The sequence below is a fragment of the Falco peregrinus genome, chromosome 8 (genome assembly GCF_023634155.1).
Source record: "Falco peregrinus isolate bFalPer1 chromosome 8, bFalPer1.pri, whole genome shotgun sequence".
Classification (NCBI taxonomy): Eukaryota; Metazoa; Chordata; class Aves; order Falconiformes; family Falconidae; genus Falco; species Falco peregrinus.
The window spans coordinates 44532273-44635222 of record NC_073728.1 but is presented as its reverse complement, the minus strand read 5'-3'; the positions used below and the strand labels follow the sequence as shown (position 1 = coordinate 44635222).

At 49.3% G+C, this 102950-nt stretch overlaps 3 protein-coding genes across 8 annotated transcripts; 1 reads left to right on the top strand and 2 right to left on the bottom strand.

Moving 5' to 3' along the window:
- Positions 1–24753: 24753 nt before the first annotated feature.
- On the top strand, positions 24754–55838 carry CYSTM1 (cysteine rich transmembrane module containing 1). 6 transcript variants are annotated; one of them, XM_055811701.1, is made up of 4 exons: positions 25187–25264; positions 34464–34610; positions 37359–37606; positions 55346–55838. In XM_055811701.1, exons 3-4 carry the CDS (start codon positions 37378–37380, stop codon positions 55450–55452), a joined length of 336 nt encoding a protein of 111 aa, XP_055667676.1. In that variant the 5' UTR covers positions 25187–25264; positions 34464–34610; positions 37359–37377; the 3' UTR covers positions 55453–55838. The 6 variants fall into 6 exon arrangements, with proteins under 6 accessions (XP_027644578.1, XP_055667675.1, XP_055667676.1 ...); XM_027788777.2 differs by lacking the exons at positions 25187–25264; positions 34464–34610 and adding an exon at positions 24754–24776; XM_055811700.1 differs by lacking the exon at positions 34464–34610 and having other exon boundaries at positions 25152–25264.
- A 1727-nt stretch (positions 55839–57565) lies between these two features.
- PFDN1 (prefoldin subunit 1) lies at positions 57566–90127 on the bottom strand. Its single transcript, XM_055811704.1, has 4 exons — positions 89935–90127; positions 89584–89750; positions 74550–74634; positions 57566–57769 (listed from the first exon to the last, which is right to left on the bottom strand). Exons 1-4 carry the CDS (start codon positions 89965–89967, stop codon positions 57686–57688), a joined length of 369 nt encoding a protein of 122 aa, XP_055667679.1. The 5' UTR covers positions 89968–90127; the 3' UTR covers positions 57566–57685.
- Positions 90128–93775: 3648 nt separating this feature from the next.
- On the bottom strand, positions 93776–101017 carry HBEGF (heparin binding EGF like growth factor). The gene is made up of 6 exons (XM_055813092.1): positions 100884–101017; positions 100420–100584; positions 97727–97904; positions 95588–95743; positions 95402–95494; positions 93776–94320 (listed from the first exon to the last, which is right to left on the bottom strand). The coding sequence occupies exons 1-5, from the start codon at positions 100924–100926 to the stop codon at positions 95422–95424; spliced, it is 615 nt and encodes a 204-aa protein (XP_055669067.1). The 5' UTR covers positions 100927–101017; the 3' UTR covers positions 93776–94320; positions 95402–95421.
- Between the last annotated feature and the right edge of the window lie 1933 nt (positions 101018–102950).

The window sequence follows — 102950 nt, the reverse complement described above, 5'->3', positions numbered from 1 at the left end:
GGGTGGCATTTTCTGACATAGGAAACCAGAGCAGGTACGTCACCACCACTGCTCGCATGGAAGAGTGACTTGAAAGCCAACGGATAGCTCCCCCAGTACGGCCATGTAGGTGCTGGAGTAGAGACTGCTCTTGATTTCAGGAAATGCATAATTGCAATGAGGAGGCATAGATGTGAACTCGATCCATCTCCAGACAAACAGCTTCCCTTTCAACCCAGCAGAGCATGGTAGCTGTAGAGACATAATCTGAATTACTTCACCCCAGATTTGTTTCTCCAAGTCTAAAATACAGAGATGCTAAAAGTGGGGAAAGAGAGGAGCTTGAAAAGGAGAAGCAATACTGATGATTACATCAAATAGTTGTTCAGATGGGAAACCAACCTAATCGTTTGTTGTAGCCACCCACAGGAGGAGGGGGAGAGTCTTGTCTCCTACTGTATTTCATTTTATAACTCACCCAGCATTTAAGTTGGCCTGGGAATCAAAAGCCATAGTGAAAATGGATGGTGATTTCTGCTGCTGGGCAAGGAAGAAGGTAGTGTGACTCCTGGCAAGCCATTGCTCTGCACTTCCCGCACAAACTGGTGCACAAACATCTCCAGCTGCTCTGGAGTTTGACCAGGGCATTCAGTGGCAGCTGCCTGCTCCTGGGCAGCTGTCAGGCAGACGCTGCTGCAGGAAGTTGATTTCGTGTTGCAGTGCAGCAAAAGCCTATCAGCACTTACACTAAGCGCTTGATGCTGGTAGATGCTCAGAAGACCTTGACACCTGACAAGGATACCCTGGGAGAGCAGAAAGCACTGAGGGGAAGAGGATGAGGATGGTTTTGAACAGCAGAACTTAGCCTAGCCCCACTGCCCATACAATACTTGGTTTCCCTGCGCCTCCTTTCACCCTTCCTCCCAGAAGTGTCTTCTTGAGTAACCTGCACCCATCACACCCGGGCTGCCCCAGAGGGAGGAGAAAATGCTTTGAAGATTGAACAGAAAAACTCGATTGTACTAAACCCAAAAGCAGGAGATCCTCCGAAGTGCTGTCTCTCTACCCTGCCAGGTGAGATGAACAGTAACTATTACTAGACTACAGTAAAGATTAACACTAACCTTCACTGCAGCCCACCACCCACAAAGCATTTCCAGTTGGGGCTGTTCACCTGGGTCATGAAAATGAACCCGCCTCAAGCAACTCTTCCAGGACCAGCCATGGAGAAGCACCTGCCAACACTTTCTGCTGCAGTAGCAGAGGGGCAGAATGGCCTCCCAAAGGTAACAAGGGCAGTCAGAGGCCCTGAGTGCCTGCTGTGCTCCCTGTGAGCACAGGAGGAGCTGCTTTACCCTGAGAGCAAGCAATTCCTGGTGTTACAGGATCTTTGAAGTTTTTCTTGGTGAGGGAGATCAGATTTATCTCCATCAGCCTAGTGATGCTCATGCTCCCTCTCACTTTGCCCAATTAGTAAGCCTATCCCAAGATAATACCATTCAGCCAGAAGATTGTGTCGCTCCTCAACAAAAATCACCTCTAGCAGCAGCAGCAACAACTTTCTATCTGGTTGGGGTGTCCCCCCCCGACCCTTTGTTTGCTCTGGCTCATGGCAGATGCTGATGTCCCCAAAGACTTTGTGATTAACACATTGTTTTGACTAGTGACTGCAGGGAATTTGAGAGTTTAATGGAGGGTGAAGCAGGGATTGCTGGGGAAAAACGAGCCACCTCCGTTTGTTGAGATATACTGTGTTCGGACTGAGTCACAGTGATGCCTCGTAGGAGTGGCTCAGCCCAGGGCTGCCCAGTACCAGACCCAGCACCCAGGAGCATCCCTGCCTGATCAACTGGGAGCTCAGCACCCAGGTACCTCCCAGGACAGGGCTCTCCCCATCATGACTCCTCCTCTGTATGGAAAACCTTGCAGATGAAGTGTTTGGTGGAGGTGCAATTCAAAGGAGCTGCAGACACACACACGTTTAGCCAGACACTTGTCTAAGCACACTTAAAGTAATGTCATGTGTGGGGTGAGCTGAGTCCCATTGTGGAGAACAGTAGGGGCATAGGGAATTCCTGTGCTCAGCTTCGGTGTGCTCTGGCTCTGCTCTTCTCCTGGCCCTTCCAATGCCCCATGGCACTAAGTGCCCCTAGTACTTGCATTTTCTGTCATAGACTTCCCTTAGTTCGTTTTTAGCCTGGAGCTCAATGATTTCTCAGCAAACCTCTGCTTCTCTGAGATGGAATTAGTAACAGTGGATATAGCAATAGCAAATAAATATTCAATAATTAGTAATTAGTAAACTAAATACCAGCTTAATCTGCTTTATGTAGAAAATTATTATTACATTTTGTTACCCCCCTTGCACACCTACTGGCAGCAAAAAATAAATGATTGAGGTTTCTATTATTTTAATAAAAGCTAGCATCCCTTCTGTAAATACCATTCAAGGTATGGCATGTGTGACACACTGGGGAACTTAAGAAGCTTGATGTCTTTAGTGAGAGAGAAAAGCTGACCTAAGCATCTCTCCACGTACCTTCATAGGAGAGGGTTCTGGCAGCAGATGAATCATGCATAAAGTGTAGAAAGAGAGAGTGGCCTGAAGACAACAGCACCAAGGACACTCCTAAGATGACTGAGCAAGTAATATTGGATTGACAGTCACCCAAGACCTTGAAATAGAGAGCAGAGCCCTGCAAGTCAGCCCTGTTGTGTGAAAGGTGTGGGTGGGTGTTTCAACACCCTTTCTGAAGCCAGAGATGGCATGAAACACCGCTAGAAATGATCTGATTTTAAAAATCTGTGGCTCTATCAAGGGCTAAACAATCATGAACCTAAAGAAGCTTCTGAAGCACCACCATTTGAGTAATAGCAAAGCACACCTGGGAGAGGTGAACTACAGATGGGAGCAGCACTGGGTAGTCTTCCCAGTGAGCAAAGGATCCTGGTTGGAGCCAGGACACATACCCTTGAGCCCTGTTCATGTCAGAGCCAGGGGACCACCTGGGTGCCACCTTGGGCCATGGTGTCCCTATCCAAGTGCAGACAGTGCTAGGACATAAGAAACCCTGGCACGGCCTTTGCAGCCCCTGTCTGGAAGAGCAGCTCAGCTGTGGCTTTTTGGGGAATGGGAGGGATTACCAAGTCCATCCTCCTGAAAGGTCTGTGGATAGACGGCCATTAGACATAGGTCTACTGGTGGGAACATCTGGCAACCACCACTGCCCATCACAGGACTTTTGTCAGTCTTAAGGCCATCAAACTTTATTGCAAATGTGTCAGCATGAACCTGGCACCTCTCTTGGCCACAGCAGGAGATGCCAAGAGGAAGAGAACTTCTGAGACCTTCTCAGCACCAACTTATGGTCTTCTCTCAGACCTCTCAGCTCCCAGTGCAATTGAATTGGAAGCATGTTGGGCAGGCAGGGTCTGCTGAGCTCCACTGTCTTTCATGCAGACTCATTCCCTACAAGCAACATGGTCTTCCACCCTAATTTTGCCTGTAATGGGTAGGGGGATGCCAGGACGGCATGAATAGCCAGCACCTCTGAGCTTCATGGGAGAGCCCACACGCTAATCAGGCCCCTCTGGAGAGGAGAAAATGAACCTCGGACTGAAGAGCTGGTGGCCTATGTGTCTCGCAGTTGTCCAGCCCCTACAGAAAGAGAGAACTCAGTGTTTCAGCAGTGGGTCAGGAAGCCAGATGAAGGATACATTTTTAGTTCTTTTTTTCACTTAAATCACTAATGTGCCCAGTGAGGCTCCTCATGGATGCCTTGGTGTGATGGCCCAGGTGTCCTTGGCCAGCATCCCAGCTCACCTCTAAGCCCAAGTTTGGCAGCAGCGCAGTCTTGCAAGAACATATGCAATTAAGGTCGCTTGTCAAATGGAAAAACCTGCATCAAACAGCACATTTCAGTCCATACCACAGCTCACCGTGAGCAGAACAGGTGACTGGCCCTGTGTGCTTACCTGTAACCCAAGCTCTCCCTTGCAGTTTGTTGGAAAAGATGCAGCCTGAGCCCTGGCAGTGACAGACAGATCAGTACAGCCCATGGAGGCAGGATCACTGGACCTGAATGAAGGCACCCGAATCACTGTTACTGGGTGAAGTTGGATGCTGTGGGGCAGCTCTCAGTCTCTTTAGGAGAGTGGTACCTGAGGAAGAGGAGGACGGGGAAGGCAGTGCAGTGACGGCCATGCTCCTGCTGGGCCCCTCTGTGGTGCAGAGCTGGGTCAGGGCCCCTAGCTCGGTCAGAGCAGAACTGGCTTGTTGGCTCTTTTGCCTTTCCGTTGTGCACCCTAAGGTAATTCTGCTCAGACAGATCCTTGACATGAAATGAGAATCGGTGATTCAGAAAAATGTAAACCATCTGTTGAGCAATGTAACAGCAGAGACCTCTTGGATCATTCACATATGTGAGCTCTTGAGAGACCTGCTCATTTGGGCAAAGCAGCATTAGCTACAATATTTCACTGCTGTTTTGAAGGGAGTAAACCCTTTGCTTCCTTTGCGTGTCCAGCACGCGTGCTTTGATCTCAAGCAGAATATTGACAGTAATTGTTTACAGCACAGAAATAAAGGCATGCTGCTGCCCCTCCTTCAGCAGCCCCCATCTGGGGTGCTCTGGGAGCTGCTGTGCTGGGAAGGGGCACCCACTGGGATCGGACAAATGCAGCAGGCTCTGCCATGGGGTACACTGCCCTGCCACCTCCACACACTGTATTTTGCCAGCCACAGCTCAGCCAAACCTTTGATCAGCACCTTTTCTTTGCCATAGCCTAAGAGGTCTGTGGGGCTGTCCCAGGCCTAAGGGGACTGTCCCTCCACCAGGATGGAGGAAGACAGTTTTCCTGGGGCACAGAGTGCAGCCCTCCTGCCATGTCCCAGCATCTAACCAAGAAGCTTGGCTACAAAACGCTTTTCTTTCTACTCTAGGAAAGCTGATTTCCTGTTCAATACAATGTGATTTTCACCTTATGTCCACATGGGAACATTTGGCTTAAATAGCTTTGAAATGAGGTAAAAGTTGTGTTTTCCACTCACTTTAGTAGCTAATCCTGAGCAAATCATGTGCGAAACCAGCATTTCTAACCTCAGCCAGTGGGTGCCCAAGGTGAACTTGGAGAGGAGAAGGAGACCTGCAAGGTGCTCAGCCTGGGTCAGGAGGTAAGAGGAAATTGAGACGACCTGGGGCTTTCAAGCTCAAAAATGTCAAAGATGGGAAAAAGATGCCCTGTGAAGCTTGGTGCGTCCTGCTCTTCAGGCCCTGACAACCTGGAGATTTCCCTGCCCTCACCTCTGCTCCCGGCTGCACTCCTGACCGTGAGCAGATGGATTTGGCTCTCCTGAGGTGCTTGTGTCTGGTCTGACTCTGCCTTCTTTCATCTTTTCTTTAATCCTTTTCTTTTTCCTGCATTTTAAATCTTTTCCTCCAGTTTCAGCATCTCTAAAGGATGAGTGAAGCTGACCACTGTTAAACAGCTATTTACTAGGCACCAAACAGCACTATCGTGAGTATTGAAAAAACACCTATCAAAGCTTTTCAGGTCTCTAATCCAGCTGAAGCACAAAGCATTGGAGATTTTGGCAGTTCCTGGGCAGTCCTGAGCTCTTCTTCCGTACAAAGCCAACACATATGTGCAGAGATCCACCAAAGTAGTGTCTAAACCCAGCAATATCCAAATGAAACTTCATTACCATGACATCCCTGCACCTGTCTCCCTAATACCTCCCAGCAGGAACAGGGCCTCCCTTTTGCTTCCCAACAGCTTTTGGCTGGCATGCAGGTTTTCCACCAGTGCTTGAAGACCACCATACAGTGCAATCACTTCAGCCCTCCCTCCCCCACCAAAATGGCCCCATCCCCACTTTATTTCTGCCTAGATCTTCCACCTAGCCCCAACATTAATGGTTGTGAGATTAAATAAAATGCTCATCTATTTAAATAATTCCCAGGGAAAAGTACAAATCCATTTACAAGATTTATGTTGGATGCAATCAGGTTCTAAGCCTGGGGAGAAGGAGAGAAAACTTTGCCTTTTAGATTAATCAGCTATAAAATACTGTGGGTTTAGTAGACATCCTTTAGTGGTTGCACTGGCATTCACAAAGTCTTGGGTTCAGCCCCTTTCTCCTGGCAGTCTGATGCAGGAACTTTCAAGAAAATGTGAGAAAGCTGTGATTTACTGGGAGCTATACTGGAGGACCTTGGAGCCGAGGCACTGTTAGACTTTGCTGTAATGTTTTAACCACTGATGTGGCCAACCCCTCCAGCCTGTGCCATTGTGTGGCACAGCAGCCACACTCACGGCTCACCCAGGTTTGCACAGTGTCTGCACGCCCGTGTGCAGGTATGGGCTGGGGTGGACAGCTGCTCGTGGTGCCAAGGCCATGAATGCCCATGGCAGGAAAGCCACCATTGTCCCTCTTGAAGGTAAATTCCTGAAGAAATGAAACATCCCAGGAGGGCTGGATCGACCTGTCCTGTCCTCTGCTCAAGCACCATCCAATGGCAGATCCAGATCTGGGGCAGGCTGTGAACTGAACACATCCAGGCAAGAGGGAGGGAGCAGCTGCAATGAGGGGTAAAGGTTTCCAACTGCACGTTACTTCATGAATCAGCTTTCCCTGTTGAGTTGTTCAGGTAATCTGGGAGGGTTTCTTACATTCCCGTTCTCCAAAACACTCTGCAGAGCAAATGCTCAAATATGTATGGTTTGCATGTTGGTTTTTCACATCCTTCCCTGTTCGGGGTTCCTCTCTGTTTCTCCTGGGCTTGTCCACAAGGAAGTAGGGGGGTCTTTCCTAAGATCATCCTATACCTCTTGTTGCCACCACAGTTCACTTTCTTCCAGAGAGTAAGACTGCTTTAGTGAACAAGACCCTCTGCTGAGACCACTTGCACCAAGCCCCAGCAGGGTTTAACTTCCTCAGGACCTGCACGGAGGTTTCCCATGGAGCCAGGAGCAGGGGCAGTGCCAGCCACCCTGCTCCCCGAGTCTGCCCTTACCAATTCACCCCATGACAGGGGTCAGGATGGCTCCAGGGGCCAGGAAATGGCAGGGCTGCCCAGCAGTGCTCCCCATGGTCCTGTCCTGCCAGCAGCAGTCAAGGAGACCCTGTAACATTGCTCTCAGTACCCTGGCCCTGGGGAAAAGCCAAGAGTACCTGGGCAGTGGGATGGCACACCCAGCATGACGGCTTTGCAGAGCAAAATAAATCAGGGCACCTCCAGGAAAGCTGAGATGCAACAGCCCCCCCTCCCCTCCCCGCTGAAACCCCAGTGGGTAGGCCCTCCAGGACAACAAGTTGCACCCCCAAAATAACCCTCTGGCTTTTCTGCCAAGACTGGTGGAGGTGCCTCGGGACAAAATGGTGCCCAGCACCCAGTGTGATGTGTCAAGGACAGGACACAGGGAGTAGAGACAAGGCACTGTCAAAAGAGACACTCATTAGTACTAATTGCAAGTAATCAGCCAAACCTAAGACCGTGAAGGAACCTGGCAAAGCCGATAGCTCCAGCTGGAATCAGGAGGGCACTTCCTTGGCAGTTCATGGTGGGAGAACCTCACAAATGGGAACCCCAGACAGTCTCCCCACACCGTCACCCACTCTTCCCATGTCCCATCCAGACAAGTGCCTACATATTGCAGCGCATGTGTGGCTCCCCACAGGCTGCTGTCCCACGTTCCCTGGAACCAACTCCCATAGCTGGAAGGGTTCATATTACCCATCTTGGGGAATCCTGCTGCAAAACCTCGGATGGGCCGCCAGTCCTCCCTAGCCTTCTGGCTACTTGAAATGCAGGAGAATCACTGGGGACATTATCCAAGAAGATGCTGGGAGATGCTACATCACAAAGCAGGCCTTGCTTCTGTCCTCCCAGCACTCTGGGCCTAACCAGGTGGGATTCTCAGTGCACATGGGTGCTCCTGTGAGGCCTTGGGGCCCCTCTTATCTCAACAGGGTCAAACCCATCTTGTCTAGATATTTGAAGATGTCAAATAATAGCATTTCCAACACAGCACCTGCTTTCTGTTATCTGCAGTCTTCTTTTTCCCTCTAGAGACCACACTTCCTTCAGTTCTCAATCACCTACACCTGCAGCACCTTCAGCTTTTGGTGCTTTGGCCGCAGGGTCCTCACGAAGCAATTTTGTGCTCAGAGCAGATCTCCAAGCAGGGCACCAAGACCTGTAGCAGCACTGTGACCCTGGCCATACCATGACATCCCCCTACTGAGCCCCAGGGGACCTCCCTGAGACAAACAGGGGTGATGAACCGGGTGCTCTGGCTTGCTTTCAAAATAAGAATGGAAGTTTTTATCTTTCATCCTTGTAACGTGATTCTCCACTTGCAGCACATGGCTGTCCTCACATCTGCAGACTTTGTTTGGCCACCAGATCCTCATGAGTACTGAGGAGCTCTCAGAATTGGGTTTGAAATCCTACCCAACTCCTTCATTACCCATTACCTGCAATTTCTCCTAGAAGACAGATAATATTTCTATCCCTGCCCAGCTCTGAAATAAAAAGCAGGGCACAGGTGCACCCAGGTAAGCATCACAGCAGGTCCTGAGCTGGGATCCTTGCCAGGGCTGTGACTCTTGTCTCCTCAGCACTTGTGATGAATAACAGACAGGACATATTTATAGTGAGCAGGATGGAGGTATAAAAAAAAAATAATATCTCCTTTCTGTGCCAAGCCCCATGTGTGCTACACAGGTCAAAGCTGAAAGATGCACTGCTCACCTCACCAGACTGGGCACAGTGGAGACCCACTGGCAGACCGATCTGAAAATGTCTGGAAGACAAGTGCAATCCTCTGCATCTTGCTAGTAAATTCCCATTCATGCATGAGTTCTCAAATGCCTTTTGAGTGCTTTCCTTTGCTCTCTGTGCCAGCAATGAGTCAGGCTTGGATGTGCATTGCCAGGCAATCCAGAGCTGGCCTCTTGCTAGGAAACACCATTTGTTCAGCAAGAGCAATATTTAAGTGCCCTCTGGTGGTAATTCCCTGTGTCATTGCTGGGATTTCCCCCCTCCTTTCTGCTCAGCACGCCCCTGGGATCTTTGCTGGGATAACTGCACCAGTGCCAGGACAGTTCCTGCTCCACTAGCCCCCATGCACTCACAGGCGCTTCACATCCCTCTCCATTGCCAGGTTCTGCAGCATTATCAGCTTGTCCCTGACTTCATTCCTGCTGTGGGCCAGGACAGCCCCAGGAGCTGAGCGCTTGGCCTAGTTTGCTGCCCACGTGTTAGCTCACCTTCCACAGCACAAGCCGATGGCAGAGAGCCACCTCAGCTGAAAATGCTCAGAGTGGGCACTCTCACAACCCCCTTCTTTCCCCACTAACATTTGTATTTCAGCCAATTTTAGTAAAAATTAGAAAGTATGAGCTATCAGGGTAATTAAGTTCCCCTACGCTGCAGGAAAAGTCGCCAGGCAGGAGAACAAAACCTGAACTTGCTCCTCCAGTATGGAAAGACTGCAGTGAAAGCTCAGCTGCGGTACGAGCCCTCAGAGACACAGCAGGAAACCAGGTTTTATCACACTGCTTTTCCTGGAACTCCTTTTGCAAATCACTGTTCTATTTAATTTCTATAAAATAACTTACAGAGCCGTTAACTTTTCTTTAGAAAAAAGCATTAGAGATGCCTGCACAATAGCTTGGACTGCTGTGGAGAAGGGGGATATAACAGAAAATGTGTGCTATGCCCACAGGGGGATCCATCCTGACCATTCACTTAAACATGAAACAGGAATTTTTAACCACAAAGTTGTCCACCCAGCTCCCCTGGCAAGGGACACGCTGACACTGGCTCTTTCTGCTCTGCTCCATGAAAGGGGCAGAAATGGGGAACTGCAAAGTAAGAATGAGTCTAAAGGGGACTGTCCCCCTGGACTGGGATCCCACAGATCCCGGGCAGATGTTGGAGGCATGCCGGTGGGATGCAGCATCCCAGAAGCTCCCTCCTGCTCCAAGGCAAATGTGCACAGTGGAGGTGCAGCCATCACACAGTGATCGACCATGTTTAAACCGCGTGGCCCAAACCCTTGTGTGCATCCCTCCTCTCTCACATCGGTCCCCTACAAGGAAATGGTCTCACCACCCTGTAGCACAGCACCGTCTGTGGCAGGGGGTCACCCAAGCTACTGCTTAGGAAGGTGCAGAGCTGTCACCTATGGTTTGCACATTACTAAGGGTTGGCTTGACAGAAAAAGGAGGAGTGACCCTTCATGTCTGGTTGAAACTATGCTTTGCCAAGAGCTTTCATTCTGCAGGAAGGCCTGGGCCGGCTGAAAGCCTTGAAAATTAGGGGCAAGGCTAACAATGTTTCATTTCTGTGTACACTGATCCTGGCACTCAGATGAGATGCTTACATGAAATGTATGTGTGTTAAATACCAGCCCCAGGACTGTGAAATAAAGTTGCCCAAAGCTGACCGCTTTAATTTGTATTTCAACCAGCTCAACAAACAGTCTGTATCTCACAGGAGAAGCTCAGCACACAGCAGTTTTGAAAATTCAAAGTATCTGTATAGCTGTTTAAATATAGACTAAAGAAGATATTTAAGTACTTCCCATTTCTCCTACAATAAATCAGCTTGTCCTGCAAACTTAACTTGCTCTTCCCTGGGTGAGCTCAGCCCAGGTGTTCACTGTCCAAGTGTCAGCCAGGCAATGGAGACAGGTCATTCATATTCACCATAACACCTCGGTGCCCATATGGTGAATGCTTATAGTCAGACATAAGAAATGCACATGAGTGTCCTGACTCAGCACCAAAAAAGGAAAAGTGAGCAGCTCTGCAACTGTCCTGCCTCCAGTGCAGTCAGCACAGGTCAGCAGGGAACCTCTGCAGGTCATCTGTCTGCAAGCTTTGGATGGACACCCAGCAATTCCTACACCACCAGCCTGCTTTGTCCTGCCCACCCAAACCGCACCCTGACATATCTGTGCCAAGTCACAGAATCACACAGCTACAGACTGGTTGGGGTTGGCAGGGGCCTCTGTAGGTCATCTGGTCCAACTCCCTGCTCAACCAGGGCCATGCAGCGCCCATTGCCCCTGACTTTGTCCAGATGGCTTTTGAATACCTCCACAGATGGAGACTCCACAACCTCCCTGAACAAGCCATGCCAGTGCTCAGTCACCCTCACGGGGAAAAAGCATTTCCTGGTGTTCAGAGGGACACCTCTGTTTCCATTTGTGCCTGTTGCCTCTTGTCCTGTCACTGGGTACCAGTGAAAAGAAGCTGGCTCCATCCTTTTTGTACCCTCCCTTTAGGTCTTTATAAACATTTATGAGATCCCCCTGAGCCTTCTTCTCCACAGACTGAACAGTCCCAGCTCCCTCAGTCTTTCCTCACAAGAGACACTCCAGTCTCTTCGCCATCTTTGTGGCTCTTCACTGGACTCTCTCCAGTATGTCCATGTCTCTCTTTGTGCTGGGAAGACCAGCACTGGACACAGTACTCCAGGTGTGGCCTTCCATGTGGTGAAGTCATGCTGGCTACTCCTGATGATTTCCTTGTTCTTCATGTGCCTGGAAATGGTTTCCTGCATTAGCTGGTCCCATTCCAGAGATGGAGGTGAGGCTGACCAGCCTGTAGTTCCCTGGATCCTCCTTCTTGCCCTTCTTAAAGAGTGACATTTGCTTTCCTGCAGCCTTTGGGTACTTCTCCCGGTTGCCATGATGGATCAGAGATTATCAAGAGAAGTACTGCAATGGCATTTGCCAGCTCCCTCAGCACTCATGGGTGTATTCCACCAGGGCCTATGGACTTATGTATGTCCAGTTTATTCCCTGACCTGATTGATCCTCTTCCACCAAGAGGTGGAATCTGCCTTGGTCCAGCTTGTCCCCTTGGTCTCTGGCCCCTGGAATTCCTGAAGGCTGGTTGTGCTAGTAAAAGCTGAGGTGAAGAAGCATTCAGTACCACGGCCTTTCCATGCTCTGTGTAACCAGGTCCCCTGTCTCCTTCAGCAGCAGGCCTGTATTTTCCCTAGCCTTCACTTCATCACCTACACACTTACAGATGCATTTTGTGCTACCTTTGACATCCCCTACCAGATTCCATGCCAGGTGGACTTTAGCTTGCCTAACCTCATCCCATGCTTGTAAAGTGCCATTGTGTTCCTCCCAGGTTACCCCTCTTGGTTACCCCTCTTTTTTTCCACTTTCTGTATGTTTCCTTTTTATGTTTGAGTTTGGCCAGGTGCTCCTCATTCTTCCATGCAGGGCTCCTGACATTTTTGCCTGATATCCTGTTTGTCAGGATGGACTGCTCTTGGAGGTGGTGATCCTTGGAGTATCAACCAGCTTTCCTGGGCCACTCTTCCCTCCAGAGCCTCATCCCATGGGACACTTCCAAGTAGATCTATGAAGATGCCAAAGTATGCTTTCCTGAAGTCCAGGACTGTGAGCTTGGTTTTCATCCTACTTCTTCTCCTCAGGATCCTGAAGTCTACAGTCCCTGTCTCACCCTGTCCTGACCTTCAGAATGAGGCATCTGGTACTCCAGTATCACCCTCCATCAGTCCTCAGCAGCCAGACAGGGTATTTTTAGTCCAAACTTGTCTAGCCAGCTGTGGACGCTCCACATCTTCTCCCCCTGGAGCCAAAAGGCAGCTGTTTGCAGATATCTCACCCCATGCTGACCAGGCCTGACTCTTCCCTTGTGTCAGTTACTTTGAAGAGACAGCATCTTCACTCTGCTTCTCACTCCATCACACCCTGCAGCCATGCCTGCCTCCCCCCCAGCTAGGCTCTGGCTGCCTTCAGGAGAAGGTGTTCAAAAGTGGACACTGCTGAGCTCCTTACAAACTGGGATGTGCTCCTAAAAACAGCAAGCTGCTGTTGCCCTGCAGTCAAAGAAAGCTACAAAGCATTCTTGTGAAACACATTCCTAGGCTCTCCAGACAGGGATAAGGTAAAATTAGGCGGACTGAGATTAGTCTGATTAACCAAAACCTGCATATTGAAGTGCTGCACAAACGTCCCATTTCCCAGCTTGTCCTGCGGTTTTGTCTCTCTGAGACAGGCATGTCACTGGAGATCAGGACGCATGTTGTGCTGCTGTTTTATAGGCTGTAAAATCTGTATATTGGGCATCAGGTACATAAATAATTTCTCTTCAACTCTGCAATTCCTGGCAAGCATGAAAGCTCAGCAACCTCCTTCAAAAGGACACTTACAAGGCTCAGACATCCATGCTTCTGGAGGCTCTCAAGTTCCCACACCAGGCTCACCCACCAGCAGACGCATCAGGGACAGCCATGAGCCAGGCTTAGTCTCCTCAGGCTAATCGACATTGTTGTTTCCATCATGACCCAGAGCTCCAGGTCCTCAGTGTTACTGGGACTGCAGGACACCTGCGGCTGCCCATGGGGGGCTTGACTGTAGTCAGACAGGGAGCAGGCTGGGGACAGTCTGACCAGGCAGCAGCGAGCATTAAGGGGCAGGAGACTGTCACCATCTGCCAGAAGCCAGGGAGTATTTGTCCCTGGTGTCTCTGGGGACATGACCTTCCCAAGGGATGGAACAAAGTATATGGCAATAGTTACACTACATATTAACTAGTACTGATGGACTTTCCCCGCTGGGGTTAGAGCTGCTGCTAGATACCACCACCAGACCAGTGTCTCTGGTGACAGAGGGGACTAATTAGCATCTGCTTCTTCCTATGGTCTTAATGATGGAGATACAAACCATGCTCCAACATCAGCTCAGGTGTAGAATATCTGGGAGTCCTGGGTCAGAAAGGACTAATTGGATCTTGGACTGAAAAGAGCCAGTAGCTAGCAGATATCCCATCACATGGTGTCACTGGCACTAAGCACAACCCAGGGACATGCTGCTTTGGTTGCTGTCAGTGGTATGGGCATGGTGGCTGCCAGACATGCTGCTCTGGGAAAGGCAAGTCCCCAGAAAAGGAAGGAAAACTAGAGGGAAGAAATGCCGGCAGAAGCCTCCTGCCAGGATTTCCCGGGACAGTGTGAGCTGGACAGTCTGTCCTCAGAGGCCGGACAAGTTGGCTTGCCTGATGGCTGTCCAGAAGCATCAGGGTGCAGGAAAGATGGCACTTGTGCTGATGGTTCCCTCCTAGTATTGTGTCCTGATGCTTTGGGGATGGAGGCAGTGCAGGAGAATGATCACAGCAAGCAGGCAGGGCTCTGCTTCCCAATGGCAGCAGCAGCTGTCTGGTCTCCACCTTGGAACATCTCTGTGTTTAATTAAAATAAAAGCATGTAAAGTCAGGAAGATGAACTTGAGGAATGTTTAGAGCCCACAGGCAAGAGCTGGCTGACATCTGCTGCCTGCCTGGGGGACAGGTGAAGACTATCTTTCCTCTGCCCTGGTCCTGGTGTGGGTGGCACAGCTGCGTCTCTTTGCTGGCGTGGAGGTGATGATTTGAATCCCCAGAGCCCCAGGTTTCACAGAGCCTCTTATGCAGTTGCTGATCTCCGAGTGAAGCCAAGCCCAATGAATGCAACAGGACTGTCCGTGCCTGAGCTCTGCCAAGCCCCCTGGGACCTGCTGTCCTTTCCTCCCAGGTCTGGGGCAGCTTGCTAAAGAGGTGACAGAAGCCGCAGGGGTCAGAAGTCTCTCTGGCATCATGTGAACTGGAGAGCTGCATTCAGCCTCCTCACCAGGACTTGCTGAAACCTCATGCTACTGCAAGGCCATAAAGATTATATATGTGCCCATTCACAACAGAAGTTCTTTGCTCAGTACTTTACACCCCTGCTCATTGCAAAGCAGTATGTGCCTTTCCAGAAAGATAAAATAAAGCTACTGGAAGACAGTCACAAGATTGACTTTCTCTTTCCAAGACTCTCTGCCACGCTGCAATCCACGGGTGATGCATATTCCTTGGTTGCTGTGCTCTGCACTGGTTCTCTCCAGCAAGATGCTGAGAGTTGGACAGCTGAGGAGAGAATACTCAGGGGACTCCCATTACACCTGGGGACTCTTTCCCTGTGTGCCATTTCTGCCCAGGTTACCTGCATCACCTTGGACTCCATGTCAGGGCACAACACCAGTGTCCCGCATCTCTGGGTTTTGCTATGGTTTCCTCTGCTCACCCCCATATGTCCCTTCCAAAGCACCTATGCTGTCACTGTACAAATCAATAGGGTTTTTTCTTCGTCCCTTAATTGTTACATTCTTTAATATCAGCTACTGCTTCTTCCATTTCTACCTATTTTTTGACATGAGGTAATGTCTCACAAACCAGTCTAGAACATCATTGAGATTCAGGAGAGATGCAATGCTCCTGGAAAGAATCTTGTAAACCCACTGTTATTTTCTTTCCTAGTTGCAATTTCAGTGACTCATCCCTGGTGCCACACTGCAGTGTGCATCCATTGTGTGCATTTTGACCCAATCTTGAGCAGTCACAATTCACTGCTCAAGTTTTCAGGCCACCCAAGCCATTAGGAAAATAAATGTGAAATAAAAACCTGCTGGTACATTTGGCTGGCTGAGCAGCACAGCCCCTTGGGATAACAACAGAAGTGAAAGGCATTCGTGCTTTCCAAGGCTGCTTGAGTCCAATGTGGCTGAACCAGTGTGAGCTGCCGTCTGAACATGTGCTTCTCTGAACAAGAGCTGACTCTTTCCCATCCCCTTCCTCTCCACATTTCTATCTTAGCCCCATTCTTTCCCCTCCTATCCTACTCCTTCCCCTCCTCACCTCTATCCCAGCCCCTTCCCTTTCCCCTTATCTTTATCCTACTCCCCATCTATATAGAATCACAGACTCATTTAGGTTGGAAAAGACCTTTGAGATCACCAAGTGCAACCGTTAGCCCAGCACTGCCAAGTCCATCACTACATCATGTCCCCAAGCACCACATCTACGCATTTTTAAATACCTCCAGGGATGATGATTCCTCCACCTCCCTGAGCAGGATTCCTCCACCTCCCTGAGCAGCCTGACCACCCTTTCTGTGAATAAATTTTTCCTAATATGCAATCTAAAAATGCAATCTAAACCCATACTCATACCCATTCCATTCCTATCTCATCCTATCTCTATAGTCCTGTTTTTTATAGAGTCCCCACAGTCTTCCCCAACTACAACCACCCATGCCTGCAGGGAGAGGTTTCTGGGGACGTTTCCTGGGAGGACAATAGAGCTGGTCAGCCTGCACAGGAGCTGTTGGAGGGATGCACTGAGACATGCACTGGAGCTTGCTCCCCTGCACTCTGCTGCCTGTCTCAGACACAGGAGGTAAAGGCATCCCTTGGAGCACTTGGCCCTGGCCCTGCTCGTGCTGTCAATTCACTGTTCGAGTCTTGCTGGCCTGTTTGTACAGGGATGCACAATCCTGGGTTTGCCAGAACCATTCCCCAGCTCCTCTCCCTCTCTCCCAGTGGAGGGAGGTAGAAGGATGCTGACTTTGGCCATGAGACTGGCAGGACAGCACTAAGACAAGACCAAACATCATGTCCAGATGTCCAAGTGTCCAAACACACATCCAGGACACCAAAGCCTTTTGTCAGCCTAACGCAACATCCAGGGGAGAGCTGGCTGTATTTGTCCACCCTGTCCCAAAAGAGCTGCTGCCTGCCATTGTGGCAGGTTCTGTCTTTGGTTTTGGCACCTTGCTGAGCATGAGATAACCAATCTTGCTGAGCAAGGCCAGACTCTGCTACTGTGAGGTTAACCCCACAGGGCTTTCATAGCTGTGCTTTAGGGGCTCAGCAGGGCTGGAGCAGCTGGCAGAGGAGCCCAGCCTTCCCCTAATCTGATGTGCAGGACACAGTGCCCTGCTGTGTGTTTCTGAAGCCTGTGCTGGCCACCCAGACCATTGGCCAAAGCACAATGTTACCAAGCAGAAAAATACTGTGGTTATTGTGCAATTCAGTTTCTCATTAGGTTCAGCATGGTTTGGGATGAAGTTGCGCCATCCCATTTCAGCCACACACTCTGGCTTTGTCCCAAAGTCGGCTGGGAAGGAGAGATTGGAGCCTGTGGGAACCAAGCTGGCAAGCTCTCCTGGTGTCTCTGGGGCAGGACAAGTCGGAGCAAAGGGGCTTCCTGAGCTAGCTTGGGCAGCATGGCCAAAACTTGGGGTTACACAACCTGGCGGGAGGCTCACCAGCTCTCCTGTTCCAGTGGTGCAGGGGCAACCACAGCTGGCTTTGCTCCTGGGGCTGAAAGAGAACAGACTCCTTGCTCACAGCACACCTGGCAGCAGCATTGCACAAACACAAACCCCCCTGTTGCCTCACATGGTCCCTGTTTATACCCTGAAAAACTGCAGCACAGGGAGCTGAGGCTTCAGAGCACAGCAGGGCAGAAGAAGGGGGAAGCCAGCTTATCACCCTGCCCCACTGAAGCCTCCAGAATACCTGTGAGCAGCTCACTAGTCAGTGCCAGCACAGTAGAAAGGACTGCAGCTAGGGACCCATGCATCCACTGAATATACATAACCGTGTCATTAGAGGGTGCCAGTGCATCGCAATGCAGAATAAGCTTTCCCCCTTCCCACCCTCACCACCACCACCCCACCACCCCCCACCACGCCCCACCACCTCCCCCGGGGCCCCCGGCCCTCTGCCAACACACACCTGTCCCGACAGTGGCAAAAGGTTTCTCAGGCAGCCAGGGGCAGGGAGGGGTTCTGGGGCTGCATGATGCTGTGAGGACTGCAGATCTAAACTCCTTCTTCAGAAGTTCAAACACCAGAGCCAGCCTGGCTGTGGAGCCACAGGGCTCAAGCAGCAGATGCGAAGGCCTGAGCATCTGGCAGGGGAGCCCAGTACAACACAGCAGTGCTACCAGTGGCAGCTGCAAGGCTGTGCATTGAGCTGAGTGATGCCAGTGGCCCCAGCACCTCTTGCAAAAGTTGTTCAGCCTCATCCATGCTAAGACACCTGCACCACTGCAGCTGTCAGCACACCTGACAGGGCAGGGAGCTCACAAGAGGCATGGAGCAGCTGAGACCTGACCTACCCAGCCCTGCAGCCCTCTCCAAGCTTCCCCATGGCAGTGCAGGCCTGGTCAACCTGATAAACCCCAACCAAAAGGCTTAACCAAAGCTGGGCTTGGGTTTGGGGCTCCAGGACATCACAAACAGGCCTCTGGACAGGCCCAAGGGCTTACACATGTCCCACAACAGAGAGGCCATAGTTTGCTTTCTTTGTGATGATGTTTTAGTGTCAGAACCCCATTAGGAGATGCCTCCAGAGCTCCCAGCAAACACAAATCTGCATTAATCCCCCTGGAAGGGCAGTCCACAGGTTCCAAAATCTACTCAAATGCACTGCAGGCCTTGGCTTGCTGAGCAAGGTAGTGAGCGGCGCTCTAGCCAGGTTTGGGGACCCTGGAGCCACATCAGCCTGGCTATGCCAGTCCATTGGTGCCTGTGACCATGACCCCAACACCTGGAAAGCCTCCTGCAACCTGAGGAGGAAAATTTTCACCCTGTCTCCACTAACCAAACTCCAGCAGGCACCTTGCAGGGACTTTCGTACAAGCCATCACCCCAGTCCCCTTTGCTGCTGGTGACAGTTCTTCAGCATAAAGCAGAAGTCTTTGCTGCTGCTCTTGGCTTTAGCTGATGGTCCCTCTCTCCTTGCACAGGTTCAAGGACTCAAGAGTCATCCCATTAATCCAGGTGAGAGAAGGAGCTCTACAACACAGGACAGGCCCTGTGAAGGACAAAGCATCACAGCAGAGAGAATGCAGGTGTAAGAACAGCGAACAGAGCTGCAAAACCGAGGCTTTCTGCAGGGAACCTCCCAGTCTTGAGTCAGAAGTGTGGACTGGGTGCCCTAAAAGGCCTGGAAACCACAGGGTTCCATCGCAGGGTAGCCACGAGCAGGGAGAGGGACTTCCACAGTTGATGGAGAAAAGAAGTCCATTCCCAACCTGCTCTTTTGGAAAGTCCAGGCACCCAAGCTATGCAGCGGGCCTCAATGAAGTGTTAGCCACTCGAGGAGCAGCTGATCCCTTTGTCACAGTCTCCCAGAGCCCAAGCCAGATCCTCCACACCTAAACAGGCTGGCAGCGAAGATCATTCAGATGGAGCCTTTTCTACACCTGGGATTTTCCCCAGTGATTTAATTCTTCATCTCCCTCCCTCCGTTCCCTTTCTGTGCCAGCATCTTAAGTAGCAGGAGGTTTTCCTGGGCTGAACTGCATGGCAACATAGCAGTGATACTTTTCACACCAGAAAAGTGGAGTTCCTGTGCAGAAGTTGCCATGCCATGCCTCTCCAGCACAGACAAGGCTAAAATGACCTGGGTCCTGCTTCTGGGAGGTGGAAAGCCAATGCTGGAAACAAACCAGAACACCCACAAAGAGAGACATGGGCTTTTGTTGTGCTCTCAAGCTGCTAAATTGCTGTTGAAGCATCTAGAAGTAAGGTCGGTCCACAGCAATGGGGGAGCTGAGCGAACAGGGGCTGGTATAGCCCTTTATTAATAGAGGGTGGCACCTACATGCTGTTCCAGTGTGCAAATGAGATCCACAAGTGCAAGGGAAGGGCCCTGCTAGTAGCCAGGGTACAATTCTGCAAAGGACTGATTTCAGCAGGTCCTGTGGGTCAGGGCTGGCCACGGGGCAGTGCTGGCAGAAGGACTGTAGGCGGATCACGTGGGTGGCCTGTGAAGTTTGGTATCGCTCGAGTCAAAACCCCTTTGTTAGAAGCACAGGGAGCTTCCAACGCTGGTCACAGGGCTCAAAGCAACTCACACATGCAACGTTAGAGCCCTTGGACAGAGGAGGCCTGTTCTCTAGGTATGTGTCATGCCAAGTTCTTCCAGGACCAAGGCCAAAAAACATGATCATTCCAACTACTAATAGAGAAAGACCGGAGAAAATCAAAGTCCGGAGAGGACTGTGGCTGAGATGCAGCCTCCTACCCTGGTGACGGTTGACTATCCCACCAAATGTCCCTGTAGAACTGGGGGTGTCCTAGGGAAATCCCAGCTCAACATTTACTCTGAGTCCCCCAGCGTGGAGCTTAGGACAATTTTTCCTTTTTTGCCCTGCCCATTGGGTCACACCACTGTGGGCCACCCCAGACAGATTAATTTTAGGACTGGTATTTCTGTCTTGCATGGTACTGTTCTGAGGCTTAATTAATTAGGATCTTGCAAAGCACTCAGCATTCTTGGGATAAAATGCTTTGTAGGAACCACAGGGCACTGTTATGAGAGCACCAATGTTGCTGCCTTCTCTCTAATGCTCTTCTGTCTGCCTTCCAGGAGCCAAGGGCTCCTGGATACCACAGCGTACCTGCAACTGGTCTGCTCTGAAGGGTGTTGGTTTGCCTACTAACAGCATGAGACTGCAACCATCAAGATTAATTCCTCCTCTGAAATCTCATCTCTTCCCCCTTTCCAGCTATCATGCAGGACCCTGGTAAAACCCACACTGAAGTCTCCTGTGATCAGTGTCATCTTGCACCACCTCCCCTCCCCAGACTTGCCTGGGTTTGGAGTATTGTGTCCACATGCCATCCTCCGCAGACATCACACTCTTTGCAGCGACAGCAGTTGACCTATCCAGGCCACCCCAAGAACTGCTGCAGCCTCCTGGCCATGCAAGTAGGTCTCTCTGAAGCAGAGAGCGGGTCATATCCAGCCCATGCTCCTCACTCTTACAGTGCCAGGAGGCAGCAAAGGTCTGCCCGGGGGTCCAGACCCAGCTGGGGTTACTCTGAGGCTGACTTATGGCTGCTTTGAAGTTTTTTGCACCAGTTCAGCCAAGCAGATCCTGTTTATAGTAAGAGCAGTGCTGGTCTGCCCTAACGTCCTCAAAACACCAGGCCTTTGCCTGCAGCCTCTTAGCTCTGCAGGGGCCAGCATCAGAGCAGTGAAATAGGATCCTGATCAGAGCTACAATCCTGGTCCTTTAGAGGGCTAGATCCACATAACCCTGCCACAAGAGCCTGGACTGTGGCAAGAATAGGCTATCTATCTGTGAAGTCCCTCTTAAAATAGCACCTCTCAGGGACAGGTGCCCTCTACAGGCATTCGCTGCCTGGCCTCCTAGCAGGCAGTATGTTCTGCAGAGCATCAACATCGTGGGCACTAGGTGCTCCAATTATGACAGGTCTACAAATCCTGCATCCACAGCTGAATTCCCCTATTTGTCTGGCTGAGAGCTGCTCTGGCTCTGTGAAGATCATTCAGACCATTCCCATGCCTCCCTCCCCACTCCTTTGCATGAAATGCTTGCAGTGCTGTTGCTCTCCATGCCTCCCTGCAGTCCTAGGCAGCTGGCAGGGCTCCCCAGCATTGCTCAGGGCTCCTGGAGAAAACCACACAGGGGCCCTGTGGCCTAAACAAAGGTAAGATTTCCGCAGCCCGCACTTGCTCTGCCAAGCCTCTATTACCTCCTCTGCTGAATTACAGTCAGGCTGGCCCAGGAATGATGTATTACCTTTGGTTTATTGCTGCTGCTGTCTTGGTTTCCTGTGGCTTAACACATCTGGAGCAGAGTCAACAGAACGGAAATGTACCCTGCCTCAGTTGCTGCAGAGCGCTCAATCTAACAGGTATTTCCTTATCAGCTCCCTCAGCTCTGATGGCTGTAGGAGCAATGGACTAAACCATTCCCTTGCCTGCCCAACCTCCCGCCGACCCCCACCTGACAGCCCTTGGGAGCGCACGAGCTGGGGAGCAAAGTGATTACATCTGCCTCTTGACCTTAATCCTGTGGCTCTGCTGCATGCTTTCTCCTGTACAAATGATGCTGTCCTTTGAACAGCACCCAGCCTTGAGTTTCTTCACCTCATTTACAAACGACGCTGAATTGAAATCCACACTTTTGGGGGTAGCCTGCGTTTCAGCCTGCCTTTTCTTGCAGCTAGAAAAACTGAAGTACAGTAAAACGTTCTACCAGCCACATAGGAGCGCAGGGAGCATTCATGTATTGTGAGACACATCCCAAGCCTCAAAAAGAGGGAGATGCTGCCAGTAAGACTCCATTTCACCACCAGACAGGGCAACTGAGGCAAGGAGCAGCTGGAAGGTTTTGTAAGTCAGTGGGAAGGCCCACCAGGACCCATCCTGAGGAAGGAGGGATGAACAAACACTACATCTGTCACAGAGCCAGTTTTTAGAGTACACATCTTAGATTCACCCAGATGAGGCTGGCAAGACATGAAGGGACATTGTATCTGTTCAACAGCATCACGCCAGGAGGGTGTGACTCAGGCTGGACCAGCCAGCAAGGAAGCAACCCACTTCACATGTGGGTTTTGCAGCCTGGCTCGCTGCTGCTTCTCTGCTCAAAGGACCATGGTTTGCCACAAGGAGGACCAGCCCCATCCAATTCCAGATCCAGCAGCGCCCATTTGATTTGGATCAAACACCCAGGCACAGCCCCTGGCAGGGCAGACAAATACCTTCTTCTAAAGCCATCTGTGTCCCTATAAGAAAGTATGGACCTTAACTTTTAAACTGCTAATTTTCATCAAGCAAGTCAGAAAAATTTCCTGATAGTACAGGTGATGGGTAAGAAAGACCTTGGATCCAGGCAGGCCTTGGGATCAAGGCAGATCCACTGACTTTATCCTCCCAGGCAGCATTTTCACTTTGAGGTATTCTATTCAATCCTGGATCTGCCCACAAGGTCCTAAAGGGTATTTTTGTGCAGAGGCACTGGCATGTGGTAGGAACAAACATGCAGGCTGGTGGGAGTGTGGGGATGGACCAGGATCTCTGCAGCTGGCACTGCCACGGAGAAAAGGACGAGGATGCCTCCTTCATGATCCCTTCTGACCCATAGACACCTCTGACAAAACCAATAGCTAGCAAAGCTGCCCTGCCTGCAACCTGTAGTCTCACATGACAGTGGGGTGTTTCACAAGGCTTTTGCAACAGGTTTAACCAAATGACTGTGTTGAAAGACATGTGAAAGGAGGCAAGAATGGGGGAAGCAACTGTGGCAAGCCTCCTAGGCAATGGTCTTGCACTCTACTCTTCCCCTTACAGTTCAGCTCTTCTCCACATCTTGACCATGCTGTGTAGGTCCAGCTTCTGCATTCGTCCTCTGCAAGGTCAAGTCCTTCCCTCCGGCTTGTATCTTTCAGGCAATCAGAGTGAAGAAAAGTAAACACCAAAGACAAAGGCTGTGATTACAGAGCCACTGAATTTGCCAGGCATGTGGAGGGTTAGGGGAGATAAATGTTGCTAAACCAGAGTTTCCAGGCAGCACAGGTTTCCCAGTAAACAGGATTTACACCTCCTTTCCCATGTTTGCTAATAATGTTAAGTCATATTAGGGAACAGGAGGAAGCAAGGGAGAAAATCACTGGTAAAAGAAAGGTGCAAAGGGGACTGGTTTCGTACGTGCAAAAGCCAGTCTGTTTTCCAGCATCTCAGATGACGTTTTCAAATGATCACATTAGTGTATCTCATGTTTCTTGCCCTTGGTAGCAACTCAGTACTGGCCCCATCACACTCACAGGCAAGCGCATTCTGAAACCTGTGTGGGACCCCATGTGAACCCATTAGTTCTACATTTGTAACACCTCCAGGATGCTCCCATGACCTTTCAGCTAACTTCTGGGATGTGCTAACACACCTGAGGGAAACTGGGTGAACGTGCCCTCCACGTGTCCTTGCTCAGTGGGAGATACACCTCTTCTCATCCTGGTGGAGAGCTGCCTTGGCTTCTCTTTGTAGGAGCTAAATCACAATTTATTGTACGGTGTTACATCACAGCCTCATTTCCAGGGTACAGAAAAGACAACTGCACCCAGAAATTAATATATAATTTCTGTTGGAGGGGTGATAAGAGTGATAAAGCCTGGATTGCATTAATATTTGAAGTACATGCAAACTGGGTAATAAGGAGATTTAAGCATCAAGCGTCATTTTAAGATTTTAATGAAGCTAAGCCATGTTTTTCAAGCTGCTTTCTCGGCTAATGGTTAACAAGAAAACAGCATGTGCCCACTGGCACTGGAGTAAAGGACCAAGACAAGTTTAGCGGAACAATGCATGTTGTGTCTGCTGCAAGGTACCTGACCAGGCAGTATCATTTACAAATGCATATGTAAATAATATCACAGGGCAAAGAAAGCTGCCTGTGAGGGAACTGGTGTGCAGCTTCCTCGGGCAGTGGAGCGGCAGCCCCTCCTCGTACCCACATGTGCAGCACTTCCCTCAGCCTCTCTGCACCAGCTCTCCTGTTCCTTACACCCTTTGCATGAGTCTGTTGGACTCACTGGTGTGGCACAAAATGATCCATAGTGGTTTTTTGTTTTGTTCCATTAGTTTTCTCCCATTTTGCAACCTAAGCTGCCTCCTGGGGGGCTCTGCCAAGCGTGAGGAGGGCAGTGTGACTGGGGAAGGGTGGGTTAGTGATTCATGCCCTGTGACTGCGGGTCCACAGGCTGTGCCAGAGCAGCCTGGGAAGGGCTCTCTGATGTCTCCTACACCTCCTGCCAGCCAGGTTTCATTCCCAATGCTCTTAGGGCACTGGGTCCTCCACGCAGAGCAGCGGTAGCTGTGTACCGTGTTTTTCTCTTTCCCAAGAGTACAGCATGTCACATAACTGAATAATTTCTTCCTGGCTGAGCCTCATCAACGACCCTGTGTCACACTAGCCTGATTAGATCTACTAACCAGGAAGGGGAAACAGAAGGCGATTTGGGCAGGCATGGCAGCACAGGAGCAGGATCAGCCCCTCGGCTCCCCGCAGCCCACCGCCATCCCCGGCCGCAGCCCCAGCTCTGGCGCGCCTGCCGGGCACTGACGTCACTCGGCCGGTGGCGACAACAGCGCCGCAGCCAGCGGCCACCACCGAGCCACAGGTCACGTGCGGGGCGCGGGTAAAGCGACACTCCGACCTGCACCCCGCACCCATCTCATCCGGGCAGCGCGAGCGAGCGGAGCCTTCCCGGCCCCGGGGCGGGGGCAAGGCTGCCCCTCCGGCCCTTCCCGGGGCCAACGGGAGGCGACGGGGCGCCCCGCGGACCCACGAGCCCGCCCCGAGTGCCCCCCGCGAACGGGCCCGCGGAGGGGCTGCGGTCCCCGGCCGGGCGGGCTCCCACCGCACGCAGCTCACGGCGTTCCCGCAGCCGGGCGGGCGAGGGCGGCGGTGCCGGGCCACACCCCCGACCCCGCCTGGCCACGCCCCCCGAGGGAGAGCGCGGGGCCCGCGGCTCGTGACGTGCCCGCCCCCTCCTCGTTCCCCTCCCTCCGTGCCGGGCCCCGCCCCCGCTGTCTGACGTCACCACGCGCCGCGCAGTGCGCAGCAGCAGGCGGCGGCGGCGGCGGCGTGCGGCGGGCAGTGCCTGCGGTACCGGGGGGTGTCCCTGGGGGTGGGCGTCCCTGAAGGGGGAGCGTTCCTGCGTGGGGGGCGGCCTTGAGGGGCCGGCAGAGCCGGGTGTGGGGCTGGAAGCCCTGCGGGGGTGCGTGAGGGGCTGGGTGCAGGGGTGGCAGCCCCCCCGGGGGCGTGCGGAGGGGCTGTGGGAGCTGGTGTGGGGCCGGCAGCAGCCCGTGCCCCAGCGTGTGTCGGGGCTGCCCCTGCTGTGCGGTGAGGGCTGGTCATCGCGGAGGGCCCCGTGCCGGTGGGAGGGAGCCCGGGAGCTGGGGGAAGAGGGACTGGGGCATGGGCGTGGGGCTCTTGTTACGGGGAGCGTGCTGGTCCGGGTTGCTGTTCTGAGGAGGACGAGGAGGAGGACATCTCGGAGTGAAGAAGGGGAGCTGTCCCACCGCTGTGTGGTGGCTGCCCTGGTGGCAGGGGTCCCCGAGGCAACGGCCCGGGTAGATGCGGTGGCGTGGGGGAGTGGGTTGCCACTGAAGTGCCCCAGTCAGGCCTGGGCCGTGGCGCTGCTGGCCTTGGGGTGGCTCTCCCGGTCTGCTAGCTCTAACGATGCGTTTGGTATCAGAAAGTCGCTTTGACCTCTTTCAGGCTTTCATCGTGTGGAGCAAGGTGCCTGTGAGGTGCTGTGGGGCTTTACAGTCTAGCCCCATGCATCAGAGAGAAAGATCAGTGCTGCCGGGCTGCAGTTGTTTATGCAGTATGGGGGAAGAGGAAGGCTTCTGTGCTGAGAGCAGAAGGGCTTGTTTAATACTAATGGGCTTATTTAGTGTAGAGCAAGAGGTATGCCAGCACCCTCTGAGTAAAAATTATAACACTGCATCGCGTGTTTAAAAGCCATTGTGGTTGTCCTGGATTTATATTTCCTGTTCCTGTAGCTGTTGGAGACCTCATTTGGATAATTAAATGTCATGGTGAATTAAATGTCATGGTGAAATAGGAGAAAAAGGAGAGCACTTGCCTCCTTTCCTCTCCCACAGGGAACTGGTAGACCCTTCTGATAACACCCTCTCAGTCCAGGGCAGCTGCAAGATTTGTCCCAGTCATCCCAGACTCGTGTTTATCTCTGTCTGAAGGTTGGGGAGGGGGGTGGGGGGGGCAGGGGGGATGTGAGTGTGTGCAGGGAATAAAACTGCTTTTTGCTTTTGGTGCTTTCACCTTTACTGTGAGATCTGTCTGAGTAGGTTCAACCTGACTGTCCAAAGAGAGTAAGTTTTGGTAAGGTAGTAAGTGTGGGTGAGTTAAAATGACTGTAAAGAGAGGTGCCTCCTCCTTTGTGCTGTGGTAAATGTAGTGACAAGAGATAAGGTGCAGGAAGTGCTTCTGTGCCAGAAAATGGGTGTTTTTCTTTCAACTGCATCAGTTGCTTTAATAAAAAGATGGACTCTTCCTAGAAAAATAGATTGATAAGAATACTATTACTGTATCAGATTGATTGAGATGGAGCCAGAAAATGCTGAGACTTTTGTCATTTTGACATTTTGGTGATCGTATTTCAGTGCTTTTTCAGGGTAGTCAGGAATTGACGTGTGTGTTGGATAATAATCCTCTGCACTGGACAGAATAGTGTTTTACCAAGTACTGAAGCTTCTTCAGCACTAAGTCTCTTACACTCTGCCTCTTACTCATGTGCTATAGAGGCCGTCTTTGTTAAAATACTGATTTTTCATTCCCCTAACTGTTTGAGAGCAGTAACTGGTAACCTGCAGAGGCTGGTGGGTGTCCTCACTGCAGAGGCTGAAGAGAATGTGCTGTAAACGAGTGGCTCTGACAGGGTGGGGGGCTCCGACATGGGCTGAGCAGACCCTGCAAGGTGGTACCCTGGTGTCAGTTAGAGGAGAGGGCGCTGGTGTTTTGCTGCCATGTGTCCCTCCAGGTCCATATCTAAAACTGGCAGTGGCTTGTTGCTCAAAAAAACAGGTGTTGCTGTAAGCATAAGCAGCGATGTTCATACTTGGCGTTTTGCTGGGATGCTGGAGAGTGACCTAGAGGGCTGTGGCTATGGTAACTGTTTTCAGGGTAGTTCTGTGCATGATCAGATTAATATGTTACTTAGTTTTTTCTAGGAGGGCAGAGCAAGCTTGTGTAACTCTGGATTTTCAACAGACAGGTCTCCGTTTCTCCTGTTACCTGTTTGTGATCTCCTTGTAAGCTGTAGGCTTAGATGGGGGTGGTGAAAACTTCTAGTGGGAGTTGAAGACTTGAATGAGCAGGGTTTGAATGCCTGCCTTCAATATTGATGTTTTCTACTCTCTGCGCTCTCAGTTGTGTATTGTGTCTTTCTCAGCTTCCTGTTTCTGAACTGAAACTATATGGCTCAATAAGTAGAAAATAGCACACTGTCATTTTTGGGAATAGGGGAAGATAGCAAGAAGCCCAAGTCATTCGAACGGATGGTCAGTATTGCCAGGTCTGGCATCCTGCCAGCTGCATCTTGACTTCCCACAAGGCAGCCTGGATGCTTCTGAGGCTGCTCACCCTGGGAGAGGTTGCCTTCTTCAGACTTTGGGATGGAGTGCTTGGTCTCACACCGTGCTGTGGGGCAGGCACGTGTTGTGCTGGCCTCCGCAGCCATATCTTAGGGAGCATTTCCCAGCCGGGACCCGGTTACATGTGTATTCCTGCTGCCTTTGCCACCGCACTGCTTTCTTGGAGATGGAGCTGTGCTGTACCGTCTGCCCACAGCCCACCAGGGTCCCGGGAGCCTTTGGGGAATGCACCTATTTGGAAACCTCTGATCTGTTGTATTCCTTACACCAGGCACCGCCACCACTAAACAAAAGCTGCTGTTTCTTTCACTTGCATATCAGAAAGATGTATTTCCACACTAGCGTTACAATGTATTGTTGAGGTCTTACGAGCTATTGAGGGCAATGCCCTGAACTGTAATAGTATTTCAGACTCTGACAGAGTAAGGCAGAGGCTTTCTTGGTTTCATTACAACTGGTATCAGAGATACTTGCTTGTGCTCTGTGACAGGCAGCCAAGAGGACTTTTGCCTATGTCCTACAGCAGAGCATCATGTTACAGCTGCATGTAGGATGTGGAAAAGCAGAAGTGAGAAAACATGAGGAAAAAAAGTTGTCTCATTCTGCTTTCCAGCCTGTCACAAAAATCTGAGTAATGAGATCTTAGCTGTAGAAAATGCATGTATTTCTGTCTGCATACACTGACTTTACTGTGTCTTAGAAGCTGTATGCTGCCCTTCAGTGGGTTTCCCTCTTGAGATTAGTAGAAAATCATCCTGCAGTCCGGGTAGTATCTTACACTAATGGATTTAGCGGATCAGAGCTGGGGAGGTTATTGTGAAAGATTACTGCTGTTTCATTGCTGGGATGCTGCCAGAACACCATCTGAATAACACATGTGAATGTATTATCTGTGCTTATTAATTGTCTTCCCATGCATACTGTTTGTTTCACATTCTGTCCTCAGTTGGACCAACAGAGCTTCTTTATCTTAACTATTATTTGCAGGGTCTAGTTTAACTTGACAATCAGATGGTTTCATTGATTATTTTTTTTGTTTTGGTATTTGCATCTTGAAACTGTCTTGATGCATACTCTTAAAAGTAAAATATATTTATGTATGTCTGGAGATATCTAATGTGGCACTTCATACAAATACTTCAACAAGAGCAGCACATGCAAAAGCATTCAAAACCTGAAATCAAGATGTTAATGCCCATATCTGCAGTGATTTCTGTGTAAAAGGGCTTTGGTTTTTTGCACTGTTTGCCACAAGCGCTTTGTAACGGGGCAGAGTCACCTGGTGTGTCAGCAACAAGCGTGTTGGCTTGTAACAGTGGAGGGGCTGTGTTGTGGTACTTGCCAGCATTGTAGTTGTTAGTCTCTGGTGTTAAAGCGCATGTCCTTAAAACCTTTCAGCAGATGTCTGAAAAATGTGAATTTTTTTCCCCTTAAGGTGCAGTTCATGTAATAACAGTAGCAGAGCGTTGGATTTGAATATTATTTCTTTCTCACTAACACTTTTATTGTGGGAACTACACAGCTGTTTCAGCTTCATACTTTTCTTCTGCCATGCAGAACATGTAGGTGGACAGTGAACAGCATACTGCAAGCAGGAAAACTAGGCAGTAAGTTGCGAGTAGTATTTCTGAAGAGGTTTTGTATATTCGTAACAAGTGATGAGACATTGAAGCTTGTCTGCAGAAGGAAAATCCCAGCATTCAAACCTGTGTGGGCGTGAGGCTGTATTGTTAGAGTCCTGTGGAGACAGCGGCAAGAATGGATCCTGTGACTGCAAAGCCCTACAAAGGACATTGCATCTGAGGCAAATACTGTTAATGTGACTACAGGTCCTTTAGAGCTGATCAAAACCCTGGGTTTTGAAACCAAAATTGCCTGGAAACATGCATATCAATCATGGTTTTGCCAAGAAGGCAGGACAGATGATGGGACTGGAGGGGTGGGACAGCTTGTAGGGACACAAGTGTCAGCCTCGCATGTTCAGGTGTGCTCTCCGTTTGCACAGGCTGGTGGACTTCAGACCTCTGGAGGGTACTGGGAGGAGTGAATACCTGGCTCAGGAACTCAGAAGGTTAAATGTTTGTTCATCCAAACCAGTGCTGCTCACTCGATGGAGCTGCCTGATGTTGTGGGTTCAGCCACTCATAGCAGCTGAGTTTTTTGTGGTCTGGCAGCTCTTGAACAAAGGTGAGGAAATGGACCTCTTCCTAATGACTGGAGTATCCTGTAGCCCCAGACACCCCTTAAGGAAATGGGTTTGAACGAAGTAATGTTTTCCTTTGACAGCACAAAGCTGAGCTTTTCACTTCTGCCTAGACCTGCATTTGGGGAAGTAAACCAGTTTTGAGCAGCTTTTATCAGAAAAGATGGGTGCAGATCTTGTGCAGCTCCCTTTCAGTCGTTACTCTGGGTTGATGATGTTGTTGATGACCACTCTGGTGAAGTGGGTGGGAAAATCTGGGAGGAAGCTTTTCCTGGAAGTGAGCTGAGCAAGAATGGAATCTCTTGTAATTCATTCTTAATGTACCTTTCATGCAGTCACTAAATGGAATTTGCAAAGAAGCCAGTAAGAGGGAAACACAGAACCAGGGCCACTTAAAAAGCCACTTGTGCTCTCTTTCATTTGGATACTGTTCATATGAAATGCAATTTAAATGCTAGGCTGGTTGCCAGGAGCTGGATTGTTGATGTTAAATGTACTTTCCATTAGAGCTCTGTATTGGAAAACAGCTTCTTAGCGCTGCAGGCATTGGAAGGGGTGGGTTACATCAGGGTGTCCTGGTTGCCCTTCTCAGGATCTGTGCCTCTCACCATGCCCTCCATCTGTGCAAAGGCCAGCTGAATCACTATCTGACATGCGCAAAATGTGATTCCTCCTGACCAGAGCAATGTATGAGGTGTAGTACTTGTTCAGCTGTCCTTAAAGCAAACAACTTCTTGCTGTTAAATTCCTAAAATCTGTTAATTGTTGGGGGTGGGGTTGGGGTGTGGGTGTGTGTAGATTGTCTAGGTGTTCCAGACCGCGAGTCTGCTTTGGGTTTTTTAGTTTATTAATGCCCCGTTTGTTTCAGAGGACTATTTCTTGCACTGTTCCCTATGCAACAGAAGGTATTTAACCCAGTTTCAGTACCCAGATTAGATTGTCATCTCCCCCTCACATACACAGCTTTTTATTTTAATTGATTCACTTGCACAGGAGATTGCATTTGAAAGATTTGACTTGCAGGCAGCTGTCTGTAGGGCTTGGTATTTTTTTGCAGGTGGATTAGCAGCTGTGAACACCTACTGTGGAAAAATGCAGGTGGTTGTTCTCTGCATGCGCTTTTCAATTTTGCCAAGATAACAAGTCAGTGCCAACAGGTAGAAGCAGATTCATACTGGTCTCCAGTCACTTTGAAGGCCAGAATTATGCTGACCTCGGAAGAGATGCTTGAGAGCATGAGCCTTATAAGTGGCTTTTTGAAGGAGAGGAAAAGGGTGAAACTGGGTCTTGGCAGGGTGTGAAGGCTCTTTGTTTGGGAACCCCTCAAGAGCATTCCTTCTATTGTGCGAAATTTCCCTTGTTCTTTTCATTCTTGGTTGTTTTCCTGCATCATGTTATCTTCTGACCAAAAAGCCTACCTGTTCAGGCCCTCATGCTGTGTCAGTGAAATGGTGGAAGAGACTGTGTTTTGGTACTTCGGTGAACAGTGTGTGTGAGAAGGATGATGGTCCTAGCTGTACATGTGCAGCACTCTACATGAGCTATTCCCACTCAGAAGGATCTTGTAGTTACAGTTAGTACTTGAACGGCTTGAGTTCTGTTTTGGCTTGATGTAAGGCAAGACCTGTCCTGGGAGTGGGCTAGGAAAGGGACAGAAAGCAGATGACTGCAGTAGCACTGTGCAGCAGAGCTTCACGCAGCCTGCTTGCTCCCTCTCAGACAAATGGTAAAATTAAAGGCACAGCAATGGGTGGCAAGAATGACCAAGGAATAGAACAGGCTTTGTAGAAGCAGAGAGTCCTCAGCATGGGAGGTTTGCCTGAAGAAAAAAACGTAATAAATTCAAGAGTGTGCTGGAAGAGGAGGGTCAGGAGCAGTGACTGACTAGTTCTGTGTGAGGCAGTAAGTTTAAAGCAGTCAGAAAGAAGTAGGTATTTTCAAAGCTTAGTAATTAAATTTGTTTCTCTAACATGTATTGATTGCCAAAATGGACAGGTTAAATACAAAGTGTAGTGTATACAAAGCATCATAGGTCTGTACTTGCCCCTTTTGCTAAGCTGTACTCAAGGAGGTTACAGATGTAGAGGGACTTCCTGGTGGTTCTTGTGTATTGATGTCTCTGTGTGTGTCTATATATATACAGGCACATATAGTGCCATATGTATTTTCTATAGGGAATACATATGAAAAAAGAGAAGACAGAGAGGGGACCTTATCAATGTTTACAAATATCTTAAGGGCAAGTGTCAAGAGGATGGGACCAGGCTCTTTCCCGTGGTGCCCAGTGACGGGACAAGGGGCAGCGGGCACAAGCTGCAGCACAGGAAGTTCCATCAGAATGTGAGGAAAAACATCTTTGAAGGTGACAGGGCACTGGAACAGGGTGCCCAGAGAGGCTGTGGGGTCTCCCTCTCTGCAGATGTTCAAAATCTGCCTGGACACGAATGTGCAACCTGCTCTAGACAAACCTGCTTTAGCAGGGGGTTGGACTGGATGGTCTCCAGAGGCCCTTTCCAACCCTGACCACTCTGCGATTCTCTAAGATAAATTGTGTGCATACTCCAGTGATTTATTTTTTGCATACGTTATGGGAGACGGTGCAGCCTTTGGAGATATGGTAAGCTGCTTATTTAGAAATAAAATCTTTCTGTTAGAGTAGGGGAAATGGTGTTTGCTCAGCAGTGTGGAACAAAGGAGTTTGAAGATAGCTTAAGGAAACCTAATGATATATTAATGAACTTACCTTGTAGCAAAAGTACTAAGGTGGGGGAGGGGGACGACGACGACAAGGGTGTGAGGCAGGAACGGGAGAGGAATAAGAAGATGTTTTGTCGTTCTCTTCAGGTGGCCTAGTAATTTCTCAGTTGTTAACCAGCAACAGATAGGGCAAATGCTTAGTGACAGTCCAGGAAATCTCTTTGCTGGGTTGCTAAATGAAGTTTCGCATTGGGTGGGACTGCGCAGTGCTGTAATGGCTCATCCTGATGGACCTACTGCAGTGCCGTGTAAAACAAAGGGCTTTACTGATGCGTTGGCTTTTTTGAGCTTTGTCTCGGAGAGGTGCTCATTGGGAAACCCACAGATATGAGTCCTGATACAAACTCATAGGAGTTGGTCTTGGTTGCGGCTTACATGGAATCACTAGTTGGGGTGAGAACTCACAGCAAAGCTTGCCAGTACATTTGATTAGGAGCTCAAGTATGTCTGAAAAGTACTTGCTTAATGATTCAGAGCTCTGCCTTGCAAATAGATACCCTGGTGAGCAGGTAGGGCTAGTAAGCATGTAAAATCATGTATGAGATCATGAGAATGAAGAAAATCTAAATATTGTCACAGAGTTCAAAAAGGGGGAAGGGTTTATGCGTGGCAGTAACTGATAGTGGAAGTGGGGGACAAGGAAAAACTCTTCATGAGAATGTAATTGGGGACAAAGGCAACTGTGAAAAGGCTGAGCTTCACAGCTGAGGTGGGGCTGGGAGGGTGTGCCTACTGGTAGTACTTAGGACCTCTGGGGGGCCTAGTTTCCACAACCACCTCCTGGGTTTGCTGAATGCATTGATAAATTCTTCAGGAGTTTTCTCTTCACATTCCTCAAATCTCCAATACATTTGCTGCTGAATCTGTTCTTGCTGGATGCGGTCTTCTTGCTTAATCTCAGTTGTGTCACTTTACCCTCAACTTTGAGGGGAAAAGTAATTTTTGCCTGGGTGGAATATGCCCTTCTTAGTCTCTTTCTTCATCTTTTCCACGGTTCTCTTGTTCTTCTGTGATCTCTGCCTAGGCATGTCTGGATTTTAGTAGACTCTCCAGTTTTCTCAGTCCCCCTGCTGCATTAACAGGCAGAAGCTCAGTTACTAGCTCCACTCCCAACCTGCTTCCTCTTCAGAAACTGTTTTGACTCTGGCTAACACGGAGCTGTTAGACAAAAAGCACTGGTATTTCTTTCCTGTTCCCTATGCCACCATTTTGGTGTTTGCTCAAGTCACTGTCAGACTGGGATTTTTAAACCCTTCTGGTTTCTCACTTTCCTGTGGAGCTGCTGATGTGCAGTTTTCTTTACTCATCCCACACAGTTGTTCATTTTAGCCAGGTGCTCATCTTACCACATTCTTTCTGTGGTTTGTGAGTTTTACCAGGTACAGCCTTGTACAGCTGACATCCATCTCAGACCTTTCTGTAGAGATGTTTTTCTGCCTGTGTGGTTCCACCAGCAGTTGTACCAGCTTTCAAAGGGCTGTTAGTATGGTCCCATGGTGGGTGCTTGTACAGAAACTAGGCAGCCACAGGATGGTGGACAGTCTCCCTGCTTGAGTACCGAAGGGAACAGGAAAGGGAATGACCAGCTCTGACAGTGGAGGATGGCCCCCAGGGTTCCCAGAACAAGTCCTTGTGGCAAGGGAGCAGTGTGATGACCCTGAGTTTGTTATCCACTGCCTGAATCTGAGTTCACAGCCAACTGAAGAATTGCAACATCTTTTAACAGCACTAAACACTAAAATGGCAACAGCACTAAAATGGCAATGATACTGAATGGAGGTAAAAGAACTGATGCATATCAAGGAATGGAAAGGAAGACTGGACTTCACTGAACTTCACTGGAAACAATGAGCTGAGCTGACCACCCTCTTAGGTAGGGGACCTTTGGAAAACCAGAGTAATGAATGTGACTCTCTGGAGCTTGGCAATGATCACCAAAGCAAGCTGAGCCATGGGGGTTCTTAAGAAAAGGCTTATGAACAGAAAATATGATCTGTGCTTTGCTGCCTTTGAATGCCTTGTGTGTATGTGTATATATATATATATATACACACACATATAGGTATCTAGGATGCCAACTTATAGCCTGGAGCAGACCTGGAGGGGCTCAGAGAAGAAGGGGGAGCTGGGTGGAGAGGCTGGCTCCTGCCTGAGGAGCAGACAGTGGGCTGGGGCTCTTTGGCCTGGGACAGGAGGCTCACGCATTCTTCCTCCCTGGTTTGGTGAATCCCTAAATTCAGGAGGGTGACCATTGCTTCCTGCCTCCAGCAGTCACTCCAGTGGGACAGGAGGCAGTTTTCCACAAGGCATGCAGCAGAGCTTTGGATCTCCTCACACTAGAATTGGGCGCTGCAGCTGTACACCAGCTCAGGGAGGCCTAACAAACTTGTGAGGGAGTTCACAAGTGTCTGCTGGTTGCCTTGGCCCTATCTGGCTGGGGCACCAAATGGTTACCCTGACATGGGCAATGGTGTGTAGGTACACACACACATTCACTCTGGCCTTGTTCTTCCCTTGGAACTTGCTTTTGGCTGCTATTTTGGGATGGTTTCCTGAGTTTGATGAACATTAGTGATCCATTATATCCAGATTCTGTAGTTTGTTGCATTGAAGTGAGTTGTAGGGCTTGCTGCCTACCTTTCACTGGCTCTCTGAAGGGAGAATTTCCTTGCTACAGACTTGGTAGAGGCGTTGCAATGCAGTAGAGTAGTTATAAAGAGCTGCAAGTTAAATGTATGTTGTGCTTGTCTTTTAAAATGAGCAATTAAGCAGTCTGGCTAGCCTGGCCATGCAAAAAAAAAAATAAATCCTGCTGTTGCTTAAACTGTTAAAACTCTTGTTAAAGACATTCAGAAATATGATTTAAAAGGCAACAGCACTGTCTTAGCAGTTAACTGGGACTGTGCCTGGCTTGCACAGCAAGAGGAGCATTAGAATGAATTCAGGTGAATGACAACTGCAGGCAGGCAAGGCCTGGGAAGACTCATCCTGCTGTGACTGAAGGACTTCTCAGTGTTGTCATGGGAGGGACATCAGCCCTGTTCCCTTGGAGTGCACCTCTGAAGTTGTTTCCAGTTGGCAGTGCTCTCCTGGGCATCATATGGGATCAGGCTGGCTGTTACTGCGGGAGTGGGACAGGGCTGTGTGCAGGGGAGAGCCCTGTGGTGCCTGTACAGGAGCGAGCATTGAGCTAGTGATGTTCAGGCAGGATTAATTGTAAATAAGCAGAGAGCCTAGGGATCCTTCCTTGGGGAGGGACAGTCAGCACTCTCTGAGGTGATGAAATAGCAAGCCATAAACAAACAAAGCTCGCTTCAGACCTGTCAGGGACTGCAGCAGCTAAACATAGCCCTGGAGGCTTGACTAACTTGGCTTCTGCCTGGCAGATGACTGCTCTGGGCTCACTATAGGGTTACAAAGGTGAAATTCTTTCATCCGTGTCATGCCAGAGCTCAGTCTGGATGTGCTAATGGTCTCCTCTCGACTCAAAATCTCCGCATCCCCAAGAGCGGGGGCACAGTACTGAGCATCCAGGTCAGTCTAGCCCAGCTGCTTGCCATTTCCAATACCATCCAAAGAGGAGCCTGCTTGCCAGCCTCTCCTCCATGCCAGCAGCAGGGAGTCTCAGTGGAGACAAATTATGCTCCAGGTGTTTCTCCCTGAAGCCTGTGGTGTGTGGGAGGAGGTCTGCAGCAAAGGGTAAATGGTAATTCTGCACCCTGCAATGGTAAAAGGAAACAGCAGAGTACAGCTACTTCAGTCAGGATGATTCCTGAACACATGGTATTAAGGGCACTTCTGCTTCTCAAACAGGGAGAAGCTTCAGAAACCTAATATAATAAATAGCTTGCTTAGTCATGCTGCTTAGAGGTTAATTAAAGGTGCATTATTGTGACAGTCCTGTCTTTTGATGGCTGTACCACGAGTAATACATTACATAGGTTTTATGAACATCAGCTCTCTGAGGTATCTTTAATGTTGCTTTTTGAATGAGATTGAGCCCAAGATCCTGATTGCTTGTGGCTGCTTAATGATTCAGTTGCATATTACTGGAAGAATACATGATGTCCTGGGTTACAGTGTCATCAGGAAATTATTCATATATGGTCTTGCTCCAGAGTGCTGGTCTAGATGCTTGTAATGATTAGCAGAAGTATAGTGGACATTTGTGTTCACTCTTTCTTCTGTTGAGGCTATCAAACATGTCTGGAACAGGCTGCATTTCTGCATGTTTTTCTTTTTTATTATTGACAGAAACATGAACTAATCACTGCTACTCTCTCTTAAAAGCAATTTAATCATGAGTAGAAGCAGAAGATTTTGCGTTGCAGTTGCAAGACTGTTAAATTTCTTAGGGCAAATAGCCAACGCATGACTGGAAAGCAGCAAATCACTTTGCTGCTGAGCTAAACACGTGTCACTTTAAAGAAGCAACTTTGGTTCAGTCTCTGCGCCTGTGATAGGGTTAGAATAAGCTCACTACTTGACCAGGTATTTTGAAGTTTATGTCTCACACTTAATGTAGGGCCCCCTGGAGAGCAGTCTGAAATGGGAATTATATGGTCATGGATGAAGCAGGCAAAAGCAAACCACTTCTGTTTGTTTTCCTTGTTTTCTGCAGGACAGATTCTGCATCCTACATGAACTACGAAAATCCTCCACCCTACCCTGGCCCGGGCCCAACTGCCCCTTACCCACCCTATGCACAGCAACCAGGTGGTCCTCCTGGCCCATACCCAGGCTATCCTCCTGGACCTACTGGGCCGTACCAGCCAGGCCAGCCAGGTTATCAAGGTTATCCCCAGTATGGATGGCAAAATGCACCTCCGCCTCCAGGACCAGTGTATGCAGATGGACCTAAAAACACAGGTATGCCTAGCAGCTGTGGTGCAATGTAACTGTGACCCTTTCTGGCTTGCAAATACATGAGTATATGTTGATCTTGAAGTCATATGGTTACCAGCACCCAGCCCTAATGGGGCTGGGGGAGGTGGAGACTTCTTTGAAGTAGCAATTCTGTTCATAGCCTGTTTTCCTGCTTTATTTTGCTGTTGTGTCTCTTAAGAGTTCTCTGGCTGTTGGAAGATACTGCTGAACATCCTTAATGCTGATCACTCAAGGGAATCCTTATGCTGAGATCGTTATACATGCTTTTTGCTGGCTTTAGATTTGCTACAACTCTAATTCTGCCTGTCTTTTGGTTGATAAGTTTCAACTGAAGGCTGCACGGTTAAAGCTAGTAATATTCAAATGTACAGTTCCTACCAAATTTATGTGCAGCAGTTTTCTTGAGCCCATGAATATCTGTCCAAGTGATCTGATAGTGCCATTGGAATAATTCCCGGGTTTTACTGTTTTCTGAAGCTATTATATTCTGTGGAAAAACACAAGTTTCTGGGAAAGGGAAGGAGGATGCTGTAACTTGGCTTGGCAGCTAGCTAGTCCATTTGTGTGCTGCATCCCCTCAGTATGGTACATTGGTTTACTCTGGCACCCATAGCTCTCATGGGGCTCATTACAGTGCTTGGGACAGGCTCCAATTGGCGGAGGAGGGCTGATAAGGTGATTAAGGGACCAGAGCATCTTTATATGAGGAGAAGCTGAGAGAGGTGGAAGTGTTCAGCATGGAGAAGGCTCAGGGGGTCTATCCATATGTATAAATGCCTGATGGATTGGAATAAAGAGGAGGCAACTGGACTCTTTTCAGTAATGTCCAATGACAGGCCTGGAGGAGCACAAACTGAAACATCGGAGGTTCCTTCTGAACACAGGATGACGCTTTTCTACTGTTAGGGTGATCAAACAATGGCACAGGTTGCAAACAGAGATTGTGAAGTCTCCATCTGTGGAGACACTCAAAACTTGACTGGACAATGGTCCTGGGCAGCCTGCTGTAGTTGACCCTGCTTGAGCAGGGGATCTGATCTCCAGAGGTCCCTTCCAGCCTCAGCAACTCTGAGGTCCTGGCAAGGTTGGGTGTGGTCCTTTTCCCCATTGGAAAGAGGAGGATTTATCTTGGGGTTTTACCTTGCTGGTAAGGACGCTTGCCTAGAGACCACGTTTATTCTTGTCAGTGTTTCACAGGCTTTGGTTGTAAAATCTCTGTTCATACATCGTGGGGGTGTAGCCACCCTCTCACCATCAGCATGGGGATGCACGCTGTCATGCCAACTCCAGTGCCTTCTTTCAGTCTTATTCAGCGATAAAGATGCTCATCCAGGCTGGGAAGCCAGAAACTATCATCGCCTCTCTTCCTCTATTGCAGTGAGCATCACTAACAGACCTGAACTGCTGAGAAGAGTCTTTAAGTACCTATAGCTTCTGACTGCATTGGAGTGGCAGAGAATGTGGCAAGAGCTACCGAAGGGGATGTTCTGTGGGAGGGAATGTGGGAAGCACTTCTGTAGAGGTGCCGTCCAGGCACTATGCTTTAGGTGGGAGCTGCTCTCAGGAAGGAAAGGAGACTTGGGGTTTGTATGTGCTGGGTCTGGCACGGTCATGGGCAGATTAACCTGGGGTGGAAAGACATGAGGCTAACGTGTACTTCAGATCCAAACCTAAGTCAGTGCTTTACAGCTATGCAAGGCACTAGCACTTTAGATACTACTGCTGTAAAGTGGGTATCAAAGCTGTATCACTTGGAAAATTGTCAGGGCCCAGACAATTCCCTGGAGGCCTTTGCCACTATGTGAAGCTGTCTTTGGCCATTGCACATTAAGCTCATTGTCCACTTACTGTTGTTGCCGTGGCTTGGGACAGTGTTTGCTTGCACTTAGGGCCTGCTCAGGACTGAGATCTGTACACATCTGCTGCATTTTGAGATAACTGCCAGTTGTGCCCCTCTACTACTTCATGTTACTCAGCAGCGTGCTGTGACAAAGGTCTTTTCAAAGTGCTCATTTTTTGGGAAGCTGGAACTTGAGAAGTTCCCAGCAAGAGTTTTTGACTGCAGTGAATCCAAAGGAAACTTGACATAGGTGGCTCGACAGGCTGGACTATGGAGAGGACGTTTTCAAGAACTGGGTTTTTTTCGGTATTCTTGGCTAAAATGGACTACTGGACCAATGTATATAAAAGCATCCCTGGATTTATAGGTGATGTAAGATGTCAGGAATATTCTGGTGTCAGTCTGGTCAGAAGACCCCAATATAAGCAGCAAACAATTGGTGTGAGTGAATAAGAACCTGAATGGGTACAAGTCAAGAGTTCCACTTCCCCCGTAGAAGAGTGAAAACCTCAAGGGGGTCTGCCTTTGAGAAGAAGGCAGCAGCATGGTGATGCTTCTCATCTGCATGGACTTGAAGTGTAATCAGGGTTTTCCCTGGGAAACACACGTAGTTTTGGTGTGGCTAACAGGCATTTCTCAGTACTGGGGGGGTGGAGGCGGGGAGCAGAATTCCTGGTCTCCCATGCAGAATATCTTGTAGCCACGGAAAGGGATATGCAGAAGCTGAAGAGAGAGTGGGTCTGCTGCTTTGGACAGACTGGCTTTGAGCCAGATCTGCTGTCTTGGAGGCTTAAAGGATCTCATATCAGACTGGATCAGGGAACTGATGACAGTGAATGCCCTCTGCTCAGATCAGGTCTCTGCTCTGCTCGCAAATCTGCGAACCAGCACAAAAGAGTAGGCTGGGAAATCAGAAAGGACAAGTGCCTAAGTCTTTCACTGAGATCCCAGGCTTACACTGCAGGAGGCAGTTTTGTTGTTAAATCTAAGCAAACACAATTGCAGTTCTGCAGAAGCAGCACCTAACCCACAAACCAAAATCTTCTGGTAAGTCTTCAAACTGCCTTCCTGTAGCCATGTGTGGTCCCTGAAACCACCTTGGGAGTCTCCGATTTGCATTGCTTTTGCTGAAGTGGATGTAACACACAAACCCATTTATTAATGTGTGTAAAATGAAGTAGGGGTATAACTTGGTGTTTGTCTGCAAAAGCTTTTCCTTTTTCTTTATTCTCCTTGTGTTAAACACCCTTTTTGGTCCTTGCTCCTTTTTGTCCAGTCTGTCAAACTAGAACCTGATCTTTGTTCTGTGATGCTTTAACGGAAGTCTTGTGAGAGCTTTCAATGAGACTTTGTTTAATGATGACCTCCAGGGGTGTCTGACAGAATGGTTGTCCCTAAAAAAGCTTATTTTTAAAAAACCTGTTATGCTATATATATGCTGTGTGGGTGAACCTCATATAAAAAAATGATGTCTAAATTTAATCAAGTCCTTACAGTCTGCCTAGCTGGTCTGGCATGATTTAATGTGGCTTGTCAGTTCTTGTGGTGTTTTCAAGCAGTTATCTGGTAAGAGCTACTGTGTGGGTGCTTTCTTTTCAAGCAGATGTTTTTCTCTCCTAGATGACTTAGCTTAATCTAATGAATTAAGCTGCTCCAAGTAATGCATTAGTATTAGTATTTCTGAACAAATGTGTCCACATTGAAAACTAAGAAATTTGCTGTACTTAAAATAACTTAAAGCATTAAATTTAATGTGTAGGCAAACTGCAGAGTTGGCTCTTCTGTTGTGGATTGTAGGTGGTATGCTTATGTATGGAGGTAATTATGCATCATATTTTGGTCTTGAGTGGATCACACAGATGGAAATAATTACTGTTGAGCTCTCAAAATCTGATGGTAAAGTAGCATTTCATGGTGACAGTGTTTTTTTAATCTAACAATCTGTGGCCTGTCTGGAGTAGCAATGGACATAGCCTGTCCAGCTGGCCCCTGGAGAAGAAAAAAAACTCGTATGGCTCACTTTCTGTATTAAAAATAAAGCTGCATCTGAGATGTAACAGGAAAACAGCTTAAAGTTAACACTGGTTTTGTCATGCACACTGCAGAAGAGCTTGTGAACCACTGAACCTTGTTTCAGAAGCTGCTGTTGAAGGCTCTTCAGGCTGAGCAGCACTGATGTGAGTTATGCCACTTGTGTGTGGCATGCATGCTGTAGCCATGCTTCTTCCCAGCCACAGTACCTGTTCCTCTGCGTCCTCAGGAGGTGGGAGCTGTAAGCCCAGACTGGAGAGTTTGGTGCCTTTTGTTGGGGTCAGGCTTGGCAAAGGCAGGTAACACCTGGGCTGGAAAGAGAAAGTTATTACTGTTAAGCAAGCAGTGGCTCTACCAGAAATAGGTGAGAGAGGGAGGATATTGTCATCTTTTCAATATGACATTGAATAGGGGGACATATATAAAGGCTTGTTGGAGGAAGGTGCAGTTCAGAGCAATGCTGAACAAGGAGGACAAGTATGTTCTGCTCTAGACTGTCTTGTGTAGCACTAGTTAGCTATGACGACTGTCTGAATTGCAGAAATCAGCTTGCAGTTCATGCGTTAAGACTTAGTGGTGTTGGCCATATGACTTCCACGTATTACAGCACTGTAGAAGAGGGAGAGTGCAGCTGATAATGGCAGCTGTTGGTCCTTTGTCCCTTCTCCTAGAGTAGATGGAGTCTAGTGTGTGCAAGCTTGCACCCCCTTAGAGTCATGCTAGCTACCACAACACTGTTGGGCATGAAAGGCCTTGAAGCATATATTTCTTCTCCAGGTGGAGGAGCAGTGAGCCAGAGAGGCTAGGTGACTTGCTGAGGTGGCACAGAAGACCTCATGGCCATGGTTTTGGGGTTTTGGTTTGGTTTTTTGATACCTGGGTTTTGGGCTTGCACAGGCTACTGGTAGGAAAGTCTCCAAAGAAAGAACATTTCTTGCATCTTGCAAGGGCTAATAACTGACTTGTTCAAGTTGTTTATTTCTAATGAACAACAGCCTTTACCTTTAGAGCTGGTCATTTATGTGCTGAGTCTGAGGGTTGTTATCCCTAAGGGTATCTGATTCAGCTTCTAGCTCTGTGAACTGACGTGCCAATTTCTATCTGCACCTTCCCTACTGTAAAAACTGAGGGCTGTCTTTGTGTCTTGTCCGTATGAAGTCTGTCCAGATGTGAGTTCCTGAAATACTGTAGGTCTGCCATTTGATCTCACACCACGCTTTGGGTAACTAGAGGGAAGTCACCTGCACCAGGACAAAGCTGGGAAACGCACACCAATAGGAGTGTGGTGCCTGCATGGAGCACAGTGTAAGGAGCTGGGCCTTCTTGAGCAGCAGGGGCTTGCCTAGGAGGAAGAAAATACCTCATTCCAGAAAATACTTAATTTCCTTACCAGTATTTTCGTTGTAGGATAATTCGTTATCAACTGGCATAAGGAAACCACAGGATCTGCTGACTGGTCAGCAAGTACTTTCTTGTCTATGTAAATTAGAGGTGAAATGGAATACTGTTGATAATGTTGTGCTTTAAAAAGTGGAATGAGCCAAAGTACAAAGTGACATACTAATTTTGAAAGCCCTAGCTGACGTTAGCAATTTGCTCAATTTAATTCCCACCCCCACCGCCCCCGCCTCCCTGGCCCCGTTGATACATGACAATGTAATGGATGAGGCTATTCCATGCTGCGCCAAAGGGAACCAGTCTCTGTCAGCAGCCTTCCTTTCAACCCAAGGCAAACAAAGCTCAGTATTGCATTTGACCTATTGTATGCACAGGGTGGAAATCTTATTTCTGGAAGTTGATTACTTGCAGCAAAGCCGGCTCTGATAAGAGGAACAGTCACAGTGATGCTGCCTGCCTCCTAATGTTTGGCCAGCTGCAAGAACAAACAGGTCACCTAGATATGGTCATTACCTTCTGCTAGAGGGGTGGATTTTTCCTCTTTCTGGGTCTGAGTGTGGAAAGGAGGGGATCCTAATCTCTCTCGTTAGGCTCTCTTGTACCTTTCAGTGGTTACCCTCTTGCTTCTGAAACCATGCGGTGCTGAGCCTTCTCCAGCAGAGGTATATTTGGAGGGCATCAGGTAGCAATTCCTGTTTCCCTCTGTTTGTTGACCCTTTCCAAGCAGTCTGTCCAAGGATTTAGTTTAACTGTTACTGCACGTACCTTCAGGACCTGCAATTCCAGACGGCTGGTGTCCTGCCAGAAAAGAAAAACAGACTTCACGTGGTAGTTTTCCTCTTACCTGCTTCTCATACTGTAGTGTGCATTAAAACCTGGTGTTCTTTCTCCTCCAAGATTGCTGTATCATACCTCCCTCTGTCCCTAGCTCCTGTCAGCTGACTGCACAAACAGTGGGGGCTGTTTGCTGGCAAACAGTACTCTCCTGGGGCTGATATCTGGCCTCACCTTTGCTGCTTTTTACTCCTAAGGAGGGGATAATCTGAGAAAAGCCTGATGCAAAGAAAAGGGTTTCCAAAATCAGGTCCTGTATCTGAAAACAACATGCTTCAGACGAAGTGGCTAAATGAGGCTAAGACTGGTTCCATAGCGGGCTGAAATTAAATGAGGCTGCTGTTCTGGACAGTCCTCGTCAGCTGGACACCTAGCCTGGGTGTCTAAAGCCTTTTTCCTGCGCTGCAAGCGCTACATAGATTGTGGTTCTTGAGCCCCAGGGGGCTCAAGGAGAGGCTTGCTACCCTGAGTGACTACTCAATGTGGCAATGTCCCTTTGCTTTAAAACTGGAATTTGTCCCTTCTGTGTTACGCACAACACCCTTGTAAAACTCTTATAAGACCGAGTTTTTGCTGTGTAAATCCTTCCAAGCCAGGTCTTATTTAAATCCAGCACTGATGCTGATTTTCAATGAAAACAGACTCAGGCTGAGGAATGTGCTGTTCTTAGCCCTGTAGTTGACTTGGTGGAAAATGCCTCCTTGATTTAACAGTAAAGTAAGATTTCACTGATTAAAAAAAAAATTAATATTGGAGGAAGTTCTCAAATTCTGTAGTTTTGGGAGATGTCTCTGCATCTGTTGCAGTCTAGAAGAAAACTGAAGGGTGTGAAGTCTGTACTTTTGAGCTGAGGGGAAGCTGGTTTCTTACATGGCGTCTCCTGTACACTTTCTAACCTGTGTAACAGGGTTTATAGTGCTTTGGAGAGCTGACTGATACCTGTTGACATCCTGCAGACACTTCAGTACTTGCTACATAAGGCATGCTTTTCTCCTATGACAAGTGCCTGTAGCCCTGCTTTTTAGAGATGTTGAACTCCATAAATGACGTGTGCCCAGGTGAGGAAACTCACCTCTTTCCCAGCCCTGAGCTCAGCTGCAAGAAAGTCTGCACGGTTTATGATCAGACATAACCCATGCTTGGAGCATATACGGTGTCTAAGTGGGGAACAACTTTACCCTTATATGAAATGTGGCTATTGCAGCATTGGCTCTGGCTCACTTGGCATGCCTGTGTGGTAATTTCCCTGAAATACATTGCCTGTTCAGCTCCCTGAAAGCTGAAACAGCTCTCAAGGGTGACCATGAGAGCTTCTCAGACTTGCAGGAGCTGAAAGGCAGGAATTTTCCTAACCTGGTGGATATAGTCATGCAGCTATGGAAGAGGGCAGGTCTGATACCAGTGTGGGTGGTTCTAAATCAGTCACTTCTGCTTGAGTCCAGGCTGAAATCTGGGCTGGGTCAGCAGCAACTGTCTGGTGGCAAAGGGCATTCGCACATTGTACGCACTGGCAGCTTCCTTGTTACATGATTTTTTTGCTCAGGTGGCTCTAGGAAGTACAGCTGTTTACATTTGGAGCTGAGGATTGTGAAATTTAGAATCATAGAATTATTTGGGTTGGAAAAGACCTTTAAGAGCAATTCAGCTGTTAACTTTCTCTGAGAGTTTTGCAGCTTTGGAAAGTATTTTTGCTTGGAAGTAGTCTATTGTATTTCCATCTGGCTCTGACTGCTATGTGTTTCAGGAGCATGCTAAGGTATTTCCTGAAATACAAATACGGTGTCAGTAGAGACTGTGTGTACAGTGAAAGCCTCTGGGCAGGAAGGAGCTGGGGGACCACGGAATGTGATGTGACAGGTTTGAGGCTGTTAAGCATGAGCAAATATCCTCAGAGAGGAAAAAGAGTAATTAAATGCCTTTTGTGGCAAGGGAGTTAGATCTCATCTGTGCCCAGGCTTTGCCCTGGAGATCCTCTTGGGGAGGAGGCCTGGGGCAGAGAGGAGTTGTGTTGGCAGCTAGTATGAAAGTTTTAGTTGAAGTCCTGGGGTCCATGTTCCCGAGTCATGTAATCTCTTCTTCTGCACTTGCTGCCTGCATGGGATTTACTCCTGGACACGTGGCTGTGTGAGAGGTCAGGGCTGGGCTTCGCTTCGTCTTGCGTTGCTGGGTCTGCAGACCTAGGCACTAAAGAGTGGCTCAGGAAACAGTGATTTCTAGTTGCTGTCACCTCTGCGTTCCTTGGCTGCGACTAACACCCTTGTGCTGACTTTTGCTGTTCTGGCCTCCATCCTGAATGGAAAGGCTTTCAATGGGCTTGGGTAAGAATGTTTTCAAGGTAGAACCAGATGCACAGACTGACTTGAATTAGCAATCTGCTGTAGGCAGCGCTTAACCTTGTGAGAAATTATTATTCAAATGGTGTTGCGCAATTTTAAGCAAGACTTCTTGCTTGCTGGCTGGACAAGCAAGAGCAAAGCTCTTGGTGCAGAAGTGGCTTGTGATAAAACCCGTTTCATTCACATGTGGGAAAAGGCTTACTGGTCCCTTTTCTGCTGTGTGCTTCTTCCCAGACAAGAAGATTGTGGTATTAATATTTCTGGTCTGAACAGTTGTTACTATGGTAAACAGATGTTCAAGCAGGTATCATGGGAAGTTTTTGATCTGAAGTAGCAGTGGTTGGTAAACTGCTTGCTGCTGCTTCCTCTTGTGTGTTGCAGGCCTTGGCTAACAGCTTGTAGCAGCTAGGAGTGTAACTTGTTCGCATTCAGAGTGGGTCTGTGTGCTAGCACACAGCTGGAGCTAAAGTAGTAAACTTCAAGACTTGCTGCTTTTCTCATGCTCCTAGCCCTCTGGCTTTAGGAAGAGGAAAGCCCTGCAGCTGGCTGGTGCTAGACTGGGCTGACCCTGGTGGTGTGTGCACCTTGCTTCTCCCCAGGCAGCTGACTTCTTGACTGAGCCTGCCCCTTGGCTTGCCTGAAGTGAGCTTTTGCTTGCTGTCTGCCTGGAATACCTAGACAAGGGCCATGGCCCCCAGTGACGTGCAGCAAGACTTCTGGGAGGACTTGAAGAGCTCTTGGGTGCTTTCACAGCCTGCTTTCCAGTGGGGGCTCCCCATGTGGGTAAGTCCGTACCTTAACAATGATATCCGTGCCTGGGCCCTGGGACATGATGGGCTGGTTCTGTCATCAAAGCCAGTGCCCTTGTACTGCAGTCCTTGCAGACCCAGTAAAGTGCTGTGATAAGGAGCACTACAGCCTAAGGTCATGATTTTAGTTTATACCAAATGGGGTGAAAAGTACTGCACTGCTTATGCCTTTCCCTCATGGAGCTAATGATTAACATATCAATTAGGTATGAGAAAAAACAAGATGTGTATGCTTAAGATAAAGGCAGACTGTACATGAAATAACAAGGCATTGTAGTATTTTTTTAAAAACAAAGTGGGAGTTATTTGCACTGGATTGTGCAGGCTGGTACTGTGTGATTACAAGGAGTGCTACCATGTTCAGGGTAAGCATGATTCATTGTGATCTGCCTCCTTTAAGGCTGATTAGAAGACGGGAGGGTCTGCTAAGCTTACACTCTCTCCCATCCTGTTTTAGAAAAAACAATGGAAACATCAAAACGAGCCTAAAACCAAGTGCTGCATAGTGCCTCTGAGGGAAATTACCTTTGTTTTTCTGCTCTATCAGACCACCAGTCCCAAAGTGTGTGGGCTTCTGCTCATAGTGGCAAGGACCCTGGCATGCCATAGGGGATCTTTGGCGTGAATGACCTTGGACAAAAGAGAAGCACAAAGCAGCTAATGAAGTCCCCCATAAGGCTCTCCACAGCAAAGTGGGTGCCTTCTGGCTTGGAGGCATTCAGGCTTGTGACAAGAAGTGTAAAAAACAAGCCGTTCCCTTAGTATTTTGAGTTGAGTTTTGTTGGCAAAGCTATTCCAGTAGAGAACCTGATCTTTGTTAATGAAAAAATGCTGGTTTTTTAGTGAATTGGGAAGACATTGGTGGCTTGCATCAGTAATGTGCTGTGCAAGGCTTTCTATGAAAACGATTTTAAGAGGTTTGAGTAAGGTGCTTAGGGTTTTGTTACGTCGTCCCTTACTGTGCTGTTTACAGGGGAACCTTTGCATTTAAAGTAGCGCTAATGCATAGACTGGGAAGAGTGAATAAAGGTGCTACTACGTACTTTGAATTTCCTTGGGTACTTCAGTCACTGTGTTTGTGTTAGTATTTTGAAGCTGGTGTTTGGTTGCACAGTGTCCAAAATGAGAAGATTGGTATAGGATGTCTCTAGCTGAATGGGAGGCTTGGCCGGGAATAGTTTATGTAACTTTCCTTTGAACTGTTCTTTACCCTGTGCACTTTGGTAGCTGTAAGTGAATTCTTGACCGGCCTTCACCTGTTCTGCTGTTGTTCTCTCCTGTATAAGCCCCACACCCAAATGACCAGAAAAAGCTTTTCAGCATTAATGCTGTATGGCTGTTTCTCTGGCAATTTGTCTGGTGACAGTGACAGAGATACAACTTTCCGAAGCATTGATGAAGCTTCAAAGAAAGTGATCATTAAACTCAAACTGTAAAGGAAGAGGTGGTTGTTTTTATTTAGAGTATTGCCCAGATACTCTCTTAGTCTGGAAACTTCCAGTGGCAACTGTATTTCCTCTCAGACTGCAGCAGCAAACACCAGCTCCTGTGGGCTGGCGGTGGCAAGAGAGCTGCCCTCTGGAGTGAGACTCTTGCTTTTGCTGGGAGAGGAACTGTGCAGTGGAAGGCAATGACTTCTCAAATGTGTATTTCAAATGGTTGTCTTTGGGGCTTGCCTTGAACTGGGAAGGTGAATGGGTTTGGTAAAGTACCATAACCCCCTGCATGGGGAAAAACACAGGTTTTTTCTCAGAGAGTTTCTGCAGAAAGGTACTTGTGCCACAATGTGATGCTGGTTTAAATGACTTCCAGCTTTTAGCAGAAGAGAGTAAAAGGACACTGTCCCTTTCCAGTGCTGTTTCACTGTTTCTAACAGAAAGGCACGCCTTCCAAAACCCATGGCGAGTCCCAGAAAGGTCTTGATGTGGCTGCTGTCCCTTCTTCTGTCCCAGTCTTGCCCTGAATTGTTTAGCCCCCAGTTGTGCCTGTGTATCAGCCAGGTCAGTGCAGACCTTTCTAGCACAAGCTGCCAGCAGCAGTGCCATGCAGGCAGCTGAGGGTGCTGGCTGGCAGGGGAGGGGTGATGCCCACTGCTGCTGTGACCCACTTGTGCTGAGACACAGCATCCAATGCAAGCCAGCTGAGTGGCTGTGGAGTGAAAGTGCCGATCTCCCACTGTACAGGCCCAAATTTGGAAAAGCAGTTTTGTTTAATATTTCAGCAAGTGTTTCATAATAGCACTTTATACATGCTTTGAACGTGCTTTGTCAGTGTGTCCTCAGCACTTGGCTGTAGTTTGAAACTTCTAATGGATTAATCATAAATACCTCAGGCAAACTCTTCATGTATGCCTGGAGTCATGGACAGTTTATTATAAATTACACAGGGCAGCATCCTTCTCAAGTCTGCTTTGGGGTGTGGAAGGTTACACGAACCCATCCTCAAGTGGAGTATGCACTTAGACTCAATTTCACTGACTTCTTTGCAAGTTGCTGACTAACTAGCAAAATGCTTTACTGGTTTGCATGCTATGATGGAGGACTTGTCAATAGTGTATCATTTGATGGGTTGTATCTTCTGTAGGCTCAAGTATTGCTCCTTGGTGGCTTTGCGCTGAGCTACTAAAAAGCAACATTGCTTTAACTCTAGCAGTAAAAGGTAGTGGTGGTAGAGCTCTTCCCTGGCTGGCGCCTTGGCTGCGGCTACAGATACAGCCACCTTCAACCAGGTTGAAGATGGGCTTGACCGGAGTAGCTGAAACTAATAACTGCCCTCCAGCCCATGGTTTATGTTGCAGGGACATGGCCTCATCTGGTCAGCAGATGCATGCTGGAGGCTGGCCAGAGCAGCTGGCTAGCAAGGTCTACCTGTGCTCTGTTTGAAGTGCCATACCTTAGTGCTCAGAGAAGGTACCCACTATCAGGCCAGGTACTGTCAGACTAAGAGCTCAGTCCATCTCAGCTGCTCCAGCAAGAGAGCTGAGGGTATGCGAGGCACCCCCAAAGGAGCATAACCTTATCCACCAGGGCTATCCACCAGATTTAGGAGTGTCATATGCTGCAGAGCTTTTTCTGGGGCAGGGAAGGGTGTCAGGTTCCCCTGGGTTTCGCTCAGTCTGAAGCTGCAAGGACTTTGCTCTGGAGCGAGTTCTGTGGTATCTGTTCTTGCTGGTGTTTTCCAGAGGTCAGAGTCGCCCTGCTGCCTCCAGACCACCAGGAACCAGTGCCTGCCAAAACATCCTCCCAGCCCCCTTCTGCTGTGCAGATCTGGTTGTCTCAGGGCATTGTGGCCCCCTCAGTTCTGGGTATGGCAATGCCCTGGCAGCAGCAATCCAGCTCTCCATGGCTTCGAAGCAGGACAGCTTGGCACCTGGCAGCCACTTAGAAACAAGAGCTGCCTCAAGGCTCCAGCACAGGGAGCTGGTTTGGAAGTTTCCTGAGCAGCCATGGGCAAAGCACTCTGGGCTGTTCACTCTGAGGGATGGCAGGAGCTGGTGAGCATCCTCTCCCAGGTGAACGTGGGCAGGAGAGCATGGCTGGTACCCCACTTTGGTGAGGAGCCCTTGGCGATCTCTGGCTGTTTTATGTGCACTCTGCCCTGCCAAATAACTGCATGTCATCATCTTATACAGGACTCTTGGAGCATTTAGTATGTGTTTTGCCTTCATTTGTTATAACAGGACCTTCTCAGAGGAAACAAAGCCACCAAAGACCTGTTTATTCAGAGCTCCTGGATCCACCAGGGAGAAAAAGCCCTAAGGTTTTTCCCAGCCTGAAACAGGACAGTGCCTCCTTCAGTCCTTGCAAGCTGAACTTGTTCTGTACAGCTCTGTCCTGCCGCTCTCCTTCCTGAACGGCTCAGCTGTATGACTGGGTTTGCAAAAAGGCATCGTGTGGTGCCAGGGCTCACTTCTCACTAGGGCTTGATGTGTTGAGCCAGAAAGAAGGGCAGCTCTGTGTGCTGCTGGGAAGAATGCTGCCTAGCTGAGGAGGGTAAATGGATCAAGTGTCGGGGTGTCCAGCTGTTCCCAGCAGTGCCAGTTGAGGAAGGAAAGTAAAACAGTGCGGGCAGCTCTGCTAAGCCAGCTTCTCCCCTGGATGGCAGGGCACGGTTGTCTCCTTTCCTGCTTCTGAGCAGTCAGTGGCTGCTATAGCCCAGTGCTCCAGGGACCTGACCAGCTGCTTGATGACAGCTTGCACTGCACGGTGGTGTACAGGAACAAGCAGACTTGGGTCACCTCACCAGGGAGAGCAGGCAGTGAATAAAGAGGTACAGACAATGCTGTATGAGGCCAAACACAAGTCTTTTATGCTTTTGAACGTGAAGGCTTTGTAAGTCTTCCATGCATGGTTTTGAGTGCAAGTTTGGGGCTGTGGGCAGGTAACAGGGAAGGGCCTGACCAAAGTCCTGTCAGGCTTGGGACAGGTTCCCCCTTTGGATGGGATGGGTCTGTGGTCCACTCTTTCAAAGGGATGAAACAGACTCTTGGGTTGCAGAAGGCGGCCAGGGTTCTGGGCTTACAAGTCATTCACCTTGTTCTGCACTCCTTGCTGGTATGGCAGAGCTGCAGCCTCCCCCACTGCTGCAGCACTGACAACAGCCCACAGGGGCCCCACTGGCCGCTTTCCAGCCCTCATTAATTTGGGATAATTATCAGATGTCATTAGCAGGGGCGTGCGCCTGCCAGTGCCCCCCAGCCCTGGCACCAGCACCTGCAGCTTTGTTCCCTCTTTTTTTTTGTTATTTTTTCTGGGGGGTGGGGTGGGGGAATCCCCCCCCCCCCCCCCCCCCCCAGCCCAGGAAGGTTTTGGTGTCTTGATAGAGCTCGGAGCAGGCATGCCTCAGAGAGCAGGGAATTGCCTTCTCCAAACCACTCCCAGGATGATGTTTGCCTGACATCGTGCTGGAGAAGGTGCTGAGCCCTGCTCTGTGCATGGGAGCCAGGTTTCCATCAGATCCAGGTCTGCTCCTACCTGGAGGTGCCTGCTTTAGCTCTGCAGGGGCAGGCCAGGCCAGCAGCTCCTGGGAGAGGAGAGCATGGGAAACCTCTCCTGCTCCAGCACAGCCTGTCACAGCACTGCAGCATGCTGCCACCTCCTTCTGGGGCTGTCTGGAGAAGAGATGTGCTTCAACCCTGACGTTCCTGGAGCAAGGGCACTACACGTGTGACTGCATGCTCACAGGCAGCTGCAAGGCCTTGGAGGGAAGGATGGATAGCTGTCCCTTGCTAGCGCCATGCAGTGGCTCCTCTGGAGCTGGGCTGTGCCTGCAGAGCAGATGCCTCCTCTCGTTATACCTGTTGGTGAGAGGGATGCTGCATGAGGCTGGGCTACAGGCTGTACCTGAGGGCAGATATTTGCAGGGGGTTACTGGGTTATTTCTCTCTCTGCCCTACCCTGATGGTGGCAGGATTTTGGTATCATGTAAACCAGAGCACATTATCTTCCACTCATCACTCTTGAGAGAATTGAAGCAGTGAAGGAGGGCAACAACACACTTTTCTGAGCACAAAGCAAGCCCATGGGAGGACCAGGCTGATGACGTGAGCCGTCTCCTGCCTGTCAACACCACATGTTCAGCCACTTGACTTAAAGCACTAGCTGCCTGCCTGGGTCAGACTCTTGTGTGAGGGCCCATTTCCCACGCAGACCATAACACAGACCCTAGAAAACATTAAGGAGGGTCACCTGCCTGCCTTCAAAAGTGCTGCACTCCTCAGCATGATAGCCCAGGCTCAGTGAGGAGGAACCAAAGTAAACTGCTCATCTGTCCCTGACGGGTTTCAGGGGCTGGCAGAAAGAGCAGGCAGCACACTGGCCTCGGGCAGGAGACCCTGCTGGGAGAGCTCCATCCAAACCTGGGGCTCCCTCCTGTGCTTTCAGACAGCAGGCAATGTGCACTAAATCCCAACAGCCTGCTGGGGGCCTCTGGGCAGCTCAGGAGGGGCAGAGCCTAAATGGTTTCTGTGCATGAGGTGATACCCCAAGCACTTGGGGGTGTGATCCAGGCATCCACCCCTCGGCAGGTGAAGTGCCTGAGGACTGCCACCTCCTAGACTGGTAAGAGCTGGCTGTGTCTCTGGTGCTGAGCAGACAGAGCTGGAAGTCCCCTAGCATGCAAGATGGACACAAAGCTGGAGCAAGGACTGATTCCTGCCCTGACTTCCCAGGGAAGGAGGCAGTTATGTGTGTGATACGGCTAAAGCAGTGTCAGGGAACAGCTAGTTATTAAAGCAAGCTGACTTAGTGGTGCCAGTCTAAACAGACAACAGCCAGACAAACTGCAAGTGCATTTGTAGCTACGGAAGCTGTCATCTCCTGGAAAACTCTGCCCTGGGTGTCTATCCAGCCTCTCCTGCCTGTGGCCCAGCCAGACCTAGCAGCAGGCAGGTTCTTGTCATCTTCACTATGCTAAAACTGTGGGTTTTGATTGTGCATGGAAGTGCCAAAGCAAGAAACCTACCCACTTGTTTTCCAAGTCAGCTTGCTGCTGATTTGGAGCCTGGTGGATGTGGGTACTGTCAGTGTTCCTTGATCTCAGCTGAAGGCTGTGAGAGAAGGACACTCTGAAGGCGATGCATCCCAGCTCTGCCACAGCCGCCTCCTGCCCACTCTCCTCACAGCGGCCAGGTGGCTTTATAATCAGGTAGGCCCATCAGCCATAGCTGATCCCTGCTGTTTCCATGGGGCCTGCTGCCTGGGAAGAGCAAGCTCTTCCTAGCACTGAGAACTGCTGGCTGGTGCAAAAGCATCCTCTGTCCAGTGCCCAAAATGCAGAGCAAGCTTTCTCCAGCCTTGAGGGCAGGAGGGACACTGCTCTGCCACTGAACTCCTCCCCACGGCCATTCAGCCATTTGCACACAAGTAGCTGAATCTTACCTTGAGACCACCTCCTGCCCCCCAGACCTTTGTCCTGCTGTAGGTGGCAAGGCTTTGCACCAGACTTAACCACAGGACACTGCTGAGCATATCGGCAAAGCTGCTGGTGGCTCTGTGAGAACACATTTAAGAAAGGGCAGAAAATGCCAGAGACAGAAGAGGGGACAAAAGAGAACCAGCAGAGGGCTGGAGGAGCAGGAGGCATTTTGGGTGTTCACTGCAACCCGTGGAGGACTATGGAGCCAGGTGGGTGTTTCTAGGACACGTGTTAGAGGAGCCTTTCCCGGCAGGGACCCTACACTGGAGCCCAGGGGCTGTGCCTGTGTTGGAGCTCAGGCCAGCAACAGCCCCCAGCAGCACCTGGTCTGGTGCAGGGCAGCTGCTCCCACTGGTCATGGCAGTGTGCCGAGAGCCTTGAGCTGCCTTCTCCATCACCAGGTACCTAACGATCCCTCCAAAGATTAATGGTGCCCAAGCACAGATTGTGTGGCAGGGCACCATGGGCTCTGCCAAGGCTGCAGGGAAGCCACCCCAGCCCTGCTGGCATGCACCATCACACAGCTCGGCTCTCCCAGGAGGGGCAGCAGAGGGGAGGAGCTGCTGTGCACAGGCCACAGCACCCGCTCTCCATCCCTATGTGCAGTGAGGTGGAGGAGGCAGGAGGGAGACTGGTGGGTTAGTGTTTGTCTTTGTTCCCCACTACCCAAATCTGTTTTAATCGGTGACAAATTAGTTTAGTTTTTCCCAAGTTGAGCCCATTTTTGTCAGTGATGGTATTAGGTGAGCAATCTTCCCATCTATGAGATTTCTTACCCTCTTTTTCCCATCTTGCCCTGCTGAGGAGGGGCAGGGAGTGAGTGGCTGGGTGGAAGTTTGGCCCCTTAGCCACATCTGACCCACCACCCTCCTCACGTACTCCTTCCCCAGCACCCCAGGTGCCATGCAGGGTCCTCTCCAGCACTGCTGCCTGGGCTGGGTACCTCCCAGGACAGGCAGCTGTGTTGGGCCTGGAAGGGCACTGGCTTCAGCAGGGGCACGGTGGGCACCATGCTGCAGGGACCTCCCAGTGGCTGGGGGCTGTGGCAGGGAGGGTTAGGCACAGTGCTCACCAGAGGGCAGCTTGCTGGGAGCAGACGCCTTACAGGCTGAGCCCATTTTCTTACTCAGTAACTGTACGTGACATGGCAGAAGTCTGGTTCTGGCTGACGTGTACTGGCTGCTTGTGTCAAGATTGTAAGGTTGCACAGTCCCACCAGTCTGGGCCCAGCTGCGGAAGGAAGCAGGTCCCCTGGGGGACCCTTTGCATCTGAGGGGTACTGCAGCAATGGGAGGGGTCAGCGGGTCCTTGCAGGATGCTGCTGTGGTGATGAAATTGTGGCTGGAGGGGCTGCAGCACCCAGCATGAGGAGCTCAGCACCTCCCCTCCTGCAGGTGCTTCCTAGTGCACCAGCTTCTCTCCAGCAAGCGTGGGCTGCCCAAACTGAGGACTGGGGTGCGGAGGGGCACTCCAGCTGTACTGAGGCAGCAGATGTGGCTGGCTGCTGCGGGCATTGCTGTGCTGCTCTCTGACTGACCGAGCTCTCCTGTCCCCACAGTGTATGTCGTGGAGGAGCGGCGGAGGGATGACACGGGGGAGAGTGCCTGCCTGACGGCATGCTGGACTGCACTCTGCTGCTGCTGCCTCTGGGACATGCTGACCTGACTCTACTGCAGCTGCCTCCCATACCTCTCACTGAGTGCTATGCAGGCTCCCCACTCCTGTCTCGACTTCCTTCTGTTACTGTAATCAACACTCTGCTTTGCACAGCCAAGAGTTCCTGTCTGTCAGTCCTAGCGCCTTGTTGGGGTGGGGGGTGTGCTCCTTTATTTTAGTAAAGGAAAAATCCCTTTTTAACATTTCTAAGACTTTTGTTGTAACTTTGAAGAATGTGCTAGTGGTGTATTTCAGCCAAAGGCATTCTGATGAAATGTATATTTATCAGTTGAAATTTTCCTAGTCCTAGAAATGGAGACATACGCAATAATTAAAGCCAACAGTTGATTTTCTTTGCTAGGTCCTGACTGTTTCAATAAATCTGTCCCATAGAGGGTGTGCTTCCCTCGTCGCTGTCTGTTCTCAGCCTCCCACAAGCCTGGACTCTGTGGCAGCAATGATGGACTTGGTTTTAAGCAACTTTGCTGCATAAGTTTGTGCCTCAACCCCGGGCTGGGGCTGGTATTGTTTGGCCTTGCTGTTACCAGCATCTGGGGGATTTTCTGCCAGCAACCTGGTGCACAAGTTGTGGAAGTGAAGTGAAATGAGCAGGGGTGGAGCACCCATGTCTGCCACCACTCACTCTCTTGTCCCACATGGGGCAGCTCAGTTGGTTTTTCATCCCCCTGCTTACTCACAGGTGGACATGCAAGTCCCCTTCTGGGACCAGGGGCCTCTCCAGCAGTTCCTGGGATGGCAGAGTTGGGGGGGAGGGGGGGGGCCACATGCTGAGCTGCTGCATGTGCACAGCCACAGCTTTTGTGGAAGGACTGATACCACTCAGGGATTTTGAGCAGTGATCCATCATCCAGCTGCTGCAGTGTATGAGCTTGCAGGGCAGTAAATTAATGAGTAAGAAGAAACAAGGCCACAGATTAATTTAGTGTCAAGTTACAACTGAAGCTGTTTCATAGCACAGCCTACCCAGAAAAGGGATAAAAAGCTTTAATCTGCATAGAAGTGGAGAAACCTGCTGCTGGTCAGCAGCTGCCCAGTGCCCTGGTTAGCTGCTGTTCTCCCTGCCTCATGATCAAAACCAGTCCTGGTGGACTGACACACATTGGCATCGTTTATTGCCCAAAGATCACCAAGGGAATCTTGGACCTTTTTGCAGCAGGGTGCTCGCTACTCCTCAGTTTCCAGCCTCCCTGAAAGGCACCAGAATGAAGAGTGGCCCAAGCTCAGCTAAATGAGGATTGTGCTCATTGGGACCCTAAGGCTGTGCCTCTGCTGCAGCACCTCTGCTTCCCTGCTCCTGCAGGGGCCTGGGTCTGGCATCCAGGCCTGGTGGACCGAAGGCAGGGAGAGGGCTTGGCTGCAAACCACATGGCAGTGCCACAGCTGCCATGCTGTGAGGCTTCCTTAGGCCTCACAAGGCACCTTGCTGGGTTCCTATGCACTTTTTTGTCTGGGAGTTTCCCCGAGTGAGCACATGCCTCCTGTGGTGCAGCCTGGCCCCTCTGTGCCCCTCTACTTGGGTCTCAGAAACTCAGTTTTGTGGCTCATCTGAGGCATTACGATCTGTTTTAGGTTATTTAGGTTAGTTAATGAGGGCCCCTGGCAGCAGCCTGGCCCCAGGAGCCTTCAAGCCCCTTGCTTGAAGCCCTGTAAGTTCCATTTCAGAAAAGCACGAAAGCCAGGAGTAGGGAAGGAGACCAGGCTGGTGCACTGTGAGCACAAAGCACAGGGTGGCACTGGCCCTCCATGAGCTCACTGCTGCACTGGGGCTCTGCCAGGCCCATCTGTACAAGGAGGGAACCAGGGCCCATCACCACCTGTCACAGACCTGGAAGTGCCTGTGACTCCCAGCCCTGCTCCACCCTGCCTGCCTCTTTTCCCCCACCACAGTTTTGCCAGCCCCACTCCAGCAGAACAAGGCAGCAAACCTTCCCCAGTGCTGAGTGGTGCAACTTCTTTCCAGAAGGCAAGGTCTATGGCTGCTTTAAAGTGAAAAACGATTCCCTGAAGGGCACTCACCCCAAATCGTACCGCTGCCTCCTTTTTCTGTCAGATTCCTAAGGGGAGAGCAGCTGCTGCAAGGGAGCAGGCAGAGGAAATGAGCTAAGGCTTTGCAGCAGAGTTTTATTGGAACTGCCACAGAACAGAGCTTGTGCAGCCAGGCGGCAGCAAGCAGCACGCAGGCAGAGCTGCCCATAAACCACCCAGCAGGCACAGGGGCAGGCTACTGTGCCCTCCGGGCCATCAGCATTTCGCGAATGTTATCTTCTGCTTCCTTTACACTCCGCTCCAGGTACGACTTCTTCTGCTGCAAGACAGAAAGCAAGAGGAGAGTTAAGGTCCATCTTGGCAATGGCAGCACGTGCCAGAGTGCTGGGGCCAAGAGCTTCCCAGGGCGGCGCTGCAGGCAGCCAGCTGCCGAGAGCACACACAACTCTACAGGCTTCCTGAAGCAAGGACAGCCATTATTCATTTCCAGAGGCATCCTGGAAGCATTAATATTTAGCCTGGGCAACGTTCACATAGACTGAATTTTGTTCCCTCTGAAACCTCCTCAGAGCTACTGGGGCTGTTGCAACAGCAGAGCTGCAAAAAGTGCGACATATTAACCATAGGAAGGAAGGAAATAATATCAGATCCTGCAATACGTGGAGCCCAGAGAGGAATTAATTTGCTGAGGCCTCGTCATAGACACAACAGCAAAATCCTTTCACACTTTGGTAAAAAAGGCTCTCTTTACCAGCTGGACCACTTTTCTAAACCCAGACCCTCCTTTCTATCAGAAATTCCCTGGCATCATCACCAAATACATGTGTTTCCTTAATCATCTTTAATTACGCTAGGCTTGGCAGGGAAGCAGCCCAAAGCTGTGCATCCCAAGATAGGAATTCAGCATGCAGCGTTTTTTCCTGCTAGTCTGGGTGCTCCTAGGTGACTGGAAAAACCAGCACTTGGCTCTTTTGACTATTTTTTCTGGGTTTCCAAACAACAGACACAACAGTCTCTGGTAGACACCAGGCTGGCAGAAGGCGTTGCTGTGTGAATGCAGGCAGCCCTTGCTGCTGGGTGCACTCCTCCTTTGGCGGCAGCAGGGAGAGCACCAGGGAGAGCACTGTCCAAATGCATTTCATTATGGGTTGGGGGGGACCCTCAGGGAGGCTCCCCAGAGCTCTCCATATGGAGAGCCCTTGGGGGCAGATGCGAGGCTCCATGGGTAGTACCTGTTACATGCTAGTTTGGGGATTGTTGTAGTTACAAGGTCCTCTTCTCAGCAAAGCCTGCTGCAGACAGCTGCAGCACACTGCTCCCACACCGAGCACCTTCCCAGGCCTGGGGAGCTCTATAGAGCTTGCTTTCCAGGCCAAGCTAGGTTCCAATAAGCATTGGCAGGTTTGTTATTTAAATTACAGGAGTCTGGGCCTCATCCTAAAGCATCCTATCCTTTTTAGACTCCACCAAAGGCCACCTCAGCCACAGGCAGAGGTGCCCAGTATGCCACAAATGACCTCTGAAGCCCATCAAAACCAAGGACAATTAAAGGGGGACAGCAGAGGTCCTCAGTATTGCTCAGCCATGCAGGGGAGCTGGAGGAAAGAGTAAAAACAGACTGCTCTGGGGTCCTCCCCCAGCTGCTAGCTGGTTGGAGCACAGCAGCACCCACGGGCACAGGCTGCAGTAAAAGCATGCACTGGCCTCCACCAAGCAGCACCTTCCTGCTATGGGGAGCAGGCTGATGGGGCTTGTACGTGAGCCAGAGGACACAGCCACTGCCAGCTGTCTACAGGCAAGAACTGTGAAGCTGATGCTCCCCTGACAGCCTCTCCCCGACTCATGCAAGCCCACAGGGAGCTGCAACCACTAACCCTGAAGGAAAATTCATTAGCACATGGTACAGTCCTGCTGCCATCACTTCCCATCAGCCCCCTTGCAGCAGACCTGTGCTGACGCTTCTGTACACTCAGCTGAAATGCCCATGCCCTGAGGACATCTCTTCCAGCCCTGTTTCTAGATATCAAAGGGCTTTTATTTAAACAGTAAAGGTTGTTAGCAACAGCTAGGGCCGTGGGTACAGTAAAGAGTTCCTTGTGCCTCTCATGCAGTCCTCAAGCACATGGATCCCTCTTGCTTACAAGAGCTGCTTTTGAGGAAACCACTGGGAGAGGAGGTGCAGCGTGGGTTCCCGCTGCCAACAACTTGCTGACGCACAAGCAGGACTTCTGCCACTGCTGTGCTGCACTCACACTGCCTGGACAGACACTGAGGGATTTCACATCTAAGGAACTGAATGCAAAGGCTGCAAGGGGAGACAGGTCCTAGAAAACCTGCGTGGGTCCAAGCTCCACCACGTTCTACCGATTTAGAGAAGGATGGCATCAGCAGAGCTGGCTTTATATATTCATTTACTACTAAAACTTTTTTTTTTTTAATGCAATTAGTCTATGAAACAGTTCTGGCTTTCTGTCCTCCCCACTCCCTCTGGTGCCCATCAAGCAGCAAGAGACATTTCCAGAAGCAGCTCTGGAAGGTTGGCCCCAGCAGTGACCTCAGGAGAGCCAAGCAGCCCTGCCACCACACAGGGAAGCCTCCATGTGCAGCCAGGAGCTGGCAGGCAACAAACAATGGCTCTGTTCTCCTAACACAGTGGGATTTCAAATGTCCCCTGTTAGGAAGCCACACTGGTGATCATTTGGCCCTGACAGTGCAGGAGCATTCATGGCTGTACAGCCCACACAGATCCCCGCCACCCATTCCTGCGCAGTGGCATTATCTACCCTCCCCAGGGGAGCAGGGGTGCTGGAGCTACACGGTTCATGGCAAAGGGACATGGTTTAATGCCATTTCTTTACTTAAGCATCACCTGCAGTCCCAGGCAGGTAAGGATTCATGGAATTTTTATCTCCCTCTCCTTGGTTATGTAGTTTTTGGGGCCAGAGGATCTGGGCTAGCCCTGACACTTTTACTCCTTCCTCCCAAAAGTAGCCTCCAGGGAGACTCCTCCCTGGGCTCAGGGTGATCCTTGAGCATCGAGGGAAACCCTGGACCCACAGCTGGGGGGCTGCAAACTTCCCGAGCTCTCCCGCAGGCCAGCAGCAGGCAGTGCCAGAGCCAGCACAGCAGCTGGCTCCCACTCTAACTAACTGCCTGAATCAAGGGGGAGCAAGGAGCACACAGTCACGGCATTTTCCAAGACGCATGGCAGAAGCAAGGGGTTCCTTCCTGAGGAGCTGTGGCCTGGTTTCTGCTTTAGTAATCACAGGAGAAAAAAGCAGGAGCTTGCATGCAAACCCCTCCTCACCGCAATTACTGGGGTCTAGACAGGAAACTGTCTCTCCCTGGTTCACCTTCCCAGGGAGCAGTGCTGTGAGCAAGCTGGCTGACATATGCACTGCCTAGTTGCATCAGCTCTCTGAGAGCCCAGAGACCGCCTGACAGCACAGCTCTTAAGTCACCCTGGAGGCTGTTCCGGTCCAGCCAGATCTGCCAGGCTGCTGGTACCTGCTCCCTGTGGGAGGAACACTACCGAAGCCTCCCAAACCCCACCTCCAAGCTTTCCTGAACTGCACGCTTTCATTTGCATTTGATGTTGATTTGCAGCCCTAGTTAACCCTATATTCTGGGCTAGGCCATGGCTTCTAGGTTTTAGCTCATCATCCAATAAGTTGCATATATTTTCCTGCAAAGGTGTGTTCACCACTGCAAGTGTTAGTTTAATTCTCTGTTGCCTGTGCCAAAGCAAGTACAGCTAGCAGTAAATTTACAGTACAGTGCCAGAACTGTACTGCTGGTTTTGGTCCTTCATGAAATCAAAGGCTGCTGCTCTCTGCAGCCTCTAATATTATTTTTACACCAGTAGCTCCAGTGCTGGCCAGTCAAAAGACAGGACATGGCAGCACACTGGCCCTGCACGGCAAGCCACTTGACTTCAGAGGCTCCACAACCTATGAGCTGCAGATTCAGAGCTCCTACCTGCTCCCCACACCAGCGGTGCTGTACACTGCCCCCACCCACCCCTGGGTGCCTCCATTCAGACAAGGTGGTTACCCAAACCAGTGAGAGACACCACTGCCTGAGTCATGGAGTCTCAGGGTAGGACTGAGAAAGATTTGCTCTGGGAAGGCAATGGGGTGAAGTTGACACACACCACTCAGCTCCCAGAAAAGTACAAACTCATGGCTTACAAACAGAGCCATGCTCTGCAGTGAAGCCAGGCAGTGCCTTGAGGTGCTGGCATCTCCCCAAGCAGTTACGCAAAGAGCGTGGCAAGGCAGTAAAGGAGGAAACACAGACAGGCACAGCAGGAAGAGGCTGGTTTGTCAGCTGATGGCTCTGGCTGCAGCAAGGGGCTGATTCTCCCTCCTGGTTCACCGCTGCCACATCAACTTGCTAGAAATTTATCTACCACACTGCAAAATACACCTCGAGTGTTATTGAAACTTACTTAAGAGGCACAGCTTCTGAAGGCCCGCTCAGCAAGGGCACTGTGCACACGCACCCCCACCAGCCTCCGCTGCCCTGTGGCTTTCAGAGGTTTCAGAAATGCAGCTTTGTTCCCATGACCCACACACAGCAACTCCCACGTGGAGGAATGACCTGAGGTTGCAGGTCCCATCAGCACGGGAGGAGCGAGAAGCCTCTCCACCGCAGCAGCAAGGAAGGGGAGCCCGAGGCTGCCAGCATGTGGGGAGGTAGAGGATTTGCAGCTACGGATTTCCAGTCAGGCAGCACACTGCACACCAGCTGCCCTGCCCCAGCACAGGACAAGGTCTTGCACACTCACTTGTCCCCACCACAGTTCTCACCCAACCCCTTATTTGCAGTGACAGCTCTTCAGTTCCCCCTCCTGCCCTGCTCTGTCCCCACGCAGGAGGGGTACTGCCTCCTGCACTGAGACATGAGACCAGCACATGGCTACCGCGACAGGCTAGCAAGGTCTGGGCCACATGCAGAACAGCTGATAGGGTGCAAAACTGCAGAAGATGCCCCCAAAAAGCCAGCACAGTCAATGCCTCTCAGCCTGTAGTTTTGTAATTCCTTTAAGCTAATACCGTTGCCAACAACAGTCACCTTCCCTAGCCAGGAAGGGCTGCAACAGCAAAACAAACCACAGCCCTGATGATCCATCTGAAAACTAGCGCAAAAGGAAGTGTTCTCACCCAAATCTGCTTTCTGGAAGTAGGTTTGCCATGTTAAAGGTTTGCCAGATGGAGGGTGAGAAGAGATGGCCATGAACTCTTCTTCAGGCAGCAGAGCCAATCCCACCAGCTGGACCTCCTAGCACCTACCAGCAGATGTGAGGCTCTCCTGCACCTGACCACAGATGGGCACCATCAGCCTGGCCTTTACTCTTCCCTTCCAGCTCCCAGGAGCTTTCTCCACTTTCAAGCCTTCCTGCAGCCCTCCTAAATCAGGTATGTGGGGTGAGGTGAGGAGCTAACCTGTGGGGGTTTCAGTACAGCTATGTAGAGTAAAAGAGCAGTCTCCCATGCGATCAGAGATGCAGCCAAAAACAGGACTGGCGGCTCATGCAGCCCCATCCAACAGGCAATGCAGGCCAATCTCCCAGGAATCCTTCCCAGGAGGAAGAGCAGCTGTGCAGCTGACAGCCCTGTGGAAGGAGCCGCATGGGCTGGCAGGAAGGACACTGCCAGCCCCAATCCTGCCCACAAGGAGGGCAGGGCAGCTGCCTTGCACAGCCCACAGACCCAGCAAGGACAGCAGGCTGCAGTGCCCACTGCCAACACACTCCACTCTCCAGCAGCAGCTCTGGGCAGCTGCTGCCAGCTCCAGTTGCCTCTTCACATCACCTGCGTACAAAGCACAAGCTCTTGGAAGTAGCAGCTTGACTGGCCCCAGCCAGAGGCTATGTACAGCAGCGTCCATAAGCCATCCCTCACTGTTCATGGCTCTTCCTTGCATTTTGCTTGCTGTCACGGCCAACACTTGCTCTCTGACCAGCTCCACACTATTTGCTTTTGGCACCAGCTGTGGAAATACTAGATTTAATGCAAATATAATTACAGTTCACACCCCAAAGAAGAAAAGGACTTGTGGTTAACAGAGGTGGCCCATGGCCTTTTGACACGGTGGGAAATCACCTCCTGCTTGAGCCTCCCACCTCTGTTCCCACTGCATCACGCTGCTACTGAGTACTTCACTGGAGAAGCAGATGACGCACCCAGACCTTACATTCCTAGCAGATTAAAGAGCCAGCATTCACAGATTCCACAGCAAGAAAAAAAACGTATTAATCAGCTCCTCTCAGATGGGCTTTTGATGATCAAAGCAACATATTTCCCCCAGTACTGTGATTCATATGCCTCTGCCTTCAGAGAGAGCTGGTCAGCCACTGACCAGACCTGTATGTCTGCAGAGCCTTGTTTAGAGCTGGTAGTTTGGCACAGTGTTTCACAGTGTGCATGCTGAATTCCAAAAGCCAAAACAGCACTTCTGCTCTCAAGGAAATCTATACACAGCAGCCACAGTTTATTCATGCTGCATATTATTCCTCATGCTCACAGGCGAATTTCTTGTTTTAAGTATTGGTTTCTCATTCAAAGTCTACTACTTTCACTCCTCAAATTCCACTAATTTCCTCACCTCAGCAAGAGAAAAAGAGCTTCAAGCCCTGACCCATGAACATAAATATATTTAAACCCATACAAAAACACTTCCATGGAAATTTAAGGATCTGGTATTGGAAGACACCTTCTCATCTCAGGTTTGTGGTTTTTTTGGTTTGTTTTTTTTTAAACTATTTTTTTACAAACTTGTTTTACATCCAACTTGTGAGGATGAAAGAAGCTGGTAGGTTCCTTCCCAGAGGATATATCCTGCCCCATGGCTCACAGCATGCATGGCTACCAGCTGCTGGCATCTCCCTCTCACACTTAAGCAGCTTCCATTGAGGAATGCTGCAGAGTCTTCAGGCATGATGCAGTACCTCAAATAGGAGGATACAACTCATCTTGTGACACCATCTCCATAAATCTGCTAGCCGAGAGCTTCTGCATCTCCCAAAGTTAACCCAGGGCATTTTTGGCATTCCTCATGGGCTCTGTGTGCACACTCTTGGGAAAGTGATCAGCAGATCCTGGGATAGAGCTAGGAACACATACTTGTCTGGGGAAGGATCTTCCCCTAGAGGAAAGCAAGCTGTGCTGCCTGCATGCTGGGGGCCAGGCAGCAGCAGCAGTGTGAGCTGCCCTCACTCTTGAGGCCACTGCTGCTGTTAGGGTGGTTGAAATTGCCCAAATCTCCCTTGCCTGAGGACAGCACATTGAGCCATTATCACATGCACTGTGGGCAAGGCAAACGTTTTGGTCAGCATGATATTACGGAAGATGATGCGCCTAGGACATGCACTCTGTTTAACAGGACTTCACTTGGAATCCATAAATGGGAAGGAGGTGGACCTGCTGAACAACACCCAACTGCTTCTGCTTCAGGAAAAACTGAAATAGCGGGCATCAGCCATGGGGCGAGGTGGCTCTGCAGGCAGTCCTACACCCTGATGTGTCCACCCAGCACTGGTCCTCACCCAGTGCAACACTGTGGCACATACACACATTGGGAATTACCATGCTACAGCAACCACCAAATATTTAGATACACTTCAAGACTTTCCAAGCAGAGTTACTGCTCTCAGGAAGCTGCCTAGAGTTTGCTCAAGAGTGAATAGGAAGTTTTGCTCAAGTGTAATAGGAAGGGAGCCCAGCTGGTTTCTGACGACAGCTGCTGACAGAAGCACGATGATGCAATTTACCTAAGAGAAGTGATGATTCAGATCCCTGGGTTTTCCCTTAGCCTCTCTTTCCACAAGGTAACGGGGACCCTCTGACACTTCAAAACCATCTGGATTAGAGTGGAGAAGAGAAGACATCAAGCATACAAGTGCACCTGCCAACTCAGCAGGATCTTTAGAAGAACCTGCCTAAAGAACTGCTAGTGCAAATCTACCTTCCTCATGTATTGATCTTAGCTACAGCAAAACCAGCAGGGCTTCCCTCATCACTATTGTAGCACCTTTAAACCCTGAGGAACATACACTGAAAAAGCTAATTTGGAAAAACACCTGCTGCTTTCCACACTTGGGTACCAAGGGACACCACCTTCAAGAGAAGAAGGGGCAACATAAGGGGCAGAAAAACCCACCCGCAGAGCAGCCTTTCTGTCCCCAAGCCCCAGGCCCACTGGGAGCACACTGCACAGAACCTGTCTCAGCCACAGGACAGCATTTTCACTAGAGGCGGAGACAGTTGCTCTCTGTGACCAGGAAATGACGCATTGTTCCAGTGAACTCCTGCACCCTAGCCTGATGGTAACTAGTACAAATGGAAGCCAACTGGGAACCTTCAGTAGGTGGCAGCAGAAATATATTATCAACCTAGAGGATTCCTTTAAGGACACCCCTTATTGGCAAAATTACTCATTTAGAGCAGTTTTCAGAAGTACACTGCTTCAGGTCAGACACTGCACTGGAACCAGGCTTATGACAGCAGAGTCAGGTCAAACACCAAGAACTTTGGGAGGTGGAAACTCACTCATATTCTGAAAATCCCCATGTTTTGCTTTGGCAGAAGTGTCCCTCACCTCTTGCAAAATGTAGTAAGTTCCCTAATTTGGTGTTTTGGTTTCTGTGGTCCTGCAGAGTCAGTATGGCTCATTGGAACACCTCCTAGCAATATGACTTTTGCAAAATCATACCACACCTTTCATCTCTTGCAGTTCCGGCCAAACAAGGCCATTTTAAAAGAAAAATTACTTCCATAAATTTCAAACATTGAACAAATCAGCAACAAAAAGATGATGTAAACTCCCAACTAACCAGCATTCCCCCCTAATTCAGACATGCTTGAACTCTGCTGCCTTGCAGGCAGAAAGCAGCCACATCCCCGCCAGGAACACATTTACAGTTCAGAGGAGTGACCCGGGCAGTGGGCCAAGGGAAGTTGTGACTCCCCGCATACCTGGTGAGCAAGGTGTGGCTTTATAAAGCTGACTCAGGGCTGGGTCAGGTCTCCCACATGCAGGAGCATGCTTTCCAAATAATTATTTCCTGTTCTCTCTAGGTGAGATGGAGGAGATGGGGGCAGGATGGCGGTTTATCGGGCACAGATAATCCACCTCCCTGGAGCTGCTTGGCATAAAGGACAATGAGGAGCAACGGCATGGGCCTGGTGACTAAGGCAAGGACAGCAGCACTGGTTTTATGACTAACTATTACTCAAGCAAGGAGGAATTTGGAGAGGGACCCGCATCCAGCTCAGCTCATTGCTTTGGATACTTCTGCAGCCATAAGCACAAAGGAGAGCTTTGACAATGAATCAGACCCTGGTTTAAAATGGCAAAGACAGACTTCTCTACCAACTTTGTGTTAAAATGATTTCAGTGTAATCATAAAAGCAGCTTAATGCTAATCAGAAGAAACAAGCAACGTTTTCAGACCCAGATGACTAAATGTAGGCTCCTGGATGGACAAAACCATTCAGACGCAGCAGCAGAAGTGGCTTTTTATTAATGCATAATGTCCTTCACTTTCCCTTGAATTACAAAGGAATGCGAGCATACTGGCAAAGTTTGCTTGAAAAGCTTTTTCCATTAGTTTTTTTGGTTGTTGTTGGTTGGTTGCAGGGGGTTTGCGGGGCAGGGGGTGTCTGTTGGTTTGTGGTTGGTTTGTTTGGTTTTTTAATTGGAGCACCACCCCCCTACCCCAAAAAGTCTAGAACAAGTGCTGGCATACATTAATTTTGAAAGCATCTCTATAACTAGTTTGTAAAGGATTTAAAAGGAAGAAATCACCACCTATTTAATTATTCTCCTGCTTTTAAAATCTACAATTATCCACCTAAAAATAAAGGTAGAAACAGTGAAAACAGAGTCATCAAATTCCAGGTCTCCCTCCGTGAAGCCTTTGCCCTCTCAGCTAGTTTGTGTGCTTACTTTGCAGTCTGCAGTGCAGGGAAGACTAACAAAGACTTACTAATTAAGCAGTTGCTTGCAAAAATCTGGGAGTTTGAAAACCTGTTGCAGTGAATGATTGCTCCAAATGAAAGATCCAGCTTTGCAAATGCATACCCATACACATAGACATCATTCCACCAAAATCAGCACCACCCACAATGACTCTTAAAGAAAACGTGGTGAGATGTTAAAGTTTTTTATAAGCCTCCCAGATCTAAACCAGTGGAAGACCCTTTCAGAGAGCTGGGAATCCCCTCTTAAATGTGATGATTTCAATCTTTCTACGCCTTAAGATTACAATGTCATGTTTTGCAATCAGTGACTTGTGCACTATTTAACACAGGACAAACTTCTTACACAATTTTCAAAGCAACACAATTTTCAAAGCAGAACACATTCTTATTTGATCTTTATCTAACAAATCTACCATAGGAACCAAACATCAAACGCAGTATTTAAAAAATACACCACCTTTCTTGTGATTACTTAAGAGCATTTGTTCCTTCTTAAAGCTGCAAGGTCCTAGTTGCACATGATCAACTTTCATATGTCTAGGATAAGAGATAATTAGACAAACAGCATAAAATACATATCAAGTTAGGCTGTAAGAATACAGTCCTTTTGCTATCCTCAGTTTTAACAAATGACAATAAGACAGACCACTAGGTTTTAAACATAAAGAAATAAGTTAACTCAGTGACTCATCACAGCCTTGAAAGCAAGTAATAAGGCCTGTTATTCATGTCACCATCAGCATAGTCAGTTTAGGAGACAAAAAGAATTAGAGCAGCGTTAGCTACGTCCCACTTCCTCCAGTATTTACTTTACATTTGTATGGCCCCTGTCCAATGTCAGAGGACTTCCCACGAAGACTGATTTTTGTCCTGACAGCGTTACTTTTATGACCATTAGACTCTCAGCCTTCTCACTATTTTATTATTTTAAAGCCTATTTTTCTCATTGCTCAGACTATTTTTCATTACAAAAATCAGGGATGACAATGCAGATTCTCCTCCTTGTAAGACAACCAGATCTATGGGGGGGGGGGGGGGGGAAAGTTAGCTTCAGCTACTGCCTTCTTCAAAACAAGCATCTCCGTGGAGGGCAGCCCATCACTGACAGCTCTGCCCATGCAGGCTGTGCTCTACTCTCCTACGGGAGTGCCTGTGGATGCTCCTGAGCTGACAGCAAGCTTAGGCAGGCAGCTGGACCACCTATATCCTCCAAAGCCAAGATAAGCCCCAGCTTTGCAGCCTGAAAAGCAGGAGCAAGCCCTGAGTGAAAACACGGACTCAGGTCTGGATGACAGAAGCCAACAAAGTCAAGATAAAACACATTTCCCAGGAATGTCACCAAGCCCAAATGTCCGTGCTCAGAAGGACCTGCCCAGACACCTGCAAGAGCCTCAGACACTCAAAGCCATGCAAGATGAAGACTACCACCTGGCCCGGTCCTCACAGGGGGCCTGATGAGGCTCTACAGCTCACTTTCACACCAATCTGTAATTTGTGGAGCTCCCACAGCTCTCTCCTAAAAGGTCCATGCAAGCCCAAATGTTAACCCTACATGTTAACTTCACTTCCATACTCCATCTGTCCCCACATCAGGTGTCCAGCCTCCCTCTAAAGCAAGCAGAGGGAGACCACCTCTAGGAACAAGCAACCCTCTGGAAGCACTGTCTTTCTCTTGACTGCGGAGAACACCTGGACTCCTGACTTGTAGATGGCCAGGGAGAGTTAATGAAAATCCAAGGTGTGATTCAGGGACAAGAGAAGAGAGGTATCACCACTCTGAACTCCCAAACACCAGATACTGTAAAGCTGGGCAGGGAAGAGAGAGAAAGTGAAATAAAGAGCACACACAAAAAAGCCCAAAAACCAACCCTAAACCACACCACCTTCCAGGACAAGCAGACTACTTCCCAGCATTGCCCCAAACCTGCAAACAATCTGTGCCAGAGGAGTTATGTACATGCTTGCAAACCTTGATTGCATCTGAGCCCCCAGGTTGCACGGATGGCTCTGGCTTGGCTTCTGTATGAACAACAGCAACAGAAGCACACCAGCCTTCCTTGGAGCAGACCAGGCCATAAAGCCAACAGGGCTGAAACCAAGCCAGGGGCTGACCTCGTCTCTGCACACGCTTAGAAACAAGGGGCACCTTCTGTGACAACATGTGTTTAAAATCATGTCCTCAGTAGGTGCATGCATGCCAGCAATGGCATGAGAGAACAGCACACTCATCCCAAGTAAAACCTGCTCCAGGCTAAAACACAGAGGGCTATTCTTAAGGCTTCCCCCCCCAAAGCAAACAGGAACATTCCTTATTTTCCCGTTTATTTAAAAAGCCCACCACACATTCCTGGGCACTGGCCTATCCTGAGCCAACCATAGGATGAGAACTTCTACACTGTAAATCCCCTAAAGAAATGGATCTAAGCTGGGGACGGCCTAACAATTGCTACCTTCTGATGGTCGCTTAGTGGTCTGCAAAGTGCACCGCAAATCTCAAGAGACTAGTTTTCACATCATTAAAGCCACCCTCAGAATTGGCCTCCACACCGATGGTTTCAGTGTAAAAAAATGAAGGGCTGTCCAGAGACCTGCCACAGAAGCACATCAGAGGCACACAGCCACGCCAAGCAGGTCTGTCCAAGCCATACCTGTGCAGAGAACATGAACTCCCAGGCTCCAGCACTTCCCTGCAGCCCCACCTCGCCTGCTTCAATCTTTGTTCCCACAGGGTACACAAACTGTTGTGGCAACCATTACAGACGCCCTGGTTGACTCATAGAGGTGGGCACCACCATTATGCCTCAGGGCTACAGCAAAGCCATTTTAAAGCTCCTAGAGAAAGATTAGAGAAACAGAAGCCACAGCATGAGCAAGTTTCCATCCCTGGCAGCACCAGGGAAGAAATCTGATGTTACCTGTGATGTCTGGTCACTATAAGGCATTGCAATGCAGTCATTTATTACCTTTACCAGGAAGGAGCCCTGCGACAACATCTAAGCCTTTAAACACGGAGCGCAGCAGTGTTTGACAGCAGCGTTCATTTCTGCACCATGAACAAGAGCAAAGAAGTTTTCTGTGTGGGATATTGGATATAATTGGACATGGCATTTTAGGGATCACACGAAGAATTTCTGAATTAGAAATCAAGCACTAAGGTATGGCTTTCCGGATCGTATCTTCTACTCCAATCAGACAGAGAAGAAAACAACCAAGCCTTTACCCCACAGCAGTAAACTTTCAGTCTCCCATACACGTATGAAAGAATTGTCTAGGAAACAAGCGCATAACAATGTTGTGGTCAGAGTTTAAACCCAAAATCCAGTTCAGCCAGAAAGAAGCAGGTTGCTTTTGCCCTTTTCATGAAGGAGCTAAATTCAGTGGCACACAGTAGACAGAGCTGCCCAGCAGAGCCTCCCCCTTATTTGTTATTTTTAGCAATTTAGTCTGACAACGCCTGACAACTAAACACGCTGAATATAGCGGGAGAGAAGGGGATTATCAGACGTTATCAGAGAAAACACACAGTGATAATCACTTTCTCCACCCCTAATGAAGAATCAATTTTCCATGTCTTTATAACATCATAGAGTTTGTTCTTTTTAAAATGCCACATTTAAAAACAGAATCCATCTAGCCCTACAGTGGAAACGGATAACACTTCCTGAAGCAAAGCATTGTTCCACCCCTCACATATCATGTTTCCTTAAAAACAAGGGAAGAAAAACATTACTTGGTTTTTCTCCTAATACTGCACAAACATTGCTGAGCTAAAAAGAGTTTGTGTTCATCCCTGTAGAATGCTTTCAAAATAGATTTAACATATAACCACTCGTACCATGACACACAACAAGAATTTGATAGTATCTGGACTGGAAAGATCTGATTGCTACTACTAAGCAGGACGCTTCCCATGCCACTATGTAAGTGAGCCTATGCCATCAATCTCTGCAAGATTCACACAGGTTTTTGTAAGCCTCACTGGCACAGACTTTAAGCAGGCATGTACATTTTGCCAGCAAGCCTGGGCAGTCTACTTGGATTCCAAAGGATTATATACAAGTTGTGAAGTTAAGAATGCTACATATGTACATACTCACATTCATACCTTAGCTTTAAGAAGAAGGGTAAAGCTACCTTGCTTTTTCTGCAGAGTAACTGAGAGGCTACACATTTGCCCCCTCCTACACATCCATACCACTCTGATGTTTTCAGGACACAGTTCCTCTCACTAAGTACACCCAATGTGTATTCCAGCCAAGCCTTATTTTCACAGCCTTGTACAAAGGCAGGTCTGGTTCTCCTTGCTGCTTGCCATGTGATGAGCAGCAGGGAGGATCAAACTAGCAGCATCAAATCAATTTTGTGATGCTACCTTGAAAAAGGCAACACACCACTGCCAACAGCAGAGGAACCCAAGTGAGAGGAGTGAGGGAAAGTGAACAACTGCAATCATGCATTGCAGTGGAGACTACCAGAGGAGGGGGAAAAGAAGCTTTCAAACCAGATGCAAAACCCCTCACTGTTTTCAAAGTTCACTCTGACAGCTGTAAACTTTGGAAACCCAGCTCATATCTCTGAAGCAGGTTAAAGCCCACATTTTCACAAATAGTCAGCACGCAGGAGCTCTCCTTGCTACACAGCTGGATGGATTTACAGAAGAGCTCAGAAGTGAGCCCAGCCCTCTGTGCTGCGCTCCTCTGCAAACAGCAGCAAGCTAGCAGCGAGAGCATTTCTGAAACCCAGGCTTGTATCAAAAACACACATTTCACAATACCTTGGCAACAGCATCCTAAAAGCAAGGCATAACTGTCTCAAGCTTGTGCTACATGAGTAACCAGATCAGCCACACCATATAGATACTGGAGGATTACTCTGACCAGCTTGATCTGGCTATGCAAATTGAGAAATGTGAGTAATTAACAAGGCAGTTAACAATGTAAGCTTTAAAATCCTTCCAGTCTTAATAACGGATGGATGGAAGTTTTAACCTATCTTGGTTTGATATTTATTTTACAATGGTGCAGTGGAAGCACAAGGTCACAAAGTTTCACATTCTTTCCTGCTTCTGTCACAACTTCTCTTCAGGACAGAAAAATCCCCTACTCCTATGATAAGTGCTCTCTGACCTGGACTCAGGTATTTCCCTTGAGATCTCAGCTTCCAGCATTGTCCCTCTAAGAGCTTGTCCTCTTCCATTGCAAATCCCAAGCTTAAGGAAAATCCTTTCTACAAAACTGCCAGCCAGCTGGAAGCAGAGTAGTTAAAAGATGGACCTGAATATTCACTTACAACAAACTGTGGAAAGTTTTGTCAATCTGAGCCCTACTATTCATAGTTACAAAGGAAAACCAACCCATGTGACAACCACCTCTCCAATCCCACCATATTTTGGGACAGTCACTATTGCTGGGAAATTCAATTCAGTGGTCATAACCAGAGACTCAAGCAACAGGGAGTGATGAAGCAGAAAAACACATTTGCAAAGCAGCCAGAGCTGAGGCTTTGTGTAAGAATGGTAAAGGTTGTAATTTGGGGGGAATTCCATCCATTCTGCTGAACTCAGCAATCAGAAAGTTCAGGAGGTAAGATCATTCCCCACCAGGAACAGGAAGAAACTGAGATGCACAGCTGAAGGACACAGTAGCCAAAAAGCTGACCACAGCCCACTAGACCTGGCAGTAAGGGACCCAATGGGCTGTTTGTAAACAGAGGCAGTCAGCCACATTTCAATCACTTCCAAATGCAGACATGCTGCTATGATGTTCTCCAACCCCAATCACAGGGCTGTCTTTGCACAAAGCCACTGGCATCTGGGATGTCTCCAGAGTAGCCAGGATAGATACAATTGCTTTTATCACCTAATCATAAAAATGACTGTGTCTTGTCTGCATTAACATCACCTTAAATATATAGCATATCCATGAAGTACTTGTTTTCCCTGTGCAGAAAAAGTTCTCATGGCCAGAAAGGCAAAACACCTTAATATCTGGCACAGATGCTGCACTCCAGGCAATGCAACACACACTGATGTGCTTGCCCTACTGCTCCCCAAGCAAGCTGAGTCTTAAGAAGGAATTAAAAAAAAAAAAAACAACCAAAAAACCCTCTACTTCTGCTTTAGTGTAAATAGGAGACAACAGAGACAGAACTGCACAAGTCTGAGCACTGACTTCCTATTCCTCCTTGTCCCTACTAAGCTGGTCTCCACACTCACTTTCTCCAGCACACTAACAGATGAGATAACCAGCTTGACACAATTCAGTCTTTGCTTCCTTTGTCATTCCCCAAAACCCAAGGAACAGGGTTTTGTATTAGTTACATTTTAGGGACATCAAGAAAAAAAATCTATTAACAGCCTTGGAAAAGTACATTTTGAACTTCTCCAAGAACTGTAAGCCACTAGAAGATAGTCAAGACTCACTAGATAACTTGTTTAAACACTGTGAACTTGTGCTACTTTATATTTCCTAGATATTCTTCTCTGCCTTGAAAACTCCAACCAGATAAACATAAGAACACCATAACGTCAAAACAAAGTCCCATCTCCCCCTAGATCCAGTCCTCAACAGCAGCTACAAGTAGATGCCTAGAACAGAGTGTAAAGACAGGGTAGGCATATAAGGTACTTCCTCCTCATACTTTCCCAGCCTTCAGACATTTTTAGCTCAGGGACTTCCCGAGCAGGATGCCATTTCTACATATTTGGTAATTCTCGATGGAGTTCTCTCGCATGTACTTGTGCAATTGTCCTGAGCCAGTGTAAACTTTTAGTATCCACAGCACTGGTAAAGTTTCACATCACCTATCAGCTGCAAATAATCACACAAACATCCATTTGCTAGTTTTAAACCTTGCTCCTACTAATCTCATTTGAATCCCTCACCCCCAGTTTTCATATCAGGACACAGAGCAAACAATCAATCCCTGCTAGGATTGTAGATCTAGAAAAGAAACCAAGTAACATGAATTACCTGTAGGTTACTTGTAACAGATGCAGTGTTTCACCTAGTTACAATCCTTCAGAATGAAAAGTACCAGATAAAGACAAGGGATGTAGCATCTTGTTGACCTTCAAGGTTCTACTTTCATCATCATTACCTGCCAAAAACTTACCTCTAATTCCTTAATTTTCTCTTCAGCTATTCTCTGTTTTTCTAAGAGCTGATTATGAATCACTCCTTTAGACTGAAGAATAAACCTACAAGTGAAAAAGAAGAGACAAGATAACCACTGGATATTTACATCTGTTGTACACCTAGCCACACACCAAGTTACACTATGGTGACCTCTGCAAAGTATTCATCCTCAACCCATGCATTTTGGACAGAGGCAGAAAAAATTGCTATGATACCTCACACAAACCACCAGGCTGGCCTCAAAGGCTTGCTCACTAAATCTCACGTATGACTTGGGAGGAAGAGAATGGATACGCACATATCACCCTCTATCATTCACCGTCCCTGAATGATTTGAAAGCAATTCTTGCACACAGTTAGCAAGGGGAGTCTGTCATCACATTCCCTTCAAAAGGATCTAAATCAGTTGATGGCATATAGTCAGGGAAGCCTCTCACAAGTAAAAGCAACTCACGACCATTTTAGTGGTCACAACCTAAACAAACCTGCACAACAAACCCAAAGCTCTCTACAGAGAAAGGCTGAGAGAGTTGTCATTGTTCAAACTGGAGAAGAGAAGGCTTCAGGGAGACCTTAACTGCAGCTTTTCAATACATAGAAGGGGCTTCTCAGAAAGATGGAGAGAGACTTTTTACCCAGGACTGTCATGACAGGACAAGGACCACTGGTTTTAAACTGCAAAAGGGCAGGTTAGATTGGACATAAGGAAGAAATGTTTTACAATGAGGGTGGCAAGACACTGGAACAGGTTGCCCAGAGAAGTTGTGGATGCTCTATCCTTGGAAGTGTTCAAAGTCAGGCTGGACAGGGCTTTGAGCCCATGGAAGATGTGCCCGCCCACAGCGGGGGAGCTGGACTGGATGACCTGTGAAGGTCCCTTCCAAACCAAACCATTCTGTGACTTGGTGATACAAAAACAGGTGCTTCCACCAGAAACACAGAGCCATGACAAACTTGCCTTTACTTGAGCTTTCACAGCTCCCACTGTCCAGGGCTTTGCTTTCTAACACACACTCTCACTGAGCTCTAAACTCCCATGCTTTCTACATTCACAATGTTCTTTTGTGGGGTGGGAAATGGTTATTTTCCATTGAAATTGCAACCCCTGATTTCTACTTCTTCTGTTTTTTTAATTGCCAAAGGGATTTGAAAGATACATCCATAACATCTCAGTCACAGCAATCCAGCTTGCCAGCATGCAAAAAGATTTGCACAGAAGAGCCTCTGAAGGAGCACCAACATCCAAACCAGCTCCCCAGCATGTGGCACTGGGATACGACAAAGAGGTAAAGGACAACTAAGTTCAAATGAATTTTAGGAACCCTCCACGGTTGTTTTTCAGCCTTCCAGACATAAAGAATGTACAAGCCGCAGATTTGGCCCTTCCTTACTTAGAAAGTCCCCCAGGGGATTTAGAAGGAGCCTCCACAGGTCATACCAATGAGGTCAAGGTCTCCCTCCAGCACCAACTAGGGTCAATGTCTTCCTGCCAGGTGACAAGAGCTCATGCTTGAACAGTTAAAATGAGCAGCTCTAATCAAGGCAGAATCAGAGTGCATTCCCTGTCCCCTACAGAAAAGTCTGAAATCAGTTTGTAGTGCCATCTCCCATGACAGATGACATTATTAACAAGTTTGTTCAGTGCCTGGGAAACACAAATGCGGATCTGCCACTTGGCTTGAAACCCAGCATCCTCTGCATCAGCAATGCAACAGCCAAAAGGAAAACTACCTGCCACATGCATTCCTGAAATGCATAGGAGCAGAACTGCAGTTAATTGTAACAGGTTTCCAATTAAAACTCTCTTCAGTGCTGCTATTAACTGCACTTAGCGATTGCCTCCTCCTCCTCTTTCCACTTCTCTCCCCTGTCCAACTTCACCTCCCCTTTTCTACAGTAACTTCTGCTTTATCTTTCACATTGCATTTTTCTTGAATTTCTCCTTGTTTCTTCCCAGTCTCAGCTCATGCTTATTACTGGTGTCATATTTGTTCTATATCTGCTCCTGTTCTTTACAACACAGCTCACTCATACTTTCTTTGTCCCTCCCCCTCAATCCTCCCTTCCCATTAGATGCACGCACAATCTACTTTTTCATGTTTTCAGGTTGCAGCAGCGTTAAAATAAAATATGGGTTTTGCTCAGTCTTGTGAAAATCAAGTCCACGACCACCCTTCTAGGAAAGAGAAGTCATTTACATTGCTATTAGATGCAAAGCCTGGATCCAGCCAGAAAGGAGGCATTTTTCAGGATCACCAGCAACCACATAATTGTGATGCTTTTACCTTGAGCCTACAATACCAGAAGAAACAAACATTAGCCTTCACACACATACACCCTGTAGATTTTGGGGTGAAGACTAAAATTTTGCCTTGCTTCTGCCATTAGTGAAAAATCAAAGCTGCAAAATACCCTCAATAAACAAAGCCATCAGTCCTTTCCCAAGTCACAGCTTCCCTGAGCCTGTGTGTGTATATGAACATTTCCTTAATTATTTCCATTTTTTGTGGGGGCAGCAAAGGAGAAGAGAATGCCTTCCCATTTGCTTCCCAAAACTGTATAGCAAAATTGATCATTTTGGTTTCACTGATGCTCCTGGCCTAAGAAACAAAGTTAAACACCAATACAGCTTGATCAATTTTTCCCGTGCTGCAGCTGAGAAGGTTCCTGCTGCACTGCAGGCACTAAGCAATCCCAGCTGGCTGAGAACCACTATGGGCACTAAAACCTTTGAACAAACAAGCGGCTGACTTCACTTCTATTCTGCAAATGTCAACAGCAGTCATCAGGGAAAATATCTTCCCTCCCACCCTCCTGCAATGCACTGGCAGACATGCGACAGCAAATTAAAATTGGATGAACGAAGTTAGCACTGACAAGACTTATGTGGGCAGCTGGGCATAAACACAACCACCCCAATTTTATTTGCCATCAAGTAGTGGGCTGGAACCTATATGCATTCACACACTGGCTCAGAAGCAGATCAAATGTCCCTGACTTGGCCAGCAGCATCCTTCAGAAGGTCTCCACCAGTACCAGCTTTGAACCACTCATTTTAATTCCCTGCTGCAAGACCATTGAGCCCTCAGCCTAAAGGATGCACAGGCACTGCTGTGTAAGCTGTTAAAAGCCAGTTTTTTGAAAGCTGAAACTATAAATCCACATCCACAGTTAATTATTTAAATCTGTGGCTTCACTTTCCAACATAGGGACTCAAAAAACTCATCAGTGTTTTAGCTTCTGGCTCGGAATACACATATTATGGAGATCTTGGCCAAAGATTTTACCTCAAGAAATAATGTGGTTTATGGCAGCACCTGAAAAAAGCAGAAGCTTGTTCTGCTCACCAGGTAAGAGGTGCTGCAGGGCACTTGTAATAAACCAGAGTTTAAATTTAATCAGGATTTCATTCTTCCAATTACCCTAAGTAAAACACCAGCTTGATGGTATTTTTTTTTTCTCACCAAGCTGGAGAAATAGGGCAGTGTCATTCTGCCACCTGGTTTTAGTTAAATGTGGTTATTTTATTTATGAATTTTTAAGCTTGTGAAAGAACCATGAGAGATTCTGAGGACTTGGTTCTTCCCTGAGTGAGACTGTGAATGAGCCTTTCAAACACATGAACTTCATTCACTGCCTGGAGGTACACCACCAGCTGAGAACTGGTCCCACATTAGAGTCACCACATCACAGAGCTGAGAAGCCACTTTCTGTTCTGTGACATTGAGCTTGGCAGATGACAGAACTAACACCAACTCCTTGGTGCAGATCAGCACTGAAGAACTACCTCCACAGACTGCTCTGCTGGAGTCCACCACAGGATACTCCCAGCTCCAAGAGTTAGTACATTAAAACGGGATGGCTTTTAAGTATTGATAGTCCACAAAAGACAAGCAGCAAACCAAATCCTCTTCCTGGTAAGTAAGTTCACTTGTGTCCGTCTTCTCCCAATGAAGTGTCACAGCACACACTAATAGATCTGTCAAAAACAACACCTACACTATCAAAAATGACACAATGGTTCAGAAAAGTGTTCAGCACCACAGTGGCAATTACAAAGCTTATTAACAATCACCTCCTCAGACAGGAACATTTTCACTGTTGTTAAATAACACCAGAAATATCTGGGTCAGAACAGACAAGTTCACCACATCTCAGCTGGTCACCCATTTCAAAGGGAAAGGCTAGTAAAAACAGAGCAGGATTTGCCCTATTCCAGATACTTAGATATTTTTCCATGTCCATACATAAAGGTCAAAACTCAGAACAAAACAAAGAAAATTAGAAAAAAAGCTACAACAGAGGCAGGGTTCTCAAGGCCAGCAACATTCAGCCAAACCTACGCTGCCAACAAGAGCAGCTCTGTAATAGAGTGAAGTGTTTATGAATTGGCTGTACCTATGTGCTCCAGTCTCCTGGTGACTGCTGGTTCTCAAGTGCAATACAAGGAACAAAAATAGAGCACAAAGGAACTGAAAGAGAAACCTCACTCTAAATATTCCCACTTGTTTCTATTTTCCTCCCTCTGCTAGCTCCACATCAGGACTTTTGTTTCCCTAAGGCAGAGAAAGTGGTTTATACTCTCAAACTTATTGCTTGTTTCCTTCTGAAGGGATCTCTTACCCCTTCCCAATTATACATTTCTAGATATGATGCCCATTTGTTCAGTGTTTATACAGCACTCCCTTATGCCCTGGTCAAAATGGTCTTCAGGCTCTACTCAAGCTGGTCAGCAATGCTGTCAACTTCATAATCTGTCTGCTCCTTTGTGTCAAACGTACACACCCACAAAGTGATGTTTGTACAGTGTAAGTAATTCCATAACTCAGTCTGTTTGCACCAAAATGTACTGTTTACTTGACTTTTAAGACTTAATATTAAATACTGAAAGATCTGCCTCTTAACGCATGAGGTTATGGAGATGTTTGTGCAGCATATGCCACTCTTCATTACGACATACAAGTCATTAAATTTAAAGGAGGAGTACCAGTGATGCTCATAGTTAAGGTTTTCCATTAAGAACTCATATTCAATTACTTGCAACTGCAACCAACTTCAGCCTTTACGTCTGAAACTTTCAGTGGCAGGCATCTGTCCCAGACATGAACACTGTTTCCTTTTCTTGTTCTGGTTAGGAAACATGGTCCAGGTGTTTCTCCTGCACAGCTTGCCAGTGCAAGAGGCTGTTCATAATAAAGTATCAAAACCAAGAGGGAAGGAGCCACACAGCAGGCCATGGGGCTCCCTCCTGCCAGTCTGCAAAGGAACTCTTCCCACTTGGGTCCACACAGATCACTGCAAGAATCTGCATAGGGTACCAGGGGAAGCCTTACCTTTTCTCCTGCCCAGTACTGATATATACTCCTCTGCCTAATTTCAGAGACAGACAATTTTAAAGGTAGGAGCATTCCAGTGCTATTTTGCCCGAATACTGATGAATGACAGATCTAAAAAGTCCATTCATCTTGGCTCCCAGTTCACACAAAGGGTCATCATAATTTCAGCTTTACAGCTCCCGTTGCATTTGGGGATCTCTCCAAAAACTTAAGATACTGAAAAGAAAATGATCAACTTTGTACAAAGTCATAACACCATTTTAACATGTTTATTGTATTTCTAAGAAAACTAACATGCTGTGCTATAACACAGCACAGTCCTTTACATAGAATATCCTGCTCCTTGAAACCAAGCGTCTTCATTAGACTACTCCATAAGAAAAGTGGGCTAAGCCCAGTCATGCCCTTATCTATTTAAAGATGTTTTTTAATTCTGAACTTGCACTGCTGTTCAAGCTTTGAGCATACTCAGTAGAGGATTATTGCATTTCAAGTCCTGTTCAAAGCCAATGGAAGAGAGGCTTCCAACAAGCTGATCCCAAGCAATCTAGCTTGATTAAACAGGTGCCAGCTGTGCGCAATTGCAAGCACCCAGCAGTTCCACTCTCCTAGGGTCTGCTTATGCTTCTATAAATGATTCCCTACGCAGTTCATAACAGGCACTGCTTATATCCCAGCGAATTCCAGTTTTAGTCATCCTAGATGAATTACCCAGTTCCAAACAAGACAAGGAAGCAATATTAAAAAAAAAAAAAAAAAAAAGGGAAAAGCATGCCTAATTATAGTTTGTGCTGCCACCCTTCATGTCTAAGGGTTTCACATTTTTCAGTCTGATTTTGAATTTCCCATTCAACAGATCATATGCCTTCACTAGAGCTGTTCAGAAACAGATGGAGTTGAAACTTTTCCTATGTTTGCTTTTATTTTAGTGGTCAATCATCTCACTGGGTCACTCTTGATATAGCTAAACCTAACTATTCCTGCCTCCTCCTGACCAAAGCAGCACATACCTTAAAGCAAAAACAAATCCTGCAGCTTATATTGGGAGGATTATATATGAACACATTCCAAGAGCAGCAATTTATAGTTCATGTGTCATTTTACTACTGCAATCAGAGAGGTGGATACACACCAAGGAGCTGTTTGGGAAGGAGACATCAGTTGAAGCACGCTGGCAGCATCTCGGGTGGGCAGCAGAACCTGTGCAAACTCAGCCTGACATCACTAGAGCACACACAGAGGCCTGGATTAGCAGTACTGGAAGCAGTCCAAATCAAGTCCTATGTAGGCCACAACAAGGGTAACTTTTACTCAGATGATCATTTGTAAGCCATAAACCTATTTACTTTAAGGAGCTAAAGGAAGAGAACAGAAAGTGCCACACTGTTTGCTTCCTCAAACCTCTCCATGGACTGGCCCAGCATGTCCATCCCACCCTGCTGAGGGGCAATAGGGTTTGTTCTACACTTCAGGCCATGTTTACATTGAGTTTTCACTTTTTTTTTTTTTTTTAATCTGTCAATAGCTACAGCATATTACATTACCTCAAGCCAAGATAGTAACACAGCTTGCAAACAGCAGTTTTTGCATTGCCAGACACTTAACTAGATGGTAGATTTATACCATTGTTCATGCTTGGTTCTTTAAAAAAAGAAAGCTGGAATATACCTCTAAGTGTGTATTAAATATAGCACAACCCAAAATAAAAAAATAGTGCTGTGGTCTGCTTTTAAAGAACACTGATTCTTTTTGAAGGCTCAATTGAAACAGATGGAATTTAAAAAATAATTAAATAAAAAAAAAAGAAAGCAAATGCCTCCTCTATACCACACAGGAATTAGTAACATTTGAGATTCAAACCATATGGGGAAAACAGTGCAAACATGACTGCAGTTCATGTAGATGAAACCTTTGTGAGTAATTTTTCCTCACTATATCCCTGGTTTAGTAGTTTTACCTTCTAATTTTGCTTTAATGTAATTTTTTAGCATGTATCAATGATGACCTGTAGCTTGTTTAAACACAGGAAACTCCAATGACTACAGCATGCCTACTAGCAGATGCACTTCAAATAATTTTTTTCCAGTCTAGGTTGTACCATATTTGAAAGTTACAAGCAGCAGAAAACAGAAACCATTTTTCCAATAATGGGAAGTCAAAATCCATTTCCAAAGTCTCCTGTATTTTTAAGAATTTCCCACAAATTCCTAATGAAGAACAATAAAAAAAAAAAAAAAACAAAACAAAAACAAAAACCCAAAACCCACACACACACACCGCCCCACAACATCAAATGAACACACACCTAGGGAAACACAAACAAACAACCGTTGGGTGTGAACACCTTGGTCAACCAATCCTAAACTAAATAATTTTCTTCTCTAAAAAAGGTTTTTTTATTGCTAAATCTTCTGTGATCAGAAAGGTGAACTTTACAGTAGTAAATGAAGTGACATGGAGATAGCGCTATACTCTGACAAGCAAACTTACGTTTACCCTTCACTAAGAACCTATACAAGGAAAAAAAAAATATATAAAATCAGGATACACATATTTTGAAAAGAAAATCCATCCACAGTTGCAAGAAAAATTAAAATAAAATAATGCTTTGTGCCTTGTCCAGGAAAAGAACTCTGAAGTGCTAAGTGAGGAACAAGACTCAACTATGAGCTTGTGGTTGTTCAATAGCAAAGCCTTGGCTTTTGCATATCACAAATCCTGCTACAACAAAGCATCAAAGAAAGCAATATAGCAAACATCACAGAAGTGGATGTAAAGATAACACAGTCAAAAGATTTCAAGCATAAGACTGGTACAGAGGTATTTCTGGATGCTAGAGTTAAATTAGCTAGCACTAAAATGATCACACTGTTGTTTCCTGATCAGTAAGAACAAACTTTAGAATCAGCATTTGTGGACTGGAAAGGCTCGATGGTGCTTTGGAAAATTGCTTCTCATAAAGCCTGATAATTTATTATTTTTTTCTAAACTGGCTGAAATATTCTGTTAATTCAGCAAATAGTTTTGGAGAAAACAAAACTAAAAATTCAAGACAGCTGTTGTAGCATTCCCGAGTTCAGCACTTCGGTTATTGCATCTCTGTATTAAACTTGTGTAAAATAGAGATCTCATCCCACAGAATTGGTTTCCTCTTATTTTACTTCAGTTTTTTAATGTAGGGGTCATGAATTAACCCTCCTGCTTTCACACTTTGAACATGCGGCTAGGTCAGAGGATGCTTGGACCTAGACTTCTCATTTGTATTAAGGCTGTTACAAGTAAAATTTAAATATTTTGTTGACATACACGTATGAGACCAGAAACTGATGCTGGGCACCTCCATCCAACAGCTGCGAACCCTGAGTGTTGGGTACCTCATGTCACACCCTGCCCCGCTGGCTAGATATCCATTGACATCACACCTGGAAGGGCATTCCCAAGCCAGACAAGGATATGACAGGGACTTTCCCAGTACTACTTTAGTCCAGTGATTTGGCCATTCTCCTCTGCCACAGGAAAGCCAAATTTAAGTGCTCAGGCTAAACCAGAGAATCAGCCCTATATTCTGAAAGAAGTGCCCTAGAACTCCATATTTCCCCAGGGACCTGGACCTTTGATTCCAATATTTCCTTTAGGAAATGGGGGGGGAAGACTCAAAATACATTACTTTAAATCCACTAAATATTGAAATATCGGGAAGTTCCTTGCTGTTTCAGAATATCAGAGTGACATTTTAAGTGCCTGGACAACTTCAGAAATAAGACAGTCGTGTTCCATGATTTTTTTGCAAAGTCATCTGGCACAGCAAGCTACAAAAGCAGGAGCAGTTCAAGCTCCCCAAAACATTTAATACTTGTTTCAGCATGTAACCAAAGAGAACTCTGTAGCACTGAAGCAAAAGATGAGTTGCATTTGCAGGAGACCCCAGATTTCCTCCTTCTGGAGGTAGGGACAAAACAAAGGTACCTTACTACAGCCTTCTCTCCCCACAACAGTCTGACCTCCAAACTGCTGCCCTGCAAGTGCAAGACCTCTTGAAGGCTCTGGCATTTGTATGACAGCACATTGCCTGTGGATGACAACAGATCAGACTGTCTCTCCTAGCAACAACAGCAGTCTGCATGAGTAGTCTGTGTCTGTTCTGACCCGCATCTTCTCAGTTTCGATTTCATCTCCTTTACATTTACCCAGGTAGCTCCTTCCTCTGTGTTAACTAGCAAACAGGCAGGGAAGAAGTCAGGGATAAAGAAAAGACAAATGGAACAGGTTTGTTTGAATGTCATGGTCTTAGTCCTAAAGAGTTAAATGTCTCCAAGCATCAACTAAAAGCTGTATGGTAATCTGCTATCACAATGCCCATGGAGTAGATGAGGGAACTATAACCAAGAGGTTTATTTCAAGTAGGGCTAAGTAAAACATCTATTTTTTAAATTCAACTATTATTCTTATTGTAAGACCCTTTTTTCTGCTGCTTATACATTTGACAAACACTGACTTATCAGATGCATCCACTCTACACCAGTTCTCTGTCCAAAGCTGATTTTTTAAAGAAATACAGCTGTTTCCTGGAACTTGGCAGATCTACACCTTGCCTGCAAGCCATGGAAATCTCTTCTCTGAAGAGATCTTGCATGGAGAAATTATGCAGAGCAGCAGGGCAGGAGAGCTATAACTGGACCAAGATATCCAAGAGATACAAATGAGCAGCCCAGGGCAGCTGGAATAAGATTGAGAACTAAGTGGGGGAAGGGCAGGAGGGAGATGTTTCAGAAATCAGAAGATGGCAAGTTGGAAAAGGAACCTGTGCCCAAGAGAACAAGCTCCCTTTCTTATCTGGAACAGAATCCAGGAGTCCAGACTCCCAGCAGTTTACCACAAAGCTCACTGACTAGCTGTGCTCCTCTCAACCTCCTGATCAGCCAGGAAGAGGATGACAACCAACTGCTGCCCCTTACTTCACTGCTCAAATCAAAGGCACCTGTACAGACTACTACTGCATTATCCCGGCATGCATCTTTTTGATTTTTGCTTTCTGTGACAGTTCTCTGAAAAGATCTTTATAGGCCCACACACACATAACACTGTTGAAGAGCATTGTTCAGGCTGCAACAAAAGAGAGTAGTTCAAAATCAAGAAAAAGCTGAAATGAAAACTAACTGGGTGATGGGAAACCTTATGGCTTATGCACTTGTCATGCCACATAGCCTTTGGTTCCTCACATACCATCTCCCAACAATCCTGTTCAACATACAGCATAAACAGTGGTCAAGTACCAAGCAGTAGACAGAAATTTTGTTTTCTTTGCAGTTCAATGCCTGATTGTACTGACTAGACACACCAGACATTGTGGAAAATAAAATCTTCCCTTTTTCAACAGCTAGACAGAGGAGCTTCAAGTTTACAAACTACATATTGGCCAGAGGCTGACAGCAACACGCTTGTCCCTGGGATTCATTTAAGTATTGCAGCACCTGTCAGCTTCCCAGCAGCTGGACTTCAGCACTGAACTCTGCACCACAAAGCCTTACCCAAGGAGATGGACAACAGAGAAGCCACTCCAATTTCAGAGACCAGACTATACTTAGTAACCGAACCATACAGACTAAACTTTGTATGTCCCTCAGTTCTTTGTGAGTTTTTTGAAATGTCACCGGGAAGCACAATGCAGTTACCATATTCTGCAGTGATCTATACTGGTAGAATTGAACGCCAATCTCATACACACAGAGAGAAAGTAAAAATGCAGGTACAACAGCTGTATGCAGTAGTGATTGATGTCTTCAGGGGTCCGAGGAAAGAGCTTACAGTGATTTATGATGTCTCATTTTCAAACAAAACCAAGAATCACAGTACAAGCAGGAATACTTTTAAGTCCCAGGAATGATCAAGAGTGTTTAATCCTCTCTCAGGTTTCACTTGTGTATGATTCCGAACTGCTCTTAACAAAAAAAAAAAAAAAAAAAAAAAAAAAAAGAGTCAAAATGATATTATTACAGCTGTCCCCATAAAATTCTAGAGTCACACAAAGTCATTTTATAGGGACAGCTGTAATAATTACTATAATTGCAGAAAACCTTGAACACAAATTTGTGCTATATTATTTGCTTGATTTTTACGTTCTTATTTTATTTTTCAAGTGTTCTCCCATCTGTTGTAGAAGTAAACTGATGATAAAGCAAAATCAAAGCAAAACTGACTATCTATTTTGGCATGGCATGAAAAGCTGCAGTGCTTTCTTCACTGTGCCTAGCACAAGTGCCGAACATTTTTATTCTGTAAATAAGGATCTCATCCAGGTTATAAGTTAAAAGAATGTAAAGGGAAAGGTCTGAAATATTCAGACAGAATTCTGAAGCTTAAACTTTCAGCATAGTTTTCAAAGCAATATGATGATATCAGTTCACAAATAGCTTAAGCAGAAGTCCAGCACAGTGGTAGTTGTCTCAGGCTACGTAACAGGCCTTTCAAAAGAGTATGAAGTAACAGAACTGAAATGTATTTGGCAAGATGCCACCATTCAGATGATATCTCAGCCTCACGGATACATACAGTACACTGTAATTCATCATCTCATACTATGTGACACTGACATTTCTTGTGTCAAACCAAAAATAGCTATAGCAAAAGTAAATTGAGCCCCACATGTAAAGGCCAGTAAGGCCTCCATACATTATACACGCTACAATGTTTAAAAATAAAAAAAAGGACCAAGCTGAGGAATGAAAAATGGACTTTCACATCTACCAGTGCAGGGAAAGCCTGTCAGGAAGGAAAGAGGCTCAAGACAGGGGTTCAGAGAACAAAAACTGCACAACTCCTTTCCAAGTAGTGCAGAAGCAAGTACCAAACTAGGCAGATTTCCTCCCAGGATGCAGCACATCACCACAGTTAATCAAGCCTTCAAATTCCACAAAGACCTGGAGTATCTTACCCCATGGATGTGTATGTACTAGCCCTCTGCACACACCCCAAACCACCAAAGCTAGAGAAAAACCAGAGAAACTATCAGAAGCTGTATTCTAAGTAGCAGCTTAAATGACATAAAGAAGAAAAATAGGAGGAGGAGGGGGAAAGAAAGTTGAGCGCAGGAATAGGAGCACAAAACTTACTTCAACTAATTTAGCTATCCCAGAAAGCTGTCAGAAGAGCACCAATAATAGGAGTTAACACTGATGCAGACCTCCACCATTTCTGGATAACTGAAACCCACTAGACCTCTAACATTTGCATGCTAGACTATGCAAAGGAAATTGAGACATCAAATATCACTTTGGTGGCTGAACTCCCACATCTGTGCAAGCCAATGAAGCCAACACATGAAAAAATCTGTAATTCTACTTCAAAGAACATGGCTTATATGTCCAGCAGAACCATAATGACCACCTCCTTTGGTGTCCAGTGGAACACAAGATGCTAGGCTGCCCTTGAATTTTAACTCCTCCTCACGGGCTGCTTTAGCCTGCTTTGCTAAAAGCCCAGATTGCAGCAGTAAATTCTCTGCTAAGGCTCAAGGAAGATCCTCATGTCCTTGGTGCATGTTCTCCATGCTAGGCAGTGACACAGATCATAACGGAGCATTACTGCCAACTGGTAAGGAAGCCTTCAGACCCATGGCCAGAACAGGCAGAGCTCACAAAAATATCATGCCGAGCTAAGGTTGGGGGGTGTGGGAAGAGGGAATGAGTAGCATTCAGAAGAGCACTCTTAATCTATATTTGCACAGCAGCTAGTACAACAAAGCCCATTAAGAGTTCAGCTTTTAAATACTATCATAATGCAAATATTTTTCTGATGGCACCTCTGACATCCCTGAGAAGCGAGAGCTGCCTGCCATACCTAAGCCATCCTGTTTGCTCATGGAAAGGTAAGGAAAAGACGACTCCCCAGAAGACTGTCACTCCCACAGCTGCTGCACACAGAGAAAGTGTAAATGGTTTAGGACACAAAGAAGGTAAGCAACTCCTACTCCTACGTGGAAGGCAGAAGCAGAAAGCAGGACAATGCATTTCAGGCAGTGTGGAAACATCATCTGCTACCCACATCTGATTCATGAGCAGGATTACTTTATGATAAAGACCAATACACTCACATTCTTGAGGGAATTCTCCATATAGGAGAATTATTCTATACTTTCAGATTTTAAAAAAGCTTTTAAAAAACCTGTTGACCACAGAATTATCTTCTACTCTTTGTCTGTCTGCTCTGTGACAAAACCAAACAGAAAAAAAACCTTATGAGTCATCTCATGACTACTCCAAACAAAAATATTTGCTACACCTACAGCCCGCCTGGATCAAATCAGTCACCTCTTGCAAGGGACCAAAATCTATCTCCTTGTAAGATACCTGTCACTAGCATCCCCATACAAACCCAGCATTTAATTCACCTACATGGAAAACTTTATTTACTGGGAGCCAAGAACGGGACTCTGTCACTCTGAACACCTCCATCAGCCTGAAAACCTGCAGCAAAGGGCAAACTGCAAACCACTGCTGGCTTCCCAGTCCTGCCACCTCCCTACAACTCAGTCTGGAGATTGCATGGTCTGATGGATCAGGGCACTTGTAGTCTGACCTAGCTCACTGCTCAGCCCTGCAATCATCCACTTTGACTTGAAGAAGGTGGGGTAAACACAGGGTGCAGAAGAGGTCGATACAATCACCCCTCCTTTTGGCAGCAGTCAGAGCAGATTCAGTGTTTCACAAAACCACATCCCAAGCTGAGCAGAGTCATCACTGTTGTCCAACACACAAGGGAAAAATCAAATCAGAAACACAGAAATCTAGTGTAATATTTATCAAGTAAGCATGTGTTTCAGATTTGAAACCACTTTGTACAGTCTTCCATCAGAGGCTGCTGAAGTCAAATGAAAGTGTGTTGCAGAAGGTAATCAAAACATGTTAGCTCTGGTTTAAGGTGTTTCTTTTGACAGCCATCCAACAGATGGAAGCAGGTCCTTAAGAGTGCACTGGGACTACCCATATGAGCTTTATACTCACTTCCAATGGTTTAAAAAATGCAGGCAATACCTGTTAAATCCATTCCCTGGCATGATATTGCAAAGGTCATTTCTGTAGAACTTTTGTGCAAGCAAAGCCCTGAGCACGTGAACTGTGCACAGGGATTTTTTAAGGAGTCTGATGCAAACTACATTGGAAATGACTGAAGCTGGACTGATTTTTAAGAGCCTTGTCACAAATGCTGTTTGTCATTAGAAAGCTGCTCTGCTAGTCTAGATTACAAACTTCCCAGAGGTACCAGACGAGACCATCATGGCCAGGAGCACAGCCAGCCAGCATGCAAAACAACACAACGCCAGTAGCATTTGTAACAGTCCTCCTTCACAGCAGCTGGTAGCTAACGCCAAAAGATAAAACCCAGTAAGTCTTGCTGCATTGCCAGGCAGATTGCTGGAATTCAAAATTAAAGCCAACGAAACAAATGAACATGCTGAGAGAAAGCTGGCACTTTCTTTGTAAAGGGAAGAACCTCCTGCCCAGGGCAACAGCCTAGAGGCCTCTTACACACAAAGGCTGGGGTGGGTGGGGGTCTCCCTGTGCACGGGGCCACAGTCACTGCCGCACTCTGCTACAGAAGCCAGGTATGCCTAAGCACGGGGTCAGCCGTGCTTGACACAGCAAGGAAGCCCCGGCCAGAGACCAGGCAGGTACTCACATCCTCCCCACGCCCTCGTACATGCGGGTCTCGTCCACCAGCATCATGACCTCCGTGTCAGTGAGGTGGGCGTGCTTCTTCGTCTTGCTCAGCTGCTCGATCTGGATGTCGGCCAGCTTCACCTTCTGCTGCGTGTCTATCACCTTGGCCTGCAGCTCGGTGAAGGCCTGGGGGGGGGAAAGCAGCGGCAGTGAGGGGTGACTGTAACAGGCCACGGCCCGCCGGCCCTGAGCTGCTGAGGCCGGACAGCGGGGCGAGAACTGTCTCTGGGCTGCAGGGAAGGGGGGACACTGGACAGCCACCGCCGAGGACACGAAGAGGACACGCCGCCCGCCACGGAGGGGATTGTACCTTCTTCAGCTCCAGGTCCACGGGTGCCGCCATCTTGCCGCCGCAGAGCGCCTGCGCGGTGTGCTGCTGCGCACGCGCCAGGGCGGGACGGGGGCGCCGTCCCCTCCGCGGCGCCGCGCCAGGGGGTCTCCCCACGCGAGGGGGGCGCCTGGCGGGGCCGCTGGGTCTCCTCGCGTGGCCGGGGCACCCGGTTGCGATGGGCGGGACGAGGCCTCCCCGTGGGCCGGTCCCGCGTCCCAGCGCAGCCACCTCAGCGGGAGGCGGCGCCGCGCGGGGGACGAGGCGAGGCCCGTCTGAGGGGGGTGCGCCCAGGCCGAAGCCGGGGGGAGCCCAGCGGGCTCGGCCGGGCCCGGGGGCGGCGCAGGCTCCTGCGCAGCCCTGAGGCGCCGCTGGCGACCTCCTGAGCTCGGTGGGGCCCAGCCGTGGGGGCGCCCGCCCGGCCCGGTCGCCCGCGCTGGCGGAGCGCTGCCAGGCGTTGGGGGCGCGGGGGACCGCCCTGCCGCCTCCCTACCCCCCAGCACCCACAGCAGGGCCCGCTGCTGGCCGCAGGAGAGGGCCCCGGAGTCGGAGCACCAGGACAGCCCAAAAGGCAGTAACGGGTGCTTCAAGCGGGGCCGGAGTGGTGATTGTTAATGTCTGGTGCCTCCCCTCCCAGACCTGCCAGGTGTGCTGGGGCTGGGGGGGCTGGGTGCCTCGGGCCCGGTGAAGCACCAAGGGGTGGCCAAAGTGGCGGTGTGCCCACCAGGCAGGGTACCGAGCTGGGCTCAGAGGGGCCGGGGGGCTTTTGACTGCCTGCTGCCCGCAGCACCCTGTGGCCTGCTTCTGCCTGTGGGTGGTTCACCATCAGTCCAGCACAGGAGCTTTCCTTGGAGCTGGTTCACATAGGGGTGAGATCATGATGAGGCCATCAGACACATTTTGGGCAAAAGTAGCAAAACCTGCAGTGGCCAGCATGCTGCTCTGCAGCCAGAGGCAGATGGGGGAACCTGCTGCAACACCCCTATTAGAAGGCAGAATGCAGGATCTGACCTTCAGGGACTCTTGGCTCTTGTTGCCACCTGCTCCCAGAGCACAGCTGTCCCTTTCAGTGCCCTCCCCAGCTCTTCCTAGCCACTGCTGCTGCTCACTCGCTGGCCCCCCAGCGTTGTTACTCACCCAGTGCAGAGCTGGAGCTGGGGGCAGGCTCCACTGCCTGCACCTGTTGCCCACAAGGGCACCTGCAAGCCAGCATGAGGCCTTCCACTGTGTCCCCAGCTCCACAGGTGCCTAGGGAGGTTTGTGTTGCCCTCTGTGCAGTGGCAACAAACCTGTGGGAGATGCCTTACTGTGGCAAAGCCCATCCCAGGCTCGAGGCTTAGTGGGCTGGGCGAGTAGCTGGGCAAAGCCAACAACCCCAGTCAGGAGGAAAATAAGAGAAGTGGAGCTGTGTGCTGGGCTGTTGCCACTGCTTCCAAAGGGAGGCAGTGGGGGTGGTTCAGCCACTTCTGGGGTGCCTCTTTGGCTGCTTCATCTCTGCCCTAGTGCACCGCTGCACCCCTGCCCCACCCAAACCCTGCTGCACGGTGATGGCCAAAGGTGCTAAAGCACAGCTGCCAAAGTGCTGGGGCAGGCAGGGAAGACCTGGTTACTAAATTGACTAATGCAATGACTAATGACTATTGCAATTTTTATTAAATATATATCTGGGATTTTGGAGGTCTCCTAGCTTTGACCCTCATTCTGGAGAAAAGAAGCCACCGCAGGGCGCTTCTCCAGGCACATGATCTTTGCCTGCAGCAGGACCAAGTGAGCCCAGGCAGGGGGGTGGGGGACACACTGGTGATAGCATTTAGTGGGCTGGGCACACATTTTGTCACCCATAGACAAGCCAGGCACAGGCGTCAAAGGGATCTGAAGCGAGATGCCAGAGGTAACAGTATGGAGTCAGTGTCAGAGGCAGCAAGTGGGCTTGATGCCATGACAATCAGGAAACACAGTGGCTGGTGAAATGTTTGTGCTCCTGGGTCTGTGCCTGGAGGGGGATGAAAGACCAGGCTGCTGAGCTGGAGCTGCTGGAGGCCACTGCTTGCCTTCACCAGGACCCCCACCAGTACTCAGCTTGGACAGCTGTCACAGACACCCACTCCTGTCTAAGGGGGACAGTGGGGTGGTGGAGACTGCTTTCCTGGCACCCCATTCTTGCAGGCATGGTTAGGCAAACAGCCCAGCTTCCCTGCACGATGCATGGGCATCTTTGGGCAGGGCAGAGTCCCAAGTGCCCCAGCCAGGCTCTGGGTCACCTGCTGTTTCATGGCCACAAGTACAGCCAGACCAGGGATCTGTCCTAGGGGCTTCATCCCTGTCTTAGCCATGAAGAGGACATCCAAAGGACTGTCAGCCTTTCCTAGCCCAGTGGGGCAGAGGGAGCCACCCCACAGATCCAGCTAGCTTCTCACTGCCTACATCTCCAAAATACATTTCCCATCTCTTGAACTGTTAAATTACCACCAGTGGGCAGCCCAGCATGCACTGCCAGCCTGCAGGAGGAGCAAAGTAGATGAGAACACATCTTTGCAGGGGCAGCTGGGCTCCATGCAGATGTCCAGCTTCCTGCAGAAAACCCTTCCAGTGGAGCTATTCCCAGTGCCCACCAGGGTGGCATGGAGCCTTGGGCATGTGGAGCTGCCCACTATGAAAGGCAGAAAGGTGGCAGGGCTGGACCAGGGAGCAGCTCCAGGAAGGGGAACAGCAGGAGCACATCAAGGCAGGGATTACAGCCAGGTGACCTGGAGCAGAAGGGCCTCCTACACAGCAGCTGGAGGCATTATTTGCTTAATAGACTTTGAAAAAGGCCAAAGTTTGGAGTCTCTGATTAAACTGGCACTCCCATAGCATTAAGGTTCAGGTTTGCACAAAACAGAGCCAGTAGTTTGTTTCCCTGCTTCTGGGACTCAGGCCACTGCAGCTGCTGGGGGCTTTTACTCTCCAGATAGTAACACACTAGGGTGCCCATTGTCACCCACCTGCTTCCCATCTGCTGTAGCCATGTACTTCAGGCTATCTATCTCAGGAAAGTAGGTATCTTTGAATATCCCAGGAAGCACTGGAAAGCCAAAGTATTGTTGCATTTCCCCCTTCCCACACCCCAGAATTGCTACTGCAAAACTTATCAACTGTGCGAGGGGGATGAACTTACATACTCATTTCCTAAGCAACCTCTTCCCCATGAGCATAAAGCTTATTTCATGCTTTACCTGAGCTAAATTAGGCCAAAAAAAAAAGTTCTGCAGACTACTCACTGCCCAGCTTCAATGCACGTTGTAGGAGCAGGAGTGGAAAGCACTAGCTTAGCATTCCCCTTTGAAAACTGAAGTTTGACATCTACTGAAGGAAAAGGGGCTGGAGGAAAGCAGGTTTCCTGCATGGGTAAAAGCCCACCCTTTCTGCTTCAAGGATCTCTTCTAAAACCAGCATCTCACCCTGATCTCAGCTCAGTCACATTTGGACTGATCAGCGGCCAGAGTGGCTTCACCCCCACCAGAGGCAGCTCTGCTTGATGAGCAGACACCCAAACATCACATCCCTCCCTGGGCATCAGCTGGCAAAGGTGGAAATCTCCAAAGAAACACAGATGGGGCTGGCCTGGCTGCAGGTTCCTGCAGTACAGATCCTGCCACCAGACCCTTGCACCACACTGGTCTGCTGCACCGCAAGGAAGGCACAAGCCCATCTAGCAACCTCTGCCATGTACTTGGGATCTCTGATACTCTTCGCAGTACCCCACTAGCAAGGGCATGCTGCTACCTACAGTCTTCAAATGTCTGACTCCTTTCCACCTCTGTCATTAAATTAACAACCAAAGTGTTTGTAACAAAGTGTTATTTATTAGAATATTACATTGCACTTAAAAAATAAGGGAGGTCTGACCCTGTCATCTTGACCTACACGAAGGAGGCAGGGCCAGACCTACAATAAATATAAATACTATGTACAGTTTATCTAAAATAAATATATAATTTAAAATGAAAAATATATTGTTAAATAGCTGTTACCCTCCCACCCCTCCTGTGCCTAAGAAAGCCCCGGGCCTGGTTTCCTCACCTTTCACAGTTTGTTCCTCAGCATCACTACAGCGGATGGAGATGCCCAAGAGCCCCTCTGCTGCAGACTGGCCTGTCCCTCCTGCCTCCATGCAGTCACCTGGCTGGCAAGTGTCTCTGTCAAGCCCCCTCCATCCCATAGTTAGCCACAAAGCTGCTTGCAGTGACACCACTGCCCAACCAGCCCCAAAGCAGGTGCTCTCCTGCTGCTTCAGTGAGCTCTTGCCAGGCTTCAGGCTCCCAGGGACGGCGCTGGTTCCATGGCTCTCATGTCTTCCAGGAGGTAGAAGTGTGTTAGTGCCGACCCCTACAAGACAGCAGCAGGAGAGCTCACAACACAGCCCGGGGCCACTGTCCAGGGAGTGGCTCCTGCATAGCAGGGCCAGCCCAGTGGAAGAGCCCTCAGCAGCCACTCCACCTTGTGGGGCTGGACCCAGAAGGATGGGAGCCAGGAAGCTGGGGGAGCAGCAGCTAAGCATCCCACCCCATGTCCACCACATTTCCCTTCCAGTGACCGCAGCGTTTCCCCCTGGACACATCCTCCCAAATAATCCCCAGGACAGAGGGGACAGTGATGAAAGCCTTGTGCTGAATACCCTTCCCCAAAATTCAGCTCCTATAAACAGCTAAAAATCTCACCCCCAATACTATTACCAACATTACAAAAATTCTTTGAAGGCATTACCTCATCCTCACAAAGAACAAAGATTGTAGGTTTTTGAAAAAAAGAGAAGTAGCTGTAATACGTATGGGCACATCTAACGTCAGGGTTTGGACCAGACCAGAGGAAGTCTGCAAGCTTTCCAGAACCCAGCCACGTGGCCACCCCTGGGGCAGAGCACACCCCATGGCCCAGCCAGAGTAACATCGCATGGGGCTGGCAGCAAGATCCCCCCATGCCCAGCTGCAAGGCATTACATTAGTGCAAGTAATAAGCAGAGTGGGAGTGAAAAGGAAGGGTTTTTTTTTTTATGCATATATAAATAGAGGCAATATCCAAGGAGGGGAAGTGACTCAGAGGGTCACAGAGGGAGCAGAACAAGTGGGGGGAAAAAAAACCAGAAGCAGCTTCCCCACTGCCAAACATCCCAAAAGCATGCAATGACAGGGCAAAGCAGGGACTTAAGATTAGAAAAGAGTTGGTGGTGGTGGCTTGGGGTGTCAGGGGACAAGGGCTTGAGCAGGAAGGGGAAGAGGGCTGGAGCCCTACAAAGAAGTCCAGGCTCTTGGGCCAAATCCAGCAAGCTGCTTCTCCAGACTCAGACTGCCTTCAGCTCCTGCCTGGCTCTGGCATGGGACCCACACAGCAGTCCCAGCCAGCATGAACAAGCAGAGCCCCCAGATGCCCACCTGCCTCACCACTGCCCCATGACCAGCCAAGGGCTCACCTTGCCAGCACCCGGCATCCTCAGTGACTCACAGCGATGCCCAGCTTGATTTTCTCTTCATTTTCTACATTGTAGACACCCCTCTTGTGACACCTGTGAGGCCAAGCAAAGAGATGCTCAGAGCATGGAGAGGTCCCTGCCACCTTCCCCTGCATGGATCCGATGGCTCAGCCCCAGCCCACTCACCTGAGCATCAGCAGGGCTGCGATGATGATGAGACACAGGGAGGACAGGATGACAGCAACAACAGCCAGTGCTGTAGTGTGGTCATATGCACTGGGGGGGTGCTCCACAGGCAGCAAAAGGCCATGGCATCTCTCTCCATGGTATCCTGGCTGGCATCTGGGCAAGAAGAAAAGTCTTAAAGGTCATTGAGTCCCTCACACCCCAATGAAAAGGTGCTGTCTCTTTTCTCAGCCTTAGCCAGCACCCTGCCTATTTCCATTGTTCCCCTTCCCCTGAGCTGGGAGGTCTGAAGTCACCATCACCTCTCTGGTATTGGTCAATTAAGTTTCTCCTTCCCCAAGCACAAAGTGAAGATTCCTAGAAAGGCTGAGCTCCCCCCAGAAGAAAATACCAAAGTCTGTGCTCTTCCCTGTTGTCCCCAGGTGGAGCCAGGCTGCCCAAACCACCTCTGGAAGTGGGAAGTCCCATGCAAGGTAGCAGAGAAGCAGCTGGACATAGCTCAGCACTTCCCTCAAAGCAGGATGTCCCTGCACACTCTGCCAGCCAGAGGTGTGCCATCTCCCTACAGACTCAGGGAGATTACTCACGTAGCAGAAACAACACTCCCCAGCAGAGCTACAAGGCTGCCCCCTCACCCTGTGAGTCAAAGTACACTGATGCAACCAGACAGATATACCAAGCCCACGGGTCACTAGCACTGATTTCCAAGATGGGGTCTCAGCCCAGCCCTCCTGCCTGCCCTGCAACCATGCCATGCACCAGCATACCCTTCCAGTGAGGCTGGGCATAACGCAGAGGTGCAGGACACAGCCTGGCAGCATCCTCATCCCACCCCATGCACCAGGGACCAGCCCAAGGAAGCCACCACCCAGGACGCTCTGCAACACAGGCAACCAGCCATGAAGAGCAGTGACAACCAAGTGACACCAGCCCACATGAGGTGTCATTATTGGAAGGGACTGGGGCTGCTGGTCCTAAAAACCATGATGGCTCTGAGGAGATACCACCCAGGGATGGGCCACCAGGCTGCAGAACCCCAGCCAGTCCCCACAGACCCCTCCTGCCTTTCCCATGTCCCAGGTCCTATTCCAGCCCCAGGGATCTGGGAAGGGCAGGAGAGACCTGGCTGTCCCAGTCCAAGGTAGGGGGTTGTGGTACCCCAGATCATGCTGGGTCACAGGTCCAAGCCGAACCAACAGAGATCTCCTCTTGCTGGCAGTCCCAAGCCCCCTATGCAAGGGCCCAACTTCATGAACTAAGCGGTTCAAGGAGCCATGTGGATCCTGATCCTTGTGGATTGCACGGCATGAGATCTTGTGGGCACTATAAGCCAGGGAGCTATTACTTTTCCCAGGCTCCAGGCACAGGGTTGGGTGGCTCAGAGGATTGACAGCAAAGAACAAAGCCTCTTATGTATCTGCCAGCTCAACTCTTGCCCACGTCAGCGGGGATCAAATGTGCACCCCTGGGTATTTCCCCTGGTAGCTGTGCTGGATCCAGGTGCCCTGGTAGCAGGCAAACACTTTCTTTTCCACTTGCCTCATCTAGTGCCTGCTCTCTACCTGCATCCCAGAGGGGTGGGGGAGGTGGCATTCACACCCCTGTCCTTCATCAGGGCCAAGGGACAGCCTGGGCTTTGGCAGACTGTCCCCAAAGCTGCTATCTCCAAACTGCCTTGCTGGTGCCACAGCAGAGATGCTCCTCCTGCCTGCACCAGTATGTCTCAACAGCTGCAGAAGGTCCGAGCTCTCGGCCAAGGCTGGCAGCAGTGAGGGACAGTGGGACACAGGGTTACAGAGTCAGGATGGGCTCTGGCAAACCAGACCCACAGAAGACCTTGGCTGTGAGACCCCAGCCCCTGCTCACCATCTTCCAACCCCCACCACTGCAGGTCTCTGCAACAGCTCTGCCAGAGCTCACTGCACCAGCAGGGGATGCTGGGTCTAAGTCCATGAGAGCTTTTAGTGGGGGATGGACCTTGCTCAAGAAGCACAAGGAAGAGGCCAAGTCAGAGCTGTCCCTGCATGGACATAGAACATGCACTAAAAATATCTCCTCTGCTCTTCCTCTGTCCAGCCCAGAGAATTGAAGGAACCATGACTAAGGCTCCCCTGGCACAGGCACACGCCAGCAACTCACATGCAGGAGGGAGCTCCCAGCTCTCTGATGTATTTGCATTCGCCGTGAATACAGAAATCCTTGTACTTCCGCAGGCACGGGTCTCTCTTCTTCCCCAGGCCTTTGCCTTTTCTTCTTTTATTCCCATTCCCTTTTTTCTTGGGAGTAACCAGGCCCTGAGGCTTTGACAGGAAAGCAACTGGAAGACAATTTGGGATGGAGAAAACAGCAGTCACATCACCTCTGTGTGTCAGCTGAAGAGAAAGCAGAGCAGCAAACCCCAGGCTCAGCCCTGGCACTCCTGCAGCCCTTTGTGCAGTGATCTGCCCCCGAGCAGAGGTTTTTGGTTTGTGGGTTGGTTTTTTTTTTTTCAGCTTCTTGCAAATATCATGGCCTTTCTGATTCATAAGAACAATTTTCAAGGAAAGAAAGGAATCGGGGGGGGGCACACACAGAAACAGTGCTTTATGCATCTCGAATGTTGCTATTATATGCACAAGTTTCCACTGAACACAGAAAAGTCTTAATTGCTCCTTTATCTGGCTTTTATTTCCCCGATGAGCGCAGTCTTTTGTAAGACCCCATTCATGGCTCTGATGGACACTCCTTCCTGTGGGTACAAGGATGCCTTGCACACCCAGAGCAGGATTAAGAGAGCAAGCCTGGCTTAATTTTTGGTTTTGCAGAGCCAAAGAGATGGCAAGAGCAGCATTCCCATGAGTTGCAAAGGTAAGTTTTAATTGCAGCGCAGAGCCTGGTGGCTTTTGGCACAAGGCCAGCTCTGCTCCCTGCTAGGTTGCCGAGAACCAGAGCAATGAACTCCTTGCCTGGACATGGACCAAAACCAGCAACATTACTGGAATAGTTTTTAAGATATGCAGATGCCCAAAAAGTCAGCCCACAGCTTGATCTCAGAAGGTGCCGAGATACTAGAGTGCTCACTGCTCTGAGAAGGACCTTTCAGCTCCCCCTGAACCACGGTGCTTGGTAACTCCACTGAGCCCAGGGAAAAATGAACTAAGCCCTGCAGTGCCTGGGGAGAAGAAGGTGGCTGAGCCTAACCTGGCAAGTTGTAGCCTGCCTAATTCCTTCTCAGCCACTTCCTGATGTAACCAGCACCTCTTGTGCTGGAGCACACCAGTTGCACACCTAGCAAAGTTATTTCTCAATTTCCATATCCTTCATGCTGCACCTGGAGACACTGATACTCCAGGAAACTCTGTGGCTTGGAGGAACTCCTGGATCCGGTTGAGGCCCAGGGCTCTGCCCCAGGCTGGCAGCAGAGGTTGTCCCCTCCCCTGTGAGTTATCTTCCAGCCACAGCCAGCAGACACACAGTGCTGCTGACCCTGCTGACCCCCCAAGCCACCTCCACTGTCACCACCCCTCCTCCCCAGGCCTCTGTCCCTTAGGGCAGCCAGAGAAGATCTGGAAGGTCTTGCTGGTAGGAAAACTGTCCAGACCAGGTGGGCAGGGGGATGCTGCTGCTTTCCCCCAGTCAGACACCCAGGGGGCTGTGGCACAGAGGAAGGTGCCTTCAACACAAAAGACAGATTTTTCTGACTGCAGCTCAGCTCAAGGCATCGAAAAAGTACTCAGAGGCTGCAGCGTCATTAATCAGATATCCCCCATCCCCTCAGCCTGTCCCACAGATGAGGGCCAGCCCATGCCTGCCAGACTACTTGCTCTAGGACAGGGTCCCCTCCTCAGGGGGATGCACAGAGGAGCAGGCTGCAGCATCTCTCTCCCAGCAGGAGGGGTAACAGTGTTTCCCGGGGGCTGCATCCCCTTGGATGCAAGGGCATCAGACCGGTTTTGCAGGCTTTTTTGTCACAGTCTGATGGCACAGCCAGAAAGCAAAGAATACAGAAAAAAAGGGAGGTTGAACTGTATGGGGCAGAACATGCTCCTCCTGGTTCCAGGATACTGATCTCAGCAGGTCATGTGCAGGGCACAGGTACAAGTCACCCTCCTCAGCCTGTGATGGGCTCCCTGTCCCACCCCCATGACAGTCCCCCGTACACTCTCTCCTCCTGAGGCCAGGGGAGAGGAGGCAAGCATGAATGCCCAGTGAGCCTAACAGAGCAACAGTGTCCCCAACGCCCCCGTAGCAGGGACTGCCGGCTGACTAGCCCTGCCTAGGTATGAGGAGCAGCCGTGTGTAGGCGAGGGGTGAGTCACAGTGATCCCCTTGCCGGCGGCCACCATCTGGAAGGCAGCACAGGCCCACTGGCCCGGGCTACACACCTGCAGGCTGGGACTGCCGTGCCCCCCCAGAAGGGCTCTGCCTTCCATCTGGCCAAGGAGTTGGAGGCCCGGGAACCCTTTGGACCCCCATGACAGAAATTTCAGGGACATAGTCCTTGGCACAAGGCAAGGAGCAACTAAAGCCGTTGCTCTGTGCTAGTGCTCCACGGGCTGGCCCCACTCAGGACGGCTGCCGTGGACACTCGGTACCCGGGGACTGGGGGCTCCCCGGCGGCCCCCTCCGACGCGGAGCCAGAGCTGCTGCCGGGGCACCCCGCGGGGCTGAGCCGATCCCAGCCCCGGTCCTTCTGCACCCCTCCCGGGTCCAGCCGCCCCCAGCCCGCCCCACCGGACAGTACCGGCCCCATGACCCCGGCCCCGTGACACCACGCTTCGAACCCCCCAGGACCCCCACCCCCGCCCAGCACCCCAACCGCCCCGGCGGCGCCTCCGCCCGCCCGTCCGTACCTCTCGGCAGGTCGCTGAGGTCGTCCCCCGACGCCGCTCCGACGCCCTCCTTCGCTGGGCTGCCGGCGAGCAGCGGGGCCGTGGCCGGGGCCCCGCCGCCGCCCTTGTGCAGCACCTCGTTGTGCAGCTCGGCACGGCCCAGCCCGCCCGCCGCCACCGAGCACACTGCGGTGAGGGGGCACGATCAGGCGGGGTGGGCTGAGCCTTCCCGGGACCCCCCACGCATGCCTGGGACCGGAGCCGCGTAGCCCACGACCAGAGCCACCCACGCGTGCCCGGGACTCGCGTCCCCACCCATGCCCGGACCCAGGGTCACACCGCCCGAGCTCAGGACCTCCCACACGGGACCGGGGTCGCGCTGCCTGGGACCACCACCGCCCGCCACGTGCCCGGAACCCCCCACGCGTGTCCGGTGCTGGGGGCGCGCTGGTCGTGCCCAGGACCCTCCTCTCCCGTGCCCGTACCTGCCGCCAGCAGCGCGTGGACCAGCACCGCCCGCCCGTCCATGACCCGCGGGCACACGCGTCCCAGCCGCAGCTACCCCGCTCCGCTCCGCTCCGCGCCCACAGCCGCTCTCCGCCAGCGCGGCCCCGCGGCCGGTAGAAGGCGGCGAGCGGCGGGGCGGGGCTGCCCGGCCGTCCCGCCCCCGGGAAGGGCTTCCCCGGCCGCTGTGGGGGGGTCCCGCCGGCCGGAGCCCGCCGGGGCAGCGAGGAGTCTGAGACCGGAAGGGGACGACCCCAGGGGGTCCCTGGCTCCGGCGCTGCCGGGGTTGGAGGCTCCCCGGCTACCGCCGCACTGGTACTACCCTCTGTCCCCAGCCTCTGTGACCCAGCACCGTGGGGCTGGGCTGCGCCGTGCCGTGGGGAGCCCGGCGGAGAGGATGATCTCTCTAGGGCTGCGCTAAAACTGTGCGGGGGGAGGAGGTGGCCTGGAGAAAGCAAGCTGGAGACTTCATTGTCTGGTCTCAGACAGAGAAAGAAGAAGGGGGATCACGGTGCACACCGTGGCACACTGGCACAGGGCATCTGCCGGCTGTTGGGACTAGTGCCCAAGGTGGCCTGGGAGGTTTGAGGAGGAGCAAGTGCACCCCACAAGAAGAGCATCAGGCAAGTGGCAGGACCTCACAGTTCAGGGTAAAAACCTCCTCCTGGCCTTGGTTGATGGGGTGGCACCCTGACAGGGAACAGTCTTCCAGCCACCTGCTAAACTGTACTGACAACGGGAGAGGTGTGGAGGTGGCAGCCTGAGATGGTGGCAGAGAACCTTTTTGTCGATGAGGCCACCTTTGTACCCTCTAAAGGTTAATGGAGAGCCTGACTGGTTCAGTCACAGCTCCACCTTGCAACACCCTCTTAGTTGGCTGCTGTCCTTGTCTCCTCTGTCCAGCCTGCGGCTGTTGTGTTTGGGGGCTGCCAGCACTTCTCCGTCCCCTTCACTAAGCTGGTGACCACTTGTTGTGTTTGGCCTTGTCTTCAACCCAGATGACTGCCCAGAAAACACTGCTGACACTGGCATCACACAAGCATGGAATCTTGTCCCAGCTCATGTTTGGGCTGCCCCTTGCTGGTTCCTGGAGGTCCTGAACCCCCAGCCTTGCTGCTGGTTTGGGTTCAGCAAGGCCTGATTAAATATTCCTGCCATTGTTGTTAGCATCTCCAAGGAATACTGCTGAAAAATTTGGCAACCCCCCCGACTCACGCCCTCATTCTTGCTCAGACTTGACTTTAGCATTTGTTTGCTGCCACCTCCTCCAGCCATCAGCAGCCTGAAAGACTTTGGTGGCAGAGCAAAGCATGTCAGTGGTGGCCCAGCCAAGGGGCTCCATCCCTGGGGAGTCCTGCGCAGTGGCTCCCTGGTAGGTCCCTGTGTGGGGAGGGGATTTTCCCCCCTGCCAGTTCCCCACCACATTCCCAAAGCTGGGCATGTGCGGGCAGCATTTGCTGGCTGACCTGGCGCCTTGGGAGTGTAAGGCACTGGCCCACGTCAGCTGCCAGGGAGGTTGCTGGCACAGAGGGCTGGCAGCTGGTGGGTTGGGGGGTTTGCAGGCTGCCATTCCTGCCTGCCTTCCTGCCTCTACCTCCCACTGCCTCCTGCTTGCCTGTCCCGGGACCTCCCCAGCTCTCCTCATCCACAGGTCCTGCTGCCAGACGTCTCCCCATAGTCCCCACCCCAGCCAAGAGCTGCTCCTGGGTATGAACCCTGCCCAGGGCCAGTGGGTTCCAGTGCAACCAGCCTGTGCTGGCCGGGTGTTTGTGTTGCCTGCCACTGTGTTTGCACTGCACACAACCTGGCTGTTTGTATCCACAGAGCCAAGGGAGCCAAGCCCAGTGACAGTGGCAGTGGGTATGCCACACAGGGTGCTGTTCTCCCCTGGCAGTAGTACCTTGCTGGCTGTGCCCAGCCAGGGTAGTGTGGCTGTACCCACATCTTTCCTCCCTGCACGTGCTGCAACATCTGCTCGTCTGCCACAGCCCACGAGGGGCCCTCCGCACACTGGGATGGCTGCAGCCCGGATGCACTCCCAGCCCTTG

What these genes read in the sequence shown, in the direction of transcription:
- CYSTM1 (XM_027788777.2), top strand. Translation starts at nt 37,378, where the DNA reads ATGAACTACGAAAATCCTCCACCCTACCCTGGCCCGGGCCCAACTGCC. An exon ending in AGATGGACCTAAAAACACAG is followed by an intron (nt 37,607 to 55,345) that starts GTATGCCTAGCA and finishes CTGTCCCCACAG; the next exon opens with TGTATGTCGTGGAGGAGCGG.
- PFDN1 (XM_055811704.1), bottom strand. Translation starts at nt 89,967, where the DNA reads ATGGCGGCACCCGTGGACCTGGAGCTGAAGAAG. An exon ending in TGGACCTGGAGCTGAAGAAG is followed by an intron (nt 89,751 to 89,934) that starts GTACAATCCCCT and finishes TCCCCCCCCCAG; the next exon opens with GCCTTCACCGAGCTGCAGGC. An exon ending in TACGAGGGCGTGGGGAGGAT is followed by an intron (nt 74,635 to 89,583) that starts GTGAGTACCTGC and finishes TTTCACTTGTAG; the next exon opens with GTTTATTCTTCAGTCTAAAG.
- HBEGF (XM_055813092.1), bottom strand. Translation starts at nt 100,926, where the DNA reads ATGGACGGGCGGGCGGTGCTGGTCCACGCGCTGCTGGCGGCAG. An exon ending in CTGGGAGCTCCCTCCTGCAT is followed by an intron (nt 95,744 to 97,726) that starts GTGAGTTGCTGG and finishes CTTCTTGCCCAG; the next exon opens with ATGCCAGCCAGGATACCATG. An exon ending in GCAGCCCTGCTGATGCTCAG is followed by an intron (nt 95,495 to 95,587) that starts GTGAGTGGGCTG and finishes TTGGCCTCACAG; the next exon opens with GTGTCACAAGAGGGGTGTCT.